The sequence below is a fragment of the Sinohyriopsis cumingii genome, chromosome 10 (genome assembly GCF_028554795.1).
Source record: "Sinohyriopsis cumingii isolate HCF-2022 chromosome 10, ASM2855479v2, whole genome shotgun sequence".
Classification (NCBI taxonomy): domain Eukaryota; kingdom Metazoa; phylum Mollusca; class Bivalvia; order Unionida; family Unionidae; genus Sinohyriopsis; species Sinohyriopsis cumingii.
In genome coordinates, this window is record NC_142970.1 from 21,306,990 (window position 1) to 21,451,168 (window position 144,179).

Sequence of the window (144,179 nt, forward strand, 5' to 3'; positions counted from 1 at the left end):
ATGTTCAGACACTCAACATGTAACTGACTTTATGATAATGTCCAGACACTCAACATGTAAAGGACTTTATAATAATATCAAAGTCTATGTTCAGACATTCAGAATGTACAGGTTTTTATAATAATATCAAAGTCTTTGTTCAGACACTCAACATGTAAAGGACTTTATAGTAATATCAAAGTCTATGTTCGGACACTCAACATGTACAGGTCTTTATATATTGATATCAAAGTCTATGTTCAGACATTGAACATGTAAAGGACTTTATAATAATATCAAAGTCTATGTTCAGACATTCAAAATGTACAGGTTTTTATAATAATATCAAAGTCTTTGTTCAGACACTCAACATGTAAAGGACTTTATAGTAATATCAAAGTCTACGTTCGGACACTCAACATGTACAGGTCTTTTTAATGATATCAAAGTCCATGATCGGACACTCAACATGTACAGGTCTTTATAATAATATCAAGGTCTATGTTCAGACACTAAACATGTACAGGACTTTATAATAATATAAACGCCTATGCTCGGACACTCAACATGTAAAGGACTTTATAATAATATCAAAGTCTTTGTTCAGACACTCCACATGTTCAGGTCTTTATAATAATATCAAAGTCTATGTTCAGACACTCAACATGTAAAGGACTTTATAATGATATCAAAGTCTATGTTCAGACATTCAACATGTACAGGTCTTTATGATAATATCAAAGTCTATGTTCAGAAACTCAACATGTTCAGGACTTTATAATAATATCAATGTCTATGTTCGGACACTCAACATGTACAGGTCTTTTTAATGATATCAAAGTTCATGATCGGACACTCAACATGTAAAGAACTTTATAATAATATCAATGTCTAGGTTCAGACACTCAACATGTACAGGACTTTATAATAATATCAAAGTGTGTGTTCAGGCACTCAACATGTACAGCTCTTTATAATAATATATAAGTCTATGTTCGAACACTCAACATGTACAGGACTTTATAATAATATCAAAGTCTATGTTCAGACACTCAACATGTACAGGACTTTATAATAATATCAAGGTCTATGTTCAGACACTCAACATATACAGCACTTTATAATAATATCAAAGTGTGTGTGCAGACACTCAAGATCTACAGCTCTTTATAATAATATATAAGTCTATGTTCGAACACTCAACATGTAAATGAGTTTATAATAATACCAAAGTCTATGTTCAGACACTCAACATGTAAACGACTTTGTAATAATATCAAAGTTTATGTTCTGATACTCAACATGTAAACGACTTTATAATAATATCAAGGTCTATGTTCTGACACTCAACATATACAGGACTTTATAATAATATTAAAGTGTGTGTTCAGACACTTAACATGTACAGCTCTTTATAATAATATAAAAGTCTATGTTCGGACACTCAACATGTAAAGGACTTTATAATAATATCAATGTCCGTGTTCAGACACAAAATATTTATGTATATATAACAATATTATGTCCATATACTGATATTTTGAAAGTCCGTGGTCAGACACATGCAAACAGTCCTAAATTGTCAAGTGTCACTTGACACCTAGTGTACACTACGGTCCTGCATTATCCAGTAGCATTGACACCTGGCGTAAACTACAGTCCGAAGCTATCCAAGATCACTGACACATGGCTTACACTACAGTCTTAAATTATCAAGTATTACTTGACACGAAGCGTACACTACAGTCCTAAATTATCCATTATCGTTGACACCTAGCCTAAACTACAGTCCTAACGTATCAGGTAACAGTCGCTACTTTTGTTTCCTAAATAATTTTTTTCACAGGAGAGTATAAGCTTGTATACACATTTATATAATAGTCGGCATCACATAAACAAAGGTTGTGTAAATTGTATCCAAACACACAACCACATATATTGTTAAAAGAACACACGACGTTAACACGAGTTTCCATATAGATAACACCTTCATGATGGCTAGGTATGGGCCCCACGTTGCAGCAGATATTAAACTATACAAGCATGGAGACGATAACACGAATCCGGTTGAAGATGCACAACCACGTGATTTGTCATATGACGTGCCCATGCATCGGAATAGATATAACACATTTATTTCACAAATCATGTATGTACGCACGCGCCGGCAGACATAACTCCTCATTCGTCTCACCAGTGTTTTCAACTAAAGACTATTACATTTCTTTCAATTGCTTAGCTGCTTATAAGGTAAGGTTTTAAAACGTTGTCAATTATCTTTTCTGTAAATAAACAAACAAATTGTCTTCTTACTTTACCTTACTTTACTATATATATATATATATATATATATATATATATATATATATATATATATATATATATATATATATATATATATATATATATATATATGTATGTATGTATAATCAATACACTAAATATGTAGTATTGAAAATGCGAAAACAATAAGGCGGAATCGTGTGGGTAAGTGTGAAAGTGTGAATACAATAAGGTGGAGTTGTGTGTGTAAGTGTGAATACAATACGGGGGAGTCGTGTGGGTAAATGTAAATTCAATAGGGCAGAGTCGTGTCGGAAAATGTAAATACAATAGGGCCGAGACGTGTGGCTAGATGTAAATACAACATGACGAACTCGTGTAAGTGTTAATACAATAGGGCTGAGTCGTGTGTGTAAGTGTGAGTGCAACAAGGTAGAGTTGTGTGGGGTAAGTGTGAAACAAAATAAGGCAGAATTGTGTGGGGAAAGTGTGAATATAATAAGGCAGAATTGTGTGGTGTAAGTGTGAATAAAATAACAGAAGTGTGTGGGGTAAGTGTGAATGCCATAAGACAGAGTTATGTTGGTTATGTTTGAATATAATATGGCAGAGTTGAGTGTGGTATCACTGCATACTCATATAATTTACGTTTAGCAGTAGAGACTCACTTGCATGGCACAGCAGTGCTCATCTATCTTGGTCTATCTTGCCCGCTTCTTGGTCCTTTGAAAAATAGCTCTTCTATTTTAATCAAGGTACGACCTTGCCTGCTTTATTTCACATCATCTTCATTAATAGGACGACATGTTTTAATTACGATGATGATCTGTATACCGAAGTACCTGACAAATGCATCCTCCCAGCATTTATTTGGTGCCATTACCCGTCCAATAAGGCCACCCCATGACCATGCCCCTAAAAAATTGACCAAACTCAAGGTCTGTTTCTTTGAAATTGAACTGAAAATTTTACTGTAATGTTACAATGGCAAACATCCATACACATCCGTTCAGGAGCGCAATTGCATGAATACATTCATGCACGCCCATTCAGCAATGTTCTTACATGAATATATTCGTATATGCCATTTTTTATCAGTGCAGATGCATTCATACATTCATATACACACATTCAGCTATGCAATTACATGCACGCATGCGTGCACTCCCATTTAGCAGTTTAGTTACATTCTGATTCTCTTTCATCTTTCCTGAATTCTCCTATTACAGTTAATCCACATCTATGGATTTTGGCAGGATATCCGTATACATATAAGATGGCATAATGGGTTTCCTTAAAGTGATAATAATTATACGATTTAATCAATTTATTTCAGGAAAGGAAAGATTTGTTTAATGCATTTTCAGCATTTTGTGCGAAGTGGATTATTTCCATTTGATTTTGAAATAAAATACAGACAATATATCCGATTCAAAACATCCGCCTCTCCGTCTTTGGCAATTGTTTTCCACTATCAATATTAAACTGTCATTATTTTGAAATTGGCAATTTGTACCATGATGCCGCATCCAGACACATTATCCTGACACAAAGCCGACGAGTCCTAACACTAAAGGTCTTTTATCCTGAGCGCCAAGAGTGGCAGCTGCAATTACCATTTTCATAAGTCTTTTGCATGACTCGGCCGGGGCTCGAACCCGCAATTTCCGCATCCGAGGCATACGCACAAACCACTTAAACAAATTATCTAAACTGTAAAGAAAAGAAAGAATTAAATAATTATCCACTAGGTTTGCCTAATGGGACAGGAACATGCACATATTACACTAATAGTCTCCTGGACACATTATCTTAATTCAATCATGTCAACATATTTTTTAAACCACAAATGAAGTATCTAGTTCTTATGTTTTACTCTGCACAGCGAGTTATGAAATGGAAGAGAAAACTATTAACTTGCAATGCAAAAGTATATAATTTGCAACTTTACATCCTTTGATGTCCATAATGTAAGTTGAATGTTTGGTATTGTTGTGTTTATATATGGTGATGCCTATAATGTGGGTTGTCTGTTATTAAGTTTGGAACTTTATTAGAGCCTGATGTAAATTTAGTTTATTGTAAACAGTTCTGTGTCTGCAACTAAACCCAATTTATATTATTCCTAATTGCTTATGCAAGAGTCCATACTGACATATTTATTGAAAATGTTCTTGTTTCACCATTATGTAACTAAAAGGTCATTCATGTCATTTATGACTTAAATTTATCTCTGGCTAATATGGCGAGGAGCCGAAGCCTACTGATTTGTATCTACCTGCACACATCTACCAAACAACACTGACATATGTACCTGCACTTCAGTATAAAAGGTCTAGTAATTCTAATGATTCTCTAAATATACCAAAATAGCCCTCGTCTTGTGATTTTTTTTTTTTTTTTAAATATGCTTTCCCATATTGCAAACGAAACAAAATTATTGTCACGTTGTTGGCACACTAACAATATTAACGGTAGTTATTGTTCTTGTTGTTTATACTTGTTGTTGGCTGGGTTTTGACAATAATTTTAACAACATTATTGGCTATATGAGCCAAATCAATGACAGCCTTGTTCCCTTCCCAGGAAGAGGTAGACCAACCAGCCTATCCGAATAAATGCTTTATCCGTAGATAATGCATCAACATTATAACGAAATAACACTGTCCGCAGTACGTAGAGTAGATAATTTTAATTTTACAATCGGATATTAGTGCCTTACAAATTGCATTGGGATGTACCAATAATAATAATAATAATAATAATAATTATAAAATAATTTTGCATCCACCTATGTATGTATGTATGTATGTATGTATGTATGCATGTATGTATGTATGCATGGATGTGTGTGTATGTATGTATGCACGTATGTATGTATGTATGTATGTATGTATGTATGTATGTATGTATGCATGTATGTGTGAGTGTGTGTATGTATGTATGTATGTATGTATGTATGTATGTATGTATGTATGTATGTGTGTGTGTGTGTGTGTATCTATGTATGATAAGACGACAAAATACATGTAATATGATACAAGACCAGTAAGACGGCAAAATACCTATACTATGATACAAGACCAGTAAGACAAGACACATAAAATATGATACAAGACCAGTAACAAACGAAAAGATACCTCTACTATGATACAAGACAAGTAAGACGACAAGATACCTCTAATAGGATACAATACCAGTAAGACGACAAGATACCTCTAATATGATAAAAGACCAGTAAGACGACAATAAATCTCTAATATGATACAAGACCAGTAATGCGACAACATACCTCTAAGATGGTACAAGACCATTAAGACGACAAGATACCTCTAATATGATACAAGACCAGCAACATACAACAAGGCAAATGTATGATGGCTAAATAAATTAGGATGACTGCATACATGTACATCATTGTGGAAAAAAGCATCTCTCTCTCTCTCTCTCTCTCTCAAAACATGACCGCATACATTTCTCTTTCAAGCAGCATTTCCTCTACAATTAATTCTTGGTGCAATGGGTGAATTACAGAGGATATTAAAACAATTATTAAATTATGTTTGTTAAACAATTTTGCACATTTTGCGTTTAAAACACGATGAGTCTGTTTGCATCTACACAAAGCGAGAACTGGTCTTCTTTCGTAAACTATAAAGAACAGATTTTGCATGTGACCTTTTAGACATTTTGTTTACAAGGAAAATGATATATCTATCATAACTTATAAAGTGAATAATAGTCATGTACATGACATGCAGACTTGATATGCTTGATTTAAGAAACAACCCGATGTCTCTACAATAATTTATAAAATTAAATAGTACTTGTGTACATGACATGCATACTTGATACAGTTTATTTAAGAAAAAAACCCGATGTACAGTAATTTATAAAATTAAATAGTAGATGTGTACATGACATGGATATGACTAGTTGTGTACAGGACATGGATAGGACTAGTTGTGTACATGACATGGATAGGACTAGTTGTGTACATGACATGGATAGGACTAGATGTGTACATGACATGGATAGGACTAGTTGTGTACATGACATGGATAGGACCAGTTGTGTACATGACATGATATGACTAGAATGTTGCTGTCTATATTTTACAGCTCAATCCTCGAATCGCATTGCGTTAGGCTGTGAACTCATTCGGAATCAATAACCCTGTAAGCTCATTACACCGACTCCATGGCAACAGGAGGACAGAAAGAGAATGACTGGAAGCTGGTCAAAGTTGATACGTTGACACTAGAAAACAGAAAGTGATCTATTGGTTACATATACAAACCAATTTACACTTTATTGCAAATCTCTATCCTTAACATAAGTAATATAAAGAGCAAGGAGAAAATCGCTTTGTAAAGAGAGCAAATAATTTATTTCCCTAGGAAAAATGTGAAAATGTGAAAAAGGAACTTATCGTATTGCGAATTAAATCCGCCCGTTTCGTGGTGATGTCCCAGCAGTCTTTTGTTTGATCACAATAATACAATCCAAGGCTATATCCTTATTTGAAATTTCACATTAAACGTAAGTCTCTATTTCCAATAATGTTATTTTTGTAGAGAACATTGTATTTCCAAACAGGATAATTATAACATAGAATATGGTATATATCAGGTAAGCCAGGTGTATATATACAGAGGCATTAGAAATAACATAGACCCAGACGCAAATAAATATGTTTACTTCTATTAATAATTATCCCAGTATTAAACACATGCACATTAATATTTTACGTATGTATTAGTTGTTTACATAACTAAAACTGAATCAATGATTCAGGTCAAGTAGAAAATGAACTTGAGCTTGGATAAGGTCAAGGCCACCATACCGTGTTACTTTATCAATAGCATACATTGAAATGAAAAATGATAAAATCCCACTAACAAACAATGCAGATTCGATATACATAACATCTTTTAATAACACATCAATATGCATAAGTTCTTATTATTTTTCACTGATTTATATTCACATACATATTCTGTACATGATATTATTTTGACATCTGTCGAGGTTGAATAATCGTTCTATCCCGTCCCACCGTCGACTAGGTTTTGCTTACGCCACAATGGACTGGTCACGTATATTTTTATTTAAGTGACCACACATATACCAATAATGTTTCATATTTCATGTTTGTGGATAGTATGTATGCTGTCTCTTTGATAGACCACAAGATGTACACATTTTTCATTAAATGGATAGCATGTATGCTGTCTGATAAACCACAAGATATAGATATTTTTCATTAAATGAATAGTGCGAATGTGGTCTCTTTGATAAACCAAAAGATGTGGACATATTTCATTAAATGAATAGTATGTATGCTGTCTGATAACCACAAGATGCAGACATTTTTCATGAAATGGATTGTATTTATGCTGTCTCTTTGATAAACCACAAGATGTAGACATTTTTCATTAAATGGATAGTATGCATGCTGTCTGATAAACCACAAGATGTAACAATTTTACATTGCATGGATAGTATGTATACTGTCTGATAAACCACAAGATGCAGACATTTTTCATTAAATGGATAGTATTTATGCTGTCTCTTTGATAAACCACAAGATATAGACATTTTTCATTAAATGGATAGTGTGCATGCTGTCTGATAAACCACAAGATGTAACAATGTTTCATTACATGGATAGTATGTATACTGTCTGATAAACCACAAGATGCAGACATTTTTCATTAAATGGATAGTATGTATGCTGTCTCTTTGATAAACCACAAGATATAGACATTTTTCATTAAATGGATAGTATGCATGCTGTCTGATAAACCACAAGATGTAACAATTTTTCATTACATGGATAGTATGTATACTGTCTGATAAACCACAAGATGCACACATTTTTCATTACATGGATAGGATGTATACTGTCTCATAAACCACAAGTTGTAGACATTTTTCATTAAATGGATAGTATGTATGCTGTATGATAAACCTGAAGCAGACATTTTTCATGAAATGGATAGTATTTATGCTGTCTCTTTGATAAACCACAAGATGTAGACATTTTTCATTAAATGGATAGTATACATGCTGTCTGATAAACCACAAGATGCAGCAATTTTTCATTAGATTGATAGTATGTATACTGTCTGATAAACCACAAGAGGCAGACATTTTTCATTAAATGGATGGTATGCATGCTATCTGATAAACCTCAAGATGTAGACATTTTTCATGAAATGGATAGTATGTATGCTGTCCCTTTGATAAACCACAAGATGCAGACATTTTTCATTAAATGGATAGTATGCGTGCTGTCTGGTAAGCCACAAGATGTAGACATTTTTCATTAAATGGATAGTATGTATGCTGTCTGATAAACCACAAGATGCATACATTGTTCATGAAATGGATAGTATGCATGCTGTCCCTTTGACAAACCACAAGATGCAGACATTTTTCATTAAATGGATAGTATGCATGCTGTCTGATAAACCACAAGATATAACAATTTTTCATTAGATGGATAATATGCATACTGTCTGATAAACCACAAGATGCAGACATTTTTCATTAAATGGATAGTATGTATGCTGTCTCTTTGATAAACCACAAGATGTAGAAATTTTTCATTACATGGATAGTATGTATGCTGCCTGATAAACCACAAGATGTAGAAATTTTTCATTGCATGGATAGTATGTATGCTGTCTGATAAACCACAAGATGCAGACATTTTTCATTAAATGGATAGTATGTATGCTGTCTCTTTGATAAACCACAAGTTGTAGACATTTTTCATTACATGGATAGTATGTATGCTGTCTCTTTGATAAACCACAAGAAGTATACATTTTTCATTACATGGATAGTATGTATGCTGTCTCTTTGATAAACCACAAGATGCAGACATTTTTCATTAAATGGATAGTATGCGTGCTGTCTGGTAAGCCACAAGATGCAAAAATTTGTCATTACATGGATAGTATGTATGCTGTCTCTTTGATAAACCACAAGAAGTAGACATTTTTCATTAAATGGAAATTACGCATGCTGTCTCTTTAATAAATCACAAGATGTAGACATATTTCATTAAATGGATAGTATTTAAATTCTTATTTGAACGTTACATTGATAATTACATTCGTTTCTACATAGTTATTTGAACAATACATTAATAATTACATTTTTTTTTCTAAATCGTTATTTGAACGATACATTCATAATTGCATTCTTTTCTAAATCATTATTTGAACGATACATTCAAGATTCTTTATATTGGGGTGTAGATCACTTTTATTTTGTTGATCGGTGATAGGATTTCACGTTTGTTTTGAAATTACATTCGTTAAATTAATGTTGATTTTTTTTCTTTCTCGTTTGAGTTAATTGTTGTTGATAGTTCCATGTTCCGAACTTTATCATTTTCCTTATCTTTTTGTTTATAATGGTGTCAGATTTGTTAATATTTAAATTGAGTTCATAAACAAACATCTTGTAAACGCAATTGCTTTTGGTGTTTTCCCTAATCCAATCCCAACTCGGCTTCATCCTGTGACAGAAGGGAAGGGTAAAAAACCTAATATCCTTATTATGCACTCGGTCCAAGGGTGAAACGAGATTAGGTGTATGATGTATGACTTGTTAGGTGTGATATTCACGAAGACAACCTGCTGACAGAAAACCACAACAACGGTTTTAAGACCCTTCCAACGAAAATAGAAACTGATGGTATTTGGGTTTGTGTGTGTGTATATATATATATATATATATATATATATATATATATATATATGTATGTATGTCTTAGACAATTGAAACTTAAAATCCCCGTTTACCCCTTCTCTTGCAAAAGTGTGTACTGATATGATTGTTTTTGTTGTTGTTATAGGGTTTAACGCCAGTTTTAGCATAATATTAGCTATACGTGGACACCAGTATAAATGGTGGAGGAACAACCAGGGAAAACCCAGAAAGAACCACCAACCCAGGGGAAGCTAACGGCAAGCTTTTTCACATAATCTCGAACCCACGCAGGCACACATGAGAAGCTTTGATCCGTAACGGTGAATGCTTGAGACCACTCGGTCACTCGGGGCCCCGTATGCTGGTATGAAAGGGCATAGTAGTATGTATATAAGGACGTGAAAATGTGTCTATCTCATACCCATCCTCTCTCTCTCTCTCTCTCTCTCTCTCTCTCTCTCTCTGCCTTTGGCATGTTACCATCTTTGTATGGTTGCATTTGTTTTAATCTTATTGGGTAATATGGGCTGCATTGAGTTAGCAATGTACAAATGTAGTTATGAATTGTATATGTGGTTTATGGATAGTAATGTGAAGATGGTACTATACTGTATATGTGGCAAGTGTTATGGTAGTAACACATTGTATATGGTTTGTTTATTTGAATAGCAACACATGGTATATGCGTTGTTTACTTTGACATTAAAAAGAGAAATGGTGCTTGATTGTATACTTCATTGCGTTTTGATTGTGGATAAAATATAATATTGCAGTTCCCCTAAATTTCCCTGAATTTGGTAGCATAGGAACGGTAAATCATGATCATACAATTAAAATTACGGTGGTGATAGCGCATGAAAGTTTGTAAAATTATTCCTAACTAAATTTAACTAACCAAATTTAATGTGTGAAACCCGTGTTCCAAGATATGATTCTACAGATCTCTAACACGATTATTTATGTATGTATATATAAAGGTACTATGGCGAGACGAAGTATTGATTCAGCTTGTTACTACAGGGCACAACAAATAACAATATATCAGAGAAAGGTAGCTGACGCAAATCTTGTTCATTCCTCAAAAATGACTACGTCTCAGAATTGTTCATAGAAGGAGGTATTAACAGTAATTTGACTTGAACGTGAAACAAAACCACTTGACGTGCTATTTTGGTTAAATTGGAAAACATTTGTTTTCAATTATTTAATTAAGTGGACACGTCGTTTGTGTATATTCGACTGGTTCAATTATTTAAACAATACAGATATTTTCAAACTGCACAAAATATTCAGGACTTCATAACAATATTATCATAGTCTGAGTTAAGACACAACTTAGACCGGGGTGGGGGTGATACATATATATATATATATATATATATATATATATATATAACATTGATATTGAATATAGCAAAGGGGTGATACCTTCAAAACGCACAAAATAGTCAAGCCTTTGTAATCCTATCAAGGTCTATGCTCGGACATATAAAATATACAATTCTTTATAATGATTATCAGAGTGTGTGTTCAGACACACACCATTTAGGTTGTTTTATTAGTACCAAGTCCGTGTTCAGGCAACAAATATTCCGGTCGTTAAAATAATAGCAAAACTAAGCTTAGATACCAACTACTTCTTTAGTTAAAATGATGCCATAAGCTGTGTTCAGACACCAAGTATTCCGGTGGTTAAAAAAAGACCAAAAGATGTGTTCAGACACAAGATATTTAGGTCTTTATAATAATATCAAAGTCTCTGTTCAGACACTCAACATGTACAGGTCTTTATAATAATATCAACGTGTGTGTTCGGACACTCAACATGTACAGGTCTTTATAATAATAACCAAGTATATGTTCAAACACTCAACATGTACAGGTCTTTATAATAATATCAAAGTCTATGTTCAGACACTCAACATGTACATGTCTTTATAATAATATCAAAGTCTATGTTCAGACACTCAACATGTACAGGTCTTTATAATAATAACCAAGTATATGTTCAAACACTCAACATGTACAGGTCTTTATAATAATATCAGAGTGTGTGTTCAGACACTCAACATGTACATGTCTTTATAATAATATCAAGTGTGTGTTCGGACACTCAGCATGTACAGGTGTTTATAATTATATCAAAGTCTATGTTCGGACACTCAACATGTACAGATCTTTATTATAATATCAGTGTCGATTTTCAGACACTCAACATGTACATGTCTTTACAATTAATGTAAAAGTGTGTTTTCAAACAAAATATTCATGTCTATACAATAATATTATGTCCATATAATAATACTGCGAAAAGCTATGGTCAGACACAAGTAGGACTATTATGAAAGTCCGTGTGCAGAAAAAATTATGACTATTATGAAAGTCCGTGGTCAGACATAAGTAGGACTGAGGATGAAGAATAAGTAGTACTGCAGATTAGTTGCAATTCATTTTAGCCTAAAATTCGCTCACACAAGAAATAAATAGAATATTGCCAAAGGTTTGAAGATATTAAGGGGAAAATATAAATTAAAGTCAGAAAAACGTTGAGCGGAAGGAATTGGGAGAAGTAGTAAAATGTTTCGATTAAAGTGAAGTTTTGGCCAATCGTTCATGTATAGATTTCCAAGAAGATAGGTTTAGTAAATTACATGTTAATCCAAATTGATTTCAACGTTCTTCATGGAATAAAAGAGAAGAAAATATGATTCAATTTATGACGTACCTTGATGATAATACTGTTGGTATTGTGTCAGCATCTCATATGCTTCATTACGAGGGGAAATATGGGTCTCGCCATTAGTTAATAACGAGGCAACCCTTGACTCTTCCTATGTAGGAAGGTGTGGGACAGGTAGGATGTCTCATTTGAGATCAATAGGCTAGCACCATATATAATTCACTCAGTGCAAAAACTAGCATGTGTCAGCAGTCTATCTAAGAATAATATAAGTTTTTTGTATTCAATGCAAGCATTCGTTGTGATGGATGCTTTCAACATGTCTGCACATGACCGGTATCTTAGAAGGTGCTACCTCTTTACATTCCATACAATTATTTTGAACTTTGTCTTGTCTCGCTTGCATATGCTTAACCTGGAATATCGACTGATACGTTCAAAGAAAGAAAAACTAACAACAAAAAAGGAAAATGAAAGAAAACAATAAAGAAGAGATGGGCATTTTTAGGAATACCCAAACAATCTGCATATTGTAATTGTAACGTATAATTTATGTCCCTCCTATGCAATGTGAAGGTCAATCGGTTGATATATGCCACGATAACGATACATTACAAATAGTTTTCTAGGTGAACTGTCAAAGTAGCTCCTAAAGCAAAAACGTTTCACGTTGTTTACTTGTTCTAAGGTGAGACAAGATCAACAATGATTTTAATGGTAATGAATTATTGGTATTATTAACACATATCATGCTCTACAGTCTTATATTATCAATTAGAGTAATCTACTATTTATCAAGTATCACTAGTCACTCAGCGTACACTACAGTTCTAATTTATCAAGTATCACTACTCACTCAGCGTACACTACAGTTCTAATTTTTCAAGTATCACTATACCCTCAGCGTACACTACAGTTCTGATTTATCAAGTATCACTAGACACTTAGCGTACACTACAGTTCTAATTTATTAAATATCACTAGACACTCATCATACACTACAGTTCTGATTTATCAAGTATCACTAGACACTCAGCATACACTACAGTTCTTATTTATAAATTATCACTGGACACTCAGCGTACACTACATTTATAAATGATCAAGTATCACTAGACACCTAGCTTACACTACAGTCCTAAATTATCAAGTATCACTAGACACCCAGCGTACACTACAGACCTAAAGTATCCAGTAGCATTTACACCTAAACTACAGTCGTAACCTATCAAAATTCACTGACATATGGCGTACACTACAGTTATAATATGTCAAGTATCACTAGAGACCTAGTGTACATTACAGTCAAAAAGGATCCAGTAGCATTGACACCTAGCGTAAACTACAGACCTAAATTATCCAAGATCACTGACACATGGCGTGCAATACAGTCCTAATTATCAAGTATAAATTGACACATAGCCTACACTAAAGTCCTAAATAGTCAAGTATCACGTGACACCAAGCGTCAACTACGGTCCTAAACTACCCGGTAGCATTGACACCTTGCCTCAATTGAAGTACTAACGTATCAGGTAACAATCGCTATTGTTGTTTCCCACACTAAATTTTCACAGGAGAGATTAAGTTTGTATATAAATTTATATAACGGTCGGCATCGAATCAACAACGTTTTGTAGATTGTATCCAAAGACACAACCACATATAGTGTTGCAAGAACACAAGGCATTAACACAAGTTTCCATATAGATAACACCTTCATGATGGCCAGGTAATGACCCCATCTTGCACCAGATATTTAAATGTACAAGCATGGGGACGAGAGCACGAATCCGGTTAAAGCTGTGCACCCATGTGATTTGTCATATGACCTACACAGGCATCGGAATGGGCATAACACATTTAGTTATCAAATCAGATACATACGAACGCGCCGGTAGACGTAACCCGATACCTACGACACTCTCGTCATTCGTCTCGACAGTGTTTCCAACTGAAGACTCCAACATTTGGTTCAATTACTAAGCTGCATATAAGGTAACATTTTAAAACGTTGTCAATTACCTTTATTGAAAATAAGCAAACAAATTGTCTTCATGAATTGCAAAATATATATCTTTTGAAAGCAATACATTAAATATGTAGTTTGAAAATGCGAATACATTAAGGCAGAATCGTGTGGGTAAGTGTGAATACAATAAGACGGAGTTTTTGGGTAAGTGTGAGTACAATAAGGTCCAATCTTGTGGGCAAGGGTGAATACAATAAAGCAGAGTTTTATGGGGTAAGTGTGAATACGAAAAGACAGAGTCGTGTGGATAAGTTTGAAGACAATAAGGCAGACATGAGCGTGGTAAGTGTGAATATTATAAGGTAGAGTTGTGTGCGGTAAGTGTGAATACAACCAGTCAGAATTGTGTTGGGTAAGTGTGAATACAATATGGCAGAGTCGTGTGGATAAGTGAGAATTCAAAAAGAGAAAGTTGTGTTCGGTAAGTGTGAATACAACTAGGCAGAATTGTGTGGAGTAAGTGTGAATACAAAATAAGGAAGTGTTGAGTGGGGTAAATGTGAATACAACCATGCATACTTGTATGGGTTAAATGTGAGTACAATAATGCAGAATTGTGTGAGGTAAGTGTGAATACCATAAGGCTGGGTTGAGTGGGGTGAGTGTGAATACAATATGGCAGAGTTGAGTGGGGTAAATGTGAATACAATAAGGTAGATTTGTAAGGGGTAAGTATGAATACAACCAGGAAGAATTAACTGGGTGGAGTATAAATATAAAAAGGCAGAGTGGAGTGGGGTAGGTGTGAGTACAATAAGGCGGGGTTGAGTAGAGTAAATGTGAATACAAAAAGGCATAATTGCGTTGGTCAAATGTAATACAATACAGTAGAATTGTGTGGGGTATGTGTGGATAAAATAAGGCAGAGTTGAGTGGGGTAAATGTACATACAATCAGGCGGAATCGTGTGGAGGTAAGTATGAATACAATACGGCAGAATTGTGTGTGGCACGTGTGAATATGAAAATGCAGAATTGTGTGGGGTAAGTGTGAATAAAATAAGGCTGAGTTGAGTGGGATACTTTATATCACAGCATAGTCATAAAGTGTACTTACAATAATATAGACTAGCTAGTATCTTCTATCTGCCCGCTTCATGACCTTTTGAAACACTACACTTGTATTTTAATCAAGGTACACTTAAAGTTTTATTTCACATCATCTTCATTACTAGGACGAAATAATTTAATTACGATGATGATGATCAGGATACCGAAGTTACTGACAAATTCATTCTCACAGCACTTATTTGCTGTCACTACCCGTCCAATTTGGCCACCCCATGACCATGCTATCATTACCCATCCATTGATGCCACCCCATGACCATGCCCCTAAAAAAACCACACTCCGTTTATTTGACATTGAACTCAGAATTTTACTGTAATAGTACGATGTCAAAAGTGCATAAACATCCATTTATCAGCGCAATTTCTTGAATACATTCAAGCACGCCCATTCAGCAATGCAATTACATGAATATATTCCTATCAGTGCAAATGCATGCATACATTCATACACATCCATTCAGTTGTACAATTATATGCACGCATGCGTGCACACCCATTTAACAGTTTAGTTACATTCTGACTTTATTTCTTTCTTGTTTGCTGAATTCTCCTCTTACCGATGACACTTATTTGTTTCTCGCACCACATGTGATATTTTGATTTTAAGACGGGTTTTTATTTAATACACGTGATGTTTCAGGCGAGTTCAACATTCAGTCCGATTATGTGGGGATTGGCAGTATATCTATGGAGATATAGGACAGCAAAATGGGTTTCCTTACAGTGATAAAAGTTGTCCGATCTAATCAATTTATTTCAGAAAAGCAAAGATGTGTTTAATGCATTTTTACCTTTTTGTAGAAAGTTAATTGTTTCCATTTGATTTTTAAATAAAATATACAGACAATGTATCCGATTCATTACAACTGATTCTCTGTCTTTGACAATTGTTGTCCAGTATCAATGTGAAACTCTCATTATTTATAAATTGGCAATTTTGTTTTAATTAGTAGTCGATATGAGTGTGAACTAATTCTTCACATCTGTTCTTAAATAATAAAAATAATAATAATAATAATAATAATAATAATAATAATAATAATAATAATAATAATAATAATAATATCCCAATAATAATGATCAAAATTTTTATGTGTGTGTGACCTAGATTTTTAACGTATCTTTAACTAGTTTGCAGTCATATCACTTGACGTTTGCAGTGTGACAGCTTATTGTGATGTCTATCACTGGGCATCATACCGCAGACATGTAGCGGGATGCCCCACCCAGTCACATTATCCTGACACCAAGCCCAATGTCCTAATATTAAAACTCTTTATGCTGAGCGTCCAGAGAGTCAACCGTTTAAACCATTTTTTAAGTTTTTGCATAACTCGGCCGGGGCTCGAACCCGCGATCTTCCCAATCCGAGGCAAACGCTCAAACCGTATAAACATATTATCTAAACTGTAAGACAAAGAAATTGAACAAATATCCACTAGGTTTCCTAATTCGACAGGAACATACACATATCACAGAATAGTCTCTTGGACACATTATCTTAATTCAATCATGTCAACTTATTTTTAAAAAAATTACGCATTTAGTTCTTATGTTTTGCTCGCACAGTGTGTTATGAAATAGAAGAGAGACTGATTTATTGATTGGTTGTATTTGTACGGCCCACCAATACGCTTAGGCTATTTAGCGCCATAAAATGTTTATATGTAGGATGATAAAATTGCTGTAGTTGCTATTCAGTTAGTATATATGGTATTAGTAGTAGCAGTAGTAGTCGCATCATTATTACGGTAGTTACATCAGCAGCAGTATGGTAGTAGCATAATCAGTATTATCACTGTAAGTACCAGTTATTCATTGTAGCAGAAATACTACTGGTAGTCACGAAGGGGTCGAGTAATTCTATTAGGGGTACAGTGACTGGATAGACTGCTAAATATTTCCATGTATGTATGTATGTATGTATGTATCTATGTATGTATGTATGTATGTATGTATGCATGCATGCATGCATGCATGTATGTATGTATGTATGTATGTATGTATGTATGTATGTATGTATGTATGTATGTATGTATGTATGTATATGTGAAATGAAGAATAACGAATAAATCAATGAATGAATCAGGGAATGACCGGATGAAAATATATGATTCGCACACCCTCACTTTTATTTGTTAGCCTTTCGATTTTGAAAACGAAAACCATCAATGATAGAGAAAAAATCGTTTTGTGCTTAACGTCATTCTTCGGCGATTGTGCAGGCTTCATATGGCGGCCAATATATCTGGTGGAGAAAGAACCCGGAAAAAGCTCTGGAAGAACAACCGGGCCCCGGAACCTTTCTCACATATCATGGCTGCCCTAAGACTCGAATCCACACAGACAGTGGTGAGATGTTGATAGTCTGTAAAGGCGACTGCCTTAGATAAATCGGCCAGCTGTGTCCATGCAAAACTTAATCGCTTTATTCATCAAGTTCTAATGTCATGGTGGTATAAGTAGTAGTACCAGCAAAATTTGTTTTACTTGTTATATTAGTAGATATAGTAGCACTTGTAGTAGCAGCAGAAATAGCAGTAGTATTTGCAATATAAGTATTCGCAGTAGTAGTTGTATTAGTAGTAGTAGTACGGTAGTAGCATTAGCAGTAGTAGCACTATAAGCACCAGAAATTCCTTGTAGTATAAATACTGGTGGTAGTCACGAAGAGGTCCAGAAATGCCATTAGCGGTATAGGGACAGGATAGACTGCTAAACATTCGTAGTGGTCATGAAGGTAACGACGAATCATATTCGAGGTAAAAGGATTCGGCAGACTGATATATATATACAGACACATAGAGAGAGAGACAACGTGATAGTATTAGTCACTCTTAGTAACAGGTGCTCCACACCAGCATAAGATTTAGACGAAGGTAATGAACTAGACGAAAAGTACAAGCGAGTGACAAAATTATTTCAGATTACCCTCAAGACCTGTTTTGACGTATAACGTTATCATAATATAGTATTGTATAGTATGACAGACAGAACGATTGGTTTGCGTACTACGAGGTCATTTGGTCGTTCGGTATGATTGTTTTATTGCTCTTATTGACATTAAGCTCGCATCGAGCACCTTTTATTTTAAGAAGCTAGATACACGAATGTGCAGAGTGGTAGGTTAACCCATGTCATGGTAACTCAAGGTCAGAGAGTTCTGCAGTAATGATACGTCGGTAATTGAATTCAAAGTTTTACAGATTTCCAAAGCTAGGTTACTGCACGCGTAGGGAGTTGCACAATGACAATGTCAAATTTTCAAGCATTACATGACAGTTACCTCAAATCTGTGTGACTGTGTAGTCATTAATGTTAGAGGAAGATTCATTAACATTAATCGTTCGCAGTATTGACATCCATTACTAACCTCCATAGTATTTACACCCAACACTTATCGCCACATCGCATTATTTACACCCAACAATACATCACCATCTGACATTATTATTTATACCAACAAACTCCATATCTATAATATGTATACTCACCACTAAATCACATTATATCCATATTGCTTACACCAACAAACTATATATATATATATATATATATATATATATATATATATATATATATATATATATATACATTATTGATACCCAACACTAAATCACCATTTTTCCATAGTATTTACACCAACAAAATCCATATCGATAGTATTTATACTCACCCTTAAATTGCCAACTGTTCATATTATTTACACCAACAAACTTACCACAAAATCATCGTCTGTCAATATTTATTTACACAGACGCACTCAATATATATAGCATTTGGCACAGAATTGCAACCAAGTGGGTTTTTGGACTAAATGAACAAGACAAACACAATGTGAGAAAGATGGAAATTTATGAATGAATTAATAAAGATAAATATATGATGTAAAAATATAATGATTCTCTCACGCTCTCAACATACTATGTACTCATATCACTCTACACAACATTTACAAAATATTAAATCAAAATGAAATACAGATTCAAGAACCCTCATGGACTGCACATACACCTCAAACAGTATTTTACACAATAAGAGATTCACATAATCTCGAACATAATTTATATTAAGATTCAAAATAATCTTATGAACATAACGAAGATTCAAAAAATAATCTTATGAATATAAAAAATGCAATGGAAGCACAATTAATCCAAACGTATGCTTCTAGACCCCTTGTACAGTCGCACGATTCCTTTGCTTGGTCCACACCTTTATCGACCGCTCGCACCCTTCATGAATCCTCCACGAGTACAGTCATACGTTACACGTACAGACAGCATACAGCACTTTTTCTAATTTGCTGCGTCTACGTCCGTGGCAAATACATACGTACATACATACATATCGACAGCACGTAGCATTAAATGTTCTGGAAACTCCAGATAGCTCTAAGCGAATTTAGACGGCATCGGACAGCTTCAGACCGTTCCAGTCATATTCACAGTCACATTGACAATCACATTCCATAGACACAATCACAGATACAAACACGGTCAGCTACCATAACAGTCAGCTACCATAACAGTCAGCTACAAAAACGGTCAGCTACGAATACAGTCAGAATCAGCTTCAAACACAGTCAGCTACAAACACGGTCAGCTACAAACACAGTCAGAATCAGCTTCAAACACGGTCAGCTACAAACACGGTTAGCTAAATGCACAGTCAGAATCAGCTACAATAAAACCAAATTGGATATAATAATAGTTTCTGTATAATCTCTTGATATATGATAATACTTTAATTCTGCGTTGTAATAAACACATTATTACGCGATAAGACATTGCAAACCGAATAAGCTTCGCATATCAAATACAAATGTAAATTTAACACTTACCCCTATGGCTGGAGAACAATGGAGAGTGTATACTCCTTGACGTGATCCAAATACGATCAGTGCGGTTTTAGAAATTGGTCTTACTTAAATCCAAGGGAGAGTGAGTACAAGCCAGGGTAGAATACCCGTGCATATTATGTTAGTCATGTTACCTCGTCACAAGTAATCTCTGTGCTAGGTACATGTTAATACAGTAGCTTACCTGGAAAAACACATTCACCCTAGATAACGTTGTACGCATGTACAACGATAAATAGTCGAATTGTTTTAAGACAAAACCAAGTAATTTGTTTGCTTAATTATGTGACAGTATTCATACCCACGACTAAATCACCATCTGTCCATACTATTTCCACAAACACACTCCATATCAATAGTTCCTATGCTCACCATTCAATCACCATATGTCCATAGTATTTACACCACCAATCGCTATATCAATATTATTTATACTCACCAGTAAATCACAGTCTGTCCATATTCATTACAAAGACACAATCCATATATATATTATTTATACTCAAAACCAAATAATCATATGTCCATATTATTTGCACAGACACAATCTATATCTACAGTATGCATGCTCTCCACTAAATCACCATCTGTCCATATTATTTACACAGACACACTCCATGTCTATAGTAGTTATGCTCAACATTAAATCATCATCTGTTTATATTATTTACACAAAGAAAATCCGTATCAATAGTATTTATACTCAACATCAAAGTCACCACAAGACGATATTATTTACACAGACACACACCATATTTATAATATGTATAATCAACACCAATCACCATGTGTTCATATTATATAAACATACACACTCAATATCAATAGTATTTATAGTCTCCATCAAAGTCACCGTATGTGGATAATATAATTTCACAGACACACTCCATATTTACAGTAGTTATAATCACCACCAATCACCATGTGTTCATATTATATACACAGACACACTCCATATCTATATTATTGATGCTCACCACTAAATCACCATCTGTCAATATTATTTACACCGACAAACTCCATATCTATAGTATTTATACTGACTACTAAATCGCCACCTGTCCATATTATATACACAGACACACTCCATATCTAAATTTTTGATACTCACCACTAAATCACCATCTGTCCATATTATTTTTGCCAACAAACTCCATATATATAGTATTTATACTCACCACTAAATCGCCGCCTGTCCATATTATTTGCACAGACACACTCCATATCTCTAGCATTTATGCTCACCACGAAATCACCATCTGTCCATATTGTTTACACCAATAATCTCAATATCTATATTATATATAATCATCATTAAATCACGATCCTTCAATATTGTTTACACAGACACACAAAGTCCATATTGATATTATTAATACTCATCAACAAATCACCATCTGTCCATATTACTTACACATACGTCCTACATAGCTATGTTATTTATGTTCACCACAAAATCACTATATATCCATATTATTTACACCAACAAACTATATATCAATAATATTTATATTCATCATTAAATCACAATCCCTCGCTATTGTTTACACAGACGCACGTAATGTCTATAATATGTATTTTCCCAAATACATCACCATCGGTCCAAATTATTTAAATCAACAAATTCCATATATAGTATTTATGCTTACCACTAAATCACCCCATGTCCATATATTTGCATAGACACACTCAATTTGTATATTATGTATACTCACCACAAAATCACCATTTGGTCATATTATTTACACTAACAAACTCCATACCTATTGTATGTATGCTCACTATTAAATCACTGTCTGTCCATATTGTTTACACAGACACAATCCATATCTATAGTATTTATAATCACCACTAAATCACCATCTGTCCATATTATGTAAGCCAACACACTCCATATCTATAGTATTATGCTCACCATCAAATCCCCATCTCTCCTTATTATTTACACAGACAAACTCCATGTCGATATTAGTTATACTCACCACTAAATCACGATCTGTACAATAAATTCCATATTTATAATATTATACTTATCATTAAATCACGATCCGTCAATATTGTTTACATAGACACACTCAATATTTATAAAATTTATTCTCGCCACTAAATCACACTTTGTCCATATTAGTCCATATTATTTACAAAAGACTCAATTTATCTATAATATTTAAGTCTCCACTAAATCACCATATGTCCACATTATTTACGCCAAACACCCATATCTATATTATTTATGCTCACCACTAAATCACGGTCTGTCCGTATTCATCACACAGACACACTCTATATCTATAGTATTTATATTCTCCACTACATCACCTTCTGTCCATATGGTATACACCAACAAACTCCATATCTAAAGTATTTATACTCAGCACTAAATCACCCTTTATCCATATTAATCACACCAACAAATTCGATATATATAATATTTATACTCACAACTAAATCACCTGTCCATATTATTTACACCAAGAAACTGATATCTATATTAATTATACACAGCAGGGAATTGCCATCCCTCGATATTGTTTACACTGACACACTCCATATATATAGTATTTATGCTCATCACTAAATCACCCTTTGTCCATATTATTTACGAGAACAAAATCCATATATATATATTATTTATACTCGCCACCAAATCAGCTTCTGACCATATTGTTTACACCAACAAACTCCATATCTATAGTATTTATACTCACTACTAAATCATCATCTATCCATATTATTTACACCAACTAAGTCCATGTAGACAGTGTTAATACTCAACGCTAAATCATCAACTGTCCTTATTATTTACACAGACACACTCCATATTTATATTATGTATACTCACCACCAAATCGCAATCTGTCCATATTATTAACACTAACACACTCCATATCAATAGTATTTACATTCACGAGTAAATCACCATCGGTACACATTATTTACACAAACAAACTCCATATCTATAGTTTTTATATGCAACACTAAATCACCATATGTCCATATTATTAACACTAACACACTCCATATCTATATTATTTAGACTCACCCATAAATCAACTGTCCATATTATTTACACCAACAAACCCCATATCGATAGCATTTATACTCACCACTAAATCACCATATATCCATATTATTTACACATACACACTTAATATTTGTAAAATGTATGTGTAGTATTTATACTCATCTTCACATCACCATATATCGATATTACTTACAACTACAAATTCAATATCAATAGTTATTATACTCACCACTAAATCACCGTCTGTCGATATTCTTTTTAGAGACCCACTCCATTTCTATAGCAATTTTACTCTCCAATAAATCGCCATCTTTCCATATTATTTACACCAACAAACTCCATATCACTATCATTTATTCTCACCTCTAAACCACCGTATGTCCATATTATTTACACAAACAACTCCATATCTATAGTAGTTATACGCACCACCAACTCACCAACTGTACTTATTATTTACAAGAACAAATCCATATCATTACTATTTATACTCACCACTGAATCACTATCTGTCCATAGTATTATCATCAACAACTACATATCTATAGTATTTATACTCACCACTGAATCACTATATGTCCATAGTATTATCATCAACAACTCCATATCAATAGTATTTATACTTACCACTAAATCACCATATGTCCATATTACTTGCACAAACACACTCCATATCCATAATATGTATACACACCACTAAATCACAAGCTGTGCATATTGTTTACACCAAGAAACTTAAGATCTATGGCATCTATACTCACTACTAAATCACGATTTTCCATATGATCTACACCAACAATCTCGATATCAATAGTAATTATACTCGCCACTAATCACCATTTCCCATAGTATTTACACCAACACACCCCATATTTATATTATGCATATTCACCACTAAATCACCATCCCTCGATATTTTTAGACGTACACACTTTATCACTATAGTATTTATACTCACCACTAAATCACTCTCTGTCCATATTATGTACACCAAAAAACTACATATCGATATTATTTATACTCAATACTAAATCACCATCCCTCGATATTATTTTCACAGACACACTCCATATCTATAGTATTAATACTCACCACCAAAGCACCATATGTCGATATTATTGACCCAGACATTCTCCATATATGCAGTTAGTATTTATACTCATTACTAAATCACCTTCTGTCAATATTTTTTAGATACACAGACCATATTCATAGCATTTATACTCACGACTAAATCACCATCTGTCCATAATATTTAGACAAACAACTCCATATATATATATATATATATATATATATATATATATATATATATATATATATATATAGTATTTATACCCACCAACAAATCACCATATATCCATATCATTTACACCAACAAACTCCTTATCAATAATATTTATACTCACCACTAAATCAGCATATGTCCATATTATTTACGCAAACACACTCCATGTTGATAGTATTTATGCTCATCACTAAAACACCATATGTCCATCTTATTTATACCAACAATCTCCATATCTATAATATTTACACGCACCATTAAATCACCATCCCTCGCTATTATTTACACAGACACACTCCTTATCTACAGTATTTGTTCACCATTCAATCACCCTATGTCCATATTATGTACGCCAACAAACTCCATATTTATATTATGTATACTCACCACCAAATCGCAATCTGTCCATATTATTAACACTAACACACTCCATATCAATAGTATTTACATTCACGACTAAATCACCATCGGTACACATTATTTACACAAACAAACTCCATATCTATAGTTTTTATATGCAACACTAAATCACCATATGTCCATATTATTAACACTAACACACTCCATATCTATATTATTTAGACTCACCCATAAATCAACTGTCCATATTATTTACACCAACAAACTCCATATCGATAGCATTTATACTCACCACTAAATCACCATATATCCATATTATTTACACATACACACTTAATATTTGTAAAAGGTATGTGTAGTATTTATACTCATCTTCACATCACCATATATCGATATTACTTACAAGTACAAAATCAATATCAATAGTTGTTATACTCACCACTAAATCACCGTCTGTCGATATTCTTTTTAGAGACCCACTCCATTTCTATAGCAATTTTACTCTCCAATAAATCGCCATCTTTCCATATTATTTACACCAACAAACTCCATATCACTATCATTTATTCTCACCTCTAAACCACCGTATGTCCATATCATTTACACAAACAACTCCATATCTATAGTAGTTATACGCACCACCAACTCACCAACTGTACTTATTATTTACAAGAACAAATCCATATCATTACTATTTGTACTCACCACTGAATCACTATCTGTCCATAGTATTATCATCAACAACTACATATCTATAGTATTTATACTCACCACTGAATCACTATATGTCCATAGTATTATCATCAACAACTCCATATCAATAGTATTTATACTTACCACTAAATCACCATATGTCCATATTACTTGCACAAACACACTCCATATCCATAATATTTATACACACCACTAAATCACAAGCTGTGCATATTGCTTACACCAAGAAACTTAAGATCTATGGCATCTATACTCACTACTAAATCACCATTTGTCCATATTATTTAGACAAACAACTCCATATATATATATATATATATATATATATATATATATATATATATATATATATATATATATATATATATATATATATAGTATTTATACCCACCAACAAATCACCATATATCCATATTATTTACACCAACAAACTCCTTATCAATAATATTTATACTCACCACTAAATCAGCATATGTCCATATTATTTACGCAAACACACTCCATGTTGATAGTATTTATGCTCATCACTAAAACACCATATGTCCATATTATTTATACCAACAATCTCCATATCTATAATATTTACACGCACCATTAAATCACCATCCCTCGCTATTATTTACACAGACACACTCCTTATCTATAGTATTTGTTCACCATTCAATCACCCTATATCCATATTATTTACGCCAACAAACTCCATATTTATAGTATTTATATTCACCACCAAATCACCATCGGTCCATATTATTTACATCGACGAACTCCATATCGATTGTATTTATACTCACCACTAAATCACCATTTGTACATATTATTCATATCAACGAACTCAATATATATAGTATTTATACTCATCACTAAATCACTTCCTGTCCATATATTTGCAGACACACTCAATATCGATAGTATGTATACTCACCACTTAATGACCACCTGTCCGTATTATTTACACCAGCAAATTCCATATCTATAGAATCTATACACAACACTAAATCACCATCTGTCCATATCATTTACACAGACACACTCCATATTTATGGTATTAATACTCACCACTAGATCACCATCTGTCCATATTACTTAAACAGACACCTTCCAGATCAATAGCATTTATACTCACCACTAAGATACCTCTAATATGATATAAGACCAGTAAGACGACAATTTACATATAATATAATACTATACCAATAAGACAACAAGATACCTCTAATACGATACAAGACAGTAAGACGACAACATATTTCTGATATGATGGAATATCAGTAAGACTACAATATACCTATACTGTGATACAAGACCAGTAAGGCGTAATTATAAGTCTAATATGATACAAGCTCAGTAAGACAACAACATATCTCGAATGTGACACAAGATTAATGAGACGTCAAGGCACCTCTGATATGATTCAAGGCCGAAAAGACGAGAGGGCACATCTAGCATGATACAATACCAGTATAGCGATAAGATATCTCTAATATAATACAAGACCAGTGAGACAATATACCCCTAATATATCACAAGACCAATAAGACGAGATGCCTATGATACGATACAAGACCCTTAAGATGCAAGGCCAGTAAGGCGACAATATACCTATAATGTGATGCAAGACTGGTAAGACGAAAAGGCACCTCTGATATAATTCAAGACTAGCAAGACGACAGGGCGCATCTAATATGATGAAAGACCAGTCAGACAACAAGATACTCTAATATGATACAAGATCAATAACAGACGACAAAATACCTCTAATATGATTCAAGATCAATAACAGACGATACGACAAATATATTTAGGCAAAAAATTTAAGATGACTGTATGCATGTATATCATTGTGGAGAAACCATCTCTCTTTCAACATGACCGTATACATATTTCTTTCAATTACCTTTTCCTTTACAATACTTTTCGTTGCACTGAATGAATTGTAGAGGATATTAACATAACTATTTAGTTATGTTCGTTAAACAATTTTGTACATTTTGCGATTAAAACAATAAAACACGGTGTATCTGTTTTCAGCTATGCAAAGCGACAATTGGTCTGCTTTCATAAACAATTTATGGAACAAATGTTAAATGTGACCTTTGAGACATTTTATATTACAAGGAACATGATATATATATATATATATATATATATATATATATATATATATATATACCATAATTATAAAATTAAATTGTAGTTGTGTACATGACATGTATATGACTAGTTGTGTAAATGATAGATATATGACTAGTTGTGTACATGACATACATATGATTAGTTGTGTATATGACATGGATATAATTAGTTGTGAACATGATATGGATTTGACTATTTGTGTACTTGACATGGATTTGACTAGTTGTACATATGACATGGATATGACTAATTGTGTAACGACATGGATAGTATTAGTTGTGTACATGACATGGATATGACTGCCTGTGTACTTGACATGGATATGAATAGTTGTGTATATGACATGGATATGACTAGATGTGTACATGACATGGATGTGACTAGTTGTGTACATGTAATGCATATTACTAGTTGTGTACATGACATGGATATGACAATTTGTGTACATGATGTATTTGACTATTTGTGTACTTGATATAGATATGACTAGCTGTGTACATGACATAGATAGGACTAGTTGTGTAAATGACATGGATATGACAATTTGTGTACTTGACATCGATATGACTAGCTGTGTACATGACATAGATAGGACTAGTTGTGTACATGACATACATATGATTAGTTGTGTCTATGACATGGATATGACTACATGTGTACATGATATGGATATGACTAGTTGTGTACATGACATGGATATGACTAGTTGTGCACATGATATTGATATGACTATTTGTGTACCTGACATCGATATGACTAGCGCTGTGACATGGATATGACTATGTGTGCACGTGACATGGATATGACTAGTTGTGTACATGACATGTTGTTGCAGAGTTTAATGCCATTTTTCAGCACAAGATAGGCTATACATGGCGGCCAGTATTAATGGTGGAGGAAAGACCCGGAAAACCCCCGGCAAGAACCACCGACCCACGAGAAGCTACTGGCAAGCTTTCTCACATAACCACATTAGCCGAATCCTAGACTCGAACCGACGCAGACAGAGTTGAGATGGCAGTGATCCATAACGGTAAGCGCTTTAGACCACTCGGAAACTAGGGGCCCCTGTACATGACATGGATATGACTATGTATGTATACGACATGGATATGACTAGTTGTGTACATGACATGGATATGATTAGTTGTGTACATTACATGGATATGACTAGCTGTGTACATGACATGGATATGACTAGCTATGTACATGACATGGATTTGGCTAGTTGTATATATGCTATGGATATGACTATGTGTGCTTGACATGTATATGAATAGTTTTGTATATGATATGGATATGACTAGCTGTGTACTTGACATGGATATGAATAGTTGTGTATATGACAAGGTTATGCCTAGCTGTGTACATGACATGGAGGTGACTAGTTGTGCTCATGACGTGGATATCACTAGTTGTGTAAATGACATGGATATGACTAGTTGTATGCATGACATGGATAGGACTAAATGTGTACAGGACATGGATATGACTAGTTGTGTACAAGACATGGATATGACTAGTTCTGTACATGACATGGATATCACTAGTTCTGTAAATGACATGGATAGGACTAAATTTGTACACGACATATATATGACTAGTTGTATATATGACATGGATATGATTAGCTGTGTACATGCCATGGATATGACTAGTTGTGTACATGACATCGATATGACTAGTTGTGTATATGATATGGATATGACTATACGTGTAATTGTCAAGGATATCAATAGTTGTGTACCTGACATGGATATGACTATGTGTACATGCATGGATGTGACTAGTTGTGCTCATGACATGGATATCACTAGTTGTGTAAATGACATGGATAGGACTAAATATGTACAGGACATGGGTATGACTAGTTGTGTACAAGTTATGGATATGACTAGTTGTGTAAATGACATGGATATGACTAGTTCTGTACATGACATGGATAGGACTAAATGTGTACATGCCATCGATATTACTAATTGTCTATATTATATGGATATGACTATATGCGTACTTGACAAAAATATGACTAGTTGTGTACATGGATATGACTAATTGTGTATATGACAAGGATATTACCAGCTGTGTAGATGACATGGATATGATTATTTGTGTACTTGACATGGATATGACTAAATGTGTACATGACATTGATATGACTAGTTGTGTACATGACATGGATAGGACTGAATGTGTACATGACATGGATATGACTACTTGTGTACAAGACATGGATATGACTATCTATGTACATGATATTGATATGACTAGTTGTGTACTTGACATGACATGGATATGACTAATTGTGTACATGACATGGAATTGACTAGCTGTATAAATGCTATGGATGGGACTAGTTGTGTACCTGACATGGAAATGAATATTTGTGTACTTGACATGAATTTGACTATTTGTGTATATGACATGGATATGACTAATTGTGTACATGACATGGATATATCTAGTTGTGTACATGACATGGATATGACTAGTTGTGTACATGACATGAACATTACTAGTTGTGTACATGACATGGATATGACTATTTGTGTACTTGACATGGATATGACTAGTTGTGTACATGACATGGATATGACTATCTATGTACTTGACATGGATATGACTAGCTATGTACATGACATATATATGACTATTTGTGTACATGGTATGGATAGGATTGGTTGTGTACATGACATGAATATGACTAACCGTGAACATGACACAGATAGGACTAGTTGAGTACATGACATAGATATGACTAGTTGTGTACATGACGGATATAACTACCTGTGTACATGGCATATATATGACTAGTTGTGTAAATGACATGGATATGACTAGTTGTACATGACATGCATAGGACTAGTTGTGTACATGACAGTGATATGACTAGCTGTGTACATGACATATATATGACTAGTTGTGTACATGGCATGGGTAGGATTAGTTGTGTACATGACATGGATATGACTAGTTGTGTACATGACATGGATATGACTCGAATGTTGTTTTCTGTATGTTACAGCTCATTCCTCGTAACGCATTGCGTTAGGTTGATAACTCATTCGGAGTCAATAACCCTGAAAGATCATTACACCGACTTCATGGCAACAGGAGGACAGACAGAGGTTGGATGGAATCTGGTCACTGTTGGGAATTTGACACTAGAAAGCAGTAAGTGATGTATAGCTTACATATAAAAAAAAAAAAAAAACATTTACACTTTTTTACGAATCTCTGTCCTTAAAAGAATAATGGAAAGAGCAAGGAGGAAAAAGCTTTGCAAACGCCTACAAATAATTTTTTTCCCTAGAATAAAACGTGAAAATGTAACAAAAAATGGATCTTACGGTATTGCGAATTAAATCAACCAGTTTGGTGTTGATGTCCCGGCAGTCTTTTGTTGGATTACAATAATTCAATCCAAGACCATATCCTTATTTTGAAATTTCACTGTAAAGTCAAGTCTCTATTTCCAAGAATGTTTTTGTAGAGGACTGTGTATTTCCATATCACGATAAGTATAATATAGAAAGCGGTATATAACAGGTAGGCTAGGTATTCACGCCATGTCGGCCAATTCTGCGTGTCGTGTAATCAGCGCAACGATATGACATTCCAGTGTATATTTGATCATGTATTGTATTTGGTCGAATATCTAGATGGCAAATAATCAAGAGAGAGAGAAAGAGAGTCAGAGAGAGAGAAAGACTGAGCGAGAGAGAGAGACAAAGAACAGAGAGAGACCGACCGACCGACCGATCGACTCTCTCTCTCTCTCTCTCCTTCGGTCACTTACCGTCGTAGATCCAGAGACATCGATACATGCCGGGAGAAAGTCAGCTACGCTCCTTTTTCATCTTTGAAATTTTGTTAAACATTTCAGATTTTAATAATTTTCGTGTTTTTGCAAAGCATGATTATGAAGCATGAAGCATCCAGATTAAAATAACGTGTCATCACTAAATAACTTGTCATCATCACTAAACAACTTGCTTCCTCGTAAGAGTGTTACTATATAAAACTAGGTTAATGTTGTTTTCATCTTCAATAAAAGTTAGATCCAACATTATCGGAGTACTTTTTTAACATCTTTTCCTATCAACTGTGCCTTTCGCTGACAGATCACGAGTATGACACATGCTCTGTGAAAGAAAACAAACGTATCACAGTTGTCCAATCAATTTCCGAAAGCGCTGATGTCCTACCTTTATTTCAAAGTTCAACGTTTAATCTTCTACGTCTTCGAATGACTTCAAACTAATTGGTGAAAAGTATGCATCGTTGTTGAATCAAGCGAATCTATTCAATTCCATGAAATGACCTTTAGATACATTAAAGAAATAACTTCATTGAAGAATGTAATCATGTATATGTTATGAGATCTAATACTAAAGGATTAACGAGACTTGACTTTGGTATTTTAATGGAGATAATCTAAAAGCATGAACGAAATCACGCTGAATGAGATCATTGTTCTAGCTGCATTACCTAACTGCAAAGACTGTAGAGAGATATGGGATGTTTGAAAAATGAATGGACAATATACCCAGATACATACGAGAGAGACAGAGAGATAAAAATAAAACGGACAGAGATAGGAACGGGTAAACAGACTGACACAGCGAAAACGATAGTGTCCAACATCCAAACTTTGAAACACGTCGAAATGGCATTTGATAAATTATGTTAACTAAATAATAAGTATATGTGTGCATTTGTGTGCGCGCGCGGTTCTGATTTTTATGGTAGCTTTAACAATGTTTCAGTCATATCGCTATGATGTCTGCAGTGTGGCAATTTGTAGTGATGTCTAGCTTTGGGCCATTATGTCGCCGATATGTAACGTCATGCTCTAGCCAGTCACATTATTTTGAATCCAGTGCGACCACTAAACTCTTAATGCTAAGCACCAATCGAAGCAGCAGCTAGAACCATGTGTGTAAGTCTTTGGTATGGCTCGACTTGGGTTCAAAACCCACAACCTTCCTCATCCAAGGCGGACGCTCTAACCACGTAGGCCGCCAAATCGGTCTAACTAAATAATCATTACAAAACTTGATCGAATAATCATCATATCTCCCTCTCATATTTTATTCTTATTTTTTTTTCTTTATAATTCATTAAAAATATCTGAAAGTAAAACTTGGCTCATTTTAACAAGGCAGCCGTATTTATGTATTTTCGGTTGTTCAAAAGGGCAAATACGATTTGATGGAGAAGTCAAATCGATTTTACTCCCACTTAATATGTGTTAACATTTCCATTAGTTGATTTAATAGAGGCATGTGGGCCCTTGTTGCACAGACTAGATTAAATGTTTTCTGATCAAGATATATTCCTTCTATGTTTCATGCAGGATTAAACAAATTATATACATGCATTTTAACGGTGGCTCTATCTGGATTAAATTTTACCATTACAGGTCAGGATATATCGTTGCATGCTACAGGAGAAAGGTCCGATACGTTCTGCTTGTGACAATAGCGTGCATGTGTGTGTGTGTGTGTGTGTGTGTGTGTGTGTGTGTGTGTGTGTGTGTGTGTGTGAGAGAGAGAGAGAGAGAGCTGACTCATCTGAAGTATAAATGATATGTTGACTGACCAGACAACACTGAAAGAGGGAGAGATGAGACTTCACATTCTTTTGTAATCGCTAATGGTCTTATCCGCTCTTTTTAGATGCTTGAAAGCAAACAAAGGATCAACGTGGACGCGTTCCTATGTGTGAACACTGGGATAATGGTAGCTAGAGTTACTCCAACCAGGGGTACCGTCCCACCCGAACCCTTGCACGATACTTAAAAAAATATTTCTGTATCCACCCCTAAGCAAACATAGTGTGTGTGGGGGGTGTGGGTTCGAATTTTAAAGTAGCTTAAATTATGTGTCAGTCATATCGCTACCTTTGCACTGTGGCAGTTTATAGTAATGTCTAGTACTAGTACTGGGGCATCATGCCGCAGACATGTAGCTTTATGTCCTACCAGTTGCATGATCGTGATACCCGATCGACCAATCCTAACACTAATCTCTTAATTCCGAAAGTCATGTGATGCAGCTGCAAGTGCAATTTGCATAGGTCTTTGATATGACTCGGCCGGGGTTCTAACCCGCGACTTCCCGCATCAGAAGCGGACACTGTATTCATTTAGGCCACTAGAGCAGTTTGCAAACGGATGACAATATGTGTGTGTCGCCTACGGTAGTTAAATGAATTTACAAACACGGTTAATCGTCTTTACAATACATAATGTTTTGTTTTTCTGTATGCCTCCCTTCGTGTTTAGAACATTGCTATATTGCACATATTGGTAAAGCTTCCTTTGGTCATAGTGTATTTAGTTCTTGAGCTTTTCCAGATTATGAATTAGAAGTTTGTTTCACACGGACGTGAAGGAAAACATCGTGTTCGGTATTTCAGTTTTCTTTTGATACATTTGAGAGTTATCATGTTGTCACATAGTGAAGAGAATGCACTCGGTTATATTTCTCCATAATATTGTTACTGCCTTGTGTCGCAGTGGTTCACCATCAGCTGATGTGTCATCAAGACGAGTCACACAAATTATATTAAATAGGATTCCTGGGCTACGCTGTCAAGCATGTATTGGGTTCTAAAAATAGTCCAACATTCCTCGTGTCGGTCCATTTTGAAAACGCATATATTCATGCCTGGAAACGCCGATACACGCTTGGCACTGTAGATACGTGATTCGCATTAAATTCCTGATGTCATATTTGTGCAGATTAGGGAATAACATTATGGGCGGTGGGTGTCCGGAAAACATTGTAAAATCAATTTTCACTGTTTCTAAGAATCCTTTCGACTGATGGTTCTGTACTGTATGTAGGAATCCTATGCGTCTTTTCTTCGGTATTCTCGTTTGGCGTTGTCCTAGCGACATCTATTTGTATTTCATGTATTGCCTCTATTAGAATGTACTTCCAGCTAACATATAGCGTGGTGCAATGTACATCGGCTGAAAACGGTGGTGCTAATTGACCTAAAAAGGATACTTTTTAAATTTAACATTGAAAGTATTACTGCGTACCAGAGAGAGGTCGTTATATGTGTATCTGAGTGACGGGTATTTGTGAAAACACGGACTAGCACTGTAAACATGCTTATTTATCAGTAATGTCATGTTATATGTTGCTTATGTCTCAATCATGTAGGAACGGTTTTCAAATTTGAACAACTTAATTTGTATAGGATGCGGTGGATTGACGCCGCATTCTATGAAATTCACAGACCTGAAGCACATAAATATCTGCTCGATATGCCAAGGTGTTGATGCGGTTATCGGAACCTTGGCTGCTGAAGATTTTCGGCTTGCATATGTTGTTTACGCTGACTTTAATTTGTTCCCACGCCGGATTTGGAAGTGCATATTGATGATGGTAGTGGTGGTGGTGGTGGGAGGGGTCTCATAGTATCCACCATTCTATAGCAGAATAGAAATGACTGTACACCCGAATATTGTCTTCTGTGGGACTGCTGATGTTGTTTGTTGTATCTTAAAAAATGTATATGTTGAAATGAATAAAACTGAGACATGAAAGAACGAAAAATGAAAAATATCTTAGAAAATAACACTAGTAGTATTTCCTAGTGCGTTTGACCAAATATATGTCTAAGTAAATGTCACACCAGTTTAATTTTCATCGCATGATAGTAGAATACACATTTTAGTTACTTTACCCATGTTGGACCTTTTCATTCTTTCTCGTGCTTTTCATATGCTTGTAGTGTTTTACTTCTTGAAGTAACATTTTTCAGGCATGCGTCACTGCATTCAAGTTAATTTGTCTGTTTCTTAAACTCATGTTGCGGGGGTAATACTTACCTTAGATAATATTTTTATAATAAGTCAAAAGTGTGGAAAATATTTAAACAATGTCCATATTATCTATGCTGGTACCAATGCTTATATTTTCCATCAGAATACTATCTAAACTGCTTTTCATTTTTGCCATCGGATAAGTCGGATTTAGTTACGGTACGTAATGATATGTAAGTGTTTAGTTCGAACGATTACTGATTTGATAGTAGGTCACTTATATATATATATATATATATATATATATATATATATATATATATATATATATATATATATATATATATATATATATATATATATATATATATATATATATATATATGTATGTATATATATCTATATATATATATATATATATATATATATATATATATATATATATATATATATATATATATATATGTATGGGTTATTGTGTTGCTTTGATTTATGCGCGGACGTGCATGAAAACATTGTCACATTTCTATTGCGTGGTTCATTCCTTTTTGCATAAGTATGGAAGGTAATATTTTTATAACTTACAGGGGCAGAGAGGGGCAGATGTTGATTTGGTTTAGATACACCTCCCTTTTATGGTGATATTGAACTCCCTCCCTCCCTGTTCCTGCTTTACCATTTTAGTTGTGTTATAGTATTGGGGTGATCTGGTTAAATAAGAATAGCTTTAGGTTCCCGTGTAACTTATGTTTCTTATTGAGTCCATTAGTTGGCTGACATTTTGTCACACGTTGATGAGACATATGTAACATATGTACTTTAATTGTTTTGTTATAATTACCTCCAAATCATATAGTTTTAGTATTGCTATTGCAAATGCGACGATAAGCAAATACAGTCATCCTGGTGATTGTCGTGAAGAAGGGTGAGTTGAAAACGTGCAGAAAAAAATATTCCTTTAGCTTCAGAAGGAAAATATTGGCAAAATAAGTCAACCGGATCTGATAAAAGCACGAGCTCATGGCGGACAAAAACCAGAAGAAACTTAGATAATCATCATAACATACATAATAAACTAGCTGCATACAAAAAGACGAATCTGAAGAAGAAAAAAAAAAAGAAGTTCGGATTATATTACCAAACATGCAAACAATGTTCAAAGTTGTTGGCGATATCTTAACAGATACTGATTTGATGATAAAACCATACTCGAACGCGAGTATACCAATGATACGCATTATGATCAAATTTGATCCGATTGTTAAAAATAAATCGTTGACGATAATTGATAATTGCAATGCGGAAGTTGACATTTTCGATGATGTTGAGAGAGAAGAGTTTAAACACGAAGTCGAGGCAACAAATAGGAGACTAAAATTTCATTCCCACTACGATATTAGTGAATCAGATGATGTTCTACTGCTATCAAAACTACGTTCTAGGCAATTGTCAATAAGAAATTAATACACAAACATATATAAAATATACACGTAACCCTAAAGCAAACTATTCAAAGTATTGATTAGTTATGTCGCCCATAACAAAACAAACAAGAAGGAGCTCCGAGGAATAATGCTTTCACATTTCATAATCTCATATGCAATTATCAGACATATTGTTATTAAATATTTTACGTTGAATGAAATCGATCTTGTAATAGGGTTTATTAATGGAACAAAAAGCGGTTATATCAGTTTGGTAAATGCTACACGTTTGTATGGTCATGATCTAGAATTCCACACCAAATTCAACACGTACCGCCGGTTAATAAAACAATGAAGTTTTAACTGACGAAAATACACTTCGTCTGATGTTTACCACAAGTACATATATTCTCTGACAGATCCTGCCAATGATACGTTTCGTCAATTTCTTGATTCAATTGTTGGTATTACATATTTTACTGTGGTATAATGTTCCCTTGACAATTGTACTATTACGTTCAGCTGCTAACAAATGTTAATGTAACATACAGAAAACAATGCCGAAGTTAAAAAAGCAGGTATTGATTTCAGTCATGTGTCGGAAGATATTTCAAAATCGAGATTGATGCGCTAATGCAATACTACAAATACCATTTAAAAAAGTGTTTGTGTGTAAAAAAAAACATAAAATTATTACAGCAGGATACTTCGGGTAATTTCATATCTACATTTACTTTTGACGGGCTCCGGTATAATTTCCGGCATAAAATCAAGAGGAGCAGCATTAAACCCGTTTTTGTACTTATATTATCTGGTGTTGGTGTAAGTTTATCAACCGCCTGTAAAAAAAGATTCAGCTGCGATTTGAAACCATAAAATGATTGTAAGAACGCTAATCCCACATAAAAATATTACTTGGTCAAATTCCATCTTATACGCTGTACAAATTATGATATGGACGACCTAATACGCGATTTTCATATTAACAATAGTATGCTAACATACATTCTGGATCGGAGACACTAAACAAATACGTTTCGTACGACAGTCACAAACTGCGTCATCCCCAATATAAATCGTGCTTTAGGTATATCTTGAGATAGTTGTCCTGGGGGGGTTGGCCAAAATGTCGTCTTTGTAACTGTTTGGAGATTTTTAGGGTCTCTGAGCCAGAAACCCCATTTTACATTACTACTACATGCACCTTCTCATATATAACAGTGGATGATGCTTGGTACTGAAGGCACAAGGACCTTCAAATACCATCATGTAGTATAGGGATATATTAGTCGAAATATATATATATATATATATATATATATATATATATATATATATATATATATATATATATATATATATATATATATATATATATATATATATATATATATGAATAAAAATAGTAAGGTTTAACCGTTTCCTTCAACAAGTTGTATTCTGTGTATCAATGAACATGTAACTTGATAATTTCTCTCTCTTATCTCTCACAGACAAACACACACACACACACACAGACACACACACACACACACACACACACACCACACACACACACACACAGAGTTACAATATTCTTATTGGTCAGACAAGGCAGCTGCCTAAGCCGGAAATATTCATTAGGCGTCACACTTAAAGTGCCAACTTCTTGATTTATTCAAAAAATGTAGTTTTAGAAAAGTTCTAAACAATTTTTATATATTTTTTAAATGATACATGTATTTAAATGATTGGCTTTGGGCAGTGTTATGGAGGTGTGACACCAAATACTAAATTCGTCACTGCACACACACGCGCACGCACACACGCACCTTCCCTAATGATAAATAATACCTACTTTTCATTCAATATGACCTAGTAAGCAGCAGGGCGGGTGAACAGACTCTAATAGGTATACCCTGGAATTGTCATACCCTGGAATTGTGAAAAATGTATTACCTTGATTCGGTACTAAGACGGAGTCACCATGCCCTGCTGCTCTACGCGGTTTAAAATATTTTATCAAGGCCGATTCGATATCTTGTTCTATAGCTGGATCAATTTTTTTTTTATTATATCATCGTCGGTTTCATCGTTGATTATCAACCTGTTTAAATAATTCGTCTTAACTGAGATATTTTTCTGACCCTAGATACAGCTAAAACAACTAAATTTGACCACTCGATGCGATCATCAGCAAACCAAACAACTGTATCACAAATAGTTAATCCCTGAGATGAATGAATTGTCATTGCATATCCAAGCGTCCACGGAGGTTTATCAGCATTTAGTGCTTCTTGACAAAATTAGTATCAACTGTAACAATATAATTCAATACTAAAAAAAAAATCCCTTGTCCCGGTACATCAATGTCGATATTATTTCGTCGTGTATAAGCCGGTCGATAACAAAACGGCACTGGCTACATTGGACATTTTTCTTTCTGTAACTGAAATAATTCTCGTTGAAGTTTGTCTCTGACTATTTTTCTACTGGCTACTATTGAATCATTTGGTTTCTACGCATATAAAAAGTGATTCGTGGATGTTTCTGAAATTATTATACGCATAACTTCACACAGAATTTTATTCGGTTGTAATCGAATTATTTTTTAAACTCACTTAATTCTGCATCAAGTGATCTGTAATCGATATCAACTTCTTCGTAGTAATCAACAAAATTCTTTAACCAATAATGTTCCATCAATCGGACTAGGTTGACCGTGATGACCACACATAATTATAGTTGTATTTTTCACTGATAACCAATCAAGAAACTTTTTTTAATATTTCTAACGATACAGTACAAATTTCATCCCAAATAATAACTTTATTGGTCTATTTTTCTCCCATTCGATCAGAAGTCCACGTACCACCGCTTTATTTGAAAAAAAAAACTGTGATAAGTACATGAATTAACTCCTCGTTGTAGCTTTATTTCTCCCACTAGTCTGTGTGTTGGCGTCAACACGATCGCTTCAGAGTTTTTAAATAATTATGTTATTCGTGTTGTTTTACCAGAAGCACCTGGCCCGTTCAGGTAAATTGTTTTATGTCTTGATGCTGGATCATACACAGACGGAGACGAAGAAATTTCTGATATTTCATCGTGATAATAATTATCCCTAATTACAACATCAGCTGATTCACAATAATCAAGTATATTTTCGTTTTAATTCTCCATGAACCCCATAATGAACCATCACCTGTTAGTTCTTCTAACAGCGCTGAATGTTTTTTATCGATATAAAACGCATCAGTAGCTACTCTATTTGCGTCACGAGGAAATTTATCACCGAAAGTAAATTTATAGAAATATAAGCTAAAATCGAAGCGGTATTAGCGATTATAAAATCTAATTGAGCATCGTCAATGATTAATCTGGAATGATGTCGTCGGTGATCATATGCTCCAACTTGAGTAAATGTACCGATTATTTTTCTACCTAGATTTTCTGCTGTTCCATCATCATGTTCCGTTGGCAGCCAAACATCAGTTTGTTTTTTATACGATATAATTGCTTCGCTGACTATCAAAGAAATTAATATCGCAGAATCAAGCATGTATCTAAACAACGCTGTATGAACCCAATGTCGTTCTGAAAAATGTCTAACAAATTTTATGAAGATTTCTAGCAAATTCAAATGATATACACGAGCGAATCCAGTCAAAGGAAAATCTGGCAACTGTCCATTAAATGATACTCATGTCATTTCGTCGCTGGGATGTCCAAATATTTTAAAGTCTTTAGCGCACTCACCTAATCCTAGAAATCTTCCTGGATAACACCCGACCATATCAACATATAACATAGCGCTGTAATTATATTTATTATTCCATAATCCACCGTGACCGTATTCGATACAACTCATCTATATATCTTTAAGAAATTCACCACGCGTTGGTTTCCATAAGTTATTTTCCCTAGCATCGTGAGCAGCAGCAGACGGAACAGTAAAACAATTAGCTAATAATTCTTCTGAATTTATTGAATATTTTTCTGCTAATTTTTTTCATTTCTTCATGTAATGATTAATTTCTGTATAAATCACCATTAGGTCTTACAAACTGCTCATATTTCTGCTCAGAGCTTTTAAATAGCCACACTGAAACAGGATCGGATTCACTTATTTCGTAAATAAAATTATATACATTTTATGCCTCAGAATTTTCTGACAAATAAAATTTGACAACACGATCTCGTGGAAATATTGTTACCGCGGACGTCCATTATTATCAAGAATTATAATTGGTGCTCCTCAAAATTTATTTACTGACACTTATAAAATCTCCCCCGATAATATCTTTGTGTGATTTTTTAATTTACTCGATAATTCAGCAACATCATTTATTGACGCTCTTTCAGTAACTGATTCACCCCACGCGATTATCAGTTTACGTCTTAAGTCAGTTAAACCTGATCCGCGTTTTGTGTTTGCAAAATGTTCCATTACTCATTCGGGTACATAAGTATTCCTGAAGAAAGTTTCATCGAAGCATGTTTTCTAACATCATGTTTATTATTTCGCTGATAAATTCCATAAACAGCTGCAGTTACAGGATACGATCTTTCGTAATATAGTTTATCAATACCGGTTAATAGACCGGGTTTGGAATCAACACTTACAATACGTTTTTTCTCCACAATTACAGGATCACGTTTATCACGAGTAATCCACATGTGATTGTCGATTATTTTCGCGATAAATTTTATTCTAAAGATAATTTTTTTATCACGGTGATTACCACTGATATAATCGATTATCTTTTTCGCTCGTCTATCATTCATTGCATTATCAAGGATACCTTCCGGATGCATGATTGTCCACGTAGACCATACATGAGATGCTTTATCATCGTAAAACTCTTTTTTGGCGTTATTAATATCATTTAAATCGTATTCAGCATCATCGAGATCAAATAAATTCATGTTATATTTTAGACAAATATCTAAATAATACTGAATCAATGCAAATAGTTAATGGTTGGTTCGTTGACTCGTTATGGAAAATCATGTATAAATTAATTATGTGGCAAACATTCACAATGTATTCGTCGAGGTTGTCCGGGACCAACTCAATGTATAAAATATGGTGTTGTAATCAGAGGAGAAACACGAAGATGTTTAATTGTGGTTGAAAACGCTACACAGAACTTGAGAGACATTATGACAAAAAATTAATGACAGTGACAGAATTATTAACTGAGAGCAGGATTATCTAAATAGGTTTTCAGGCAAATCTTGATTTAAAGAAATAATAATTACAATATGAATATGATATTCACAAAGCATCCGATCATTGAAAACTACAAAGCCTCTTGCGATGGTGTGGTTAGACATTGCAAACTGAAACATCCGGTTGGTAATATTACCAATGCTGGTTATCTAATGTTTAGGGCCGGAAAAAAGTGTATCTCTGCCATCGTTTTATAAACGAGTGTTTCAACGGACTAATCAAAGACGGTCTTGTAATTGATCATATTAATGGAAATAAATTAAACAATTCCATATCAAACCTTCAAGCTATTACACCTAGTGACAATTCTATACGAGGAAATACTGGTCAGTTTAAGAGTATTGGAAAGACAGCGGTTAAATCAATAAATATGTAAACCAGCGAAGAAATGATATTTCAATCAATGTACTCGGCTGGAAAATATTTTGGTATTCACCGCGATTCAGTGCATAATCTTAATTTTCTTATATTTCTCTAATAATAGATAGAATTATTGATTATTTTAAAAATCAAATTATTTTACTGAAGAAATCAAATTATTTTTTTTACTTTTAAATAAATGATATTTAGTTTATAATGAATGAAGAAAATATCAATGATGTAATTAATGCTATTGAAATATTAAAAAGTCGTGGATAAAAAATATCTGACGAATTAATGATTAAAAAAAGTCTCTCTGACTTTGAAATACTGGTACAGAACAAACACGAAGGTAGATATGTTCTACCGGCCGAATACAGATTTATAAAAAAGATTCAGTCAGCGATGTGTCAGTCATTAGGTGGCGTAGATGAAACACAAAAAAGAGGAGTTTGCCGATTTATCTAGGGCAACTGAAAATATCAGATCAGACTTACCTAACGAATATGTAGCAAAGAAGAAAATTAATACTCGTGTAAGGCAACTACGGAACATACTGGATAATGACGAAAAATAATTTTATTTATTTATTTACTGAACTATTTATTAATTTACTGAATTTTTTATTTATTTACTGAATTATTTATTTTTTTACTGAAATTTCAGGTAATTACCCCAACAGAATTACAATATCAAACGATTTACACGATTTTGACTACCCATTACCCTGTCAAAATTATGAGCATAAAAAAACTATGATATTTTGTTAGTTTTTATTGATTTTTATCTATTTTTTTGTTGTTTTTTTCTTCTAAGTAATGGGTGAAAATACTTAGGATTTTAGGAGTAAATTAATACCGAATGTTCCGTTTCTTAAATCAAGTAAATTCCCAGACTGATCTGTTAATCTGAAATTCATTCTCGATAATAAAAGATTATAACATCGCAGATAAAGGGGATTGATTGCTTCCTGTACGATTAAATATCCGCGTGGTTCTTTTGGTGAAAACGAATAAAGAATAAATCCTTGCTGAGCTTGATTTGATGTTGTCATTTCAGTGCTGTAGCTACCTTCAACAATATCACAACCAAGATTAACCGCGACCACGGTTGTTATATTTACTGTTTCTATAGATATATGTCGTCCACCTCCAGATGGATCATTATTGTGTCTAAATATAGCTGGTGGCGGTAGTAATCTTCTCCACGCGGCCAGCATTTCAGAAAATAACTCATTAATAGCATCGCTGACGGATTTTCTTAATTCAGGTGCGTTATAACCGGAAAATTTATAATCCGATAGCGACGTCTCTGTCAGCAAATACTCGTCTAAAAATTTTTATTTATTGTCCGAAAATCTAGTATTAATTATTATATGAATTATTTTGTTTATGTAGTTTGATTATATACTCGGATAATTTTTCACTCGTACAAGAACATCTTTTTTTGCAATAGTATTCAGGACACCTGCGACCGTCGTTGCCGCGGAAATACAAATTGTCACTGTTACGGGAGCCATCATTGTTACCGCGGATAATATTATTCCGTTTCCAGCAACAGCTGCTGATACCGAATAAACAATTACATCAACGATAACTAATCTTCACCGATCTTTTTTTTATTTTTCCTATGTACATATGAATGATATTTTTCAACGACGACTGGCGCTCAAGCGCTTGATCGTACCTGTACAGAGATGCATTATTGCAGGTGTTCATTATTATTATTTTATCTAGTAAATAATTGAAGTGATTCAGATATAAATTCCATACACCACCAAAATGACTTTGGGTTTGTTGTCTTATCACATTCTAACGTAAACGTTTCTTCGACAACTTTATTTAATAAAACATTCAGAAATCCAAGAAACCTCTCACTGGGACGTCTACAGGTGTATTCTGCAGCAATTATTCTGAACCTTACAGAACTAAAAATATATAACTTATATGCGCCAGTATCCGCTGCAGTGTATTTGATATATTATTTTCTTGTGACCATACCGTAAATCCAGTGGATGTTGTATGCACGATATTATTGACCTGAGATAACATTATTCCTGCAGAAATTTTAATAAGGCCAGCTTTTCAATAATTCCAAGAATTAATATTATAGTTCCTTCGAATGTATCAATCATAGTTTTAATATCAGCAAGTTTTGTGTTAATTTCATCAATTTTTCTAATAGTTTCATTGATTTTTGCAGTAGCAGTAGCAGCAGGGAGGGCGAATCCGACATTTTGTCCAATCGTCATTTGGCTTAATTAATACTTTCTGCACTCAGCGGATCCGGTGTCGTCAGCGCCCGGTAAAAAAAAAACGACGTCGTCGTCGGGGGGCCAAATCGAACGTCATTTGGTTTAATATACCTTCTGCGCGCCGATCCCAGCGTCGTCAGCGTCCGGTAAAAAAGCGCGACGACCGCGTCGATGTCATCGCCCTCCCTGCTGCTTACAATGATCTTACAATTTAACCGAATATTTGGTCAAGTCCGATACGATATCGTGTCCGAGGATCATGTAAATTTATCGTTACAAATCCATGTGGGGTCGACTGAGCATGACTAAAAAAGTTTCGAAAAACATTGAAGTCCATGTCACCGCCGCACCATGTCTGCCAAATATTTCGTAGCGTGTGTGTATCAACGCCGTTGAACACAGCAAGAATATTACAGTTATCTCTGATTACTTTTGGAATCTGAGTGTATCGTTGAGTGACATATATCACGTCAGTGTTTTTATGCCTGCCTCAGGAAAATATCCTAGCTGGGTTTTTTTGATTGTCTAACATAACATCATCGTACACGACTAGATTGTTAACGTCGCCATCAATATCATCGATGCCTGGTGCATCATTGATATCTGTAATAAACTCAATAACATTTTTTTCAGCGATCGCTGATGCATTCTCGTTGAAATCTTTCAACACCTCGTAGCATCGTTGATCATCCACGCTAGGGGCGATTAAATACAACTTATCCCACTTCATCCATCTCATTATTAAATTGAGTAACAATTGCGTCTTGCCGGATCCAGATGGTCCGATGATAATCATCCGGATCGAGTTTGGTAACGCTGCAACATGCTTAACTGGTTCTCTTGTTTTAGTCGCCGAAAAATCAATTATATTCATATCTCTATACATAAATTATGGATCTATATTGTGTGAAGTGTAGAGTGCGTACTGGCACAAATGATATGACAACCGTTACAACAAGAAATAATAGATCGGCACTTACTGGTAAGTGTGTACAATGCGGTACAAAGAAATTTAGATTTATTTCTATTAAACCCGGGGATGTTTTAAAAAAAAGCGAGGAGGTGATATTGCAGCCAAGTTATCAAAACTCCCCGGAACACCGTGGGCAAAGTATCCAGGAGAAAAACACCTCCCAGGATATAGCTACTGTGGCCCCGGAACACGATTAGATATCAGACTCGATGATCAAAATCAGCCCAAACCCGGTGAGTATCCAATAAACGCTATCGATAAGGCGTGTCATGCTCATGATGTTGCTTACTACAAAAGTAGCGATCTGCAACAGCGTCATATCGCGGACGTAAAATTAATTCACGCGTTAAATGCTATTCCTGATAAATCCTTCAAAGAAAAATTGGCTTCATGGTTGGTAAAATCGGCAATGAAAGGTAAATTAATGATTGAAAGCGGAGCTTCTCGCGCTGGTAATTGAAAACGCTAGCGTTTATAATAACAACATGGAATCCATCTATTATTCTCCGAGAGGATACTGGAAGGGGAAGGCCGCAATTGGTAAGCTTGCAAGCGCTGCAAAAGTAACGAGGGCCACTGCGGATAATTGGTTATCCAAACAGGCTATATGGCAAATCTATCTACCACCGCCTAAACAAATCAACTTCTCGCACTTTGATGTCAGCGTACCTAATGAAGTTCATCAGGCTGATATACTATTTCTGCCGCATGACAACGGTTACAAATACGCGCTAACCGTAGTTGATGTTGCGAGTCGATACAAACAAGCGGAGCCGTTAAAAACAAAGTCAGCAACTGAAGTAGCCGATGCGTTTGGGCGAATTTATCGAAGAGGCCCTCTGCGCTGGCCAAATCTATTACAAGTTGATCCTGGTAGTGAATTTCGCGGCGCTGTTTTATCAACGCTGAAACATCATAGCGTCGCGGTACGACGAGGTCATACTGCGCTACATCGTGATCAGGCAATTGTTGAACGATTCAATCGGACTCTTGCTGAACGGTTATTTGGATATCAATACGCGAAGGAATTCATCCAAGAAAAACGATCTCGTGAATGGGTCAAAAGGTTGCCAGGCGTAATTGCCGCGTTAAATAACGAGATTACCCGAGCAATCAACATGAAGCCCAGCGACGCGATTAAAGAAAAGTATATACCCGGAAGATCAAAAATAGATAGCGTTTCCAAGCCGATTCCCGGCGATGTCGCTGTTAGATATCTATATGAACCAGGAGAGCTTGAAGGCGGTAAAAAAAGAGCTACTGATCCTATCTGCAGTGTTACCACACATAACATATCAACGATAGCACGATCAACTGATAGACCACCGATCTATAGACTGGATTCAACTGCCCCACAGCGGGGGTTTACACGCGAGCAACTACAAGTGATACCTGACGATACTCAATTGCCCCCGCGTGGTCTTAACTAGCGCCGTTGCGTCGATTGCACTCAAGACAGGTCAACCTCACATTGTTTTTGACATGACCGAGACTGTTATCGATCCTGTCCACGGTAAATTGGCGAGCGTCTTTATCCGAATAACGCCAACGCATTACACAATTACAACTCGCGCAGTGATTATTCTGTTGTTGTCGTAACGCAATTATTAATTCGGCATCAATATCAAAACGCCGCTGTTTTTTTTTATCCTGTTGGCGGTAACCCGAGAGTTTTCTATCAATGACGCTTGCATCGATGATGTCGTTGTCGGTGACTTTGTCGGTGACTCCGTCACTGGCTTCGTCAATAACAATTCTTCGAAGCTGATTTATCCTCCGTACTCGGGACACTGCAAGATAGACTAGATTTGACCATTCGATGCGATTATCAACTATCCAAACAATTGTGTCCGTGATGGTTAGTCCCTGCGAGGAATGTATTGTCGTTGCGTATCCTAGCGTCCACGGGGACTTATCAGCACGTAGCGCGTCCTCGACGAGGCTGATATCAACGAGCACGATATCATTCAGCACGAGAATTTGTTTTTTGTCCCTGACGCTGTCGGGGCCGGGATTTCAACTTCAATGTTCTGCCGCCGTGTATCCGCGGGTCTATAACATAACGGCACTGGACGCGTTGGAAACTTTTCCTTATGCAACGTAAACAACTTCCGCTGAAGTGTGTCTCTGACTATCTTTCTACTCGCTACAATCAAATCATTTGGTCTCCATGTTTCCCAGAATTCATTTAACGGCGTTTCCGGAATCACCTCGCGGATTATTTCACACTGAATTCGCAGTTGTTCATCAAGTGCTAGGTAATCAGTATCGGTTTCTTCATAATAGTCAACAAAACCCTTTAACCAATCATGTGGGCCCTCGCCGACAAATGGTGGTGGTTGACCATGATCTCCGCACATTATCACCGCTGTATTCGCGAGCAGCAACCAATCAAGAAACATTTGTAAAACATCTAACGAAACAGTACATATCTCATCCCAGATGATAACCTCAGGAATACATTTTTCGCCCATTCGATCAGGAGTCCACTCACCGCCGCTGTATCGAAAAAAGCTGTGATAAGTAACGGCGTCAACATTTCGTTGTTTTATCTGTCGCGCTAGTCTATGGGTCGGTGTAAGCACGATTATACTTGCCCGTGTTCGAAATAATTCAATTGCCCGAGTCGTCTTTCCTGACCCGCCACAGCCGCTTAAATAAACTGTTTTATGTCTACAAATTGGATCAGAACACGGTGGTGCATTAGACCATTCTGACAATTTATCACCGCGTAAGTAGTTGTTCTCAACGGTGACATCTGCTGACGAGGAATAATCGCGTCGTATTTCATTTTTAATTCTCCATGTGCCCCAACTCTCGTCCGGACTAGTAAACTCGGCTACGTTTTCCTTATACTTTACGTCTACGTAAAATGAATCAATCGCAACTCTAACCGCGGTGTCGGGAAATCTATTTATCATCGAGAATAAATTGATGCAAGCATAACCCAGCATAGACGCCCTCAAATGCGGGTATGCCGGGCTGTCTCCATCGCTGTAAGTAACAACTGTACCCAACCTTGTTCCATTGGACAAGAAAGCTGTTTTGCAGTTCACGTATCTATTTTTTGCCACTGCGTCCTTGATTACGAAATCATATTCTGCGTCATCTATAATCAGCCGTGAGCAATATCGTTTGTAGTCGCAGTTTTTTCCACCTTGTGTGAACTTACCAATTATTCTTCTACCGAGATCTTTTGCCTCTCTGTTTCGTTGGTTGAATATCTTTTTGGACCATTCGACGAGATATTCCTCGTCGGCATTAATGTGTTTTCTGGACTCGTCAATTATGCTATCTAGACGCTCCGGTTCTGGTAACCAGACTTCAGTCTGCGCCTGGTATGATATAATTGCGTCACTGACAATCAACGAAACTAGCATTTTACAATCAATCATATACCGTAGCAGCGCTATTGGCAACCACTTCTTTTCATTCATGTGTCTACCGATCCAAATATAGCAACAGCGATGAAGTCCTGCCGCGAATTCAAATGATACTATGCGAGCGAATCCGGTTAAATCAAAATCAGGCAGTGGTCCATTAATAGCAACACGAGTCATTTCATGTCTGGGGTGTCCAAATCGTTTAAAGTACCCAGCGGCGGATCCATACCCGAGAAAACTCGCTGGATAACAGGCAACCATATCAACGGAAATCATAGCGTCGCGGTTGTATTCAGTGTTCCATAGTCCACCGTGATAGTATTCCAAACAACTGGATTGTACATCCGGTAGAAATTCCTTGCGCGTTGGGTTCCACGCATTTTTCTTTGCTGCAACATGAGCTGCAACCGATGGAATCGTAAAACAATTTGTTAGCAGTTGTTCATCATGCTCCTCAAATTCCATGGCGGTTTTTTTCATCTTGTTGTGAAACGCTTCAGAGCGATATAATTCACCGTTTGGTCTTACAAACTGATCAAAGGTATCCGCATCGTTTTCAGCGCTGCGAAGTAACCACACTGATACAGGGTCGTTTTTACACAAACAAGCAATAGCATCAAATAGTTTCCTCTCCGCGAGAAAACCATCCTTGGAGAATTGTTCTCCCAGGAATTCTTCAGGTATATACTTTACTGTTCTATCCCGTGGAAACACTGTGATCGCGGGCGTCCACGCGTGTTCGTTATGATCAATAATTTTGATTGGGGCTCCATTTGATTTATACTTCGATTCGTATAATACTTCACCGGTTATCGTTGTAACGGTTATTGGAAATCTCAACGACGTTTCTAATCTGGCTATGTCGCTGATGGTTGCTCCACGCTCGCGCACTGTCTCCTCCCACTGGTTAATTTTGCTACGTCGTAAATCAGTCAATTTGTTTCCTCGACGCGCATTTGCAAAATGCTCTATTACTCGTTCTGCTACACAATTTATCCCCGTTGACTGTTTCATCGGCGCTAGTTTTCCGATATCAGGTTTCTTATTTAACGGGTATATTCTATAAACAACTGCTGTTTCAGGATACGCTCGTTCATAGTATGGTCTGTCAATTCCGGTTAACAGCCCCGGCTTGGAGTCGCGGCTAACAATGACTGTTTTCTTGTCGCTGAGAACTGGTTCAAATTTATCACGTATGATCCAATTACCTGATTCCACCCGGACAATGAATTTTACTCTGAAGAAATACTTTTTACCGTCAAGTTGTGACATTATCGTTGCTGCGCGGTTGTCGTTCATGGTAGCATCAACAACGCCATCAATTCGAAATGTTGACCAACTATGAGATGCACCATCACGCTTGAATTCATTGATACAATCGCGTATTTTATTCAACAGGGTTCTATCGTTTATTAACGCTTTTGGTGCGTCCTTGAGGACTCTATCGAGATTAAACCTAATATTTTTCCAGGGCTTAATTGCTGCTAATCTCTCGAACTCCTCCATATAATTAAAACAAGTATTTAAATGAAAGAATATAGTATAATGAATCACTGCAAATGGTTGATGATTGGGTCGACAACCCCATGCAATAAATCATGTAGAGGTGAATTCTGCGGGTATCATTTACAAAGCGTTCGTAATGGTTCTCTTGGCCCCCTCCCGTGCTTGGTTTGCCACGTTGGTGTAAGAGGAAAATTACAATTATGTATCAATTGTGGCGCAAAGCGATACAGGGAACTAAAACGCTATTATGACAAACGAATAAAAAACGCCGTCATTGACCCCACCGCTGACTCCGTCAAGGACAAAATCATCAAAACTCCTCAAGACTACATTGAAAGGTTTATAATTAAACCAAATAATGAATTAGACAAGTAGTATTATTATACAAATGAACCAAGAATTTTAGCGGCATCCTGTGCTCGTTAATTACGAGGCATCTCGCGACGGCGTTGTTAGAAATTGTAGACTAAAAAAACCAGTTGGATGGAAAAATAATCAGGGGTATTTGATATTTAATGCTGGAGGGAAAAACCATCTCTGTCACAGAATTATCTATGAATGCTTCCACGGATTGATCAAGGATGGTCTCGTTATTGATCACATTAATTCTAATTATCGAGATAACAGACTGTGTAATTTGCAAGCTATCTCTCAAAGCGAAAATATTAAAAAAGGCCAAACTGGTAAGTGCTCAAAGCAAGCAAAGGGTGTCAAATCGTTTAATACATCAACGCACGAGGAAAAAATATTTCAGTCGATGAATGAGGCAGGAAAATATTTCGACATTTGTAGAGCCTCGGTACGATTTGTTGCAGAACGAGTATATCAAACAGCGATCTCAAAAAGGACCGGACACAGAATTCGATTTTCGTACACAAATATCAGCGAGTGACAAGGTCACCATGACGAATTGTCTGTAATACTTCATACTAAATAACACACCGCGCGGGGGTCATTTTGTAAAATAATTTTTTTTATTTAAAAATAAGATGTTTTATAAGAATATGAATATCGAAGACATCAATAATATATTAGCCGAGATTTCAAAATTAAAAAATCAAGGAATTGAATTATCTGATGGTCTCAACAGCGAAAAAATATTATCCGATTATGAGATTATTAACGAACAATCGAAACGGGGGCGTTTTACCCTGGCCCGCGAGTACTTTTTTATAAAACGATTACAACATACGATTAATGAGAACCTGTACCACAATGACGTAAATGCATTCATTGGACTATTTACTGCCGTTGAAATAATACGAAAAAAACTCGGACGTGTTTATGAACGACGCCGGGAGATTTCTAGTAAGATCAAAAACATTAGAATGATTATAGACGAAAACTCCGTGGAGCCCCCGATGGCACATTAAATGCATACATACCCACCCACCCCGCCACACTCGGCGGGAAATTAGAAATTGCGGAGCAATTGCAATAATGGTAGGTGAATCACTTACTACTCAGCTAGCCAGAGAGCGACTAGCGGCGCTTAAAAAGTTCATACCGTTACGAGACAGGATCCGAGAACAACTTCAAACGCGGCAGCAACTACAAACTGATTTTACTGTTGGAAGTGAACAACTCTTTGCTCCGATAACGAGTGCAACCAAAGACGTGAAAACAGCGATATACGGGGATATTCCCGACGAAGAAAGAAAGAAAAAGGCGCCACTGCTTGGCGTACTTGAAAAGATAGCGGCTCAGACCGAACAAACAAAAAGGTCTTTAGAAACACCTCCTGCGGAAATAGCGGTTGCTACAACACGGAGGCCACCACCACTCGCTATAACGGACCCACAAGAACCCTATGTTACAATGGCCGACGAAGAAGAACTAGGTGCTACTGCGAGAGAACCAGAAGAAGAAATACCGGAAGAAATATCGGAAGAAATACCGAAAAAAAAGAGAAAGGGGAGAATATATACCGTAATGTACTTAAAAAGGACACAATAGATAAAATTAGAGGCTTCAGCAGCGAGGAAGAATTAGTTAATTTTACTGTCACAAATTTTGCTAAGAGCATACGAGATAAGAAGCATATCAATAGCGGTTACGAGGAAAATGTAAAGGAGTTAAAGGATTGGGCAAGAATGGTGTATTTAGCAAGTATACACAAGGACGAAATACCACGTCGTGGTGGTCCCAATTACAAAGCATTCCTCGATAAGGTTAAAAGTACAAAACCAAAAAAAGGAAAAGGATACAGCGGTGTGGTTGAAAACGCTTGTCCTGGTAGTGTTCTCAGTGATATATCACGGCTGGAAGTACTAATCGGAGGAAAACGAGCCGGAAATAACTCTCCGGAAATAATCAATGAGGCCGCTGATATTTGCAAGCGGTTATTTGCAGGCGATATCATGGACATTAATGCATATCGAACGCTCATAGACGAGCTCGTGGATGATTAATTGGAAAACTGGTGTTTTTATGATAAAGATGATCATACACTACAACCATGATAAACCAGTACTCGTCTACGTGGTAAACTCGCGATTGCCTGTTTACCGCGCGTACTATGGAGATGGTTTCGGTAATACCATTGCGGGGTTATTTACAAGAATGGCTCCAAAAATAGCGCCGTTAGCCAAACAATTAGGAATGAAGGCTATTGTTGTTATTCGTGATAGGGGTATTAGTGCTATTGGAGATGTTGCCGGAAAGGCGTTTTCTGCAGCAAAGGACAAACTAGTGTCGTTGGTGAGAAAAAGAAAACAGAAACCACCGGTGATGCCATCAACGACAGTGATGCCTACAAATGTCAGCAAAGTAATAAATAACGCCGTGGAAGAAAAACTAGAGTCATTGGCGGCTCAGTCATCCACCGATGCAACAACCAACGCGCTCATGAACGCGATAGCGGGAAGTGGCCTTAAACAGAATTTACGACGAAAACGACGTTGATGGATTTCAATTGAAAACACCAACATGAATAATAATAAAAATGTTTGCGCGAACCGCTGATCCCGCGTTTGATATGGACGCCCCAGTGCGCAGGGATGATTCTGTCCGTGATTATCAATTTTATTCCTATCAACCACCACAAGCCGACCTACGATCGCGAATTGAACTTCAAGTCCAAGATACCAGTAAATACTTTTTGCCGTGTGAAGCGTTTATCGAAATTGAGGGAGAACTCGTGACAAATGTTGCCGCTAATACACCATACGCAAATGACAATCGTGTTCGAGTTGGCTTCGTCAACAACGGTATCATGGCGTTATTTGAAAGTGCCAGATATCTTATTGACGGGCGAGAAATTGAATCAATAGAACGCGAGGTTGATGTTGCAACAACGATAATTGGGTTAGCGAGATACTCGGATGATTATACAAGATCGGCGGGCCCATCTATGATGTTCGCAAAGGACACCACTAATAACGGTGATCATCTTCAGTACATTAACGTGCTGACGGCAAGAGATAACGCAGTTGACCCACAGGCTGAAGCAGCCAATCCAGATCGCAGAGCAAGACCAGGCACTGATTTCAATATTATAAAAAGTATTAACGATAATTACAATATGGGATTCGCAACACGAGTAGGGATGTTGCAAGGACAACGCCGACAGTTTTCATGCGCGATTCCACTCCATCACATATTCGGATTTTGCAGAAATGTCAGAAAAGTTATCTATGGGGCTAAGCATACAATCGCGCTAACGCGAAGGGGCGATGATAACAATGCAATATGGCGTGCTGCTGGCGTCGATAACGGTAAAGTCGTTTTAACTAAAATAGCATTGTGGATGCCGGTGCTGACTCCATCAGTTATCACGGAAGCACGATTGTTATCATTTATGGAACAGGGAGGGAAATCGTTGTTAAGTTGGCTAGCGGTAACAACTGATGCTAAAGAGGATAATGTCGCTGATACATTTACATGGCACTTGGCATCAAAACAGGGTGTTTCAGCCCCGCGTCATATATTCATAGCGCTACAGAATAGGGAACGATTGGGTAATCAAGAACAAAGCCATATGATATTTGATCAATTAGGAGTCAGGGATGTTTCGCTGAGAATAAACGGACAACAGGAACCATCCGAGGATATACAGCTTGATTACGGCGACAACCATATCGCACGTGTGTATCATCGATTGCTGTCATATATGAGTCGTGATCAAAACGTCGACACTGGTTTGCAAATATCACAACTTGATTTTAAAAAACTGTATCCGATTTATTATTTTTCGTTGGAACATCTTGATTTAACGAGACAATCCGTCGTTGATATACACTTCCGAGCTCGTATAGCCCCGGGTGGTGCCGATTATAGAGCGGTTGCTGTCATTCTCAGCGATAAATCAATGCTGCTAGAAGGTGTTGGTGGACGAATGAGAATCGTTGATGCGCCAGTGGAAAACATGTAATTGAAAACACAAACGCGTTTACAATAAAATGTCGTATAGTGTTGTCGGCGTTACACTAACTGATGGTCAAGTCAAGAAATTACGATCAAAGTCGGCTAAACAATGCGGGACCACAATAACGCTGAAGCCGTCGCAGATGGCGGGTGGTAATCATAAGATATCGTTGACGACACGTCAAATAAAACATTTCAATGATGCGATGAAGAATAAAAAGGGTGTTCAAATAGATTTTTCGGCCGCAGCGATTAAAAACATGGAAAAGACCGGTGGGATATTTCCGCTGTTAGCTGCGATTCCAGCGTTGATTGCCGCGGCGGCCCCAGCAGTGGCGAAGGCGGCGGTGTTAGGAGCCGTTGGTACCGCGGCGGGGATGGCATTGAAGAAGGCAACCGGGAAAGGCTATTAAAAAAACGATCCGTGGCCGGAAAGGGTCTAAGACTACCGGGAACCCCGTATTCATGGTACTCGGGGAAGGGTCTAAGACTACCGGGAACCGTTTAATGACTCCTATGTCTAATTTTGATTTAATAGACGCCGCCGACGCGTTAGCGATAAAAAACTTCAGGGGTGTTTTTATGAGGGATCAATTACCGGCGGCACCAAGGAATATTGAAACCGGCATAATTAACCTCGATGGGTCCTCCGGAGCGGAAACTCATTGGGTTGCGTACGCGATTGATTCGCGTGCAATCGTCTATTTTGATTCATACGGGTTAGCCCCGCCAAACGAGTTCATGCGGTATATCCGGGCGTGTTCAGCCCCGGTTTTTTATTCCACGCTGCTAACACAGCAATTAAGTGACCCACCGATATGTGGCCGTGAGGTATTGAACGTACTCGCGGCGATTTCATCATCGCGGAAACCACCTCACGTGGTTGTAAACGAATACACTAGTGGGGTCGTAGAGGCCCGGCGGGTTAATTAAAAACACCGTTTTTTTTTACAATAACGATGATTGATATTTGGGGACGACCTATTTCGGCGCTGAAAGAATCCACGGAAACGCCCGCCACCGATGACATAAAAAAACTAATCGAGGATGAAATCGCCGATACGTTAAACCTAACCAGTGTTGACCCAGGTGAAATAGTTGTATTTCAAGACCGCCAGGGTAAATTGAAATCCAGTAATGTGTCGCTGGATGACGTTTTAACACGACAGCGTGACGCCCCCGAGAACGCTATCGCACTGCATACCAGCGACGGACGACTCAAACCGGGTGAACATCTATCGACGATAACATTAATCCAAGACGATTTTATAAGGTTGGATAGATCGGTGACCGAACTTGACGCGCAGGTGAATAAATCTGTCACCGAGGTGAAAAAATATGTCACCGATATACAACTCACTACCGCTACTTTTTTGGGGACCCCGACGGTAACCGAACCGAATATTACAACAATAAAAAATACTATTTCGGAGTTTACAACGCTGTCGGGCCAATTTTACACGTTACGAAAAAATGTTAACAGGATCGATGACAACTTTGATAAATTCTTTGGTAAAAAAAATACCAAGCTGGATGAGATTACAACAACTATACATGATATCACTGCGTATGGACAGGAAATAAAAACAATCAAAACTGATGTTGCAGCGAACAAGAATAATGTAGACGCAAATGGACAGGAAATAAAAACAATCAAAACTGATGTTGAAGCGAACAAAAAAAATGTAGACGGGCATACACAGGAAATAGGAACGATCAAAACTGATGTTGCAGCGAACAAAAAAAGTATAGACGCGTATGGAGGGGAAATAAAAACAATCAAAACTGATGTTGAAGCGAACAAAAAAAAATGTAGACGCGAATGGACAGGAAATAAAAACAATCAAAACTGATGTTGCAGCGAACAAAAAAAATGTAGACGCGTATAGAGGGGAAATAAGAACAATCAAAACTGATGTTGCAGCGAACAAAAAAAGTATAGACGCGTATGGAGGGGAAATAGGAACAATCAAAACTGATGTTGCAGCGAACAAAAAAAGTATAGACGCGTATGGAGGGGAAATAGGAACAATCAAAACTGATGTTGCAGCGAACAAAAAAAGTATAGACGCGTATGGAGGGGAAATAAAAACAATTAAAACTGATGTTGCAGCGAACAAGAATAATGTAGGCGCGTATGGAGGGGAAATAAAAACAATCAAAACTGATGTTGCAGCGAACAAAAAAAGTATAGACGCGTATGGAGGGGAAATAGGAACGATCAAAACTGATGTTGTAGCGAACAAAAGGAATATAGACGCGTATGGAGGGGAAATAGGAACGATCAAAACTGATATTACAGCGATCAGAACTAGTATAGACGTGCATGAACGGAGAATAGGAACGATCAAAACTGATATTGTAACGAACAAGAATAATATAGACGCGCATGGATGGAGAATAGAAACAATCAAAACTGATGTTGTAGCGAACAAAAGGAATATAGACGCGTATGGAGGGGAAATAGGAACGATCAAAACTGATATTACAGCGATCAGAACTAGTATAGACGCGTATGGACGGGAAATAGGAACGATCAAAACTGATGTTGCAGCGAACCAAAAAAGTATAGACGCGTATGGAGGGGAAATAAAAACAATCAAAACTGATGTTGCAGCGAACAAAAAAAGTATAGACGCGCATACAGGGGAATTAAAAGCAGTCGACAATAATATTGCAACGATCAGAACTAATATAGACGTGCATGAACGGGGGATAAAAGCGGTCAAAACTGATATCACTGGACAACAAATTTTTACAAAAGTCATGTTACTGAAATAAAATTAGTCAATTCTTATCAATTTTTATGTGCTGAACACGAATATGACAGTCAAATTGCAAAATTGGCTCTAGTTTTTTTGTAATCTGCAAGAAATTAATGTTTACATAACGAAATGCATTCCAATAGTAAAAGGTCAACTGTAATAGCCTACCTATAAAAAATCAAGTCATTGACTACATCTTAGATTTCTTCGCCTGTCTCTTGTACAGCTGTTCGGGAGCATCTCTGAGGAGTGTCCAGCAGTAGTCAGCCAGCATTGTAGTGGACCATTTTCCCTGGTATCTTTGTTCCATTGTTGCGATATCTTGATGAAAACGTTCGCCGTGTTCATCACTAACAATACCACAGTTGCTAGGAAAGAAATCCAAATGGGAATGAAGGAAGTGAATCTTTAGAGACATATTGCAGCCAAGTTTCTTATACTTCATCAACATGTCTTCTACTAGTTCCTTATTGTTTTCTGCCCTAACATTTCCGAGGAAGTTTGTAGAAACTAGGCGAAAAGCATTCCATGCTTGTTTCGCGTCACCTTCCAGCAAGTTGTTGAACCGGTCATCTTTGAAAAGCTCTCGAATCTGAGGACCCACAAAAACTCCCTCTTTAATCTTTGCTTCGCTGAGTCGAGATAATTTTTCATGCAGGTATCGGAATGCTGGCAAAGTCCGGTCAATGGCTTTCACGAAGTTCTTCATCAAACCTAGTTTGATGTGAAGGGGTGGTAGCAAGATTTTCTGAGCCTCAACCAGAGCTGGGTGTTGGATATTCTTCTCTCCAATGGCTACATTCTGCCTGTGAGTCCATTCCTTCCTCATGTAGTGCATTTCCCTTGCTCGGCTATCCCACTCGCATAAGAAACACATGTATTTTGTATATCCTTGCTGCAGTCCCATTAAAAGGGCAACTACCTTCAAGGACAGACTACCTAGAATGACAGAGCAACTCGAAAAAATGAAAACACCTCATGGGAGCATCGGCAATAGCGTATACACGGTTCAACACGGATCATTCGATTGGACTCCTACGCATAATGTAGTAAATATCACCGCAATTGTTAAGGGCATTTATCGATTTACATTGATTTCGACGATGCAGTTTAATATATCATCGCCGAGTTCATCCGGGTTTAACAATACAATATCAACAATCATTGACAAGAATGCAACCGAACGGTTTATAATTAAAGCCGTTGATAGCAATCTATTTAGGACAAACATCACATGGTGTGTAGAATTTGTAGTGGATCTAAGTGAGTAATTGAAAACACTAGCTCTTTTAAAATAAAATGACCACCAGGGTAATTGAATCAGAGGTATCACCGACGTCACATCAATATCGATTCGATACCGCAAAAGAATTCTCCGCGAGCTTAAAAACGCTTTCCGAACAATACCGCGCAAAAATAAAAAAATACCGTCGTAAAATAACCGCCATCGACGTGGCCGTGTACTCGGTGTCCGGTATAGTAGCCGGTACCGGTGTCATTTTATCCACGGAGACCATGATAGCCCCGATCGCCGTTCCAGTCGCTATCTCCGCGGCGACAACAATTGCTGCAGTCGCCAACGCAATCACCAGAAAGATATCATCGTGTTCTCAGAAAAAACTCAACGAGTATACAGTAAAACATCAAATAGTATCCGACGCGTACTCAAAATTATCCGGGTTGATCTCGTTGTCGATCGATAATTCGTTCATATCCGATGTTGAATTCTCCACGATGGTCCATTTGTATAGCTCCGCGATGTCAAAAATCGAAAATTTTCAACTGGAAGCCGGAAACCACGTCGCTGAAACCACTTCAATGGGCTTAAAACATTCTTCTGAAAACAAGCAGGTTGTTGATATTCGGTGTCAAAATTAAACACTAAAAACAACGAATAATAATAATGTCGCTGAACCCCGAAGGGTTTCAATTACTTCAACGGATCGCGGAGAACACCACTCCGGTACAAACAAGTATGATATCAATAACGTCAACGAAACCCGAATTCAGTGTGAACTTCCCATCATCGGTTCCAGTGAAGGAAATAGCGCTGGCAAAATTGCGAGTATATCACAGTTGGCCTAATATCCGAACGGATGCATTTAACGGACAACAACCTAATAACTCGCTGTTTTTTGCATGGACAAATAAACCCGATGGGACCCCAGACTGGAAGGAGGTTACAATACCAACTGGGTCATACCAAATAGAACAAATCAATAAATTTCAACGCAGGATAAAATCGATCACAGGAAAAGAATCAAAAATCGCTATTACGGTTCATGAACCGACGTTATCGTCGACGATTGAAATAAGCACACCGGGGTATATGGTTGATATTTATAACAGTTCAATAAGAAACATACTAGGATGGCCTAAGAATCCACCTCATGGAATCCCCGAGGACTTGCACACGAATGCGCAATCGTATCATGAGATTACCCCCCGGTATCGAGATGATTTGTCTATTATAAAAAGCACGTTATTACCCAGTAGGTTTATATTTCAAAACAGGAATACCATGCAATGGTATTTTCCGTATAAGGAAACTCCTGAATCATCCGCCGTGGTCACAAGTTAGTTTAAATGATATCACTGATGTTTTTATCGAGATTAATCGTAATTACCAATTACAACTAGAACAGCTACGGAAAACAAAAGCACGAAAACACGTTGAGGTGTTAAATCAACTTATATCAGACATGGAATATATTAATGAACGAAACGTTAAAACAATATCTGCTAACAGCGATGATAATAAACAAAAATTCCTAACCGAGTATAATATCACAGAAGCCAATTTACCCGATTTCAAGTTTCCAGGATACAACGCACCAGAACTAAGAAAATCTCTTAATGATTTTCTCGCCCCATCAACTATCCTCAGACACGATAACGGAGAGGATGGTAGGCATATTGCTCCATACAACGTAAATATTACGTCTGTGATAGCAATCAATCTAGTGTGTGATGTTATCGAAGGGAGTTACCAGGTGAATACCAAGCAATCAAATCAGGCTCAACAGGGGTATATCCTTTATTCATTTCCACCAACGGCCCCTCCGGGATTTTTAATCGTTGAAAGTCCGATTAATCCGGTCTATATGCGATGCCATAATCGGTTTTTAACAAGAATTAATTTTAAACTTACCGATCAGTCAAATAACCTAATTGATCTACAAGAGGAGGAGTTAGTGATCACTCTGTTTGTAAAATCATTGTAAGTAGCCACTTAGCAGCAGGGAGGGCGATGACATCGACGCGGTCGTCGCGCTTTTTTACCGGACGCTGACGACGCTGGGATCGGCGCGCAGAAGGTATATTAAACCAAATGACGTTCGATTTGGCCCCCCGACGACGACGTCGTTTTTTTTTTACCGGGCGCTGACGACACCGGATCCGCTGAGTGCAGAAAGTATTAATTAAGCCAAATGACGATTGGACAAAATGTCGGATTCGCCCTCCCTGCTGCTGAAGTTATATCGGTTTGTCTAATATTTTGGTCTGGTTTTTCTAACAGTTTCTTCGGTTTTTCTAATATTTTCATTGATTTTTCTAGTAGTAGTTTCATAGGTTTTTCAAACAGTTTCCTGAAAACTAGTAAAATCACTCACGTGAGTGTCATATTCGGTATGTCGAATTATATCATTTCATTTAATATTATTCGTTTTTAATGTTCCGTGTTGATCCTGAAAAAAATAACAACCTTATCAGGATCTATTCCTGATAGCGCTAAAAGATTGTTAATCGCGTCCTTTGTTTCATATTTTGATAAATCCACGTCGGGTTTTTTTTTTAAGTTCTTGATAGCAGATATCATCCGTAAATGTCAACCATTTTTTATCAGTGATTGATTTAATTTATCAGATGTGTACTCGTTAACGACTTTATGATAAGGTTTAGTTGACTTTGATAATTCATCAAGAACATTAATTACTTCACTGCCGCATATCGGAGGATCAGTTAGTGTTTGTGTTGGTAATGTTGAACACCAAATTGGAACATTTGATTGTTTTTGCATAACTTAGAAATTCACGTGGTGGCGCTAACCCGTACTAGTCAAAGTAAATAATGTCCAAATAGGACAAGAACTATCATCGAGATTTACAATACCGGTTTCATTACGATTTGGTTTTTTCGGTAACTGATCCCGCATAAATACACCTCGGAAGAATTGTATTTTTAATTTTTTAGCGGTATCAGTTAATCAAAATTTGACATTGGCGTTAAAGGCGATTTGGGTACCACGCTGGAGGGGTTCCAGATAGTCGAAGACCTTTTCCGTACCACGATGAAGGGTTCCTGGTAGTCGAAGGACGCGTTCCTTTTTTAACCATATTACCATATTTTCCTCCTGATATATTTTATGTTAGTTTACTACCTGCTTATCCAGCAGCACCTAATGCAGCCGCCTTTCCTAAGACTGGAACAGCAGCTGCTGTTTCTGCAGCCAAAATTACCTTTCTGAAACCTCTACAGAATCCAAATATGTGATTTAATGGAATTACAAATGAGAATATTTTATGATCTCTTTTTAACATTAGTTTACGCATATCAAATCCTAAATTAATTTGCCATTAGCACCCATAACTACTGCATTTTCGTTGTTTTATTGTAAATTCAATTGTGTCTAACGTAGATGCCAATTTCACAACTTAGTTTGCAGTATAGTATGCATTTTTGTTGTTTTACTGTAAATTCAATCGTTTCTAACGTTGATACCAATCTTGAAACTACGTTTGCATTAAAGTATGCATTCTCTTTGTTTTACTGTAAATTCAATCGTATCTAATAGATATCCCCATTGCACAAATAAGTTTGCATTATAGTATGAATGTCCATTGTTTTACTGTAAATTCAATCGTATCTAACGTAGATACCCATTTCAGAACTTAGTTTGCATTATAGTATGCATTTTAGTTGTTTTTCTCTTAGCAAATCAAATCGAACGTAAATCCCATTTTACAACTAAGTTTGCATTAAAATGTTTTTTCTTTGAATTGCAAATAGATGATATGATGTACATGTATGCACTGAAGAAACTAACTTCTACTGCAGTAATTGTCATGTAGATTGAAATAATGTAATGTACCACACATTTCATCTACATTAACTGACAATAATACATACAAGGTTTTTTTCCCAATGGAGCTATTGATGTCGTTTAACTTTTTCTCACATATCCTGTGACCATATTGCAATACCTGTAGCGGGTATATCTGTGTAATAACAACATTACGTCTCTGCTGGTTCTTGTGCTTTAATCGGAAGTGATTACGACTAAACGAATCAACAGAAGAAGAAGACGAAAAATAAAAAGTACACATTCAACATATCGTCATGAAATATACAAATAATTAATAGTGAACTAATATATCACACACGGATAATTCACAAAATGATAAAGAACGGAATAATTATTCAAATATCACAATGTAATTACATAAAAGCTAGTACAATGTAATTACATGAAAACGTGCCAGCGCCATGTGGTATTCAGATGTACAGTAGTTATTTTCTTCGATACCAGTTACAAGATTTTGAATAATATATTCCACCGAGAAATGTTGAAGTTGACTATCCGAGTCGTTGGAGGAGTGAACAATAGAACCGAAAACTTGTTAATGTAACAGGGATTATATGTTAAGCATGTGCAATGCAAGCAACTCACTCCTCGCCCTCTGCAGTACAGAACATTAATGTGGACAATGGACATCACTGTACTGAATATGTAACACCTAAACAGGGCCGACAAGGGGGGGGGGGCACTGAGGATATATCCCCAGTGCCCGGGCACATAAGGTGGCCATGGCCTAACAACACTTTTAAATTCTATAAAAAGAAATATTTGTTTGAACATTAACTCGGAGAGGCATGGGTGTTTCTTACCCCAGGGCCCGTGATCACTCTGTACAGCCCTGTACCAAAATAATAAACGAACACAAACAATGACACTAAAAAACTGTGATTTACATAATATTACATGTGCCTCCTTAGATAACCCAACTAAAAATTCTACGTAAATGTATTACGATGTTGGACATAACATGCGGCATCACGTGACTCGTTAAGCCTGTGTAAAGTCAATAGGTAAATGGTAAAAGTAAACACACGCCTAGTTCTGAGGAAATGTATCGCATGGACGCGTATATATGGGTTGCATGTACTAAACAGACTGCAGTAGCTGCATATTGTACAGCACTGTGTGTATTTCATTATGGGGCAACATGTCAAAATGATTGGCAGAGTGAAACCCGCGAATACTTTCTTTCTTTCCTCCTTTCTTTCTTTCTTTCTTTCTTTCTTTCTTTCTTTCTTTCAAACCAGAATATAACTCTATCTTTCTTATCATTAAAATTACTATAATTAAACTTTGTACATATTGTGAAACACATAAACTGATTCGGAATTCTAATCCTCGGAAATATGTAATCTCTCGCAATGCACGTATATGATTGCGTTTTACTTGGAGAGTCTTTGAATGTTAAACGGCATTGTGAACAATTTAAAAAGAGGAACCCGCACTATCTACTGCAAGAGCTGTAGAGGATGTCCACGATTACACAATTTATTTGCTACAACATCTAACTGGGTCAATATTGGGCCCCGAGTGGTCGAGTGGTCTAAAGCGCTCACCGTTACGGATCACTGTCATCTCACCGCTGTTTGCGAGTGTTCGAGTCTCGGGCTCGGTCAATGTGGATATGCGAGAAAACTTCGTGTTGGTCGTTGGTTCTTTTTCCAGAATCTTCCAAAAGCATTTGTATTGGCCGCTATCTTGAGCTGAAAATGGAGTCAACTCCTATAACAACAATATCAACAACTTGGGCAATACAACTTTATCCGCCTACTACAAGCCAAGACGTGGTCAATCCACATCGACGTCATTACCGTGAAGGACACATGATGAAACGGATTAAGGTCCACAGTGGTAACGTGCACTTTCCACAAGACACTATGTATGTAGGTAGGTAGGTATGATTGCAATGATATAACTCATTATCAAGGTACGATTGCAAGGATATAACTCAGTATTAAAATACGCTAAAATGCCACAGTAATAGGTATGACGCGGTAATAGTCATGATGATATAATAGACACGACGCGGTAATATGACGGTATCAATCGTATCACCTTTCATCATTACCTGTACTTTCTGGGTTATGTGATGGACGTTAAACATTCTTATTCAAAAGACGACGCCAAATTAGAAAATTAGGTTAGCGTGGCAGAAATTATCCTTCGTTGTTTCGAATGTTTAGAACAGGTTTATGACTAAAGTTTCAGTTTAAATATGTAAGCAGAAATTTCTTATCATGTGTTATGCAATATGCTGCGAAATTGCAACATGTAAAAATCCGAGTGTCATTTACTGTAACAATACTGTGCTCCATTATAATGCTTTCATAGATGGAATAATGCCAGTATAAACTTTGCTGATGACAGTGTTTGTAGTTATATGGAATTATTGTAAAAATTTGGAATTTAATGAGACGGGCATGCTATCTAATCAATTGTATCAATATGTTCAAATAAAATATAGTGTAATATCCAGGTGGAGTTTTGTTTTAATTACTTATATGAACGTTTACTCTTTTTCTTAAAAGAGGTCTTGTAAAAATGTATACATTATAACGTTGCTGGGGAACTATATACTAGGAAATGATATTTTGCAATGTCAGGGATCATCAAAAAATGCATATATCTGTCTCTCTCTAATTGAGCTTGTTAGAAAGCTGCAGTCAAATTGCGTAAACATATTAAGGACATCCGAAAACATAGTATATAATCGTCAGATACAAAATACGGATATCCTCATAATATGTTCTTCATGTGTGTGTGTGTATGTGTGTGTGTTTGTGTCTGTGTGTATCCAGTAAGCACACGTTGAAAGTGAACATTGCCATTAATTTCCCCACAAAGACATCCACTTTCCTCGCAAACAGTTGTTCTCGTGAAAAATCACAGCCGAGTGGTCTAAAGTGCTCTCCGTTACGGATCACTACCATATCACCTCTATCTGCAGGGGTTCTAGTCTCGGATTCGGCTAATGTAGGCATGTGATAAAGCTTGCCAGTAGGTTCTCGTGGGTCGATGGTTCTTTCCGGGGCTTTCCCGGGTTCTTCCTCCACCATTAATACTGACTGCCATGTATGGCCTATCGTGTGCTGAAAAATGGCGTTAAACCCTACAACAACAACAACAACAACAAGACCAACAAAAGCAACAACAATATGCACGACATATATGTAGTTGATTCTTTACTAGTCTTGAACATAATGAAATTGTGCAAGACCCTTTAGGGAAATAAACCCGACACATATCGATACTTATATACGTGAAGTTCTGATCTTCAGGCTTGAAAAAGTTTCGCCTTGAAATAGATGATAAATTAACATCGAAACTGCTATATAAAAAGTGATAACCCCATACATATTTACAGTGCCCATGTTTAAGTATCTTTAAAAATTATTACTTCAATCGCTGCAAATATTTACCAGGAGTTTGCACATAACAACATTAACAACCACGATAACCATTTGCTTAAACGCTGACAATGTACTCTTATTTTATATTATAAAGTAGCCTAATTTACCAATAAATGCAATGTTTAAAACATAAACCTGTATCTAATATGTTTTCCGTTATGTTTGTCTGCCTTTTTCATTTTTCTCAGAGAGTGATGTAGTAGGCGAAGATTGTGTGACACTGTTGAAGACAAGCGCTCCTTCAAAATTCGATAATAAAACTGTCAGAATAAATCGCTACCGCTGTTTTTACTTTTGTTTCATGTAAACTTTAGTACATCGGCTTCGTGGATTTGTAAATAAGTATGTTTCTCCATGCTGCATGTTTCCGCCAGCGTTCTTGTCAGTGCAGAAGTAAAAATCCAAGGCAGGTATACCAATGTAAGAAAATGCAGCAGACATGTAAATGAATGAAAACGGTTATTAACACGGACTTTCACTGAAATACTCAGGGTAGTGCATACTTATAGGGTAAAGACTAAATGTTGAATATGAAAGGGATATGTTCGATGAATGATTTATTATTATTATTATTATTACTTAGTGAGTTTCGTTCACCTGCCCTCTTCGTGTCATACCAAAGACTTACACAAATTGAACTAACAGCTCCATCGCTTAGCATTTAGCATTAAGAGGTTAGTGTTAGGACTGGTCGGCTTGGTGTCATTATAATGTGACTTCGTAGGACATCAGGCTACATATCTGCGGCATGATGCCCCAGCGCCAGACATCACTATAAACTATCACATTGCAGACATCGAAGCGATATGACTGAAAAATTGTTAAAGCTACGTTATAGATCCAAATCACACACACACAGACACATTTACCTGCCCTCCTTCCGCAATTCCCCCTTGGCATGGCCAACGCCAATAATATGGTTAGACGAGTTTTCAAAGAATGATATATATGGCATTCAACAGTTTAAATGCTTTAGATTTTCGAGAATTGTTTTCGGTTTTTCTCTTATAATTAAAAAAAAAATGAAATTTGTAATTGCTACTGTTGTATATGTAAATTAGGAAGTTTTTCTATTTTTTTATGGTTTTGTTAAGATACGGAAGTTAAGTTGACTGTTTAATTCAGTGTGCGGTCATGTTTTTTGTTACAGTTGTACTCGTTAAAATCGAGAGCCATTATTATGTTTGCAAAACCAGTAGTCTATTCGTGTATGTCCTCGTCTTGACTCAAATCCCGTTTGTTTGGTTTTTTAAATGTATTCCCTCTAATTTTGGTGTATGCCCCTGTCTTGTGCACAGTTATTACGTGGTAGAGGCATGAATACCTTTACTCTATAGTCAAGGAATGACATATAAACTGAGTTACTTAATGTAAGAATGGACCCCATGTCTTAATTTTTGTCCACTTTTAGAGGATTATACGAGTAATACACACGCACGTATGAACGTACGTAACACTGTTAAAAATGAGGGATAATAGCTGCTTCCACACAGAACCTGTTAACACACTATTGTTGGTATCTTCCGTTTACTAAAATACTGTATAGAACTATAATAGTGTGATTACTGGGTCTGTGTGATGTTGCTGTAAATCTCTCTTGTAATAATAATACAATTATGACGCCATTACGACGAGTATAATGGTCAATTATTTAGTATTTAAATTATTTATGTATATAAGGTTTGTGTAGATGTGTGTCAAAATTAATATTATGTATTATTTTAATGTTTATATCACGTAAATGTACTATTTATTTTAGTGTTTTAATATAAATACACATATGCAAATTAAGTAAATATACGATGACAACCACCAAGACCAACATGCACAAACGGTTTGCCAGTTTCCCTACATGTTCATATAATATGTACTACTCCGTACAATGGAACAGCGCCATAGTTATCCCGATCTAAAATTGTATCGAAATGCTTCTGAATGTTCTGTTGCCAGAAACTCCGATCAAGGAAAATGCCACACACGATATATAACAGATGTACGAACTATCCAAATATTCCAATCATCCATTATTTTGGATACAGATGTTAAAAAAACAAAAGCAAACACTATCAGCAGCTATACATTGAAACCTGGCCTTGCTATCGATGGCAACCAAAACTCTTCATCCAGTATACTAAGAAATACCAAAAACTGAAAGACTTTGTGGAGTTTTGAATCAATATTACGAACAAAAAACCTACAAACGCTGCAATATACTACACTTCCTTTGTGAATATGCGTGTTTGCTTCTGTAGGTTTCTTACTCTATTCGTTTGTACTCGACCAAAACCAGAAGTTGTACATGCGAATCATTGACCATAGAAAGGCTTGTTGAAATTGCACAAAAATGTCGAACAAGAACAACACACCAAAATCCCAAAGGAAACACTACAAAACCAATGGGATCTACAACCAAAAGCAAAATATTAAAGCACCCTGGAGATGCTGAAGCTAGTCATAAACATTTTGACAGATAAATTTATAACAATATAATAATTACAATAATTTTAACAGGAATTAATTGTTAGTCATACATATCTTTAGTAAGTTATTATTAACGTATAAATACTTACAGACTGCAAATGTACAAGTCATATCATATTTTATTATAATTATTTATTAACTATTTTGAGCTGATGTGTATTAATGTTTACGTCATTTTATTTCCACAGTAGCCAAGATTCCCTGGTACATCTCTATTGTCGTCTGCCAAGACAAGATAGCTGTCCTAGAGAACAATGCGAGGAAAGTCCATATACATCGACTCCATGACGGAAAATTCCTGGCATCGTCAGACAAACTGGATTCAATACCACGTGACATGTGTCTGATGGACGCCATAACAATTTGTGTCCTTGATGAAGAGGGTCTGTTACAAATAATGTCCATTGATTCTGCAGACATGTCACGTGTTATCAAAACGACCAGGACTTTAAATATACATGGAGTATTTGACGGATATCATGGTGTTGTCAGATTCAAGGACAGTCTTGTTGTCACTGGTAAAAGACAGGAGAAGATGTACTGGTGTGTTGTTTCACTTCACGACGGACATGTTGACACAATTCACCAGATTTGTCAAGGGTACAGATGGAGTAGATTGACAACAAAAGACAACATTATGTATATCTTGTGTGATGCTGGTGTCAAATCCCCTGAGACTGGTGTGTATGGATTCGACATTTTCAATCCCAGTCAATGTAAATATACATACAAGGATCAAAGTCTACAAGTCCCGACTTCAATCGTTATAAATGACGACGGGAATATTTTCCTATCTAACTATGGAGTCAGTGATTCCTGTATTCATCAACTTACAGCTTCATGTCAACTTGTCGCCATTTTCAAACAGGGAATTCCAAAGCGTCTCGACGCCATATACTGGGACAATGGACGTCTGTATACAACATGCAGGAAGAGTAGCAATATTATTGTATTCCATCCTGTGTATCATGGTAATTCATATTTCTTACATTGTATTGTCAAAAATATATTTTAATAATGTCATAAATAAAATTACAATCTTCATTTATTGATAATTCTCAAAGATTTCATTGTAAATTTACAAATCTAAAATTTACAAATCTAAACGTTTACATGACGTCATTTTGATAAGAAGTTATATATAAATGAAATAGTATTTTGTAGTTATAAATTATATATATATATATCTATCTATATATCTATATATATATATATATATATATATATATATATATATATATATATATATATATATATATTTATGATATATTCACTTATATGTATTTCAAAATAATATACTTTTATAGACATAGTTTATCAACGACTGAAAAGGACGACGATATTTTGAACACAGTTTATCCACCAAGTGTCGCTTTCATTCACAGCGCGTACCATTCAAACCATTGTAATATGGATTACACTGACGGTCGTTGGATGAATTCACTTGTTCTGTAGACCGAATTTTTTGACACGGTTTTAAAATAATTTACACAAAAATATACATATATCATGTTTAACCATATCTCCATGTTAAATCATGTCTACAAGTATTTCCTGGCTTTAAAAAATTATTTCTGTTTATTTACATTTTTATATTTATAATTTGTTTTGTAATTATACATTTATATCACAAAATAACCGACAATAAAATGGAAAAGTGTACTTGTTTAGGCCTGTACTAAAAGAATAAAATTCTGAAAGTTACCAAAATAAAAGAAGTTATTTGTCTAAGACCGCGAACAATATCTCACTTGTGTGGTTAAATATTAGGCTATATTAGTGAGAAAAATCCTATGCAGCGCTATGATGTCAGTCAGATTATAATTGGAAATTAATCTATGAAAGGAGCAAGTTTTGTACATTTGTTTCTAGAACTACAACATTTTTTCTGCCATCCCCCTCCCCGTTTTTATTTATTTAAATGTTTAGGTTGGATATATAGGGAAATCATCCGTAATTTTAAAAAATGTTCATCTTGTTCCATTTTTGTATAAAATTGTTTGTTTCTGTGTGCATCGGATGTGGTGAAATAATTGTTCATACTATACAATTGTCACATAACTTAAGGAGATGTTAAGGTTCAAATTTCCAGGCATTTAATGCATTATTTGTTTCTGAGACAATTTAGTTTCATGATGCAGTATCCATGGATTGTTAACTTTCATAAAGAAAAACAATTTTTGTTAAGCTAGATGACAATATTTTGTGTCAACCCCCCAATGAAGAATTTTCATGTAATGTTGCAGTAATTGAAAACAAATGATGTTTGAAAATGTGGGGGATGCATTTATGTAAATAAAACAATATATTGTAAAGTCAAGTCTGATTTTCATAAAGATGATTTTTGTGAATTAATTTGGATTGCGCCCAGATTAAAATATTAAAATTGATGCACAAAATTAGAAATTTTTGTGAAGTTTTATCGCACGTCTGTTTTTAATACAATTTAGTTTGGTATAAAGAGATATATAGGGAAGTGATAACTTTTTTTAACTTAAATCAACCTGGGTACAAGTGTAATTGTTTTACACTTCCCCTTCCCCCTAAACCAAGGAACCATCATATAATTTTGCAGTGGTGTGGCAAAAAAAGACAAGTTACAAAGGAAGAAGACAAAAGAAAAGAATATCCGCCAGTCACTTTGTATAATGTTATTTACTGACAAAAGTTCGAAAATGTGAGGAATAGTTTATGACAATAAAACAAACTTAATTAAATTAACTATTGTGAAGCTAAGTCGGACTGATGTTTAGTTGGTTTTTATCACATATAGTTGGGGTTAATCTCAAATTATGTTGATCAAGATATTCAAGCTACTTCAAGACACCCCACCCCAGCCCAGTCCTCACAGTCATTCTGAGATGATTTCAGTACTTAGCAGGTTTAACAAGAAAGAACAGTCTTATCTGGAATTTCTCAAAATAATAGTGGCCATTAGAGCCTCATCACTCTTATGATAATTGATTTTTTCTAGGCATATTTAACTGTAATCTTTCGTTTGTACATAATTTAATAAATGCCTCATTCAAAAGTTCAATGTTTTCTGTATTGCTAATTAGCCGGGACCAATTTTGTTTTTCTGTAGGAAGTCATAGTGCGTCAGAAGTCCTAGTGAGCGATGAAAGAAAACATTATGTCAGTGAGGAGACTACCATACAGCTAGAACATGGAAATGTAAGTGCTTCATACATACATTTCATATAGTTTGCTACACTGTACTGGTAGCTCACTTTCAGTGTGACTCTATCACAATACAGAACTTCTGAAATGCGATCTTCTTTGATTATACAACTTTAATAGTAATCTAGCATTTTTACTTTTAAATCAGGGTCTATTATACAGTAGAACTAAAACGTTAGAGGGAGAGGTAATTTCCCTTAACATTTGAAAGTCAGTGAAACATTTGATAAAAATATCACAGGTTGTAAATGAAGACATAAAAAGTTGGAACTGGAAAATAATGACCTTGCTTGAATGTGTTTAAATTTATTAACTCAGTGATTTAATAGCTTGATCATGTAATCATGACATTATATTCCTAATTATGAAATTTTGCACCTATGGAATATGTTATGTTTTTATATTTGTAGTTGAGGGAATTAATAATTCCGATCAACTTTACTTGCTGGGAGTTTTACTAACCTTTGTGCTTTGCATGCAACTTCAGTAGTCTCCCTTCACAAACAATCGATTAGGGAGTGTCGCAATTTATTATCTTATTAGTTTGCTCAAGCAGCTGATGATCGATTATAACAGATAATCGGAACAACACTAGTTGATCTTAAATAAAAACATTGCCACTTGAATATGCAATGTTGCCACCACAAATGTCATCTTGACATTTAGAATGGATGATCATATCAGCATGGGATTTTCACTAAAACACTTACAATGTGAATTTAGTTGGAGATCAAAATGGCATCCAATAAACACATGTAGCCATTTTGGCAGCCACCATCTAGATCTTTTCGGTACTCCTTCTAAACTGAAAGATATATCAACTAGTCATAGTTACCTCTAATCTTTCCCACCACATCTTAGATTCTTTATAATATATGTTTGGGTATGGGTTAGAATGTATTGCCCATCGAAAACTTGGAATTCACATTAACCACATTGGGGTAGCTGCTTATTAATAAGCCTGACAAAATTAAATGGCCCTACATTCTTCCTTAGTGGTAAAAATCAATTTAAAGATTACTCATCTTCTCAAAAATTGCAAATAAAACTCGTGTTGAAAAAATTTGACCTAGTACTCTCTAGTTTTCATTGTTGGTCAGTTGAGGCTGACGGCCTATACAGCTATGAAACATAAAGTTGGATTGATATAATGTTTTGAAAAGAAGACTTATTATCATACTTAGTGCAACATGAAAACTAGGACAAGAAGACATCCATTATGGCCACCATGGCTGACATTTTAAATCTATTGCCACTGAAAGGTATTTCAACATCAATGTTTTTGAAAATCATTTTAATGTTTTTGCATGTCCCATATGAATGGATATTCAAAAAAAGCATGAGAATATTTTGGCAAAATTTGTGTCAATTATTTAAAGTGTAAAGCTGTTGAGTAGCATCAGTTAACAAACAATGTAATGTTATGGGGTTTTTCAAATTATATATTTATTTATTGGTCATATAAATTGAAGTGCTCTATCGTTTACTTGGTTTTGAGAAATAAATGAAGTATATTCATGTTGAGACTTCCTGAAGCGTGCTGCTGAGGTGCTGATTTTTGTTAGAAATGCTAATAAGACTGTAGTTATTACAAAACATCCTTTTTTAGCTATATGTTTCTATTTTAAATTGCTACAGGATTATTACCATTAGAATTACTAACAAGACTGTAGTTTTGCCCAAAAAAATCATTTTCTGTAGCTATATATTTTTATTTTAAATAGCTACAGAAGTATTACCAGTTCTCACATATAATGATTGTAACAGCTAAATGTCTTTTGAATTTTAAGAGCAGTGCAGGATTGGAAATGTTGTCATAGACAGACCTAGCTTATGTCAAAAGTCTTAACTATGAGTATGTATTCTACTCAAGTTTTGATCATCTCTGATTTGGAAATTACAACAAAAATACTATGAATAATCAAATTTTGAAAGCTATTGACCATGAATTTAGTGGTCATACAAGTCTAGAGATAGACATATTTGAGTCGTGTAGATGAGTACATACTGACATACTATACGGGTGTATATAACTTTATGATATTGTTACAGGGTGGCGTTGGACGTTAAACTTCCAGTGACCATTCAACGACTTGCTATGATTTCTATGGCTAATTAACTCCCACTTGAGTAACGGCCCAGTTCAACTTAGACCTTTTCTCCAAGAAGTCTCTGATGAAGTGGGGAACCCTTACAATAAGAATGGGTCAAGGGATGAAATGCAGACTCAAATTCGCGTTTCTCCTGGTTTATTAACATTCACAAACTTGTATGTAATTAAACTTTCAAGACTCATATATCAGTTGCGTTAATTCCAAGTAATAACTCATTGATTTTATATCACAGTGGTTGTGCGCAATTGTGTTAATAATCACTCACATGGAATGATATCTTGATATATGACATGAGTATATTCATTCAATCCATTGCAATTTGATCATTATCACAATGATTTTATAGTACACATCCATTTGCAAACATATGTTATTTTACCTGAAAGTCATAACTGAGTATTCATTGTTTATTAAAGCTTTTAAAATGTTGTAATGATTATAAATATCAGAAGTCATTGTAATATGTACTCAACCTAATTGCTTTAGAATTATAAACTTCATAAAAAGTGTTCGACAAAATTAAAGCCAGATGTGGCATGGTTGGGACAAATAGTTTGGAGAGAAATGCAGCGAAAAAAAATGTATATCCTTTTATAAAGACTGTGACTTGATTATTGCCTGCCAATATGATTCATTTGTTGATACGTAAACAATGCATTCCTTTGACTTTAAAAAAAATAAGTGCGTGCTTTACGTTGAAAATACGGTTTATATTAAGTGAATCACATAATGCTAACTGTATTGTTTGCATTAGATTCAGTTTTGAACCATTTCTGCACCAAAAATACAATCATGCTAATAATACACAATTTACAGCGTTCTTGCTTTTATTTTCTTATGCATCTTTTGGCTTCGAATCACCCTCTGTTTCATGCTAACCTGCTTTGTAACATAGTTGTATGGTAAGTGGTATCAGTTTAATGTTCCATGTAAGCCATTAGGCAGGAAACCTAGCACAGGACCTGGGGGTTATGGTTAGAGGAAGACATGATTGGTTTGGTTTATATGTTTTAATACCATTTTTCAGTAATGATAGCATATACATCCTGGCCAGTATATTTGGTGGAGGGATAACCTGGGAAGCTACCAGGTGAGATGTGCAAGTAATCTGTAAAGGCGAGAGTATTAGACCACTCATTCATCCATGGCTCCATAATAGGGATACAGTGTGGTACAATTTGCATGGTTTATCTAGTGAAAACAATCTAGACTATGAGAAACAGCTATCTTTTTTCACAGTCACTGTGCAGCCTTTGTTTCACATGTTCATGCACAGTAAAATGCGCATACCGATATCCAATAACTATCCACTAGCCCAGTCTCTGTGTTGCACTTTTACCACAGTTGCAGGTGACATATCTTCCCAAGAATAGAGGAACCAGAGTCCTACATACTGGGGTTCAAATACAACGTAATTGGTTTGATTGAGCAAGTATTTACAGTTACACTGTATTTGCAACTGTAATTGCAAATATCCAATATCTTGACGTCTTTCGGTAGCGTGTGTATAAATGACTATCGCCATTGTGGATGTATGTAGTTATATGTAATTGTAGTGCAATCAAGTGAATGCTGATTCTTAAAATTAATTAAATAACAAAACTCTGATTTTAGGTTCCTCAGTTTTATTGTAAAAATAATTTAATCAACCTCAACAATAACAGATGTAAATATGTATTTAAACAATATGTTTATGAATTAGAAATAATTTTAACTATCATCTTATTTGATTTTACTGGCACATTGGTGAATATCACAGTAAACAGATAAATAATATCTGAATTACAACAATTTAAGAAATAAAATGGATTTAAAGTGAAATTTTCAGATCAGTAAAACTTTTGTATAGGCAGATAATCTTTGTTATAAGAAAAGTAAAGCTCCATGTTTATAATTTAAGAGAAATCATTTACATGCGATAATTTTACTTATTACTTCACCTCACACTTATCTATAATAAACATAAATCAAACCATTTTTATTTAGTACAGGTTGAGACACTAGTAGATTTGATATGTGTACTTATAGTTTAGATGTATGACCTAAAATGGGGATGGAGCCCTAAGATAAATATTTGACCATCCTCCCAATTCCTCTAAGTTTCTGAATCATGTAAGGCATACATAATTCTATGAAATTCTGCGGAAAAGCACAGCTGAAAATCTTAACCACACAAAGAAATAGATTTAAAAGATAAGAATATTCAATGTAAAACAACATAATTTTAAAAGTAACCTAATACATATTTGTTAAACAAAAATTACTTGACAATTAACACAGTTTCTCTGTGGAGAAATATGAAAACACAGTGTTCTACAAAACTTAAAACAAAATAATAATAATAATAATAATAATAATAATAATAATAATACTGATAGTAATAATAATAATAATAATAATAATAATAATAATAATGATAATAAATAACTCCATTATTAACGCATGCAATATAGATAAATGAATATGATTGTATTTTGTTGTTATTATACATTTCCATCAAATGCTCAAATGATGAGGATTGTTTAACCATAAATAAGGAAAAGAACTTAGCCATTATTAATAAAAGTCCATTTTTAAGCGTTTGCTTGTCATCATGTATATTAAGTGGTCCTGTTTTTGTTACTGTAAAGTTGTCGTGAAAATGTGTGAAATAGTGCATATTCATACTTTCTTTACTAATGGAAAATATCGAAGTACCGGTACATTGACAATCTAAAGTAATACACTATTATCGAAAAAGAACACCGCAGTAAACCAGAATACTGATAACACTGCACACTTGTAATAAACTGTATATGTTCGTATCGTAGTGATCTCCACAGTGTCAGAATAATTATATTTAAATAAATATATAATTTTGGACAGGGTTGTGGTAGAAGTATTTACTGTTAAAACTTTTCCATTCTCTTGTATTATATTACTTAATTTTACTTATCTCTCTGATACTCTAAATACTTAAGCCATTGTTACTCTACATATACGTCTCATTGTTACTCAAAATACTTGTACCATTGTTACTCTACATATCCGTCTCATTGTTATTCAGAATACTTGTCTAATTGCTACTCTAAATATTCGCATAATTGTTACTATATATACCTGTCGAATTGTTACTCGAAACACTTGTCGCATTGTCACTATAAATACTTTTATCATTGTCATCCTAAATACTTGTCCCTTTCTTACTCTGAATGCTTGTAAAATGGCTGAATGTGTGATTCATACGTGAAGTTTGGTGTTCAAGAAGGATTTGGCTAAGTGACATGCCTACATATTTCTACTAGTATTTAACCGACAAAAACCGAATATATATAACCACGTGATTATCATCCTGTAGTAGAATGGTGGTATAATATAGCACTCTATTATCACACTGTTGTAGAAGAGTGTACAATATACTACTCTATTATCACACTGTAGTAGAAGAGTGTTCCATACACCACTCCATTACCACACTGTAGTAGGAAGGCGTACAATATACCACTCCATTACCACACTGCAGTAGTAAGGTGTACAATATACCACTCCATTATCACACTGTAGTAGTAAGGTGTACAATATACCACTCCATTACCACACTGTAGTAGTAAGGTGTACAATATACCACTCCATTATCACACTGTTATAGAAGAGTGTTCCATACACCACTCCATTACCACACTGTAGTAATAAGGCGTACAATATACCACTCCATTAGCACACTGTAGTAGTAAGGTGTACAATATACCACTCCATTATCACACTGTAGTAGTAAGGTGTACAATATACCACTCCATTATCACACTGTAGTAGTAAGGTGTACAATATACCACTCCATTACCACACTGTAGTAGTAAGGTGTACAATATACCACTCCATTATCACACTGTTATAGAAGAGTGTTCCATATACCAAGCCATAATCTTCCTGTAGTAGAATACAGTATAATATATCCCTTCATTTTTTTCTTCTAACACTTGTACCTATATATGACACAAACAGTTAGGACCAATTTACATATAAAACTGAAAATTCAAAACCTAAGTGCATTGTTGTAATTTTTAAATGAAATATACATGCATTAATTCAGAGTGACTTGCGGGAGGCTTTTATATAAAATATACATTAATTAGCTACAAGTGCCTTTTGGGATGTTTTTGTATCAAATATACATGAGTCACTCGAAGTGCATTGTGAGAAGTTTTGTATCAAATAAACATAAATTCATTCAAAGTGCATTGTGAGAGGTTTTGTATCAAATCTACATAAATTAACGTAAAGTAATTGTGGGAATTGTTTGCATCAAATATACATGAATTAACTCGAAATGCATTTTGGGAAGTTATTGTATCAAATATGCATGAATTAACTCGAAGTGTATTGTGGGAAATTTTAATATCAAATATACATGAATTAGCTACAAGTTTATTGTGGGAGGTTTTTTAAATCAAATATGCACGAATTAACTCGAAGTACATTGTGAGAAGTTTTTATATCAAATATCCATACATTAACTCAAAGTGCATGGTGAGATGCTTTTGTATCAAATATACATGAATTAACTGGAAGTGATATGTGGGAATTTTTCGTATCAAATATACATGAATTAACTCGAAGTGATATGTGGGAAATTTTCGTATCAAATATACATGGATTAACTCAAAGTCTTGAAGACAATAAATGTTATCCTGTCTGAGATTTTTTAAATTCAAGAAATTTCGTTTACAAAAAGAGAGAACAAGATTTTCCCAACTTTGTTTAACATTAGTCTGTAAGTATTATGCCCTGATTGAATACATATTAGATGCATACTATTAGATGTCCACCATTATTGCATTACATTTTGGCTGCAGTATTATTCTGTAACAAAGGATGGTTTTGTACCTTGCAATAAAGTAATCCCAGTCGGTTGTCAAATGTACGGTATGTAAAGCAAACTATCTCATGAATTTGGCATTCAAACAACGGACACGCTACTTTGTCCCTACGGTTGGCTTGGACTAGATGATATTACGATTCCTTCATTGTGTAGCTTCTATTATAAAGAGAGATGAGATAGGGGATATATAATTCCTTACATGGAAGACTTATCAATTAAGAATAGAGTGGATGATACACATATATTCAAAATGAATGATTTAATTTAGCGCTTCCGTCTAACATTAATAATAATAATAATAATAATAATAATAATAATAATAATAATAACTGTATTATTATTATTAATAGTATTATTATTTTTCAAACTTAAATAACACTTTATTGAATGATTTATTTTGATGAAGGACTATATATTTAATAGTAGGTGGAGAATCACCACACATGCAAATAATCCACTGGAGAGACAGAGAGATAGAAATATCAAACAATTATCTTTAAGTTAGTGGATGATACAAGTATGGATTTAATGAACTATTCTGAATCAAACACCCATTATTTCCATACAGTCACACCATGAAATATTATATTTCTTTTGACTGAAAATAAGGAATCTGTCAGCATTTTTATGCTACCCCAACCCTTTCTGGCGTCAAACTTGAAGTATATATATGCTCGAAAACCTAACGTAATCCTACTCTATGACATTCAAGCTTTCGCGACAAGAAAGAGGATTCGCGAAGACGTTATGTGATGTCGCTGAGAGTAGGTCTGAGTGTAGAAAATCTTTTGAACATGTGGAAAAGGGTTGTACAGCTCAGAAGAAAAGAAATGTTTAGGGTTGCGGCTAAGAAACGATAGGAAACACTGCAATTGATCGATCATAATGTAAGGAAGCATGGTATCAAGTAGTCCCTCAAAATAAATTATTTTTATGGCATATGTACTAAATCACATACTTATCGTGTTTGCAATACCAGGTTGAATTATCGGCTCTGTAATTTTTCAACCACCTTGTATAGATAGTTTGCTTTCGGTACTGAACTCTCTTCTCATGAAAGACTGTTTACAACATCCGTAAAACATTACAAGGTCTCTGCCTTACAAAGATAAATCGTAACAATGCATGTAATATGGTCGTATGGTGGTGGGTAGATAGTTATGTAGGTATACGTTTTTCTGTACATCTGTCTACCTGTGTTCCTTCGTTCATTATACCTATCTTCGCGAAATTATGGTATTATATAAAATGGATTTTGCATAAGTAAAAATGTAGACATTCTAAAGCAACAACAGTTGAATCACATGCCCTAAACAATATGGGCTTTCACCAACCTGATCAGTTAACTCTGTAACCTGTGCAAATTACGTACCACATATGGCAAGATGTACTGGTGGCTACTTTGCACATGTATTAGTCCATTTGGTCAACTTGTAAAGACGAACATGTTTTCCTAGAGACAACCACTGAAAAATCACAGCTTGTATAGAAGCTAATGTTCTTAAAGAACCAATCACTGACAATTCACAGCTTGTAAAGACAACAGTGTTCTCATATACGTATCCATAACTTATTTTTTAGTTATTCAAACCGATAGTAGAAGAAGCACGCACTTGAGTGCATTCGGGCTTAAATGAAAGATTGGATAAGTGATATAATATTGTATTATCTGAATCAAATCGAAGTGTATGTACGCTGATCTGCCATGGATACGAAGTGGTCCATGGTGTTTAAAATGTAGTAATTTGACTTTGTGCATTCAAGATGAAACGATCGCATCAATTCGTGAAGAAAGAAGAAAGTAAGAAGCAGAAACGTGATTTATTGTCGTACAACAGCTGACGTTTTGGCACAAATTCATGCCAGTAATTTTGAAGATTTCATGAGTGAACCAGAATCCAGACCCGGAGAGTCTTCACCTAACCAAAGTTCACCAGTAAACCCTGAAAATTACTATCACATTCGAGAGATAGAAAAGCGTTCCTCTAGAAAATTTAGAACCACGGCTTACACCTACACGGTGAAGTTTAAAGATTTCAAGTCCAACGTACCACTGGAGAAAGCAAAGGGCTTCATCACCTGGGTGTGGGATTCTTTGTTAACCAAACTGAAACACCAATGTCGAGCCAAAGAAGAAGATCGCTTGAGACTTTCCATTCATCACGAAAGCTCGTAATCCCCTGTTTGAATCGAGTTAGGCAACCCAGCAGAACTGACACCTTCCAAAGTCATGGACAAGATACAACACGTGCAACAATTTAACGAACAATTTCACATCACCTATGGAAAAGCGGCACCGTTCATGACTCACGTCGTTCTCCCCAAGGGGACCAGAGAACGCATACAAGTGTTATTGGTGGACGAACGTCGCATCATTATTCGTAGCTTCGTCCAAATTAACAACTCTAAAGACCAGATGTGTTTAGCCCGTGCCATCGTGGTGGGACGCACGTATGCCGACAAAAACGACACGGTAGAATGGAAAAGGGTCTGCGAGAACATTCGAAAATCGGACCGAACCAAACAACGAAGTGAAGCAGAACTCCTGTTACAACAAGATGGTCTGTCCAAAGACACCCGCTTTGGTTTTCCTGAAATGCAAAAATTGCAAGATGTCATAGTTCCACGCTACACCTTGAAAGTGCACCCTCCAGAAGTGCGCGGGTCTCTGTTGGTTAGAGGCAAATATTTTAAGGATGGAAAATACATTCACGTATATCATCACGATAAAGATTTCGATGCCATTACCATTATTACCGCTTTCTTGCTGTACAGTTATTACTGTGAGAAATGTGACTATGGCTATAGCAATCGAGAGCAACACAATTGTTGTGGTTCGAAAGGGTCAGGATGTTTGGCCTCTCAACCCTGTCTGGAGAAAGGACAATAACAAGTTCATTGCCCTGCTTGTCGGCGCCATTTTATCAGCCCCGACTGTTTCCAAAACATCTAAAGACACAAGGTTCACAGCAGAAATGTGCTTGTCAACTGCTGATATTGTGTCCTACGTGAGGACAAGGGATACTTGCCAATAATGCCAAGGCACACGTATGTTCAGGAAAGAAACGATGTCACAGTTGTCACCAAATCGTGGACTTGGAACATCAATGCTACGTTCAAAAATACCAACCCCAACATGAAGGTGATGACCACAAGACGAAAGGCAATTTTTCTTTTACGATTTCGAATGCATGCAAGAGACAAGCATTCACATTCCTAAGTTCTGCGTGGCTCACCGAGCGTGCGAAAAGTGTATCCAATAACCTATCTTTAGTCATTGTCTTTACGATTCCTGGAGGACGTGAAAAAATAATTCGGGACCGAACACGCTAGCCGATTTCGCCCGATGGATCTTAGATCCGTTTGATGATACGTGGAGCCAAGAGGACATCGAACGTTACGGAGAATGGCATCGCCATGCCAGTCATGGCTCACAATATCTCGGGATACGTACTTGTGCCGAAACGTGCAACCGAGCCCAGCTATGTCGGCACACCCAATAAGAACTCGCCTTGATGGGCACGTGGGTCAGCGTGGAATTGTTCAAAGCTCTGGATCTGTGATACCAACTGTTAGAAGTGTACGAAATTTACCACTTTCCCAAGACTTAAATACCACAAGGGTGACCAAAGTCAGAAAGGCATTTTTGCAGATTACGTGGATGGTTTTTTTTTTGAAACTGAAACAAGAAGGCAGTGGCTATCCTTCCTGGTGTTACACTCCCGAAGATGAAAGGATATTCCAATAGAAATACTGGGAACAAGAAGTAATCACTTTAGACCACATCTAGAAAAGCGATCGTTTGTCAAAATGATGTTAAATTATTTGTGGATTAAAATGGCACAATGACCGTGCTTATCCAAGACGGAGTATTTGACAGAACGTTCCCTCTACTTCCAGATGTTTCAAGACAAAACCAATTATATGAAACACGTGTACGTCGTTCGCGAGGATTGATCTTTGTCAATTACGAAGAAGATCTGGACTTCGTACAAGACGACTAATTTGGAAATGGCATCATTCCGGCTGTCCATGCTCGCTTAAAATTGTACGAGTTTTTATAACTGTGATGGGATCGCGTCCTGTACTTTGATACGGACAGTTGCATTTGCATCGATCGCCCGGTTCAACATTTCCCTGACATCGAAGGGGACCGTTTAGGAGCCTGAACAGACGAACACCCCGACGAGATGTTTTTAAGTTTCGCTAGTGGCGGTCCTAAAGGTTACGGCTACGAATACCGGGACAGACAAGGAGAAGTGCACACGGAGTGTAAAGTGAAAGGATTGACTCTCTAATATCGAGTGGCGAACTTTGGGGTATTGAAAGAAGCCTTGAAGTTTGGAGAGGATGGAAACTTTTTAAGTGACCACCTACCAACCGTCCAAGATTGTATGTTTACCCACTCATTAAATCGTCAGTGGACCCTTGGAAAAAGTATATCAAATTGTGTATCAGATGCGAGTGCCTCTTCCCATCCACTTCACTTAGCCACATGGACTTGTCGGTATAAACCACTTTTTGTAATAGGATAGCCACCAACAAGAATGATGACTTTGTCAGAGCAAGATTCGAGTGAGAAACCCAATGAGAACTCCAAGTTCAAACCTTACCATTTTTCGGTCTTTTTGCCTCATTAGTGTGATTGTGCCCGTCGATTGGAAACGTTTCAAAAATGGCCCACGGATAAGGAAGGATTACATACTTCGAATATGTTACCTAGAACAGGATCTTTTTATACTTGGTACCTGAGACTGGATTGGTATACGAAATACATTGTTTCAGTTGCGGACTGAAATTACGAATGGATCTATGTCTCTATACAGATTCGGCTATTCTGGAACATACTCAATTGTCTCCGCATTGTCCTTACCTTTCTATGATCTTTCCACCCATTACACTACGGTACAATTATGACAGTACCTTAGAGAAGGTAGTCCCGTTGTCCAGGAAGAAAAAAAACCCAATACTTTCAAAACTAGAAATAAAAAGGAACGATGTACAAGATTAAGACTTCATTGCGACTAATATATAAAGAGACAATGTGAAAGATCGAAAGTTCATTGTGACTACCAAGACCAAGCGAGAGAAACATAAAACTAGTTCAGACAGGCACACTTCAAGTTCAGTGATTCTCAATTGGAGTGCAATGCGGTGCATTGCATTGATAGCGATGCAGTAAAGCATGATGGGGACTTTCTTCTCACTACTACTACCACTATACCTATCATGGGAAGTAATGTTGTGCGTGTCAAACCTGATGAATGCGAAAGGGATGGCACTCGACATCGTAGACTCTTTACTGGTTTTCATTATGAATGTCAACCTTCACATCTACCACCCTATGGATGTCATCCAGCCCTGAGCAACCTACTGTTGATGTCACCCTACCCTCATCGAAAAGAACCTGTGAAAGACGAATATTCGTTACCTGTGCGTTTTCCCGTATACCGCAACTTGGAAAATCGTCTTCATTCGTTCAAAGGAAAATGACCCAAATATCTGGGAGGACCGACCCCCGAAGAATTAGCCAGAGCCGGGTTTTTCTACTTGGGCGAAGGGGATAATGTAAAGTGCTTCAGTTGTAGTGTGTCACTACACCAGTGGGAACAACAAGATTCAGCATACCTGTAACATGTTCGATCGTCTCCGAATTGTCACTACCTACCTTTAGTGTGACCGAGTCGTTCAAGTGACCTACCATGTCGTTTAGGAAACCAGATTATCTAGGACTCAAACGTTGGACACCACCTAGACTAATATTTAAACCCCATTTAAAAATTTTCATTCAATCATTACCAAACGAACTGCAAGAGAAGATATACAAGGAAGTTTGGCAGGGAATCGCCAGAGCGAAATCTCAATGGGTGAGTGTAGAACTTTTGTATCGAGAAATTCTGAAGACGAAAGTGCAAAAAGTCAACAAACGTGTTAGATTTCTCTGGATCAAGATTGCGTTCACCCTATTATTCTACTTTAGACCGTTTACGTTAGAAGATTCCAGTGGCGTACTTGATCGTTACCCTGAATGGCAGTGGCCATAAATTACTCGCTATGTTGATTACTTTTGCTCTAGGGGAAGATTGTAAATTCAATAATACTGACTAATATGATCATAGGTAGTTTGCAAGAGAACATTCGTGGCTTGTCTGTGGAATTGAGAGAACGGATTTACCGAGAACTGGTCAAAACGCGAGTGAAACTTAACTAACAATTGCATCCATTATGTCACCGGTGTTTGAACAACTGGTACCTGAATGCTATACAACGACTGATTCAGATGAAAGTGTTTCAGTGGTCAGACATTCATCAATTACACATTTGTTCTAAGTATTGGTTTGTTATTGATGATTTTATTTGCTACAAGGTAGAGTTACTGCAACGAATTCCAGAGGAAGAGTTCGAGAGTTACCAAAATCTTCTACAAAACCTCAAATTAGTCGAAGAGGAAACTTCTAAATGGTGTATTTTGATGTGCAGGTTAGTGGCTAAAGTATTTAGATTCGCTACAAGAGTAAACTCATCTCTGTGCAGACAGTATACTTATTGCCTCCGACAAAAAAGGTATAAAAAAGGCTACCATGCCACGGCTTTATCATAAGGGATTCAACATATTCCGCGGAAGGAAATCAATGACACTATTCAAACAGTAGAAGATTACCAACACTTATTAAGAAAACTGTGTCCATTCAATTGGGCTCGCCGTGAGGTATTTGTGTTAGTGACTTGTTTTCTGGAATTTTGTTTACCAGCAGAATTCTTATGGACTCTTTAAGAAAAGATCTTACCATCCAATACACCATGAAAGAGGTTCCTTTAAATGGTCACAAGAGACTCATTTTGCTCAAAGCTTTGCGTTTTCATCTATATACCTCTAAAACTCTACTTGAAAAAAAAGATTCGACAGCTTTTGGGTACCGAAGACATGTATGACAATGTATGCGTAGCTTGTGACTTACATCCTCATTGGACAGATGTACGTGACTTTGGGTTTTGAGGCTTGGAATCAAAGGGTAGCCCATTACGCTCGATTATTGTGATCCTCCATTCCAACGTCCAAGGAAAAAAGTCATCGCCCCTATTACATCTTGGTTACCAAAAACATGTTGTACATAGACTTGTTTCTATTCTACTTTGATTGATTTGATGTGCATTTTATCGTTGTACTTAACCCTTTGGCTTTTATATATTTTAGTCTTCCGTATCTATTTTTTAAAAATCAATAAACATGTCCTGAAAGAGTATAAAAACTATTGTCTTGTCTGTCTTCGTGTCACAAGTGACATTCCTTGCACTATGGCTACCTATGCTGTCTCTGCTCCCTCTTCCTTCACTTTCAAAGTCATCGACGAACACTTAGATCGTGCCAGTTGGGAGGCAGTTTTTCTTCGTCATCCGTTTAATATGCTCAATGCTAAACCTAGCGGTTCAGGCAAAATCGAATTTATCAAACATTTGATCGAACATAAACATCATTTGATCGATCGTCCACCTCAACGTATCGTGTGGTGTTACAAAGAGTTGCAATCGGCGTACAACCTCTTGCGAGAAATTCAAGGCGATTTCATCGTGTTTGTGGAAGGCATTCCTAACGAAGACGACTGAATTGTGTCTGACCTCCGTCAAACCCATTTGGTCATTTTCGACGACATGCTTGGAGAAGACGAAGAAGAAATTAAACTTTGGTTCACGCACAAAGTGCATCACCGTAATGCCGGTGTCATTGACCTTACTCAAAATTTGTTTCAACAAAGTAAGGCCCATCGCACCATCAGTCTCAATGCTCATTACGTGGTCTTGTTTAAAAGCCCTAGAGATAAATCGCAAGTGCAAGTCTTAGCCAAACAGGAACGCCTTGGTTAACTCATGTGCACGACGATGCCACTCAAACTCCACACGCCTATTTACTCGTCGATTTGAAGCCCACTACACCCGATTATTTGCGATTTCGTACCCATTTGTTTCACCCCTGGTGTCAAGACGAAGAGCCTGTCTTGTACATGTCTCCGTCCTCGACTTGACCAAACAATTCTATAAAAACCTCGGACACTTTTCGTCTGTCTCACAAAGCGTCGACATGACGTCCATTCAGTATCATCTTCCCGTCAAATTGATTCGTGCCTTTTCTGGCATCAGTCGCGACAATATTCCAAAAAAATGTGCTCGTGTCTTAGAGGCCAGTCTCAAAGAAGTCTTATGATGGTTTAATGTGACAGCACGTCAATTACTGCTATGCTTCATTCAGATTCCTCATCAAACCAAAAGCAGGTCATTTTGAAATCTGGAGGGAGCGGTACTCTAGGAGGTGTCATCATTCACTCCTTCTCAAATGGGATGTTAATGCTCCTAATGTTCTCCCCAAGAAAACAGCCACTCCCAAAAATGCCAAACAAAATCCAAAGAATAAATATGACAAATCTTTGTAGTGTATTGTGTCATAGGTGCGGCCATTCCCAATTTGAGATTGCAATATGTAGACAAAAATTATGTACCATTCTATTGAGCAATTGCATCGGTTACCTTCTTCCCAATTCTTCCCTGAAATACTCCTCGAACGGGAACAACGGGAATATTGCGTCCAGTGTCAGTCACCACTCCAATAACAATAACCCCATTTTGTGCGGAGACACGCTTATGACTTCCAGTAACCCTCGAACAGCCACAGAACTCTGGAATTATGAACCACCATAACTAATTTTACTTAACAATTACCCAGTGACAGTTCCATGGAGGTGATTCCCAATAACACTTTTTGTTGTTGCACGGCCAAATTCCATCAAGCCATCCAATTAGATCACGAAACCCATTAGAAAGTGGCTTTGGTGGAAATGATTCACCCTACACAAATCCAAAACATCACTGAAAAGCAAAACACGTTTGAGGTCGAAATCATAAACGAACAATTGCAACAAGTCATGAATGAAATCGGGTTTTCAGGTGACGTAAGACCAGCTGCAATCCACACTTCAGTATCTACACTGTGAAGATTCCGCCAGGCCATTATTTTAGCGGTCAACATTTGGTGGATGCCATTTCAGGTTCAAGTTAGCCTTTGGCAATTCCCTGAACAAAGTTAAAAAAGGTGTAACCATTGAGTACCATAAAGTAGCTCGTCGCCTCCTGATGAAATTTTAGGGTACACAAAAGTTGTCCATCAGTTTTAATCGTGACTTGTTTGACATTTTAAGTGGAGACACAAACACGACTCTGAATTTCAACCCGAAGATCCACAGTAATATGGAATTTTACAAGTTGCTTCGATTCCCTGTAGAACTGAATCAAGGAATGAATTTGATATTTGTCTACTCCGATGTGGTGGAGTTCAACGTGGTGGGACACACCTTGGTACCGTTACTGCGTGTCATTCCTTTCAAAGCGGATTCTGCCACGAACGCTGACGAGTTAACTGGAAACACCTAACACGTTCACCGCGAATTTGTACATCGTCGCTATTATTTATCAGCAAGTCTTATTTTGACACTGTCAACATTGATATAAAAGAAGATCAGGGACAACATATGTCATTCACCAAAGGGAACGTTACGGTGAAACTCCAGTTTCGAAAACGGTTTTCTAACAACTCGTAAGTCATGTATCTAGTGTACCGAGGCGTCGCTCGACAGCGAGGACACGGTTTAGGAGATATGTATAAATCAGCCTTTCGAAATGGTCCGAACAAAAACAACATTTAGTTTCCAGTTTTCCCAAACACTTGGCCGGAAAAATTACGGAATTGATCAAGAAAGATTGCTATGGATATCAAAACGATCGTCCCAGTCAAATTCAACACGATAAATGTCGGATGCTGGGTCGAGAAGAAAAATTGGACGAGTATCTGGACGAAGCTTGGAGTGACATCTCGGAAGAAGCCGTGCTGCATCAGTGGTATAAAGACTTGCGTAAACATTCTTGCCCTCCATTATCAACTTTAGAGATCTGTCGCATCGAAGCTCTCTTGGCTCAGATTGGAGAGACAAAACGAATAAACGGTTACTTCTCGGACAAATTCAAAGAGACAGTCAGGATCGAATTAATCACTTATCATTACATGTGAAGAAAGAAGAAACACAAAAAAGATATAACTGGGAACTTTATTACCTTTTGAACCACAGTTCGTACACTGCTTCTTGGAATCCAGTCGTGAGCGTTAAAGATAAACTACCGCATCGCAAACCTCAGGACCATCAAACTTATGTGATCAACACGGACGACATCCATCTCCCAGGAACCCACTGGGAAGCCGTCTACTTTCCTGAAGAAGAATATGTGGAGTATTTTGATTCGTATGGATTGCCCCCTCTGGAAGATGATCTCTTTGACGTTATGAGAAGAAATGCTCAGACAACACGATTCAATAATGTGAAATTACAAAGCATATATTCATTGGTGTGTGGACAATATTGTGTGTATTTTCTGCATCAACGCAGTCTGGGATATTCTTTAGAACATTTAGTGACTTATTTTGATCGTCATTATTCAAGAAACGATGAGAATGTGATCGATGGTTTTGTGACCATTATGGTTATCTGTTGTCTCTAGCTTGGAAACATAGCGAACGTCAATTGCCCAATGACTTCCAACAGTGGAAATCTCAATTTAATTCACAACCTTGTCAACCTTGTCCAAAATAGATAGTTAATTGAACAAATATGTTTATTGTTGAATTGAATTGTTATTTTTGTTTTAAATTATTAATTGTTAATAGTGAGTTATTTGAATAAAAATTGTTGTTTTTTGAAGAAGAAAAATGAGTTTGTCTTTTGTTTGCCATTGGTATCATGAATCTTGCTCTTTGACTCAAATGAAACTATTGATTTTTTGTTTAACACTCTTTTTGTACTTTTATGTTCAAACTTTCTTTTAAACTCGCTTACCGCAATTATTTTATTTTTTCTTACGTTTTTATTTTTATTATTAAATTGTCTTTTTTCTAACTGTTCGTTTCGTACCTCACTAATGAAAAGATAATAACTGATAGCAGAACACAAATTATAACTTGTAACGGAAATGTATAATTCGTAAGCAGAGAGAGAGAGAGAGTGAGAGAGAGAGACAGAGAGAGATTATTTTGAGATGCCCTCTGATTATTGCGGGCTCGTCATTTATTGTAGCCTATTTCCCACTCGGTTCGATATGACCGTTCGTGATCGATTGGCGGAGCATGCCACTTAGTGTTGGTTCTGATCTACATTCTTACTTTCTTCGTTAAGACAAAGTTTTATATTTATATTCAGAGAATATCATTTATTAATTCCATCATGAAGACAGAAACTCAAGATGGAAGTACATTAGCGATTTCCGAAAGAATTGCATGTACAGCTAGAATTTGCAGCCGACATACCGGATGTGCTGTGTGGATTGTATTACCCATGCCAATACATTCGATTTTGTATCGAACAATCCGATTCACGAGCGACGAGACCCCTAAATTCCCTTCACATAGAGATGTAATCCACCCAGCTTGTCCTAGTTGGTAACAACTTAACTAACCTTCAATTACGAATCAGAATGAATGATTTATATAAAAGATAACCTAGCTGACCTGCGATTACGAATCAGAATGAATGCTTTATATAAACATACCGCCATCAAAATTAGGAAGATATAACACAGAGTTGATACAAAAATCCTTACATTTACAGCCTAATGCCATCATATATTGATTGTTTGCCTTATTCGCTCCATCATATCGTAGGGGAAGTACATATTTCCTTTTTATATGGATGTGAGGCTTTAGCGGTCTACAAGTAATCGGAACCATTGTTTTGTGGTAACGCTGGAACATTACGTCTCGAGAGAATAATAATACTAATACATGTATGTATGTATTTATGTATGTATGTATTATTATACGCACAGGAGTATCTACTTAACCGAGCGGTTGTCAAACAGAACGATTCTTGATAGTAATCATAAGTTTACCCCGACTTCCAAAGACTTCCATTCAAATTCAGTTGTTAATTAGAAAGCCCGACGTGTCCATTCTATGCCTAAATTTTCCTATAATTAATGTAAGACCACATATAAAACAATCTGCCAAATATATATCAACCGCACATGTGCATGGTTTATCTTCATCATGTTTCCTTACCGCCAACCGTTCAAGCCTTAACAAAATATAAGAGTATCCCCTAACACTGGGAATTATTTTAACTCCGCCACCTTAGGTCAGTCAATGTTTGCTTTCCATCCACATTTCGTCAATATAACTGCACCACATTTGCCCACATGGCGACATAAACAGTATCTGTCAAGTCCCTTCTTATTTATTTCCTTGTGTAATTTACCGGTTTCCTACCGTAAATACAGCCACTGCAGTCACACCACTAATGTACACCACTAGATATTAATATGGACTATCTTACGACAGGGACATTCATTCGGTTTTGGCGTGAATTCACTACTAATGAACCATGTCATCATGAAAACTCATTAACACATCACTCCGTGACATTTGCTCCTAATAATTGGCTAATTATTTCGGGCTATGAATATTTCCATTGCGCCGAATTCCAATAATCACAGAAGTAATCACACAAATCTAAGAATTCCTTAAAACAGGGAGCTATAGCCAAATGCGCATACTCCATATGTATGTATGCATGTATGTATGTATGTATGTATGTATGTATGTATGTATGTATGTATGTATGTATGTATGCATGTATGTATGTGTTGGTAACTTCTATATGTAATTGTTCGTCGTGTCGTCATATTTATCCACCCTTTCTCTATATTAGTATTAAAATAGAATAAGTATAGAACTAGTATGCATGTACCAGTAGGTAATTTCTATATGTAATTTATAGTGGGAACAATATACATGTACCAGTTGGTAATTTCTATATGTAACTCGTACTGGTAACAGTATGCATGTATCAGTTGGTAATTTCTATATGTAACTCGTACTGGTAACAGTATGCATGTGCCAGTTGGTAATTTCTATATGTAACTCGTACTGGTAACAGTATGCATGTACCAGTTGCTAATTTATATATGTAACTCGTAGTGGTAACATTATGCATGTACCAGTTGGTAATTTATATATGTAAGTCGTAGTGGTAACAGTATGCATGTACCAGTGGGTAATGTTTATATGTAATTTATAGTGGGAACAATATACATGTACTAGTTGGTAATTTATATATGTAACTCGTATGTGATAACAGTATGCATGTACCAGTTGGTAATTTCTATATGTAAATCGTACTGGTAACATTATGCATGTGCCAGTTGCTAATTTATATATGTAACTCATACTGGTAACAATATGCATGTACCAGTTGCTAATTTCCATATGTAACTCGTACTGGTAACAATATGCATGTACCAGTTGCTAATTTCTGTATGTAACTCGTACTAGTAACAACTGCAACATCATCTTATTATCAATACATTAATAATAGTAGTAGTAGTAGTTCTGACGTAAGGGTAGCAGTACGGTAGAAGTAGTAGCAGTAGTAGTAGTAATAGTTCTGACATAATGGTAGCAGTACGATAGTTGTAGTAGCAGTAAGTTAGTAGTAGTAGTGTTAGTAGTATTAGTAGTAAGAATATGTAAGTATAATAGTAGTGAGAGTATATGGGTCGCTCACCAGTTATTGTGTAATTTTGAGAGAGTGTCGTATATAAGGTGAAGTTGTTTGCATTTAAAACATACACAATGGAGATAATGTTGGCATACCATTATGCTACATTAATGTAATGTTAATGATATTTCTTTGGATATTGAAATTTTGGAAATTGCACATGATCTAAGCACACCGCTAACTAAAATGACTACTCCCTTGTGCGAAATATATCAGCCTGAATTAGTCTAAGGTACACTATCCGTAGCAGCTATTCAAATAGGGTAAATTAATTTTGACAGACTAGACAATACCAGCTACTGAAAGTACAATTAATGAATTATCAAATATATAAAATGTTTAAAAAATGTTATCGTCTCTTCTGTATACAGTTTACCTCTGAAGTTCAGTAAGTGCAAATGACCAAGTGGAGCTAAGATACACAAGGTCTTTCTTTTTAAAAAAATAGCCAGCATAACCAGTGAGGAAAGCCGGGGAAATTATTTATATCTTAAAATTCTATTAAAAAAAATTCAAAATACGAAACTGTAGAGCACCACCATAAGTAGGAATACGATAGTAGTAGTAGTAGTAGTGGAAGTAGTAAACAGATGAGCGTGAGCTAGCTAGGCTGCTCCAGTGCCTCGATGCTAGTGGTCGCGGGTTTCAACCTAGCATAATCAAACAATTGGTTTGTAGAAGTGGTACATAACACTTGCCTCTCACTAGCACCTGCTACAAGTCTGAGCGTAATGCCCCAGTCCTACACGTTACTATAAACTGTCACAATGCAAGCATCGTAGCGATATGAATAAAATCGATAAATCTAAATTAAAATTCCACAACCCAAAACACACTTCCCTGAGCTACCTACCTGTATAACTAACTTGAGAGATACATAGGTAACTGCTATTACACACTGCTAATTTTATGCCACCACTAAACATTTCCGTTATCATTTGAATTTATTTATTTTTCAGATTTATTCTCTCTATCAGCCATGTTGTATGCTCAAGTAAACCTGAAGAAAGAGATACGCATGTTGTAATTAAGTCAGTTGAATATCCATTGTAGAATTTGTCTGTACACGCTAGTAGCTTGCCATATAAGGTCAACCCTTCATAACATAGCTTGTTGTTATGCAATGATTTGTTGATTTTGTATATGATAGCAAGACTTTATTTTGATATAAGTGCAATCATTTCAGAGAACACCGACTGGTGAACTTCAGAAAGTTGCATTTTAAGGGATTTATAGATATCCTGTAAGTATTAGTCTACTATTTATTTTATGACACATTAATTTATATCAAGTCAATACATGAGAATGGGATATCGTTGTACTTAATGTGCAGAGTCCTACATTTGCTCAAATCAATTTCACTTACAATAGACTTTCCAAGAGCTGTTCAGTTTATGCTACATCATCAATTAAATTCACAGAGTTTTTAAGTTTTAAAACATATGTTATTGATGATACAGAGAGCTGTACAGTCTCAGTGGGTCAGATGTTCACAACCTAAATTCCAGTTAACTCACACGTATATTATTTAATACACAAAGTTGTTTAATTTTACTGAGTGCGGTTATAAAGTAAAAATATAATGTGCACGCCATTTCCAGTGAGTCTGAGGTCAATCAGAGTAGATGAAGATTCTTTATAAGAAATCATTTTTGTTATTTACAGGGATTGTTGCTAACCGCCACTATTATTACAAAATCTACACTAACTCTCCATCTACACTATTTACAAACTCTCCATCTACAATATTTACAAACATCAATAATTCTACATGAACACTATGTGCACTCACCACTAACTCACCTTTACGTTCTTTACAAACTACACTAATTCTCCATTTACACTATTTACGCACACAATTAACCCCCATATCTACTATTTCAACTATTTAAACACACCAATAACTCTCCATCAGCACTATTTACACACATCACTCACCCCCTCCTCTACACTATATACACACTCCACTAGCTCTCCGTCTAAACTATTCACACATGCCACTAATTATCCATCTTCACTATTTAAACAAAATACGAACTCGCCATCTACACTATTTACACACTCCACGAACTCTCCACATACACCACTTGCACACACCCCGAACCATCCGTCTACATTATTTACACACACAACTCCCCATCTACAGTATTTACACACATCACTAACTCCCTGTCTATAATATTGGCACAAGTTTCTCACCCCTCCTCAACACTATATACACACTCCACTAACTCTCCATCTACACTATTCACACATACCACTATCAATATTCACTATTCAAATACACCACCAACTCCCCATATACAATATTTACACACTCCACGAACTCTCCACCTACATCACTTGCACACACCCGAACTTTCCATCTACTTTATTTACACATACAACTCAAAATCTACATTATTTACACACACCACTAACTCACCATCTACACTATTTACACACCGCACTATAAAGTGTCACACTGCAGACATCGTAGCGATATAACTGAAAAATTGTTAAAGGTACGTTAAAAATCAAAATTAATAACACATATCACGATTAACTCCATATTCATTGTATTTACATATGTCACTAACTCCTTATCTACATCATTTACACCCACCGCTTATTAACTCACTTAATTTAGTATTTACTTCTAAAACTGATCTCCCCATCTACATTATTTACACCCACTACCTCAAAGGCAATAGTATTTTCCCACCTCTAACTAAGCACGTACAGTATTTATACCCATCATTAACTCTATATTCATTGTATTTACAGAGCCACTAACTCCTTATCTACATCATTTACACCCACCGCTAATTGACTCATATACTTTAGTATTTACCCCTTAAACTGATCTCCCTGTCCACTTCATTTACACCCACTAACTCAAAATCTAAAGTATTTTCCCATCTCACCTACAGTATTAACACTAACCAATAACTCACAAAACACAACGTCACAATTCTTAGTCCAGACATTGCAACCATTAGCTACTCTTATATGTACAAGATCATTTAGATCACACAACACCATCAAGATCACGCAAAACCACTGAGATCACAGTACATCTCTAAGATCAAACAACATCACTAAGATTACACAAAACCACTGAGATCACACTACACCTCTAAAATCCCACAACACCACTTAGATCACACTACACCTCTAAGATCACATAAAACAACTAAGAGCACACGACACATCTATAGTTACTCAAAAAGACTAAGATCACACAACATCTCTAAGATCACCCACCACCTCTAAGACCAAATAAAACGACTAAGATCACACAACACCTCTACGATGGAACAAGACCTCTAAGATCATACAACACTACTAAAATCACACAACTACCCCAGAATCACACAAAACCACTAGGATCACACAGCTCCTCTAAGATCATATAAAAACATTAAGCTCACACAACATCTCTAAGATAACACAAAACGAATAAAATCACACAGCACCTCTAAGATCACACAATACCTGCAAGATGGCACGAGATCACTAAGATCACACAGTACCTCTAAGATCACACAACACCTATATAATCACCTACATCAACTAAAATCACACAACTCCTCTAAGAGCATATAAAAACATTAAGCTCACACAACACCTCTAAGATAACACAAAACCAATAAGATCACACAGCACCTCTAAGATCACACAATACCTGCAAGATGGCACAAGATCACTAAGATCACACAATACCTCTAAGATCACACAACACCTATATAATCACCTGCATCAACTAAAATCACACAACTTCTCTAAGATCATATAAAAACATTAAGCTCACACAACACCTCTATAATAACACAAAACCAATAAGATCACACAACACCTGCAAGATGGCACAAGATCACTAAGATCACATACAATCTCTAAGATCACACAACACCTATATAATCACCTACATCAAATAAAATCACACAACACCTCTAAGATCACATAAAAACAATAAAATCACACAACACCTCTAAGATGGCACAAGATCACTAAGATCACACAACAAGACTAAGATCTCACAAATCCACTAAGATCATACAACACCTCCAAGACCACACAAAAAAAACAAAGATCACACAACAACTATATGAATGCACAAGATTACTAAGATCACACAACATATCAAAAATCACACAAAGATATTAAGATCACACAACACCTCTAAAATCACACATCACCTGTAAGATGGCACAGTATCATTAAGATCACGCAAAACCTCTAAGTTCACAAAACACCCTTAAGATCACACAAAATCTCTAAAATCATACCTACCCACTAAGATCACACAGCACCTCTAAGATCACACAGCACCTCTACGATCACATAACACCTCTAGGATGGAAGGATATCACTAAAATCACAAAACACCTCTAAAATCACACAACACCTATAAAATCACACAAAACTACTAAGATCACATAGCACCTCTAAGACGGCACAATATCACATATCATATAACACCACTAAGATGGCACAAGGTCACCGATCACACAGCACCTCTAAGACCACGAAACACTTCTAAGATCACCAAACACCTCTAAAATCGCACAAAACTACTAAGATCACACAACATCTATAAGATCATTGAAAACCAGTAAGATCACAGTACATCTCTAAGATCACTCAAAACCACTAAGATCACAGTGCACCTCTAAGATCACACAAAACCACTAAGATTACACAACACCTCTAAGATGGCACAATATCATTATTATCATAAAACACTAAGATGACTCGGGAACTTAAAGATAATTACATTTTGCGTGTAAAGAGAGTGTAAGAAATTGTAGCTTTGTTAACCTCTTTACACACCAAAATGTTTACACGATTTCATTTGTATAGATATCTCATTTTACAAGCAAGTTGATCTCTGTCCAATAATTCATAAACTAAATATTAGTTATTTATATTACATCGATACGACTAGAATATTATTGTCTATATGTTGCAGCCCATTCATCGGGTCAACATTGTGTTAGGTTGAAAACTCATTTCACTTGGAGTCAATAACCCTGAAGCACAATCATACAAAAAGATCAAATGGCTACAGGAGGAGCTGAAATAGTTGGTTACAGCCTTGCCAAGGTTGGGACTCTGACACTAGAAAAAACCAGTAAGTGATCCATAAGTTACATAAAAAAATCCAATGGAGTTTGTAAATGAATATTTTCATAATCTGCATACGGATACTTGTAATATATTCATTACATGGTAGAATATGTCAGTAACTACTTTATACTCGTTTGTTTCCTAATGTCTGACATAAAGGAATATGACAATTAATACATGCATATTTTCTTAGTCTTTGTTACTTAAGCCTGGCATATTTATTTGAATATTTCAGTGAATACTTTGAATTTCGATTTTAGTTTCATACTCTAGTGTTACCTATTGTCGGGCATACTTAATGGAATATGTCAGTAAATATTTCATACCCTGCATACAGATGCTTTCAATACAAATATTATAAAAGAGATACAGGAATGACCGTGTATACTAACAATACAACAGCCAGTGGGAAACGCATAAGGGTTGTCTAAGCCTAAATATTGAAATTATTAAGTAACCATCAAACTATATTGTAAAACCATAAGCTCAGGTTTTGGTAATTTGATATTCCAACTGGCTGCAAAGAAGGTATTTTCATTGACTGTGCGTGTAAGCTTCCACGATGACACATATTATACTGGCTTTCTGTAAGATGACATAGTCTGATGGTTCTACATACACATACAAAAAGAGATTAATAACTGAGCATACCTTCTTTGTTCAGTGTATTGTCTGGCTACATCATATGTATTCATATGCAACATGAACCGACCGATAGCGATTGTGACTGCGTCGTGACATGTATGAACATGCTCCTGTCACTGTTTGCAGGTAATCTTATCACCGCAAAACTAGGTTTTTCTTTTACCGAGCTTAAAGAAGTATTTACCTTCATGTATAGCGCCAAAATATCTGCCCTATGGACAGGTATTATATTTTTGTTAGAAAAGGGTAAAACATCTATGTATTCTTTTTCTCGCACGGACGATGTTCAGACTACATTTCTTGGATGATCTCCATCTAGAAGCTGTTCTCACGAAGTATCGATATTATGAACACAAAGAAGACTGGTACCGATGACGACGATTTTGTTGATAAAGCATCTCCAAACAGATATGTTGTTCGTCTCTGGCACAAAGTATATTAAAAAAAAACAGATTTTATGCATGTGCGTTATTAAAAGATTGGAAAGTATACGTCACAAGAATAAAACGTTGTATTTATATGTTTTCAACTAACAAACATCTAAAGCAAAGAGTCTCATGTTGTTCATATTTTAGTAGAATTACGTTGAGGAATAATGTTCAAGTTAATTTCTTTAAGAACAAGTTTTACAAGATCGTGCGTAAAAGAAATAATGTCATCCAAATCCAGTATAATTTAGTCTATAGTCTACTTTGTTGGCAAAAATCTCAAAATTGTTTTGTTATTAATATTTTTATTTATCACAAGCACGTGTCCGCAATATGGCAATATAAGACTGCATTGATCATGTAATCATATGAGGTGCCGTTTTATTATTGTATGCTGTAAAATACATTCGGTGTATGATATACATAGTCTCGTGTATGATAGCATAACTTCAAATTCATTATATTAATATTTCTTTCATTTTATTCTTTTATAAAATTAGATGCATATCTTAAATTTGTCTAATGAATGAGCTATATTCCGTCCGAACTGAGTGAAAATTGTTGGATATAGGCGATATTTCCCAATTTTAAAAATAAAATTCAATTGTGAAGAAAAAACATACGACTAAAACTTAAATTTGGGAATTTCGTGTACACTAATTCAGATTTTATACTCGTTAACTAGAAACTACAAATTCAGTTAATTGATATAATAAAATAAAATGATATCACAAGATAAATATAATATCACAAAATAAGGAAAAAGGGCAAAATGGCGCCTAATACTATTAGGTCTAATATGGTTCGATGTTCAAAATATTTAGATTTATATATGAATATTATAAAAACTATATTAGTTTGATAATGGTTCGGTAATTGCCGTACTCACCCCACCGTCAACCAGGGTTATTAGAATATGCTTTTTTGACATTTGTAGAGTTAGAGGTTGAATAATCTCCCACTCACCAAATTGTCAAACATGGGTTGTATCCACCATATAACATTTTATTAGTTTTAAAGAAGTTTGCGATTTAATAATAGAGCAAACATCAACAAGGGTTACAATCCGTCAGTGTGGACTGGCCAATCACACTCTTGAGTCGTGCAATCAGAGGTACATAAACGCATTTAACACCTTGACCTCCAGCCAGTTGGATGTCGTTTGGAACACAGAAGTTTGACATTTTATCGTCAGAAAGAACGTCAGACTCCTGTGGTTGAACCATAACACTCACACGCACACACGTGTGTGTGCGTGCGTAAGTTAATGTTTATTAAATTGTGATCCGCCTATGGCATTTATAAACATTGTTTCGACTCTGTCATCAATTTTATAGATCAGTCAAGAGTTTCATTGATCACTGATTAATCACAAGTTACGTAAGAAAATAACGATACAAATATTAAGAATTTCCACCCACCCACCTCATTCATAAAGGACAGAGTGCGCAGGAATCTGGAGTGAGAGAGAATACTTACCTTGAAACTGAACCTTCACCAAGTAGCCTACTATAACTTGGATAGTTGTAACGGTATGTGTACACTTTCCATGGGGTTTATTTACACTGTTCATAATATTAGTGATAAAAATTCGCAATAATCTGTAGAAATTATAAGGCAATTTTCTTGCTCATGAGGCAGACACACTGTAATTTATTTCATGCCTGCTTTTGTTGCTGTTGTTTTTTCCTAAACCTATACATAAGTTGTAAAACAAAATTATTTTAAAATATCAAAATATCCAAAAGGTGCCCCCATCTGCTGTCTCTGTTTGGGTTGGTCAGGCAAGAACTTGTTTCGGAGGTAGGGGGCACCAGACACATGCCCCTCATTCCAAAAAAATATGAAAAGTACTTTTTGTTTGTATGTTTCCCCCTCAGATATATTGTATATATTATTTAAAACCAATTTTATTATAACAAATATTAGTTTTAATTTTTGATGGGGTGTTTATTTTTCCCCAGTATTATCTTTGGGGTTGTTCGTCTGAGCCTGGTTTTATTCACCTTGCTCGATGTCCCTTCCCTGAAAATTGTTTGACCTTTCTACACGTCCCCTATGTCTCAGTGCTTGCTATTTGTATTAGTGCTATATTGTGTGTATGCTATATTTTCGGTATGTTTGAGACAGCAAGTGTAAATCAGAATTTTCCTCAGTTTTCTTATTTCAATATTTTGGGATTTACAATCATTATATTATATATTTTTGCATCCGTTAATTTATTTTCAATTTATTATTTTAGCGATTGGAACGGTGTGCTATATTATTTTAAGAAAATAAATATATTGTTTTATTCGAGTGTTAATCTTTGTTGTTCATCGTAATATGTTCTTTAAATATATAGGTAGGATGTTCTCGATTCAAGGTCAACTCTTCTTTATTCTCCTTGTTTTTCTCCTGATTCGAGTTAGACCCCCTTTAATTTATTTAAACTATTTCTTAGAAGTTTCCAAATTGTTTAAGACACTAAACTAATATAGGTCGTTTGACCATACAGTGAGGGAGTTGTACGGTTAGAGAAGAGAAAGATAGTCAATGGTGGTAATCCTGTATGTATTTATTATCTGTTGTAGGGTTTAATATCATTTTTCAGGAAACGATAGGCTATGCATGGCGGCCAGTATTAATGGTGGAGGAAGAACCCGGGAAAACCACGGAAAGAACCACCGAACCACGATAAGCTACTGGCAAGCTTACTCACATAACCACATTAGCCGAATTCGAGACTCGAACCAACGCATACAGAGGTGAAATGGCAGCGATCCTTAAAGAAGAGCGCTTGTTTTTTTTATTCTCTATATTTCCTTATTTCAGATAGTATTTTCTTGTTATTTTTCCAAAGTATGAAATCATATGAGTCTTTTGAATTTTCAAGTGTTAATTGAAGATTTAATAAGTATGGGTTCTTATTTAGAATATATTATAATATTATAAATTAAGAATTTTTTTTAATTCAAATGTAAAATTTTATTTTTTTAAATATATTTCTATTTAAAAAGAAATTTTAAAATATTTAAATGATATTGATATCTTGGGAAAAGATCTTACTTTTATTTTTATTTCATTTCCCAAAAAGATATTGCTGATTTAGAAATTTAAGTTCTATGTAGTTTCTAATCAAATGGTTTTATGTTCCTATTTAATATTATTTTGATTGGGGGTTTAGAAACGTTATTATTAATTATTTTTATTATTATTTCCTTTTATAAATTCTAAAATTTGAATTGGGTCATGGAGTTTGTAGGTTCCATGTACGGGTCCAGAGATGAGTTGGAGGTTCTCGCCTACTCACTGGCAGTATCACATTCCTAGTGGGTAGCTAACCAGAGCTCCCCTCCCATCGCCCTTTCCCTCCATATTCTCCCTCCCCACCAGGAATCAATTCTTTATTAAAATGTTTCATTGTTATCTGCTTATTACAATTATCTACCCACATGCCCTCATTATTCCTATAATATAATCCGTATTTTATAGAGTACGGTTTTATCGAAATTCCCGTCTAAAAGTAAAACACTTTCTCTTTTATATATCCCCTTTTTACATAGTTCGCCAATCAATTTTATTCTATCGTATTTTCTAATCACATTGTGTCATAGTGTGGTAATTACTAAATGGGAAATTTTTACACAGTGGACATTTTGGCGATACTCTGATCATGTGCAGTCTCACTGCCACGTCTCCTGTCAATCATGCATTATGCATGCATTTGAAGCAGAGGCTTTGAATTTTTAGTGATCCTAGCTTATTCGAGTGCCTTGAGGCCGGTTCCCAGTTCACTCCTAAATTTGCTCTTGTTTTTTTTTTGTTGTCTCTTCTCTAATCCATTGTTATGCATATTTCTCTTCTTTTTCCCATAATCCCGTTTTATCACGATATTTAATAAATAAATCCTTAATAGGTCTAAATTTCCTAGGTATTTCAAGTTGTTTTTTTTTTTAAATTTATTATTTTGGTATATCTCTGTCCTTTTTCTCATGGTAAAACCGTACCAATATATGTATATCGGTTCCCACGGTAGGATGGGTGCAGATTTAAGTCTTTTAAACCTATTTAAAATATTAGCCAATTTAATTAAAATGGGATTAGGTAGTGCTAATCCCTCTCTTTCCCTCGCTCTATATAAAGTTTCTTTATTGTATTTTATGCTCACATATACAATTAAAAATTGCATTGTTTTTTGTTTCATGTGACATTTTCTATTTCTCTTGATTTTAAAATATAATTTGTGTTAGAATACATTTTCGTTTTGACCACCTGGGCCCGTTCCATAATACATAGTGGCGTTAGTGCCCAGATATTCACATTGTCTTCTATTTTCTTTCACATATTTTTACAATTTTCCTGTTCGTCTCTTCTCCCGAAGTAGATTCCCGTTGCTTTAGCTCGTTCTTTAATGAGGTGGGGACTTTTTCGGGGTGGTTGCCCTACCAGTTTCCTATCTTTAGAATTTCTGTTTTATCGTGGTTGATTTTATACCTTGAGGCTTTTCTAATTTTTTCAAATTTTTTTAAAAAATATTTAAAGGAGTTTGGGTCTTTTGTAACGTTAGTGCAATTATCTGCATGTTGTAGCAGCTTGATTTCATCTTTTGTATTTGGAACCATTATACATTCAATTTTACTGTTCAGTCTTATTCTTACACTTAGGATCTCAATCGCTGTTACATATAATAGCATGGATATTCGGCATCCTTGCCTCACTGCTCTTTGTATGTCGAATTTTCCCGTGTTTGCCCCATGTACCTGTACTCTTGAGGTTATTTTGTTGCTCAGGATTTTAGTCCATTTTTTACAATTTTCTCCAAATCCAATTTTTTCCAAGACTTTTTGCATATAATTGTGTTCTAATATGTCAAATGCTTTTTCCTGGTCAAAAAGTACCATATCACCGTTTAGCCCACATTCTTGCATGTACTCTGTGATTGTTTTCGTAATTAAAATATTATTTTGTATATCCCTCTCCTTGGCCCCACATGTTTGGTCTATGTTTATAATTCTGAATATTCATTTTGTTATTGTTTCTGCTAAAATTTCACTTAGTATTTTATAGCCAGGATTTTGGAGGGAGATGGGTCTCCAATTTTTTAGATCTTCCTTATCTCCCTTCCCTTTATATATATATATATATATATATATATATATATATATATATATATATATATATATATATATATATAAGTGTTATGATCCCTTCCCTCATACCTTCCGTCATAGTATCATTTCTCAAATGAATATTATTGTATGAACCTTAAAGAATGGGCGATAACTAGCCGCGGAATTTCATATAAAAATCCGCGGTGTGTCCATCTATACCTGGGGATTTTCCTTTGGTCAGATCATTTATTCTATTTAGAATTTCTTCGCTTGAGATGAAATCATCACACAAGTTCTTGTGTTCTGATGATATCATCTCACAATCTATCCCTTGTAAATAATCCTCTATTATATTGGTATTAATTTGTTGTGAGGTATGTACATTAATGTAAAACTCTTCAATGTATTTTAACAGTTCCTGCCTGTCCTTTACCCCTTTTTCCTCATTAATTGTAAGAGTTCCAACATATTTTTGTCCCCCTTTAACTCCTCTCTTTTGTACAGTTCATCCGCTTGTTTATATATAGCAGTGAATTTCGCAGCCCTTATTTTCCACCCTTTGTTTTCATCTAAAATTTTGTTGTTTAATTTCCAGTTCCGTTTGCCCCATTTGTGTGTATATTCTAAAGTTATTTCTAGATATATTAAATTCTGATCTGAAATTTTAAAGTCCTTGATGCCTTCTTCTTTATATATATCTTTTTCAACATTAGTACAATAAATTTATCCAATCTGCATTATTTATTTTGTAATTATATGATATTCCCTCCTTAGTAAATTGAATTTTCTACATATGTCTACCAATTTCAGTTTTTTTATATAAAAAATTCGAACCCTGGTTTAAACCTTATGTCGTTGGTGGTTAATTTCCCATCTATATCTATATTTCCCCCACCCAATTAAATCTCCCCTTAAAATTAAATTTTCCATGGTGTATTTTTCCATGTATTTAGATAAATTATCCAAAAAATGTTGTTTGCGTATTTATTCGCTTGCATATATACATCTAAAAAGTGAACTTCTTACATTACAATGTGAATCAATCTCCTTTTAAAAAAATCCACCTTATTTTCCCTTTTCCAATTCACCCCCCTTCTATATTTTTATGAACGTTGCTACTCCTCCTCTTACATCTTCTTCCTTAAAATCATTTAAAATAAAAACTCCATTTTATCATCGTATAATGCTTTTAACTCACTGGTGAAACCGTTATGTTTTTTTTTTTTTGTATAAACAAGACATTATTATCGGTTTCATTGCATAGTTTTTTTATTCTTTCTTCCTTGATCCCATTTGCATTTATAAATAAAACGCGGAACTTTTTTCCTTCCATTTTTCATTTTCCTACCAGGTTGCCGCATTACTGTTATACATGGTTATTTTTAACTTGAATATGTGTTTTTCTATTTACTTAAGTTGTATTGTTTGTTTGAGGGGCACTGAATACCCCTAAATTCTTAGATGATTATATTGTCTTCTGTCTTAACTATGCTTGTTTGGTGTTTGATGTTTTATGTTTTGGTTTTCCGTTAATTGCGATTCCGTTTCGTTTTCTGTAATGTTGTCGTTTTCGTTATTGTCATTTTCTCTGTCGCTATCTTCGTTGTCATTTCACTGTCTCAGGTTATTTTTGTCCCTATCGTTTTGTCCTGTTTAATTTAATATATAATTACAGGGCTCTCTCGTTCTGTGTCACTACTGTCCCTCTCCTGTGACGAGCTTGACCTGGAGAGGGCTTTCCTTTTATTTATTCTAGTTATCCTTATTTTTGGCAAGGGAGTAGAGGTCAGATACTTCAAACTCACATCTGACTCCTCACCTTCAATTTTGTCATTGTCCTATACTACTGAGTTTTCTTCTTCTTGTAGAAGGGAAAACATGTTGGTCAAAGTAATCGGAGGCCACCTTGAAGGGGTTTGGATGTTCCCTGTTTTATTCGGGCTGAGTATTTTCTCCCACTCTGGGGATATAGAGTTTCCCTTTATTTCCGTTAGGTCTATTTCTGGGAGTGCCGTTAGCTCATTGTTTGTTGTGGTTTCGGCTATGTCTCCCTCTTTGTTTTCCTCGTTTCTTATTGCATTTAAAAGCATCACTATTGATGTGTCGTTGTCTATTTTTTATTATTTTTTTTTAATTTTTATTTTTTTGTTCATCTACCTTACTAGCATAGGTTGTTGTTGTTTTTGTCACTGGTGCCTGCTGGTATGTGTACATTCTAAGGTCATTCCCTGTATGTTGGCATTTGGGGCACTTTATATGGTTTTCACACCCTCTGTACCAGTTTTTCAACCTATATCTCATTACGTAGAAATACGTTGCGATCTTAGGGGCATCTTCTTTGGCCACAGTGACGATACGGGCGCCTATTTTTACATTGCCAAATCCCCAGACTGTGGCCATTTTGGGTTTCACTACCTTTGTTTTGAGTTCTCTCTCAATCGTGTTCGTCAGTTCTATTGTTTCAATTTCCAGAGGGAGGCCTGAGATCGAAACATTAATCGTTTTTGCCTCTAACTCACTGGTCATGGGCGCAGTTTTGTAGATACTGACGTTGTTCGCTTTAATTTTCATTTGATTTATCTCTAAAAGAGGTGTGTTGAATTCCTTAGGGTACAGAACATATTTGTTGTAGCCTGCAATTTCGCAGGCCAGCTATTTGTTCCATCTCAACCATTAAATTTTGAGGGCAGTCAATATTTCAGCCTGCCATGGCGCGCTCGACTTATTGGCAAAGTCTAAGGTTTATCACCCCAGGGGATGGAATTCTAGAAGCATTCGGTCTTCTACCTTGGTCTTGAAATTTGTGCTTAATTTCGTTCCCCAATTGCATATTAAATAACATGTTGTTTTCTGCTTCCATGTTTCTGCAATAAACTCACTGTTTACTGTCTTTGCTATTGAAGAGTCTCGCACTACTATTAGTCCAACAATTTACTAATTACTGTGTAATTGATAAAGAGTAAAGGCGGCGAGCAAGACTGTGACTTGTATTCAGTGAGTTGTATTCAGTGTATACTGCCCCCACATAGGGATTCACAAATATTTGAAAATCTAATTAGGTTAAATGAATAATAATAATAAAAATTAAAAGTTAATTTAAAAAATATGAGTAACAAATGAGTAACAAAAATGCAAAAAGGTGATGTTGTATCTAGTGCAATCACTCTAGATACAAAACAATAGTACCTTTCCTTGTGCGTAACTGTCAGCTGTTAATCCTTTGTTTTAGCGCGCACCCAAAGTGCGTCTGCTCTTTTCGACGTACAAGCACGTTCAATCAAACCAACCAATGGAAAGGGTAAAAAAAAACCTATTGATGTAGGATAAGCCTCGCTTCCTTTTAATGGAAAATGTATACCTCTCGTGGTATATCAATGATAAAGCGCACACACACAATCTATCTCTGTATCGGCCTGTCTGTCTATGTATGTACTTACGTATGTATGTATGTATGTATGTATGTATGTTATTAACCTGTAATATTTGATGTACAAAGTGATGTACATACGTGGTTCAACAAATGGAGACGAGTTATATATAAATGTACTATTTTCAGTGAATTATCACAAATATTTTATTTATTAAAGTTACAAATTCATAGCTCGGTGTAAAATAAAGTACATGTATGCTTAAGCCACACAAAGATTTCCAGTTAGATTTTCTCATCTCGAGACGTTATTGTAACTTTTTAACATTGTTGATAAATCTCATGGAAAGTGTACACCTAACAAAATATCGACCTCGGTTCATCTAGGTTACTTGGTGTAAGATGTTCCCTAAAAAGAATATGGAAATCAGAGAAAATATCGATCACATTCATTTCTAAATTGGTAAATATTAATTACTTTTCTTTCTGTTTTGTTATTTTAAAAGTGATCCATAAACGGAAATTCATAATTTCTCAAGAGAAATAATCAACCCTGGAAACTATAATTATATGCGTAGTCATACTAACAGTATTGATATATCAAATTGCTTCACACCAACACTTTAAATGTCAAGTTAATTTTAATATATGTTATATATCTGTGTATCTGTCTATCTATCCCGGCGTGTAGCCTTCGCTATCTTAAAGAATTAAACTCACATGGCCATTGTTTGGAAAGAAATTGTAATTTTTCGCACCAAGTTTGTGTTATAAAAGATTACTCAGTTAATATTCCTGCTGCAAAAATGACAACAAAAAAATGAAACTTACTGAAAAGTAATAGACCGAAGTCAGTTATCAACTTCGGTGCGATTAGCAATTATAAGCATTGGATCTATCAGGCAAAATATTGGTCTTTCTCAAAAGGATGAAACTCTATTGACGGCTGTACACAATTATTGAGAACCCATGCATTATATATAGAACAAGATCGTATTTATTCAAAGAAGCAATGTGTTCCAAATGATGAAATAACGAAGTAGTAGTGTTCGATTTATCTACACATTATGTTTTGATAGAACGATATTGTTTGATTTCATACATACTAATAATTCCATTAAAAAAGATATGTCGTTTTTCGATTTAGTACTTCTTTATAATGTATATCACTTAAAGGGCACCGTAGTTTTACAAACATATTGATAAGAAAGATTTCGTATGCATAAGATAATAATCAGTGTCAGTTGCCCTTTGTTGACGGGGATACGGTGCATTGGGTATAACTGTGTGACAGCGTATTCCTGAATTTACAGCGATGTAAAGCCGTAGAATAGTGTTCAAACAGCTGTAAACAGATCACGTTTGCATGTGTTTATTTCTCACGGGTTGATCTACCTGAAACAGTAGCTCCCACTTATGTTAAACGGTTTTTAACATTCAATGTATTGATGGAATAGGGGCATTAAGCTTGACTGATATACATAGAAGCTCTTTACCCGAGACTGGCAAAGAAACGAAATATCAGACACACAGAAGTCGGAACGAACTTAAGTTCAATATTATGTAGTAATATTTGAAGACTTGTCAGCAAAATATGGAAAGCAGGCGAACAAGTCTCATCCAATATGTCCTATACTTCTTCAGCTGGAAATCCGTTGTGTCAAAGATTAGTTTTCTATTTTTTATTTTAAGTTTTGCTTCTTTTATTACTGCGATATGACCTATGACAAATCAAGAGAAAAACGTAACAGAATGCAATTTCATGCGTGGCAATATCATTTTGAAATCGAATGGTAATTTGAACTTTATTTTAAAGGACAAGTTTAAAATGTATAAGGGATGAAGATTATAATGGATTTGTTAAACAAGTCAAATCTTTGCTTGTACTATCGTTGACATATAACGACAAAATAATCATAACATGTATGTATGTATGCATGATTTTAAAGTGTGTGCATGTGATTTGGATTGTTAACGTAGCTTTAAACAATTGTTCAGTCATATCGCGACGATGTCTTCAGTGAGGCAGTTAATAGTCAGTTTATAGTGAGGTCTAGCACTGGTACATCATGTTGTGTGATATCCCACAGTCAAATTATCCTGACAGCAGGCCGACCAGCCCTAACACTAACCTAATAAAACTTAGCACCTAGCGAAGCAGCTCATTTTTTAAAATAAATATTGGGTATGACTCGGCCAGGGTTCGAACATCCGACCTCATGCATCGGAGGCAGACACTGTAACCAGTAGGCCACCAGAGCGGTAGATGATGTTTAAGATATGATTCAGTAACAATATGTGATGCATTATGACAGCGGTTCTAGTATACGCTCAAACACCGCAGTGATAGGCATGGCGCTGTATTAGTACGTCGTAGTGTCAATATTATTCATCATTACTTGTAGTTTCTGAGTTATGGGACGCCTTGGTAAGCAGGACACAGTAATAGACATGACGCGGTAATAAGACGTCGTAGAGTCAATCGAATAAGCTTTAATCATTACCTATAACTTCTGAGTTATGGGATTGGACATTACACATTCAGGTTCAGATGACGACAACAAGGACAAAATGTGTTCGCTTCGCTGAAAATGTCCTTCGCTTTTTCAAGTGTCTGGAAGAGGCTTTTGCCTAAATTTTGACATTTTTTATTTCAATATTCCATTTTTTTTTAAGTCGAAGTCTTGTAATATGTTCTCTGCGTTATATTGTCAAACTGTACATGCATAACAAAATAAATTATAATTTGCTACAACAATAGTTTGCTCAGTTATAAAGTTTGACTTCTCAATGAGGTCTTGTAAAAATGTATACAATGCTGGAGAACATTCCACTGGGAAATGGTATTTTGCAATGTCAGGGAGCATCTAAAATATTCTCTCTCTCTCTCTCTCTCTCTCTCTCTCTCTCTCTCTCAAAATTACAGACACTGGTTTCATTTAGCTTGTCAGAAATTTGCCGCGAAGTTAAGTAGAAATATTAGGAAAATTCGAAGTAAAAGTATATAAATTTTGTTAGTAAAATACACGTCATCAGATACGAAAGTGTACTTTCATTGGAAGACCAGTGATTTATTTTCGCAATAATAAGAATATATACGGCCATGATACACGTGTTTAAAGTTAAAAATGCCTTTACCTTCCTCCCAAAGAAAGCCACTTTCTTCGCAAACAGTTGTCTTGGTGAAAAGTCACAACGGATATTACATGCACGGCATTTGACATGATTGATTCGTTACTATTCTTGAAGATGATTAAATGGTGCAAAACCCTTTAGGGAAATAAAGCTCGACAAATCGATAATTATATATATATATATATATATATATATATATATATATATATATATATATATATATATATATATATATATATATATATATATATATATATATATATATTGAGTTCGGATCTTCAGGCTTGGTAAATATTTCTCTTGAAAAAAGATGATAAACTAACATCAGAACTACTATGCAAGAAGATGATAACCCCAGACACATTTACAGTGCACATGTTTAAATATCTTTAAAATTATTAATTCGATCACTGCAAATATATACCAGAAATTTGCACATTACAACATTAACAACCATGATAACCATTTGATGTATTATTGTTTTATTTTATAAAATAGCCTAATGTACCAATACATGCAATCTTTGAAAGAAAAAAATGTGTATAATCTGTTTTCCGTTATGTTTGTCTGACATGTTTTTATTTTTCCCAGATAGTTATTAAGTAGGCGGAGTTTGTGTCATACAGTTAAAGACACGCAATCCTGGTACACTCGATGCTCAAACTCTGTCAGATTAAATCGCTACCGCTGTTTTGACCCATGTGTGATGCAAACTTTAGTACATCGGGCTTCGCGGATTTGTAAATAATTACGTTTCTCCACGTTGCGTGTTTCCGCCAGCTTTCTTGTCAGTGCAGACGTCAAAACCGAAGGCAGTCATACCAATTTGAGAAAATGCAGCAGACAAGTAAATTAATGAAGACGTTTATTAACACGGACTTTCATTGAAATACTCAGGGTATTGCATACATATAGGGTATTCGACTAAATGTTGAGTATGACAGGGAAATGTTAGATGAATAATTTATTATTATTATTTTTATGATTATTATTTAGTGAGTTTCGTTCGCCTGCCCTTCTCCGTTTGCATGGTCAATGCCAATAATATGGTTGAACAACCTTTTAAAGAATGAAATAAATAACATTCAATAGGTTAAATACTATATGTTTTCGAGAATTGTTTTCGGCTTTTAATGGAATTTGAAACAAAATTGAAGTTTTTAAGTGATACTGTTATAGCTGAAAATTAACTTAGTGTTTCTAATTTTGTTATGGTTTTATTAGCAAATGGAATGTAAGTTGGCTGTGTTTAGTTCAGTGTGCGATGATGCTTTTTTAAGAAGTTGTACTCGTTAAAATCGACGGCCTTTATTCAGTGTGAAAAACTGGTAGCCTATGCGTTTATTTCCTCGTTTTGACTAAAATCACGTTTAAAAAAAATGTATCCCCCCTCATTTTGGTGTATGTCCCTGTTTTGTGATCAGTTATTACGTGGTATTGTGATGAAGACCTTCACTCTATAGCTTTCAAGGAATGACACAGAGTTATTTAATGTAAGGATGGACTCCGTGTCTGAATTTGTCTTGTCCATTTTTGGAAGAGTATACGATTAATACACACGAACGTACGCACGTACGTAACATGATTAAAAATGTGGGAAAATAACAGTTTCCACACATAACCTATTGACATGCTATTGTTGGTATCTTCGGTTTACTAAAATACTGTACAGAACTATAATAGTGTAATTAGTGGGTCTTTGTGATGTCTGCTGTAAATCTCTCTTGCAATAATAATAAAATGATGAAGCCATTACGACGATTGTAATGGTCAGTTATTTGGTATTTAAATTATACATTTACGGTATTTTTGTGTAGATTGGTATCAACGTTTATATTATGCATTATTTTAATGTTCATATTACGTAAATATACAAGTTATTTTAGTATTTTAATATAAATATACTTATGGAAATTTAGTAAATATACCACGACAACCACCACGAACATTGCAATTTTTTGAGAGGTAAATTAAGAATAATAGAATAAGTATAATACATTTAACATGAATGAATTTTTGAAGTCATGTATTTAATTAATTAAATTATTAGTAATGTATTAATATATAAACAATGCAAAATATTTTTCATATTTTAATATAATTATATATGTTTAATAATTTTGTGTAGATGCGTACTCATCTTTTTATATCACATTATTTCTACAGCCGACAAGGAGCCCACCTATATCTCTATTGTCGTGTGCCAAGACAAGATAGTCGTCCTAGACTTCAATACGTGTAATGTCCGGATTCATCGTCTCCATGATGGAAAAGTCCTGGCATCGTCAGACAGACGAGAATCAGACCCACGTGACATGTGTCTGATGGACGACATGACAATTTGTGTCCTTCATGGCGACGGTATGATAACAATTATATCCACTGCTTATACAGACATGTCACGTGATATTAAAACGATAAGGACTTTACGTGTAAATGGATTATTGAATGAATACCATGGCGTTGTCAGACTGAATAATAGTCTTGTTGTCAGTGGTTTTAGACAGGACACAATGTACTGGTGCTTCATGTCACTTGATGACGGATATGTTGAAACAATTCACCAGATATGTAAAGGGGACGGGTGGAGTAGAGTGACAACAAAAGACAACATGATGTATATCGCGTGTGATGCTGGTGATAAATCCCCAGATAATAATGGTGTGTATGGATTCGACATTTTGAATCCCAGTCAAAGTAAATATACATACAAACATCAACGTCTACACAACCCAACATCAATCGTTATAAATGAAGACGGGAATATTTTCGTATGTAACCATGGATTCCGTGATTACTGTATTCATCAACTTACAGCTTCATGTCAACTTGTCGCCATTTTCACACATGGAATTCCATCGGATCTCTATGCAACATTCTGGGACAATGGATGTCTGTATACCACACGCTGGAGGAGTAGAGACATTACTGTATTCCAACCCGGGTATCAAGGTAATTCATGTTTCTTATATTTTATTGACATAAAATCCTTTAATGACGTCATAAATAAAATTACAAACTTCATTTATTGACAATTCTCACAAATTTCATTTCAAATTTAAAAAACAAAATATCAACATTACAGCTGAGTCATGTTGATATGAAGTTAGGAATAAGAAAGACAGTATTTCGTTGTTATACAATTTACATTATGTTCACTTTAATATTATTAAGTGATCTACATTTATGTGTAATATTTATTTATAATATATTAATTTATATATAAATAAAAGTAACATACTTTGCATATACATAATTTATCAACGACATAAAAGGACGACGACATTTTATACCGTGTTTAACCACCAGGTGACGCTTTTATTCTTAGCGCGTGTCATTCAATCTAGTGAAATATAGATTACAAAGATGGCCGTTGGATGTATTCACCGTATTTCTTGACACATATTTATGTGTACCCATGTATTAATGTTCCCCTTGCTTTAACAATGAATTTCTATTTACATTTTTTGTAATTGGAAATTTATATCACAAGATAAGCGTCAGTAAAAAAACAAGAACAGAAACAGTTTTTTCCTCGATCGGGTCATTATCGGTTAAATACACTGACTTTAAAACCAAAGGGAAGGTGTTGTCATGAACCAGTGAGAGGTCGATATCGATTCCCATCTTCACCGTCTTCAGGAAAAATTTCAAATATTTGCAACACATAGTTTTAATATTTCTAACCAAATTTCTTAGAAAAAAGATACAAGTGCACTAAAGGTACAGAATTCGTTATGTTATTTAAAAAGAAGGAATTATTTTTATTTATCTAAGACGAGGAACAACATTTCATTTGTCTGGCAAAACAATGACTCTCCCACGTAAGTATTAGGCCGTGTTATTAAGGAAAATGACATATATTTGAAATACACAGATGATAACAGTACTAGAACACTGGCAGGTCATTCATTTGAAATTGATGAATGAAATGAGGAAGTTCTGTGCATTTGTTTCCAAGAATAGGACATTTTTCTGTTGTTCTTTTTTATAATTATTTTAATATGTGTTTTGATGTATAGGGAAATCATCAATAATTTTTAAAAATGTTCATCTTGTTACATTTTAAGGAAATTTTTTTCTAATTTTAAAAGAAAAATGCAAGATTTGTTTCTGAAGTAACTTAGCTTAAAGATGCAAACCATTATTGTTTAATTTTCAAAAAGAACAATAATACATTTTATCAAGCTAGATATGAGCAGTCCCCCCTTCCCCCGAATTACCAAATAATTTTGCATTCGGGTGGTAAAAAAAATTATGAAAAGAAGGAAAGGAAGAAAAAATTGTATAGTTACCCCACCTACTGTTTATAGATTTTATTGACAAGCTGTTGAATACATTTAAGAAAATAAAACAAACCTAGTTATATGAAATAAATTAAGTCTGATTTTTATTTTATTAAGTTGATTTTTGTGAATTAATTGGATTGAGCCCAGTTATCTCAAAGTCTTCTTGAGTAAGACACAATATATTTCAACAGACACACACATACACATACACACATATGTACAAATGTTTACTGCCCTTAAATACTAATTTATGTTTATTTATCTTTTTATATTTATACATTTTTTTTTCATTAGAAATTTATGTCACAACATAACAGTCAAAAAAAGAAAAACAATCCGAATTTAAAACCAAACGGAGGACTTTTGTAAAAATCAGAAAGATGCTCCTTTTCGGGTTTCCGTTTGCAAGAAAAATTTCCAATATTTTGAATGCTTAGTTTTTGATATTTTTAACAATTTTTGTTAGAAAAATTGAACAAAATGAAAAAGGTGTACTTGTGTAAGCCAGTACTAATATAATAAAATTACCATGGTTAAGAAAAGAAAAATATATTTCTCTTAGAAGGCGAACAATATCTCACTTGTCTCGCAAAACATGGACTCGCCTGCGTAAATATTAGCCCTTCCTTATGGCAAATTACGTATATTTGGAATGCACAAAATGTAACAGTGCTAGAACCTACTCCTTACAGGCAGGTTATAAATGTGACATTGATGAATGAAATGAGGAAGTAAATATTAGTAAGGAAAATCCCGTGCAGTGCTATGATGCCAGTCAGGTTATAAATTAGAAAATATTCAATGAAATGAGCAAATTTTTCATATTTGTTTCTAAGACTATGACTTTTTCTCTGCCCCCACACCCGCCTCCTCGTTTTAATTTAATTAAATCTTTAGTTGGATATATAAGGAAGTCATCCATAATTTTAAAAAATTTCATCTTGTTATATTTTTGTATTAAATAATCTGTTTCTGTGTGCATCGGAAATTGTGAAATAATAGTTGATACTGTACACATGCCACATTGCATAAGGACATTTTAAGGTTCTGATTTACCCCCCCCCCCCCATAAAAATCGAATATTTGTTTCTGATGCAATTTAGCTTTATGATGCAAAAACCATTGATTGTTTAATTTTTAAAAGGGACACACTTTTTGTCAAGCTATATGAAATTATTTTGTGTTACCCCCCTGGAGAATTATCATATAACTTTTACAGTGGGAAGGCAAATAAAAAATGTTTGAAAATGTGGGGAATAAATTAATCAGTACAACAAACCTAAATGATATATTGTAAAATCAAGTCTGATTTTCATTAAGCTGTTTTTTATGAATTAATTGGGATTGAGACCTAATTAGAAAATTGAAATTAATGCACAAAATTAGTAATTTTTGTGCAGTTTTTAAATAAAGATTTTCTTTCTTTTTTTGAAATTAAATCTGAAACGGGGTATAAGGGGTAATAGGGAAGTCATATTGTTTTTGTAAAAACTTTATTAACCTAGTGTAATTTGTGTACTATCCCCTCCCCCAAACCAGAGAAGCATCGTATAATTTTCCAGTATGGTGGCGAAAAAAAAGCTGCAAGGGAATAGGAAGAAATAAAAGAATATCCACCAGTCACTTTCTATACATTGTACTTACTGACTTGAGAGTGAAAACATGAGGAATAATTTAATGAAAATAAAACAAACATACTTAAATGAAATGTAAGGTTAAATCTGACTGCTGTTAAGTTTGTTTTTATTACAATTAGTCGGATCTGAGCCCAGTTGTTTTAAATCTTGTTGAGCAAGACATTCTAGCTATTTCAAGATACCACCACCCACCCCAATCCCCACAGTCATTCTGAGTTGCTTTCAGTACTTAGCAGGTTGAACAAGAAAGAACAGTTTTATCTGGAATTTCTTAAAATGCTTTTGGCGAGTAGAGCCCCTGCTGTCTTATGAAAATTCATTTGTTCCAATAATTATTTTACTGTAAACTTTGGTTTGTACATATTGTAATAAATATCTCGTTCAGATTCAATGTTTTGCTGTATTGCTAATTAGCTGGGACAAATATTCTTTTGCTGTAGGAAGTCATAAAGCTTCAAAAGCCCTATTGAGCGATGAAAGAAAACATCCTGTCATTGAGAAGACAGCCATAAAGATAGGACAGCGAGATGTAAGTGCTTCATACATGCATTTCATATAGTTTACCACACTGTGTACTGGTAGCTCACTTCCAGTATGACTGTATCACAATACATTACTTCTGAAGTGTGATATGCTTTGATGGTACACCTTTAATAATATTTAGTTATGTTTACTTTTAAATCAGGGTCTATTCTACAGTAGAACTGAAAAGTTAGGTGCAGAGATAATTTCCCTTAACATTTAAAAGTCAGGGAACATTTGCTAAAAATAACACAGGTTGTTAATAAAGACATAAAGTTGGAGCTGGAAAATAATGACATTGTTTGAATTTCATTTGGTCAATGTGTTGGCATGAATTTTTCCTAACAGTCTACTGGTATATTTGAAGACCAGAAGATTTATTGGGATGTCCCATTTTCCATCATCGGACTATATTCATAAACTTCATAGAGAATTGCTGTGAAAATTTGCTTACACGTTCATGCCAAGATATAGTTGATCTTAGTGATGGGAATTGGTCCGAACTTCACAATCAATCACCGGTTCCGCTAAAAAACTGATAATCGATTATAATAGTTTATATGTAGCAAATTTTAATTTTTGTTTATTATACAGTTATATCTTTAATTAAAAGTTCCAGATGTTAATAAATGTACAGGAGTAATATCGTTCAATGACATGTATACTTGAACCTGATGATAATATTACATTTGTTTTTCTAGTTTGTGTTATTTTTGTTCTACGCCAATTTTAAACGAATGCAACTTTGTATGGCTGATTAGTCATATGCAACTAAAATATTGTAGCAATACCCCAAAATCATTTCATTCAAATGTTATGTGTATAAATTTAGAGTATAGAAGGACATGTTTTTATTGTTTGTCATTGTTAACAATACTACAAAGGATTCTACATTTAAGCTGAACTAAAACCATCAGAATGTGTTTAAATTTATTAATCTGGCTGGGAGTTTTACTAGTCGTTGTGCTTCGATTACAAATGTCTAAATTGATTATCTTATTAATTTGCACAAGCAACTGATGATCGATTATAACTGATAATAGCAACAACACTAGTTGATCTTAAATAAAAACATTGCCACATGGATATACAATGTTGCCACCACAATTGCCATCTTGAAATTCGGAATGGATGATCATATCAGATGGGACTTTCACTAAAACAATTGCAATGTCAATTTGGTTGGAGATGAAATTGGCATCAAATAAACAAGTAGCCATGTTGGCGGCCTCCATCTAAATATTTTTGGTAAACAGAAATATATATCAACTGTCATAGCTTTTTCTGATCTTTCCCGCTACATCAAATATTCTTTTCAACATATGTTTGGCTATGGGTCAGAATGCATTGCGTATCAAAAACATGAAATTCACATAAACCACGTTGGGGTACTGCTTACCAATAAGCCTGGTAAAAATAAATGGCTTTGCATTCTTCATAGTGGTAAAAATCAATTGGAAGATAATTCGTCTTCTCAAACATTGCAAATAAAGTTCGTGTTGACAAACGTTGGCCTAGTACTCTCTAGTTTTCATTGTTGTTCAGGTGATTATTGCGGCATAGGCCTATAAATCTATGAAATCGGACCTCCAATTTTCAAGCTATCTTTCCAAACGTGTTGTACAAACTATATAAAAATATTAAATAAAAGACATGTTTGTGAAAACAATAAGATGATACATTATTTTCAATATTTATTCCTAGAACTACCACAAATCTGCTGCTGTCACAGCAAGGTAGAAAAGCTAGATTCATCACACGGAGAGAATATTTCAAAACATAATCATGTGATACTAACTGGAAAAGATATTCAGCATTGTCATCATGGTAGAATCTTGACAATCTTCTCATTACTACTTCCAAGTGAAAAGTGACATATACATGTGGTTTTATACCAGAAAACTCAATGTTATCTATACTTGGTCCTAAATAAATTGGTGATGATCTGACCCTGAATATGTTGGCCATCTTGAAAATCTTGTCATCGCTATCTCTTGCGACGAGTACTTTGTCCAGAATAAAACGTGTCCTTTTCTGTCACACAGTATGGCCCCAATGAAGCAATTGTTAAAATATTGTTCTTGCTACTTATCGTAAACATAAAGTTATATTCATATAATGTTTTCAAAAGAAGACTTATTATCATATTTAGTTAGTGCAATAGGAAAACTAGGTCAAGATGACATCCAATATGGCCAACATGGCTGACATTTTAAATATGTTGTCACTTAAATGTATTTCAATTTTTAAGTTTTTGAATATTTGTTTAATGTTTTGTATGTCTCATATGAATGGATATTCGATACAAGCATGACAATATGTTTGTAAAGTTTGTTTCAATTATTTAAAGTTTGAAGCTGTTGAGTAGCATCAGTTAACAAACAATGTAATGTTATGGTTTTATTCCATTTATGTTTTTTATTGGTCATATAAAATGAAGTGTTCTATGTTTTACTTGATTTTGAGAAATAAATGAAGTATATTAATTTTGAGACTTCCTGAAGCGTGCTGCTGAGGTGCTGATTTTTGTTAGAAATGCTAATAAGACTGTAGTTATTACAAAACATCCTTTTTTAGCTATATGTTTCTATTTTAAATTGCTACAGGATTATTACCATTTCTCAAATATAATGATTGTAACAGCTAAATGTCTTTTGAATTTTAAGAGCAGTGAAGACTTGAAAATGGTGTCACAGACAAAACTAGCTTACGCCAAAATTCCTAACCATGAATATGTATTCTACTCAAGTTTTGATAATTTCTGATTTAGAAATTACAACAAAACTATAATGAATAATCAAATTTTGAAAGCAATTGTCCACGCGTTTAGTGGTCATAAAAGTCTAGAGATAGAAAATTTGATTCGAGTAGATGAGTACATACTCACATACTGTATGTGTGTATATAACTTTGTGATATTGTTGTACCATAAACTTCCAGTGACCATTCAATGACTCACTATGTTCTCTATGGCATATTAACTCTCATTTGAGTAAAGGCGCAGTTAAACTTAGACATTTTCTCTAAGAAGTCTCAGATTCTCTGATGAAGTGTGGAACCCTTACAATAAGAATGGGACTAGGGATGAAATGCAGACTCAAATTCAAGTTTCGTCTGGTTTATTGACATTCACAAACTTATGTGGCATTCAAATTTCAAGACTAAAAGAACAGGTGAATCACTTCCAAGTAATAACTCATCGATTTTGTACCACAGTGGTTGTGTGCATTTAGACAAACATAAGTAATTTAAGTAACATGTTTTATGATTGAAGTTGATAATAACATTTATCAATGTCAAAGTTTAATGTTCAGATGTTATATTAAAAGTATTCTTTAATGATAGAGCTTTTAGAATATTGGCAAACCTTTCATTAAATTCATATAGGTTAATTTCAAACAGAGCCTTGAGAAACACTATATGGCTGTAACAAAAATAATTAACATCATATGTACAAAGCCTTGAGAAAAACTCGACAGCTTTACAATATAACAAATAATTTAGAAAAGAGCCTTAAGAAACACTCATTTGTTCCATATTGAAACCTGCACGTATTGTTATTATTATTATTATTATATTTCCTATTTATATTGAATTGTATTATACATCATTATTTGAACAAGATTTGCAAGAAACACTTGACTTGACATCACATAATCGTAAAACTACTGACTGAATACTATTTAACTGGCAAACATATATTTAAGCTGAAGTTGCTGATTTAAAACTTCACAATGAATACAATATATATAAAGGTTTCAAATCTATCCAAAATTTTCTATAAAAGAAACATTGATTTCTTTGCAACTTTATTCATGTACATATTGTAAAGTAGCTATGAATTTTGATTCGTGCAAAATAATAAATGAAATAGTTACCTTTTCTTCGCGTCTTACCTTATATAGTATTCGTAGTAAAATAATAGTACGAGATTTTCCCACGCTCTTTCTAGACATACGTAGGTCTTAACGTGACCCTAGGAAACCCGAACAGGTCCTAGTAGACGCTGACAAGTCTTTTATACCTCTCGGGGAATTCTGCAGAATTCTGCGCTGGGTAGGGAACATTCTGCCGTTTGCTGGGTAGCAACCCCAGGTGAACATTTTGCTACCGCGCTTGCAGGAGCAACTGTAATCTGCTACCGATAGCAACAAAACTACACATAAATTAAAAAATAGTAATTGAAAACTTATATACCCCAGAGTGTTAGATAAGTGTGCCTACAACAAATGTATTCCTCAATGGTCTAAATTTGCCGTACGAATGATTATTTTAGCTTTAAAATGAGTGATGTCGTAAGCAGCCTCTTACTATTATGCGAGATAACGACGGGAGTATTCCAAATGTGCAAATATTAGAAAGGAGGCTAATACCCAGGAAAGTTATATACGCATTCATGGCAGAATAACATTGTGATTTTTTATCAGTTTGTATGGGAATATGAAATATACCAATCGTCATTTGGTGTTGAATAACCGTGGGTATTTATGAATATTGTCCATCAATGTTGGCAACACCCACCCACCTTGCTGCGATGTCGTAACTCCGTCTCTGAAGTAGAGACACCAGTATTAGTACTACCACTCATGCTGCTTTACCACAGAAAGATGTGCAACCAATGAAATATATTTGTAACTGTTTTAAACAAATATTATAAGCTCGATTTCCTGCCCATTACAATATATCACCCCATCTTTGGTTAATATATATATGGTCTTATCATATTTAATCACCACATACATGAATTGACTTCCTTCATGATATATTACTTGAAATCCATTGTAATTTGGCCATTATCATGTGACTGTTATATTGCATATCCATTTGCGGACACATTTTATTGGACATGGCATTCATAAATCCTTGGTTGTTATTTCTGGACGCTTTTTAAATGCTGTAATGAGCACAGATATCTGAAAACATTATAATCATTACTCGGCCTAATTGCTGTAGAAATATACCTTTCATAAAATGTGATCAACAAATTGAAGACAGACATGGCATGGTTGAAACAAACAGTATGGAAAGAAATACTGCAAAATATTTCTGTACATACTTTTTAAAGTGTGACTTGATTTTTGCCTGCCAATAATATTTACTTGTTGATGCGTAAAAACATGCATTCGTTTTGCTTTATTAAAAAATAAGTGCATGCTTTTTGTCGAATATATCATTGTTTGTATATGTAATAAGCGGATCACACAATGTATACTATAGATAGGGTTTTGTTTGCAACCGATACATGTTTTAACCATTTTATTCATCAAAAATAAAAACCATACTAATCATGCATTTTATAACATGCTTGCTGTTTGTTTTCTTATGCACCATTTGGCTTTTAATCACCCTCTGTTTCATGCTAACCTGCTTTGTAAAATAACTGCATGGTGTTTCAGATGAGCCATTAGCCAGGAACCCAAGTACAGGACCTGGGGGATCGGATTAGAGGAAGACATGATTGGTTTGGTTTGTGGGTTTTAACACTATTTTTCACTAATGATAGCATATACTTGCTGGCCAGTATATTTGGTGGAGGAATACCATGGAACGCTAACAACAAGCTTTTTCACACCCTAAATTAAATGACTGAGCCAAAACCAATTTATGCAGAGGTGAAATGTGTGAGTGATCTGTAAAGGTGAGAGCATTATACCTGACTCAGCTACCCATGGCCCCAGGAGAGAGGTAAAGTGTGGTACAAATGATATGGCTAAACTGGGTCCCACGTGGCTGAGTGGCCTAAAGCGTCCACCGTTATCTCTGTCTGCGTTTGCTCGAGTCTTGGGCTTAATCCCCAATATGGGAACATGAGAAAGCTCGCCAGTCGCTTCTCGTGGGCTGATGATTCTTTCCAGGGTTTTCGATCGTTCTTCCTCCACCATTTACTCTGGCTGCCATGTATAGCCTATATTGTGCTGAAAAGTGGCGTTAACCCCTATAACAATAACAACATGGCTATACAGCGAATGATATAAAGAATATGAGAACCAGTTATCTTAATATCACTGTGTCTCTTTTGTTTATCGTGTTCCTGCATGGTGAAATGCTTATACTGATATCCAATCAATATTAATTAGCTAAGTCTATGTCACACTTTTACAGCAGGTATACATGGAGGTAACATATATTCCAAGGAACACAGGAACCAGAGTTATATATGTGTGTCGCAGACTTGTGTTCACTTGCAATGTAATTGGTGTAACTGAGTAATTAATTAAAATTGCACTGTGTTTGCAAATCACCAATAATGTGATGCCCTTTGGTAGAATGTGTATAAAGTGACTGTCAGCATTGTGGATGTATGTAGTTATTTGTAATTGTAGTGCAATCAAGTGAATGCATGTGTGCATACGTATCATAAAATTAGTTGAATAACCAAACTCTGATTTTAGGTTCATCAGTTTTACTGCAAAAAGAATTTAATCAAACTCAGCAATAACATATGTAAATATGTAATTAAACAGTATGCTTAAGAATTAAAAATAATTTAAACTATCATCTTATTTGATTATACTGCCACAGTGGTGAAAATCATAGTAAAATAGACAAAATAAAACTTTGCTTCTTAACTCAAGTCTCAATTACACCAGTAGAAACAAATATAATGAAAATTTCATATCACTAAACTTTCAAATGGGCAGGTAATCTTTGCTATATGCAAATTAAAGCTACTTCTCGTGATGCCTTGGCTGAATCTTGTAGCCCATCTCTTAACACACATACGGCCCACCTATTGCTCTGCTAAAGCCAGCGATGACAATGCCCACCTTGTCCATCATTTTATTTGAATAAGATAGTACTGTTGTCCCTGAGCTGGATCTGGAACAGGATTGACTCTTCTAATGCAATGCCAGCAGTTTTATTCAGACTTGTTCACTGACCGACTTGCATAAGCCGTGACAATTTCTTAGCCATTATAAATCTGGACAGGACTGCTCTTCCAGCATCACATGCGTCTGTGTCAAGGACAAAAGTTCCTTCATCTTCTGGAACAGACATGACTTCCAAGCCTGGTAAAACCCCTTTCAAGCAACTGAAAGATACTTGGCACTTTTTTGTCCATTCCAATTGGCTGTCATTCTTGGTGAAGTCAAACAATGACTTGGCTATCTTTGAAAAAGCTCAAATAAAGTGTCTGTAGTAAGTAAAGGTATCCAAGAACGGATGGAGTTTCAGTCACATTGTCTAGATCCTTCCATTGGAGCATTTTTGAAACATTAGGTCTCAGTTTCAAATTGGACATCTGTATATGTTGCAATATGCCTTTGTGTCTTTGCATGTGTTTCCAGAAAGTAGTTCCATACACTATGATATCATCTAAATAGACGATACAGCAAAACTACTGCATTCCTTTAAATGCAATCTCTACCACTCATTGAAAGCTGCAGGACTGTTAGTCAAACCCAGTGACATAACTTAAGTTCAAAAATAAACCATGCTTAGTTACAAACGTAGTCTTAGAGATATATTTGTCCCTAATCTGGCATTTAAAAGTATCCTTATGTAAGATATAACGTACCAAAAAATCTTGCACCTCTAACTGCATCAAGGCATTCAGTTACTCTTGGCACAGAAAAAGCATCCAGGTGGAACTTGTGTTTGAGCCATGTGCTTTCAGTTCCACATCAAAGAATCAGGTGCTAATTTTAGTAATGAGTGTTCCAAACTCAGGACTGTTAAAGGACCAAAATTCCATCAATACAAATGTATCTACTTTTTTTTCAATCACAACTCGGATAAGCTCTCCAAAGATTCTTTTTCCTAAAACATAACTTATATTATTAACTAATCCTAGCTAGCCAAACCCATATATACTCTTTTGTATATCCACCCATTTCCAGGCTGTTTCCCATTTTTCCATACAATTTCCGTTAGAGCAGCCTGGAACTGCTAACATGGGAGATGCATACCTTATCAGTGAGAATGATGACAGGAAATTATTCACGACACCTACTTTTATGGTAGACGTGGTGTTACGAGTCTATCCTCTTAAAATACGGAACAAAAAAGAGTTATGACAAAAATCTTTGTAAAATTTATCAAAAAATTTATTTTCCTACAATACAAAGTGAAACATGAACACAATAGAATTACAGTATTGCGAATTAAATCCAAAAATAATCCAAGAATTAAGGACACAAGTCCTAGTAATACAATGTCCTGAATAGAATTCAGTTCAAGTCCCGAAGAGATAAAAATGAAGGCGACGTCGTGTCTGTTATAGCCTGCAAGGTACTGATGTGTCAGTAGTCTATTGCTGAATCAGAGAATATCATTCATTTTTGAATTCAGTATAAATTCAAACGAATGTCTTTATTCCAGAATGTTGCCAGAGCATTTTAGTATTTCCAGAGAAAATAGTCACTTGAATTCAGCAATTTTGAAGAAAATAAAATTCAGCCCAAACTGGTCACAACATAATACAACTTAAAGTGCTAGATGTTAATGAGGAGCTTGTAAAAGCATAGTTATATTTGACCTCAGATCACAAATTAGTATTTTCTAATATCATCCATTACTCAATGGAAAAAACTTTCTTGCATGATCCAATGAGCCTTGTTAACTTAACAATACAATGACCTATTAAAATCACTTGGGGATCCCCACAATCCTGACCCTGGTCAACATGTTTATGCCTCTTATTTACTTCAATAATAATTCAGTCAATGAGCTCGTACACATAGAGAATAATGAAGCTATTATTAGTTGTCTAAAGTAATAAAAAATAAAGAAAATAGTCAGGTCAAACAGAAATGAACTCAATTTTGGATAAGGTCAAGTCCATCAAACAATGTTACATTACAAAAACATGTAATGGAATAAAACAAAAATTAAAACTAACAGACAGCAATTGAATATACATAACAGTAACATTAATATTCGCAAGACTGGAAACCATCACAAAGTGGATATTGTTTTCATAAAGCAGTGTTGGTTCAATAAAAACATCACATTCACCTTTCTGGTCATCGGTATTATGGCGATCAATAAACATATACAATCTTTTCACTCAAACTAGGCATGATGTGATCAGCCTAACAAACACGTTTGATTTGATTGTTAACAATATGTAGACACTTTATCTCTTTGCCATCAAGGAACATTTTATTCTCATTCAAAATGTCTGCTTGCTTCTGATTCGATCCTTTCGGTGCATCAGTGCCAAGGAAAACTTCATCTTCGTTTTCAGCAACTATTACTACTTCATCCATTTTGACAGTGTGTAGTTCTAAGTTGAATTTATACTTCTCATAATCCGGAAGAGGTTCTCCTGCTGAATGTACAATACATCCTTTGCTCCTCAATTCTGGTCTTTCAGACTCTGCTCTTTTCTTTTATACATGTTCAGCTAGAACAGTTTTCTCAGCACCAATATCTACTACAAATATAATTGTGACTCCGTCTACAAACCCTCAACATGTATGCCCTTTGACTTTGGTATACCTCTACTAACAGGTATATTGACAGCTATATTAATGTATGTTCATTGGACAATATCTGAATTTGATAACAAGTCATGCCATTTTCCTTTAAAACCCGGACTATCTTTTGGCCAATGGAGTCATTTATCATTAATTTAAACACTTTGCTGTGCTGAATGCTCTTAATTAGGAGCTGTGTTTGATGGTTTTAACTGTTCTGGGCTTTATATCATACCTGTTCTGGTTTTTGGACATTCACGTTTGAAATGAGAAGGATCAACACAAATAGAACAGAACATATTGCATGGCTCTGCCTTTCACCTTGTGACCCAACTGGGTAACGTTGTTTACTTTGTGACCATTATCAAACCTGCTGTATGTTAGTTTTTACGAGTGTGCACGAGAACTGTGTGTTAAATTAGCGGTTTGTTTATTTATCTCTTCTTGTATAACCTCATACAGCTTACCAAAAACAACGGAATTTATTTTTGAACTTTCTTCTCTGTGTTGCTTTTGTCAACTCTTGCAGATTCTTGCTTTTCCCTGCTGCACTTGAAACTCCTTCCTTTGTAGACTGATTTTCATCCCCAGTCTCTTAATTACCACCTTCTTCTATGTCTTAACACCTGAATTCTTTGATTGCTCATGTTTCACTCTTCTTGTATCTATTCTTACATGTTTCTTGGAAGTTTACTATTTGAAAGTGTGGGAGGTTGTGGGTTCGATCATCGGCCGAGTCATACCAAACACTTAAAAAATTGGTACTGACATCTACCTCGTTTGGCGCTCAGCATTAAGAGGTTATTCTTAGGACTGGTCAGCTTGGTGTCAGGATAATTTGAATGGACGATGATGCCCCAGTGCTAGACATCACTATAAACTGTCACAATGCAGATATCATAACTATATGACTGACAAATTGATAAAGCTACGTTAAAAATCCAAATCACACACACACACACCTTAATTGAAGGCATCATTGACAAGTGTTTACAATAAAAGATGTCATATGATATTTAGTTGGTTATAAATAAAACTGTTGCCAATTTTAAATCCAGTATGGTTGTCAGGTGATATTATCCTGGTTTCCTTTAAATTACTTTTGGTCAGGAAAGCAGCAGTCCTTTGAATGACACTTGTTTTGCATCTGAATGGCAATTTGAAACAAAACTCCAGTGTTACTTCCAGTATAGATTGTTTTAGTATGTATTTGTAATATAAACTCTCCGATCTTGAAAAGTATTCATGATTTTTAGACTTTTCAGAACTTCAAGCTACACAACTGACTCTACCAATAGGTATCTACTCGTTCATTTTGTCATGAACATATTAAAATAAGTATTGGTCTGGAATTTACAAGTTCAGTCATAAAGACAGAAATATAATTACATGTTAATACAAAATTGTATGAGCCTTTGCTCTTATAATAAGTAACATAAAATAGTGAAAATAACAAGCTTTGTAAAATTTAACAAATAATTTATATCCAATGAATACAAAGAGAAAAATTAGAAAAATAAACTTAAGATATTGCAGATCAAATCCAAAAATAATCCAAGATCTAAAAAGACAGGTCCTAGAAACAAATATCCTCAATGAAACGGAATTCATTTCCCGATGAGATCAAACTTGTAAGGCGATGATGTATGTTATAGTCAGCAGAGTGCTGATATGTCAACAGTCTCTTGCTGAATCACATACATATTATTCCAGGTTTGAATCCAGTATAAATTCCAGTGAATGCATTTATCCAAGAATTTGTTCCGATCAATTTTGTTTTTCTGAAGTTCAAGCTTTCTTAACTCTAATTCCTTATTGTATCTTTATTTTAATTATGTTACGTTTATGTTAGTGTATGATATATACTTAATGATCGAAACCAAATCAATTCTATCCAAAGCATTCCTTTCCACCAAATTTTGAACCAAAATATTTTTTCTTGCTTCGTTAAAGAAGTTTTTGTCTCAGAAAGATTATATTTTCTGTCAAGTTGAAGCAATTCATCCTTTTTCAAACAGTCTAACTGCTGCTGGGTGTGATCTGAAATAAAGATCTCCACTTTTGATGATATTGTAAAAACCTTGATGATTTCACTAAAGATGTATAAAATGTGAACAATTACCTGTGATTTAAAAAATTCTTAAAACTAGGGGAATTTAAATTTTAAAAACAAAGTTTTTTGAAATATTTTAGTAAAATTTGTATCCTACGGACGAGAACCCAATTTTATGTTTCGAGTCTATCATCTTAAAATAAGTGACACAAAAGAGTGAAAACAACAGACTTTGTAAAATGTAACAAATAATTTATTTTCCTAGAATACAAAGTGAAAAATGAGAAGAAAGAACTTATGATATTGCAAATTAAATTAAAAAAATAACCAAGAATTAAAAGCACAAGTACTAGTAATACAAGTCCTGCATGAAACTGAGTTCAAGTCCCAGTGAGATCAAAATTGAAAGATGATGGTGTATCATATAGTCAGCAAAGTAATGTTCATCAGTTTCTTGTTGAATCACATAAATATTACTCCAGGTTTGAAGTTATCGTAACATCCAGTGATTATCTTTATCCCAGAGTTTTATTATGACGCTTTTATATTTGTAGCAAAAAATAATCACTTGAATTGAATAATTTAAAGAAAATAATATTCATCCCACACTTGTCACAACATAACACAACTTACAGTGTTTATTATTATTATTATTATTTTTATTATTATTATTATTATTATTATTATTATTATTATTATTATTGTCTGCTGCCAGAAGAAACAAATCATTGACAGTTCCTTTTATACTCAGTAAAAATGTAAAAGACATAAAGACATGTTGTAAGTATGTTAGTTTCTAACCCCAATGACTATACAGTTTGCCAATGTTACAAGTGTGTAAAGTTCTAACCACAATGTCTAAATACCTCATACAAGCGAATTTGGACGCCTCTACTCCGTTTGCATGAAAGTGCCCCTTGACGCCTGCTGTAAACATCATCCATTTTAAGCAGGTTTTCGTTGCGCCACTTTCGGGGAAAAGCCCCTATTAAATGCTACATTTATTTCTGCAAATGACAATTATATCAGATCACGTGGTCACTGTGTATGCTCTGGTCGAAATCTGCTATTTAAAGTAACTGGGTCGTAATCTTCACTATCCAAAATGGAGTTCTGTACTTACAAAGTTATTGCGATTAGAATCACAAATATGAGAGCTTAAATAACTTAGGTAAAGGCTCTGATATTGATTTAGGCAGCAATTAGTTTTTTTATAAATTATCAAATTCAGATGTCTTAGTGATGCAGACGCGGACAAAAAAAAACTTGTAAATTTTGATTATATAAATGGCAGTTACGGTTGTTCACGCGGCTTCGCTGACTTGAGGGTGAACAAGTTCTCTCAAGATGTTAAAGCACATGCAAAATTCTTCCCTGTAAAATAATTACACAGCTATAACAATCAAACTTTACTCTTCAATTTTTCCACACATGATAGATGTGTACCAACAATATAAGATGATTAAAATTACTGTTAAACGTAAATATACTCTTAACTGTTAACAAGCAGATCTATGAGTATGGAGTCGACTAGAAAACAGGTTTTCTATTTATAGCTCACTGCACTGGGTAACTGTCCTATGTGAGGTAAAGGGTTAGCATGACACCTAAACCGAAAAATGCTACAAACCATCCATGACAAAGCTGATCTACTTTCTAACCATTTCTCTGCCATGAGCAATAATACCAACCACATTCGGAACTTCCAAGAACACAGACTGAAAGCTGAAACCAAACTTCTTAACCTCTTTAAAGACCTAGGATTCACGAACTCATATTCAAATTCCGGAATCACCCAATACAAATGGAAAATTGTACTAATGTCTGAAAAAGAAACCTAACCTGGGAAAGATTAAGTTGGAAATATCATGTACAAAAATCTTCCAAACAACATTGCAACAACCATTATAAAACTGCTCAACCAAATTTGGCAAAGTGGAAAACTACCACTCACCTGGAAACAGACTATTGTCATCCCATCCATAAACGAGGTAAAGACCCTAATAATATTAACTCGCACTATCTCCGTCACTAATAACATATGTAAAATGATGGAAACAATCCTAGCCAACAGATTAAAACACCACCTAGAAAGTAACAAACTCCTATCGAAACCAATGTGGCTTCCATGACAAGTGCTCCACCATATATCAACTTTTAAGACTAGAAGCGGATATCAAACTAGCTTTCAAATCCAAAAGAAAATCAGACAGGCAACTTACAGGAGTCTTCCTGGACCTTGAAAAAGCGTTTGATCTTGTCTGGACCAAATGATTGATTGAAAAACTCAACCACATAGGAATTACTGGACATATGTTTAACTGGATCGATAACTTCCTAACAAGTTGCAGAATAATCACTAGAGTAGAAAACACCACCTCAAAAGAATACCCCCTTGAAAATGGTACCCCCCATGGGAGTGTATTCAGTCATTCATTATTCAACATCATGATTAACTACCTCGACCTCATCCTAGCGACAAAACGGGTTAACATTTCCCAATTCGCTGATGACTGCGGCATCCGGAGGGCGGGAAATCCCGCTAGCAATCAAGTAGTCAAATAAATCCAGAAAAACCTAGATAACATAGGGAGATGGGCAGATAAATTGGGTTTTAAGATCTCACATGAAAAAATGGTAGAAATAATCTTCTCCTCTAAATGCAATAACCAGATAATTTATTCCAGCATCTATATTCAAAACCAGTTAATCAATTATGCTAAGGTAGTAAAATTCCTAGGTATGTTCTTCGATAATCATCTAACTTGGAAACACCTGATTGAACAACTAATTCGAAATTGCAATAAAGATATTAATCTCTTAAAAAATCATAAAGGGACCACCTGGGGATCAAATCAAGAAACACGATTACCCATATATAGATCACTTATAAGTTCGAAGCTAGATTATGGATGCTAAGTTTACAACTCAGCGAAACAAACGTTACTGAACAAACTGGATAACATCCATGGTAAAGCATTATTTGCTTTCACTGGCACTCTACCATCATCATCACTGGACGAACTTCAAGTGTTCACCGGTGAACTGCCACTTAAAATAAGAAGACGGGAAATGCTCCACCGATACCTCAATCAATTAACAGATCACCTCTACTCGCCTGCTACAAAAGCAGTTATCATCAGCGACTAACTTAGTGTAGTATAATCTATCAAACCTGTCAGCACCAAATCAAGAGAGCAGTTCCTGGCCAGAGGTTTATGTATGCTTAAGACGTATCCACAGCAGATCAGATAGCTGAATTCATGTGGATACTCTTCTATATAGGAATCCCTGGTAATGAGCTAGCTGAAAAATTCGCAAACAAAATATTAGAAAACCCTATCCCTGCCCCACTCAGATATAGCATAACAGAAGCCCAAAGCATAACAATACACTATATTAACCACAAATGGCAAGAGTATTAGAACTGATAATATCAGTTGCTATCACTGCAAAACCATTGAAGACCTGCCACGTATATCCAATAGCTGCTCAAAATAGCAGGTAGCTAGAATGGAATTTCAAAAAGCCCCCCCCCCCTCAAAAATTGAATCCCTTACCACATATCCAGATTTCCTTAAAAATAACAACCCCAACATAAATCTGACCTACCAAAACATATTTTAATTCCTAGACACATCCAAGCTAAAAGGAAAAATATAAAACACCCTAAAACCATAAAATAAACAACCCGACCTCTCTTTCTAAATATTTCGACTAGCTGATGGGCACCTTTGACATGACATGAGGGACTTGAATACTCAGCAAGGGTGTCCCTCTGGCTCAAAACTAACAACCTGTTAAACATACATAACCCATCCAAACACTCTGAAAGCAGATTAATATACATAGACAGACGGTCACTATTGATACATCCCTAGGGACCTGAACAGCAACGGTTCGTGTCTTCTTAAATCCGAAATATATCCTTAAAAATCAACATAAAAAATATCTAAAAAAAATTATAACAAAATTCTTCTTCTCTGCTTTCTACCTAGCCCTAACGTGAACGACAGCCAAGGTAATATTGCGACCGACTTCTGTAATACAATTCATACTAACACTAAAGCAGCACACATTGTTCTATCCAATGCAACCTAGCCCATCTTTAGAACAATTTCGGACACAATAACCAAAACTCAAACTTCGTGCAAGTACATCCATTTAGACCAGTACCCTGGAATGAACGGACTCCTACCTGCAGATGGTCGCCTGCCTTCCGGGTCACATCCTCCCTTGCCTCAGTCGGACACGAATAAGCGTGCAATGCCCGCATGAAAGCTAGGTGACCCAATGTGACGTAATCTTTGCGACCAATCGCAACGGGCGTTACCTACTGCTTCTGTCGACACTTAGTACAGTCCATAACGAACTGCAATCAACTCTTTGTTAAAATGTGTGTGTGTTGGGCCCATTCCCACTCATGAAAACCCTTCATTTAGATCGTTAGGGACATATAGTCATACGACCTGACAGCTCAGTTAACAGTGCTCCTTGAGCACATAAACATATGAGGGATGTGGCACTAATTCCTTTACCCAGGAATATAAAGCATCTCACTGTGCGGGAATAAACCCGTCGACAAGTCATTTTGGGTGCATGCGACGTAAATCCAAGTAATCAATCAATCAAGAAGCCTGGACAGCCATCTTAAATATATTGCAATATCTTATTTGAAAGTAACATTGACATGAGTTTACATCGAAATATTTCTTATAATATGTAGTTGGTTTTAAATAAAACAAAATAAAGTGTTACTTCAGGTATAATTTGTGTTTGGAGGTCCTTTTTATTGTAGCCTTTTTGATCTGGAAAATAGTCAGGATTTTTAGACTTTCCAGAACTTAAAGCTAGTAAAAGGATTTGAATGACTACAGATTAGCAACTTATCATATTTAGTTTCTCATGATGATACGAACAGAAGTAATCTCTTTGGAATTTACAAGTTATGTCATAAAACACAGAAATACAAATTTCACACATATAATAATAATAATAATAATAATAATAATAATAATAATAATAATAATAATAATAATAACTGTATTCAGAGAAGGCAGCTCAGTTAGTTGCAGAACAAATCTAATTTGAGGTCTGTTAGTTGATATGTATAATAACTTATCAGGTATTTATCCAGTTTGAACAGTTTCATACAATGAATTGGCCCATTTCTAAACAGTTAATAATCTGAGACAATTTAATACCTAAAAAGAGATAATATTTAAAGTCCCAATCTCTAAACTCGAAATTCACAGGAAAAGTGCATCTTCTTTTGTGACGAGAAATAAGTTGGTTCTAAAATTTAATTATGCAATTTCGTAGATGAGGTTTCCATTTCAGATTTATGGCTAGGTAGCCCCATTATGTGAGGATACCACGCATCCCCATCTCATCACATAGAGCTTTATGAGATGCCCCTTCATGTTTTCTAAAATTACAGGCTTTTATGTTTGTTTATACCTGTATGTTTTTGATGATTGGCTATTTTATATATAAAATGAAAATAATTAGGAAACAAAATAATGGAGCTTTTATTTGGAGATTTATGTTTTCTCCATTATCATCTTTTGTTATTTGGCTAATCCAAAATAGGTCTCTAGGTCCATATTATATTCAATTCACGCGTGATTGTGTTTTGCTGGGTTCCCTGAGTTTACTTGATTTTAAATCATGAATTGTTCTGGAGCCCGAAGGTACAAATTTTGTTGCTTGGTCCCTATGATGTGGTGTTGCAATTGTTGTATGTATTTTACTACTCTGTTCTTTTGCCGGATGGATTCGTGTTATGTATATTTAATTCAATTGTTTGTTAGTTTTAAATGTTTTATTTCATGACGTGCTATTGTAATCTAACATTTTTTGCTGGACTTGATCTTGTTCAAACCCGAGTTAATTTCTGCCTGACCTGATAGACTCTTTTCCTTTTTTTTTTGTTTTATTTAATTTTGTAATCAACTAAGAACAGCTTCATTATGTGTATGAGCATATTAACATGATTATTATTCAGGTAAACAAGGTGTAAATATGCTGATTTTGGTCATGGTTTTGGAGATTCCGAAGTGAATTTTATAGGCTGTTATATTGTAAATAAACAATGCTCATTAGATCATTCAAGAAGGTTATTTTCCATCTGATAATGATTGTTTATAGAAAATGCTAATTGTGGCCTGATTTCAAGCAGAGAAGTGTTATATTGTGACTGTTCGGATTTTACACATTTGCTTTAACATCTGGTACTTTAAGCTGTATAATGTTGTGAACACTTTGGGCTGAGTTTTTTTTTCTTCAACTTATTGAATTCAAATGATTATTTGTCGAGATGAATACAAATGACTCTTTGTATGGACATGAATGAAAACATTGTTAACAAGTTATATATTTCATCCCTGATGTCATGAAATGGATTTGATTGAAAAACACTGTTATGCATTGTGACTGATAATATGGTCAAGTTAATACTTGTATATCTGTTTAGCTCAACGTCTTAAGAAACACTGAAAGTTCATCTTGTGCTTAATGCATTGGAAACAAAAATGGTTGTACTGAGAAAAATCTATACTTGGTGATATAAAGATGGATAAAGATTGCTGAGTTTATGGGTTGGAGTTTAAAATAGTCACATGAAATTGTGGACCTTTAATTTGGTAATGGGACCAAAAGTGTTTCGGTGGAGACTTGACTGAAACACAGTAGTAGTAAAAATTATTGTGGTAATAAAACTTAAATGCATTAAACACACCTCGAGTTACATTTCTTACTTTTGCTTGACTTGAGGTACTCACATTGCACTCCTGATACACTTATTTCCATTGCTTTTCTATTGTTTTATTTATACATTTTATTTGGTTGGTATTTAGGGTATTTGGTTTTTTTATTTAGATGTAACATCCATGTAAATGCACCTACCTCATAGTTAGGTGGATAACACTTCCCTTTATCCAGTCACACGAATTACCTTATATATTTCCTTCTTGTGGCTTTGCTTTCCTATATATATATATATATATATATATATATATATATATATATATATATATATATATATATATATATATATATATATTCTGATTGCTACAGATGTTCATATCAATTTTATTTGCTGTAGGTGGTTTGTCTTTTATTGTCCAAATGTCTTGGCAAAAGAAACTGTATATGTCTTCCATTTAACATTGGATTATAAAACAGATATTCATCTGAAAGTTACCTCCCCTGTCTACCATGCATCAATTGTTTTATATAGCTCAGACTTTTCCATACTAGATTCAGATCATTCTTTAAGTCTTTAGACTCTACCTTATATAGATTTTTGTTACAACTTAATGTTGTTTGTATGTATTGTCATATATATATATATATATATATATATATATATATATATATAGAGAGAGAGAGAGAGAGAGAGAGAGAGAGAGAGAGAGAGAGAGAGAGAGAGGGCCCCGAGTGTCCGAGTGGTCTAAAGCGCTCCCCATTACGGATCACTGCCATCTCACCTCAGACTGCATAGGTTCGAGTCTCGCATTCGGCCAGTGTGGGTATGTGAGAAAGCTTGCCACAATTTCAGTGTGTATTTTATGATTGTCTGTTAATGATACTGCTAGTTGTGGCATCTGAAGAGGTTAATATTGAAAATTTCAGGGTATATTTTATAATTGTCTGATAGTGCTACTGCTATTTGTGGCATCTGCGGGGCTTAATATTATAGATTTAAGGGTAAATTTAAAGACTTCATTTAAATCGGATGCATATTTTATTTGCTCTTCTAAGAAAATAATGTGCACCACAAAACTTTATAGCAGATTGTCAAGCAAACACTTTACCAACAAAGTTGCTAATTTACAGAAAGGATATTATATTTTAACCCTGTCAAACGTTCTGAGAGATCACCTAAAGTTCTCATCAACAATAAAATAGATTCAAAAGTGTATTTAAAAAAGGGTTTTTTAATTAACCCGCGTCTGTGGAATGACTGAAAAATTATAATTAAAAACATTAAGTAAACTTAGCTTTCAATTCTTATCAAATTTTCAGTATGTGTATCATCAAGTCTATGTTTTAATGCAACATATCTAATGTAGTTCACCGTTTTAAGTATTATTAGCAATTTCTTAAATTTTGGATATAAATCTCCCTGAACACATGGGTACAGATTTATCCTATTCCTTTGTTCAGTTTGTTTTAAAAATATTGGACTAGACATGGTGTACATTGGAGACATACACAGCTTTTACTGACACGTCCTGTTGTTTTAACCATAAAGGATAGTGATCACTCCGTCTGCTTGCTTGCTTTTGAGAGCTTCAATTTGATTTGAACGCCAATATGTTGACAGTGTTATGGATCAACAGGCGATAGTCCGATCTGAAATTAATGACTAGTAAAAATGACCGGAACATACTAGAATTGTTATTTAATTGATACTACTACACCTACAATTATACAAATTACAACATGTTATAATGATATCTCTGGTAGAATGATATGATATTTGTACCGGTACATGATGAATTAAAGAAGCATCAAAACAAAAGTGTACATATATATGATATGTATAAAGGGCTATTGATAATGCATTCTTGAGTAAAGGTAGGTAGGGGGATAGTATGTTCATTGTGCTGACATTGCGGAAAACTGTCCTAATAGTGATTTCCATTTCTTTCACGTAATTAGCCTGGAACATTCAATGAGTATATGAAAGGTTTAGATAGATTGAACACAGCTATTTGGCTTCCTTCCATAAATTGAACTTGTGTCAGTCCTAAACATACTTTTCTGTTACATGTAATGCCTCACAAATGATAGCAAAAAAGTGCAAAATAAAAGACTGTGGTATAATATGTATGTGTATGCAGACGTCTACCAATCACATTACGATGCCTCCTTGTAGATTTGAGTAGATGACTAAGGTTCGTGCTACAGTTTTTCTATACATATTGTGATATTTACCATTTTATAAATCAATTATATTAATGACCGGCAATTTAAATTTCTGAGGTAGAGGGCCGACACATTTTAAAAGCTAATTACATCAGACAATAGCAAACAAAATACATTGTTCAGATTTATAGCAAGATAACAATGCATTATACTCATTACATTATAAGAAATAAAATGTAATTAAGGTGAGATCAAAAGAAAGTTAAATATCTCAGATCAAATGAAATTTGCCCTTTCCCCAAATAAATTCGTCAGTCACTACCTTCTTGTGTGTGAATGCGCTGTGACCCCCTTGTCAAAACACTTGCATATCAAGACTTGTGTTCCTGCAAAGCATTAATTCTCAAATTTGGAAAATTCAGAATCCTGCTATTGAATGAAGTTTACTCTAATGAAGAATATTCCACTTATATATTGTGTATATGCATTGTGATTGAAATTATGGCCAACTTAAATATGGTATATCCTTTGTGCTAAATATTTTAAGAAATGCTAAAAATGTTTATTGCAATGATCTGATCCAAAAAGTGGTAGTAGAGAGAAATATATATACTTCGTTAGAAGCAAAATCGAATTGTATTGCTATTTGAGTTAGATTTTAAAATATTCACATGAAAAGTTTGGACCTTTGATATGGTAATGATTGAAACACGGTAGTATTAATGTATAGTGGTACAAAAACATAAGATATTAAACTGTCCTTCCTCAAGCTGAGTTACTTTTCTTAATTTTACTTGAACTGAGGTACAAAAGGCTTTCCTGATCTACTAATTTCCATTGCTTTTCTTTTTTTTTTTTTATTTAAAATGTTTTATTTGGGTAGTAATTCAAGTATTTTGAGATGGAGCAGCCAGGTAAATGCAAATAAAAACAAACAACATCATTATGTAGCTAAAACTGCCCATTTTCCCCTCACACCAATTAGTTTTATTTATTTTGATTACACTAAGTTACAACTTGTTTTCTTGATTATCTCATTTACATGACAGCAGTTAACCCTATTACTTCACTCATTTTCCTGAAATCATGGATCTTGCTTTACAACCTTTACTCAGCTGAACCGATCATTTCAAGCCTCTTATTTTGTACAGCCTCACTGCTGCTGAATGTTACCATATCAACTGCTGACTTTTTAGGCTGGTTGCTGAGTTGACTGCTAGAGTCTCATCATGGCTGACTACATAAACTGACAGTAAAAACGTATTCATTGTCACTAATTATTCTCGGATTTCAGTGAATTAAAACTATCTTACAGGTTGTACGCATTATGCTATCTGTACATTTCTCCTTTGACATATCCCTATCTCCCATCAAATAAGAAATCAATTATAAATACTGTTTTGAATCCCATAAAATAAATCCAGTTTCACATGCGTAAATTAGAATCCCAAAAAGGTACTTATTCCATTTATAATGCTTTATGGCTAAAACTGTACTGCATTCAATTTTGGTCAACACTATCCACTTCTCAATTGTTTTTAACTAATTATCTGCAACTTTTTGGACATGTTACTTTTACGTCGCATTGCTGTTTCTTGCGAGTTACACAGAACAGTTGTGTCTTATCCATGTTATTAAATAATATTCCGTTATTAACAATTTTCTCGTCTTTCCATGCAACATAGTAGCTTTTTCCGACTGCAAGACAGACTTAGAGACCTAATAATGTTTCCTACCTTAACTATTCTCAGCATGTTTTTAGGTTCTCTTATTTCATGGTGTTTGTTTTTGTAATCATATCATTATGTACGTTTTTATGTTATATGTGTTGTGTAATATTGTAAAGCGCTTAGATCTTCTAAAGATTAGGCGCTATACAAGGTCCTCATTATTATTATTATTATTATTATGCATTTGCTTTTCTTGTCACACTGGCCTTTTAAGCATGTTTTATAAATTGTACTGGTATTTATTTTCTACTTGCGTGGAAGGTACCACATATATGAGTCCTGATGTAAATTTACAAAAGCTGGGGACTTGTAAAGAAACTGACCATATATATATATATATATATATATATATATATATATATATATATATATACAGATACACCTGAAATTCATGGGGTAGCCATATATAATAAATTATAATTTTACACTAATGAAGACTACTCCACTATATTGCTTGTTTCACTGATGTACTGTTACAGTGTGTTAAGATCATACCGTCTTAAGTTAAGTAACAAAAAATCAACATATTATTTGCTGAGAACACAAAAAATACAGAATTGTGAATACTATACCAAATAGTCGAAAAGTGATATTACTATTCGTAGTGTATACAATTCCATGCAAGTGCCAGTGGTGCTTCAAATAAGTTCCAAAATTGAATATGCTGAGGTGCCTGTAGTCTCATATTTGCTAATATGCCAGTAAGTGGAATGTGGTTATATGTTAACAGTCTTGATGAAACACAGTAATATAATCCAAAAGGTACTTGAATGAATACAGTAATTTCCAAATAATAATTTGGTCCAACAAGTATTAATGAGCAGTTTGTAATTTTGCATGAATACTTTTAAAATATTAATCAACCCAAAATTTGTACAGAACAATAAGTCTGATGCCACTTCATATGTTAAGGTAGGAATTGGTAATTTTTAAGTAAACAACATTAATATATAAAGCTATTAGACAATAATACAGCGGTTAGTTTCTGTTCTAAGTCGTTCAATAACGACAATAAGTTTAAGAATTTCTAAGTCAAAAATGAAAGGTCTTGACACAGATTCAAACCAACATATGTAATGATCTGAATATGCAATGTACAATCATTGTGAAATAGTATCCATGGATTATGTTGTTTACAAATAAATGTCCCTTGTCAGGTATACCATTTACTTTATTTGGGACTAAGGTCAAGTACAAAATACAGATACTCATATTACCATGGAGAAAAGCCACCAAACTATGCACAATGAATATACATCACAAGTAATGCAAAGCCATTATCTATTGACCGATAACTTCATTTCTTATTAGCAAACGATTTGTAATTGGATGACATCTGACATCAGCAGCTGTCACTGTCTTGATCCATATTTGTATGATATGTGCATGTAGAAGTGGATTCCATCTTAACATAAATATATGGGTTCTGAATACAGAGAACTAGGGTTATGTGGATTGTTTTTGAAATTTCAAACACAATGTGTTTTGTCATAATTGTGTATGTAGGCTTTTATTTTATGACACTGAGATAATGTAATAAAATATGATGCTTTAACGTTCATTTTCATTATCCATGGGTGTCCAATCTATATATAAGGTGTACAATACACATTTGAAAGACTGCACATTTGCATTAAGTATTTGTCAAATTTAAATACAATGCATGCAAGACACATTTGAAAGATGACTGATTTAGATTAAGCCTTTGTCAAATTAAGGACAAGGCATTATATACACATTTGTAAGATATACATTTAAAGTAAGTCTTTGAAAAATTAAATGCAAGGCAGGCAATATACATTTGTAAGATTAACTATGTACTGTCCAATTAAAATAGAAGACATGCAATGCCCATTTGTAGGATTATACATTTGTGAGATGACACGTTTGCATTAAGCCTTTGTCAAATTAAATACAAGACATTCAATACATGTTTGTAAGGTTACACATTTGTAAGATTACACAATTGTAATATTACACATTTAATTTCGGTAAGCCTTTGTCAAATTAAATACATGCCATGCCTTAAACATTTGTAATATTACACATTTGCATTGATTCTTTTTTGTCAAATTAGCAAGAGTACCATTATTTAGACATGAATATTTTGTGATGTTAATACATATGCAAATGAAGCTAATAATATTAAAATGTACAGAATACGAAATATCAAACTGATAAAAGAGTCATATAAATCTAAATTATTTTTCGTCACTCATGTCTTCAGCCAATTCAACGTAGTGTTGAGGAAAACTTAAACCAGGCAAGAATTCAGATGTCCACTGAAGATCAGGATTTGTTTCTTAAAGTTCAGCAAGAAATGGGCACAACTCTTTTCTTCAGGTGAAAAGAAACCATTATTTCTCTTCTTTCTCTTTCTTAACAAAATGACATTTATTTTTACTCAGTCTCATTAAAATTAGATCTCCACTGTTGTACATGAATCTCTGACATCAACCACTGAGGAGTTATGTTCTGGTGATCTATGTTATGCCCATATTTGCCAATGTTACAAGCCAGTGAGATAATGTCTTGTATCTTTGCATTTGAGAGGCTGAGCGATATGGATAAAGTGCATCAATGTGTGTCAAATGATTTGATTCACTTTAAAAGTTCTGAAACCTGCATCTTCATTGGCTAATTCAAAGGCGACCAAAACATAATTCATAAGTGGTCGCCGTCGAATATTCACGTATGACAGAGGTGATCTGATTGTAATCATATTGCTTTTTACGTAGAGTCCATAATATTATGTTGTTAACTTAGATCGAAGATGACAATTACAGACATGTATCTACAAGTATTATAGATAAGTACATGTATACACTTACAAGCATTACAGATAATCACAGGCATTAGAGATTATTACAGTTACATACAGGCATTTAATTGCATGCTGGACACACAGAATAATATATTTTGCTACTATGAGAACTAGCCAGGATGAATTTTATTCTTAGCTTCATTGCCAAAATGTGCTTATTCACGTATCATTTAGACCATTAATACTACTAATATAATCTAAAATGTTTTGAGTAGGTGTTTTAGACTCATTGTTATGATGATGATCAGTAACCATTCCGGTATAAGAAACTTAATATTTTGGACTATTTCCCAGTGGCTTTAAGTTTCATCCACTTCGACAAGCAAAACATTTGAAGGAAACGGAGCTGTATAGACAAGAAAATCGGGAGTGAATATTTGAGTCCTTCATGTGCATCATTGATCATTGTTGAATAAGGAAAGTTTCAGCCAAGTGTCAGCCGTTTGCATCAAATCACAAACATAAATTGGGTTCCTGAGGTTAGAACATACTTATCGAGCATGACCACTCGAGTAACTTAATTGGTTAGAGAAACCACCTTGGATGTGGGAGGTCATGGGTTTGAACTCCAGCTGAGTCATACCAAAGAGGTATAAAACATAGTACTAGCATCTGCCTCACTTGGTGTTCAGCATTAAGAGGTTAATAATATGACTGGTTGGCCTTGTGTCAGGATGATGTGTCTGGGCGTGACAAAATGACACATGTCCTTAGCTCAGTGAAACTGACAGATTTCACCACCCTGATGGGGAGAGCAGCAGTCATGCTTTACAATTTCTGAGGGAGATGTCTAATGATTAAGAGTTACATTAGAGTCAGACAATTCTTAATCTGACAACAAAGATGCTGAGTTTGCTATTTCAGTAGTACAAGTAGTGTACGGGAACTTAACGATCAGTTAGTTGTACGTACAGTACAATACATGTATCTTACTTTTCAGTAAGGGGCCAAAGACGCTAATTGACGACAAGGACTCCCTCAAGACTGAGAAGTTCTTGCAGGATAATCGTCCTGATATGATGGAGAAATGGCACGAGTTCCAAAAGCAGGGAAAACTTACTCCTGAACTGATCGGTTTGTAGTTTGTAACTAGCTTCATTAGCTATTCATTTTTCTTCCTTCAAGTTGTAATACATTGAATGCAGAATTTTCATTAGTTTCATATAATCTGAATCTCTGACATATAATGTTGACGATTTTTATTTCACATTACAGGTGATGACATAAACAGTTGTTGGCTACGTAGAAATCATAATTGTTCCTTCTGCACACAGTTTGGTGTTTCCTCGCCCTTACCTTGTAACCAAAGCTTCATGAAAATAAATCTTGGCAATGGATCAATCACTTGATGATTTAGCGGTCGTTAGTATATACATCAACTCACTCAGTCTATGTTTTGTTATTGTCCCCCGGAATACACTGTGTTAAAGATGGTCTGATATGGACTAATTCATACCAATCATTATGCTTTTGTCACCAGATTTCGAATTAAGCTAGCCTATACATGGATTGCGTTGTTTGGTACATTATTAATTAACAAGATTATAAAGAAATACAAAATAGTATATAAATATGAGAATATGATTAAAATAATAACACATCCATGATAATAGTTTAAGAGTGCAAGATGTCTTTGACGTACTTGTGGTTTACTTATTTTCTATTTACTTATTTTCTATTTAGTGCAATTGTATATGACACATTCCAAGAAAACAGATGGGTTTCTTCACTATAATCTTTCCAAATGTAATATATTGATAAGGCAGTTAGGTAGTGAACCAGCCTGTACGTTTAAACAAAATGGCAAAAAATGTCGAGTAAAATAAACTGTACTGTGCGACTTGTGGATTTTATATGACGGAAAATGTCAGAGCAGATGGGACTTTTCAAACTTAAAAAACTAGTCAGATCAGAGAGAGGACAAAGTAATTTACAAACTTTCAAGGAAGAATACGAGAGTAATGTAAGATAGCACTCGAATTGAGTACGTCATGCTCATTGTGGAATTTAATCATGACTTCCCTTTCACGATAATTCAGCAGAAGTTGCACATGTAGACTTGTTAAAGAGAGTGTTGAATAAAACTAATTTGTCATTATATTTAGTGGATGTATTTTGGTTCCTAATCCACATGGATTTTGCAATTTGTGCCAAGA

At 35.1% G+C, this 144,179-nt stretch overlaps 2 protein-coding genes across 2 annotated transcripts; both read left to right on the plus strand.

Annotated features, from left to right (window-relative positions):
* The first annotated feature begins 14,521 nt into the window (after positions 1-14,521).
* On the plus strand, positions 14,522-75,934 carry LOC149789700 (uncharacterized). Its single transcript, XM_089973353.1, has 5 exons — positions 14,522-14,668; positions 31,178-31,326; positions 69,340-70,122; positions 72,237-72,325; positions 74,384-75,934. Exons 2-5 carry the CDS (start codon positions 31,257-31,259, stop codon positions 74,399-74,401), a joined length of 960 nt encoding a protein of 319 aa, XP_089829479.1. The 5' UTR covers positions 14,522-14,668; positions 31,178-31,256; the 3' UTR covers positions 74,402-75,934.
* A 22,001-nt stretch (positions 75,935-97,935) lies between these two features.
* LOC149789701 (uncharacterized) lies at positions 97,936-143,105 on the plus strand. Its single transcript, XM_089973097.1, has 5 exons — positions 97,936-98,008; positions 112,839-113,624; positions 117,039-117,127; positions 141,427-141,542; positions 142,964-143,105. The coding sequence occupies exons 1-5, from the start codon at positions 97,936-97,938 to the stop codon at positions 143,103-143,105; spliced, it is 1,206 nt and encodes a 401-aa protein (XP_089829223.1).
* The last annotated feature ends 1,074 nt before the right edge of the window (positions 143,106-144,179 follow it).

Excerpts from the sequence above, each read along its gene's own strand:
- LOC149789700 (XM_089973353.1), top strand. The coding sequence starts at position 31,257 with ATGGCAACAGGAGGACAGACAGAGGTTGGATGGAATCTGGTCACTGTT. Across the intron at positions 31,327-69,339 it reads GAATTTGACACTAGAAAGCA|TAGCCAAGATTCCCTGGTAC; the intron begins GTAAGTGATGTA and ends TTATTTCCACAG. Across the intron at positions 70,123-72,236 it reads ATTCCATCCTGTGTATCATG|GAAGTCATAGTGCGTCAGAA; the intron begins GTAATTCATATT and ends GTTTTTCTGTAG.
- LOC149789701 (XM_089973097.1), top strand. The coding sequence starts at position 97,936 with ATGGCTACAGGAGGAGCTGAAATAGTTGGTTACAGCCTTGCCAAGGTT. Across the intron at positions 98,009-112,838 it reads TCTGACACTAGAAAAAACCA|CCGACAAGGAGCCCACCTAT; the intron begins GTAAGTGATCCA and ends TTATTTCTACAG. Across the intron at positions 141,543-142,963 it reads GGCACAACTCTTTTCTTCAG|TAAGGGGCCAAAGACGCTAA; the intron begins GTGAAAAGAAAC and ends CTTACTTTTCAG.